Source organism: Suncus etruscus, chromosome 9 (assembly GCF_024139225.1).
Source record: "Suncus etruscus isolate mSunEtr1 chromosome 9, mSunEtr1.pri.cur, whole genome shotgun sequence".
In the NCBI taxonomy this organism is placed as follows: Eukaryota; Metazoa; Chordata; class Mammalia; order Eulipotyphla; family Soricidae; genus Suncus; species Suncus etruscus.
The window spans coordinates 64,497,521-64,641,699 of NC_064856.1; the positions used below are offsets into that span (position 1 = coordinate 64,497,521).

The 144,179-nt window shown below is 39.0% G+C and overlaps 2 protein-coding genes and 1 non-coding gene across 3 annotated transcripts; all 3 read right to left on the reverse strand.

Annotated features, from left to right (window-relative positions):
• Window positions 1-38,840: 38,840 nt before the first annotated feature.
• Window positions 38,841-87,055, reverse strand: COPB1 (COPI coat complex subunit beta 1). The gene is made up of 22 exons (XM_049780996.1): window positions 87,037-87,055; window positions 85,454-85,607; window positions 78,435-78,664; window positions 76,245-76,414; window positions 72,728-72,842; window positions 70,454-70,546; window positions 67,449-67,586; window positions 65,011-65,130; window positions 63,681-63,788; window positions 63,442-63,588; window positions 63,193-63,338; window positions 60,229-60,325; window positions 57,912-58,072; window positions 56,773-56,893; window positions 52,168-52,395; window positions 51,658-51,837; window positions 47,729-47,873; window positions 46,716-46,835; window positions 43,203-43,348; window positions 42,341-42,430; window positions 39,691-39,846; window positions 38,841-39,223 (listed from the first exon to the last, which is right to left on the reverse strand). The coding sequence occupies exons 2-22, from the start codon at window positions 85,542-85,544 to the stop codon at window positions 39,164-39,166; spliced, it is 2,862 nt and encodes a 953-aa protein (XP_049636953.1). The 5' UTR covers window positions 85,545-85,607; window positions 87,037-87,055; the 3' UTR covers window positions 38,841-39,163.
• A 6,593-nt stretch (window positions 87,056-93,648) lies between these two features.
• On the reverse strand, window positions 93,649-106,837 carry PSMA1 (proteasome 20S subunit alpha 1). The gene is made up of 10 exons (XM_049781077.1): window positions 106,702-106,837; window positions 105,415-105,459; window positions 105,017-105,118; window positions 104,159-104,262; window positions 101,767-101,855; window positions 100,771-100,841; window positions 100,522-100,651; window positions 97,804-97,883; window positions 96,205-96,315; window positions 93,649-94,004 (listed from the first exon to the last, which is right to left on the reverse strand). Exons 1-10 carry the CDS (start codon window positions 106,702-106,704, stop codon window positions 93,948-93,950), a joined length of 792 nt encoding a protein of 263 aa, XP_049637034.1. The 5' UTR covers window positions 106,705-106,837; the 3' UTR covers window positions 93,649-93,947.
• LOC126019669 (U6 spliceosomal RNA) lies at window positions 97,923-98,029 on the reverse strand. The gene has a single exon (XR_007499299.1). It is a non-coding gene; the product is annotated as a U6 spliceosomal RNA (small nuclear RNA).
• Window positions 106,838-144,179: the final 37,342 nt, after the last annotated feature.

The window sequence follows — 144,179 nt, forward strand, 5'->3', positions numbered from 1 at the left end:
CCCAAGGTCACAGAAATAGTAAAAGAAACAAAATTTCACTCTTTTTTTCTAGCTGAGTTGGGGACAAGTGCCTATCTCAGTGGGATTCTAGATCAAGAGCTTACAAGACTTAATGCTTCATAAGCCAATTATTTGGTAAAAGATGTTGGGATCCTGGATATTTATATGACTCCTTCTATTTTGTTTTGCTTCATTTTATTTTGTTGGAGCCACACCCATTGGCGTTTAGAAGTTGCTCCTGTCTCTGCGCTCAGAAATTACTCCTGGCAGGCTCAGGAGACTATATGGAATGCCAGGGATAGAACTTGGGTTAGTTGTGTACAAGGAAAATGCCCTACTCACTGTGCTATTGCTCTGGCCCCCAAAACTTGTATTTTTAATTTATTTTATTTTATCTTTTTATTTTTTAGGAGAGAGAGAGAAACAGAGAGACAGAGAGAAACAGAGAGAGATAGAAAGAGAGAGTAACTGAGGCCCAGCAGGCAAGATTTGCCCCCAAGTGCAGCTCTGACAATGTAGGAAGCTGAGCCCCTCCAGGAGGGGGGACTCCTAGGAGAGAAAGAGAGCCAGAGAGAGGAAGAGCTATTTTTAAATTATTTTATTTTATTTTGTTTTGCTTGGGGACCGTAGCCACTGAAGCTCAAGGCTTACACTTGGCTCTGCTCTCAGGGATCACTCCTGTTATACCTTGGGGATTATACAAGTTTCCAGGGATTGAACTCAGGTCACTCTCATGCAAAGAAAACACCCTACCGGCTGTACTGTTCTCTGACCCCAACATTCCTAATTTTAAATGTTAGCTATAAGTCTAAATGATCGTAAGTAGTATACAAGTCAAATAAAAACATCTATAACCCAGCATGCTGTCCACTCATAGGTTAATGTTTGAAACTGATGTTTAAATGTTTAAAGCTTATGTTTCAATAACTGAGGCTCATCTCTGGCCTCAGTGGCATTGACTGGTAATTTTCAGAGACATATAGACATATTTAGCTTCAATGCAAAGAGTTTTAACTTCTTTTATGAAGGAAACTGTTTTGCAAGGAAAATCTCATTTATTAAATTCCAAACATTAACTCCCTTCATTTATGGTTTTGGAGTCTATGGTGCTTGGGATTGACTCTCCCTAATTCTGTGTTCAGGGAACACTTTTGGAGTTGTTCAGGGAATTAAATCCAGGTGAACCATGTGGAAGACAAACACCCAACCCACTGTATTATCTCTCTGAACTTATAAACATTATTTTTTGTTTGTTTTCTGGTGGCATTCAGGGGTTACTCCTGACCCTGTGCTCAAAAAAGGAGGAGGCAGAGCAGTGGCACAAGCAATAGGGCGTTTGCCTTGCACATGCTAACCTAGGATGAACCACTGTTTGATCCCCCAGCATTCCATATGATATCCCAAGCCAGGAGCGATTTCTGAGCGCATAGCCAAGAGTGACCCCTGAGCGGCACCAGTGTGGCCCAAAACAAACAAGAAAGAAAGAAAGAAAGAAAGAAAGAAAGAAGGAAGGAAGGAAGGAAGGAAGGAAGGAAGGAGGAAGGAGGAAGAAGGAAGGAGGAAGGAAGGAAGGAAGGAAGGAAGGAAGGAAGGAAGGAAGGAAGGGAGGAAGGAAGGAAGAAAGGAGGAAGGAAGGAGGAAGGAAGGAAGGAAGGAAGGAAGGAAGGAAGGAAGGAAGGAAGGAAGGAAGGAAGGAAGAGAAAGGAGGAAGGAAGGAAGGAAGGAAGGAAGGAAGGAAGGAAGGAAGGAAGGAAGGAAGGAAGGAAGGAAGGAAGGAAGGAAGGAAGGAAGGAAGGAAGGAAGGAAGGAAGGAAGGAAGGAAGGAAGGAGGAAGGAAGGAAGGAAGGAAGGAAGGAAGGAAGGAGGAAGGAAGGAAGGAAGAAGGAAAGAAAGAAAGAAGAAAGAAAGAAAGAAAGAGAAAGAAAGAAGAAGAAAGAAAGAAAGAAAAGAAAGAAAGAAAGAAAGAAAGAAAGAAAGAAAGAGAAAGAAAGAAAGAAAAAAGAAAGAGAAGAAAGAAAAGAAAAGAAAGAAAGAAGAAAGAAGAAAGAAAGAAAGAAAGAGAAAAAGAAAGAAAAGAAAGAAAGAAAGAAAGAAAGAAGAAAGAAAGAAAGAAAGAAAGAAAGAAAGAAAGAAAGAAAGAAAGAAAGAAAGAAGAAAGAAAGAGAAAGATACTCACTCCTGGCAAGCTTTGTCCTGAGTCGGCCACATGCAAGGCAAATGCCCTACTCTGTGCCAGTCTCGGGCCCCAAATTTGTTTGGTTTTGGGCCACCTAGAGGTATTCAGATGTCTCATGCTCTGAGATCACTCCTGGTGAGTTTGGGGAACCATATGTCATGCCTGGGATAAAACCTGGGAGTAGGCCTGTGTCAAGCACGCTACCCTTTGTATTATTTTGCTGGTCCCTTAGACTTTATTTTTTTTCCTTTAGACATTATTTCAAAGAAATAATTTCTTTATTTAAGCTCTGTGGTTACAGAAATGTTCATTGTTGGGTTTCAGTCATAGAATGTACACCACCTTTTAACAGTGCAACTTTCCCACTGCCAATGTCCCTCATTTCCCTCCTACCTCTCAACCCCAGCCTGTCTTTAAAACAAGTATTCTGCTTCTCTCTCTCTCTCTCTCTTGCTCTCTCTCTTCCTCTCTCTTTCTCCCTCTCTCTCTCTTGCTCTCTCTCTTCCTCTCTCTCTTTCTCCCTCTCTCTTCCTCTCTTGCTCTCTCCCTCTCTCCCCCCCTCCTTTATAACATGTGGTTTACTCTATTGTCAATGTGGGGGCATGCATGTCACTGTATCCCCTTTCAGGACCGTGTTCTTGTCCAAAGTGATCAGTCCCAAGTATCATTGTCATGGTAATTGTCAGTTGTAGTTAGTATTCTAACTGCAGTCACTACTCTTTTTGGCAAAATTAATATAATTGGCTAGTCCTCTTTCTCTTGTTTCTGAATATTATTACCATACTGTCTTTTATTTTTCTGATTTCCTACAGATGAGTGAGATTATTCTATGCCTATCTCTCACCTTCAAGCTCATTTCATTCAGCATAATAATCTCCATGTTCATCAAATTAAGCAAATTTCATTACTTTATTTTTCCTAATGGCTGCATAGTATTCTATTGTGTAGCTGTGCCACCGTTTCTTTAGTCGCTCATTTGTTATCAGACACTATGGTTGTTTTCAGATTCTGGTTATTGTAAATAGTGCTTTGATGAATATAGGAGTGCAAAGGACATTTTTCTATTGTGTTTTTATATTCCTAAGATATGTCCATAGTATTGCTGGATCATATGAGTGCTCAATATCCAGTTTTTTTTAAAGGAATATCCATATTTTTTTCAAGAAAGGCTGGACTAGATGACATCCCCACCATTAATAAATGAGAGTTCCTTTCTCCCTGAATCCACACCAGCACTGGTTGTTCTTGTTCTTTGTGATGTGTGCTAATCTCTGTGGCATAAGATGATACTTCATTGTTGTTCTGATTTGCATCTCCCTGATGATTAGTGATGTGAAGCATTTTTATGTGCTTTTTGGTCACCTGTATTTCTTCTTTGAGGAAATGTCTTTTCCTGTCTTCTCCTCATTTTTGATAAGGGTAGATAATTTTTTTCTTGTTAAGTTTTGTCAGTACCTTGGATATCTTAGATATTAGCTCCTTATCAGATGGGTATTTTTTCTTATTTTTTAAATTTTTAAAATTTAATTTAAATTAAATTAAATTAATTAAAATGTAAGTTGGTTTAAATTTAATTAAAAAATTAATAAAATTTAATTTAATAAAAATTTCAATTACATTATTTTGTTGGAAAAAACATAATCCAAGACAAAATGTTGAGATTCTGAGAGTATAGTAATGATAATATAGATAGCACAAAACAGGAAAGTAATAACAACTTCACATGCTCAGTCTCTATATCAGGCCTTTGCCTCTTTTTCTATCATTTTTTATGCTCCTCTCTGGCTCCTGTCCATTGCAACTTAGACTTTGGTTTTTAAAACCCAAGTCTTTGTAATTTCATTGATGAAAAGTACAGGATACATCACTCAGAAATATGGACATTTTTCTAGCTAACTAACATCATCCCAAAAGAAATTCACCACATTGCCTTGGTGTCCAAATTTCTTCAGTTTTCTCAAGAATATATAGGGGTGGAGTGATAGCACAATGGTAGGTCATTTGCCGTGCAAGCTGCCAATCTGGGACAGACCTCTGTTCGATCCCTAGCATCCCATTTGGTCACCTGACTGCCAGGAGTAATTTCTGAGTGCAGAGCCAGGGGTGGCTCCTGAGCGCTGCTGGATGTGGCCCTAAAACAAACAAACAAAAAATTAAGAATATGTAATTATTGTTTTACTCAAAGAAATTTCCAAATAATAATCATAATATGGGGTATTTGGGGGTTGTGTTTCTAAAGTCATCAGATGGGTACTTTGTGAATAGTTTTTCCCATTCTGTGGATGGCCTTTGAATCCTGCTCACTGTTTCCTAAAAAGGGAAGAAGCTTCTCAGTTTACTGTAGTCCCATTTGTTTATCTTTGCTTTGATTTGCTTTGACAGTGGTGTTTCCTCTTTGAAGATGCAGTTATTCTTGTTGTCATGGAGTATTTTACCTTCTTCTATATACTGTATAGTTTCAGGTCTGATATCAAGGTTTTTTCATTCATTTTGATTTGATCTTTGTGCATGGTGTTAGATGGAGGTCCGAGTTCACTTTTTTGCATGTAGCTGATCAGTTATTCCAACACCACTTGTTGAAGAGGTTTTTCTTGATCCATTTTGTGTTTCTTATCCCTTTATCAAATATTAATTGAGTGTATATATGGTGGTCATTCTAAGACATTTTTTTAAATAGGAGCCACACCTAGCAATGTTGGGGAATTTGGACATAGTTCAATGCTTAGCCAGGTCAGCAGTATTTTAACCCACTGGTGCTGTACACTACCATAGTTCTGGGAGTGGGAAATTAAAAACAGGCCAAACTTGTGCTTCACCTCTTTTTTTTTTTCCATATATATATAAAACCCAGGTGTACTGCTTGCAAGGCAAAGACCTTACTTAATGTACTATTCTTCTGCTTTCATTGTTTCACTTTTTGAACCATATTCCCAGCACTATATTCCAGGTATTTTATTTTATCAGTTAATTAATTTTGGGTTGGGGACCACACCTGTATCATCCAGTGTTTCTTCTTCTTCTGGCTTACTTCATTTAACGTATTTCTCACTTCCACCTATGTTCCAGAGAGCTGTATGATTTTATCATTTCTTATAATTGCATAGTATTCTGTTGTGTGTATATATTATATACATATATGTATATATACATACCACATACTTATGATCCACTTATCTATCATTAGATAATTACATTGATTTAAATCAAAGCTATTTTCTAAGTACTAAAATAAATAATAGTGTGCTTGTGTCCTCTTGAGTGAATATTTTTATGTCCTGGAGGTAGATGCCCCAAATAAAATTGGTGGTCATATGGCAGCTTAATTTTAAGTTTATTGAGAACTCTCCATATTTTTTACCGCAGGGATTGGACCAGACAATATTTTCACCAGCAGTGAAGAAGAATTCCTTTTTCAGGACTGGAGTGGTGGCGCAAGTGGTAAGCCTTGCCCGCACTAGCCTATGGACCGAGGTTTTATCCCCCAATGTCCCATATGATCCCCCAAGCCAGAAGCAATTTCTGATTGAATAGCCCTGAGCATCACTGAGTGTGGCCCCAAAACCAATAGTAATTAATAATAATAATCCTTTTTCACCACATCATCTTCAGTAAAGACTATTCCTAATATTTTTGATATGTACCATGCTCACTGGCATAAACAATATCTCATTATCATCTTGATTCGGGTTTCTCTAATAATAACTGATGATAAGAATTTTTTCATGTGTCTATTGGCCATCATTAATCTTCCTTAGAAATGCCCTAGTTCATTTTCTTTCCTCTTTTTGATGGGCTTTTTAATGAATTTACATAAAAGGTCTGACCAATTTATATTCCTACCAACAGTGCATGAGAGTTCCTTTATCTCTACACCCTCTCCAATACTTGTTATTGCTGCCTTTTTTTTTTTTTTTGGGCCACACCCGGCGGTGCTCAGGGGTTACTCCTGGCTATCTGCTCAGAAATAGCTCCTGGCCGGCACTGGGGACCATATGGGAAACAGGGATTCAAACCAACCACCTTAGGTCCTGGGTTGGCTGCTTGCAAGGCAAACACCGCTGTGCTATCTCTCTGGCCCCTGTTATTGCTGCTTTTGATGTAAACTATCTCAGAAGCACGATAGTGTCTCATTATGTCCTTAATTGGCACTTCCCCAAAGATCAGCGATAATTAGTAATTTTTATATGCCTATTAATCATCTCCTCTTTGGAAAAGTGTATTTTCATCTCTTCTGCTCAGTTTACTCTGTTTACTTTGTTAAATCAAAATCTGAAGTCATTTTCAATGCACGGGATTAAACCTAGGATCTGACACATGCAAGGCAACTGTTCTGAGCTCTTAAGAGTATGAAGTTGTTTCCTTTCTTTTTATATTTTTTCAGGGGTGAGGGTTCCAAAGCAGTGCTTAGGAAGTCTGAGGACCCTTCTTGAAGATTCTTGGCCAAATGGCCTGGTCGTCTAAGACAGTGCCTGAAATTGCAGTGCTGTTTGGTCCTGTGATACTGCGAATTACTAAAACCACTCTAGTGGTGATCAGGGGTCTCCAGTGATGTTTGAATGTTCCATGTGGTACTGAGAATTGATCCAGCGTTGCATGTAAGTCATGTGCCTTAACACCTATTGTATCTCTCCAGTCTAATAGTTTGAAGTTGTAACCATTCTCCTGGATTTATTAATATGTGGGCAGGGAAATAAGAAAAATAGAATGTGCAGAAACCAGAGAAAGAGAATATGGTGATGTTTAGATAATTATATATGCTCTTGTTCTCTCTGTCTGGAATTCCCTATTCTCAGAATAGAATACTTATCTCCAAATACTATTTCTTTTCTTTTTTTTTTTTTCTTTTGGGCCATACCCAACAGAATCAGGGCTTATTCCTGGCTCTAAACTCGGAGATAAATCCTAGTGGTGCTAGAGGATCATTTACATACAAGGCAAGTGTTATATACACTATACTATCTTTCTGGCCACTGTACTCCCATATTTTTGCTAAGGGAGCTATTTTTTCTTTGAAATATTAACTCATATGTTTCTTCCCCTAAGAAAACTTCTCAGATTACACCCTTTCAAACCTACCACCCTTTGGAATTCCACAAAAATGTGCTCAGATTTTTTTTATAGTGAGAAAAGATGAGATTCATTAGAAAAAAAAGAGAATTGAGAGTATGTATTTCAGGTTGAGATGGAAGCAAATATCTAAGAAAGAGAATAGTATACTATTTTTTGTTTGGGGGACAAACAAAAGTAAGCTCAAGCTTACTCCTGGCACTGCTCAGGGGACCATACACAGTGCCAGAGCTCAAACCTGAGTATCAGGCAAATGCTTTAAGCCCTGATTCCTCTTGTTTGCCCTTTGACCTATTTCTTAAAACTAAATTTAGAACTCCTTGAAGGAAATGATTATCTCTAGTGAATTGTTGTGATCTTAATGCTTACCTTGTAGGTACTTGAAGGAAGAGTTGGATTAAATGATTTGAAAGTTCATTCATGAATGAGCAACAACATTTTTTAAGGATTCTCTCTCATCATTTATATAGTAAGCCCTGAGAAGATGAGAAGCTAAGAAGATCAGGCCTTTGTTCTCTTGAAGCTCATAAATAAGTCAAAGGTATATTAGTGCCTTTTAATTATACAGAACAGACCCCCAATTTAAACTAGCTGAAGAGGGGAAAAAATGTGCAGAGAGGGCAGGATTGATTGTTCCAGGTAGATTACTTTTAGGTTTATGAATAGCTGAATCTAGATTTATGGGCTCCCAATAATTTCATCATAAAATTTAGATGTCTCTCTAATTTATTTTTGAGTGGCTTCTTCCTCTGGGACTCTTTTTTCATGTGAAAATTTCTCAGGTCCAGACCAGTGGTGGCGCAAGCGCTAAGGCGGCTATGGTTCAATCCCCCAGTATCCCAAATGGTCCCCCAAGCTAGGAGCGATTTCTGAGCACATGGCCAGGAGTAACCCCTGAGCATCACCATGTGTGGCCCCAAAACAAACAAACAAAAAAAGAAAAGTTCTTATATTTACAGTTTATATCCAATCACACCAATAAATAGAATATTTTATTCTAATGATTTCAATAAAATCCCTAAAGGGAATTTGCAATGATTTTAGTTCAAGTTATCTGTTCCTCACTGACCCATCATAACAATTCTGATTAGAGAGGTCTAAATCAAATGTTTACCTTGGGATTTAGGAGGTGTAGTTACTCCCTCTAAATCATATGGACTACAAACTTGAAAGATAGTACAAGTATTAGGCTTTGCATACTGCTTGGGCCTAGCTTTATCTCTGGCATCACATATGCTTCCCCCTGAACATCATCCCCCCTGAACTCCCCTGAGCACAGAGCCAAGAGTGTGTCTCTGAGCACTTCCAGGTTCCCCTTTCCCACCCAATAAAAAAAACAACAAAAACAAATAATATGGAGCTGGAACAATAGCACAGTGGTAGGGCATTTGCCTTGCATGCAGCTATCCCAAGATGGACTTAGGTTTGATCCCCCAGCATCCCAGGAGTGACTTCTGAGTGCATAGCCAGGAGTAACCTCTGAGCGTCATCAGGTGTGGACCAAAAACAAAAACAAAAAAAACCAAGGGGAAAAAAACCCACGAAAGCAAAACAACAACAACAAAAAACAAATAATATGGACTAAAGTGGGAGAAAGTGATCCACCAGAAGAAAATCATTGTTATTACCAAAAGGAGGATGTTGGGCAGGGTATAAACAGTAAGTTCTTTCTAGAAAGGTGTACTATATAGTCACAGTTACATTGGTTAGCTATGTGTGATGTATGTCTTCAAAGCTTACAGTCAAAGATGATTAGATAGAAAATATTGTTCAAGGACATCTATCTAGGAACATCTAGATGAAAGTCTATGAACTCTCCATAGAACCCAGGAGCCCTAGGGAGTAAGGTAGGGTTATGAGTGGTTAAGATTAAAAGGCCTTTCACATAAGTAGAAAACATGAACAAAGGCAGAAAAGAATCTTTTGGAGATTTTTTTTAGTTTGGTAGGAACCAAGATTAGGACTTTGGTTGGGATTAGAGCCACAAGTCCACTAATATGCTCATCTTTTATGATAGTTTTGCCCACCTATAATGTCATAGAAATATATACAAATTTTGGCCTCTCCATGAAAGAATTAAACCACAAAATCACAGCCATCATTTATTTAGTTCTACAATGTGCCAGGCACTCTTCTAATTGATAAGCTCTATCTCAATAAAATTCTGTTATCAAACCACAGAATTATATTATTTTATTAATTCTATACTATAGAAGAAATCAAGGCCCCCAAAAGTAAATTAATTAATATATTAAAAGGCACAAGTCTATTAAGTTTCAGAGCTAGTATTTTAATCAGTTGTTTTGACTTATTATCCAGCACCTAGGTTTGCTGCCACACTGTCCTCGTTCTCAGTTCTCCAGTGTATTCGGTATATTGAGAAGTAATTTTCCTCTCTGCCTACCTCTTTCCTCCCCCTACAGGTTTCCCTCTCAGGCTCACACATGCCAACCTCACAAGTCATCTGTTTTGCCAAAATTCTGTTCCTATTCGATAAACTCTGGCTGGGCCAGCTCACTCAGCATGATTCAGCCAGAGAGAATAGCTAGCTGCATGCCCGGCATGCCGACCCTCTGAGCTCAGGCAGGATGGGCGGTGCAGGAACCTCAGGCTGACAGATGGTTCCACTCGGCTGTCTTCCTGGGCCCATCGCCAGGGGCAGCACTTGCTCTCTGCAGGAGAGAGTGGGAGCCAGGTCGTCTGATTCTCACATGAATGGTTGTGGGTATGTGTATAGTTAAAAATGGAGCACACATGGTCAAAGTTGTGGATGACCCAAGATAAACATTTGCATGTAGTTGGTTTGGGACAAAATACCTAGCTGTGTATATGATTTGAATATGTCTGTACCTGACTGTGTGCATATTTATGAATGAGTAGAATTATGTGTTTGAATTTCGAGTTTATATGCTTTGTGGTATATGCTCATTAACATGAAAAAGTTGGGAGGAAGGTCCTGAATATGGCAGAGAACTCATACCCCTCTCCTTCCAGCTCACTCCTCATCACAGAATTCAGTGACAAGAATTAAGGCAAGAAATCATCCTGTTCCAGAATAACGGTTAGACTCTGACTGAGCTTCAGGTATCTACAAACACTTTCTGGCTATAGTTTCTCCCTAAGGCAGAAGCAGTTAAATTTCTGTGAATCTAAATGCCTCCTGAAAATCTGGAGGCTAGATGGATCATCTTCTCAGGAAAATAATCTCAAAATATACCATTTTACCTCCTATCTTACAGAATTTAATATGTCCTGCAAAGCCTGATGTGGACCTTAGCAACTTTAGTCTCATAGACATTTATTGAGCGCTATTGCCTGTTCAATAAATGTGCATTCATGGGACATTTCCTGAATATTTTTATAGTGAGAAATTATGTAAAGTAAGATAACTGTTAATTACTTTATCAGTAAGTAACAAAGATTTTGTTTTCAACAGAATGACTGTTGAAAGATTTTCAAAGTCAATTGAAAAACAGTCAACTGATGACTACTTTCAAAGATTTCATGGTCTCATAGGACAAATGGATATAAATGCAGAACTACAAGTCACTGTGACAAGTAATGGTTGAGTGAAGGAACTGGCAGGGCAAGAGGGAAATGAGGCATGCAATTCTTGAGAAGGTTCAGGGAGACCCACTGAAAAAGCAGGCATTTGGACCATATCTTGAAATATGAGAGAAGATTCATCAAAATAGAGATTAATCAAAAAAGACTTTCCAGGCAGAAAGAAAAACATGTAAAAAGGCAAAGGGAAGTAGTATTTCAAGAAAACACATCTGACAGGAACAAGAGGCAAGGCAGTCTGAAAAAAGACTGTAGAACTGTATATAAAATATTTAGATTTTGTTATACTTTATTCTGGAGTCTCCCATATCCCAGCTTATGGGTGGAGTAATTTATCTTTCTATGAATATATCTTTCTTCTTTTCTCTATTCTTTCTCTTACATACAAACTCTTTACATACATACATACACTCTTTAATTTCCTAAATAAAACTACTTACTTCATTAAAAAATTAAAAATAAATGCTATCATGTTATGCTATAAGTGATGGGAAACCATTTGGGTTCTATACAGCAGAAAGTAACAGAATCTGTTTGTAAAGTCCACAGTGCATTTACCACATTCAAACATCAGAAGATAAAAGGCAATTGTAATCAAGTTAGAGATAATAAAGGTGTGAATGTGAGGAATGTGGAAAATCTGGGCCATGGGTTTCAAGAAAAGAAGTATAGTCAACTCTGCCTTCACCAAATGTATAAGGTTTGAGAAAATGGAAGAACTAGAGGAATATGGCTTTTGTTTTTCATTTGAGAAGAAAGGTGGACATTAGTGCCACTTACATAGGATATAATCAAGATGCAGATTGGGTTGTTGGAAAGACCATGAGTTGCATCTGGGACACATTATATGATACTCAACTAGAGATGTACATGAGGTAACTGACTATATAGTACTGGGGTATTGGGGGAGATTTGGAAATATAAATTCATGAGTCATTAGCAGATGAATAATAGCTGAAGTCATGGATAATAGATGAGGTCACTATGGGAGAATGTAGATACTGTGTGAGAAGAGAAGCAAGGATGAACTCAATTTAAGGGTAGAGTAGGACAGGGAATTTGTGAACTGTGAGAAACTTAGAAAACTCAAGGGCTGAATGATTAAAATAAAATTTGGGGTTTTGAATGTTTGGAATAAAGCAAGAAGAAAAAAAAGAACTTCTCAGAAGTTAACCATGAGCAAAATTTCAAATCTTAACAAGTAGGTATTAGTGTTAGAAATTAGAAAGAGATCAAATAAGAGATGGGCAATATAAAAATCAAAACAAAATCAAAAGATAAAAAGAACACTGGAAGAAAATTTGAAATATACAAAACACAAATATAATCCAAAGATCTTACTATAAAAATTATGAAAGTCTCATATATTTTTTAAACTTTATTTATTTATTTTTATTTTGGTTTTTGGGTCACACCCAGCAGCGCACAGGGGTTACTCCTGGCTCTGTGCTCAGAAATCACTCCTGGCAGGCTCAGGGACCATATGGGATGCTGGGATTCGAACCAATGACATTCTGCATGAAAGGCAAACGCCTCACCTCCATGCTATCTCTCCGGCCCAGGAAGTCTCATATTTTTAATTTAACTAATTTTCTAAACTCAGTGAATTTTCTGCTTACTAAATTTGAACAACCAGACAGAATATCTTAGGGAAATCTTTAGGTTATTGGAATAGATAGCTTTTGTTTCTAAACAAAATGAATTTAACCTCCTGTCTAAAACAATCATCAAACCACTAAAATACAAGAAGCAACTATTTTAGACATGGTAAAATAGGCAATGCAGAACATGGAACACTTTCAGGAGGAAATGGGGGAAAGTAAGGATGTACCAGTTTACTGTCTGTAGTGCAGAGAAGAGCAAGCAACCTAGATAGAGCCAGAAAATTCTATGTGTTGAAGAGTCATAGTTGGTCGTTCAGGTAAGTCAAAATAACTAAAAATTTTTAATTAACATTTTGTGTATATTATAGAAAATATAGAAAATCCAGCTAAGCACAGAGAACAGAAAGTCATCTCCAGCAAGCTTACCACCCAGACTACCTGCTAAATGTTGAGAAATAACCTTCTAGAAATTTCCTATGCAAGCTCACAACTATACATTGTTTTTTGTTTTGTTTGTTTTTTTTTTGGGCCACACCCAGTGTTGCTCAGGGGTTACTCCTAGCGGTCTGCTCAGAAATAGCTCCTGGCAGGCACGGGGGACCATATGGGACACCGGGATTCAAACCAACCACCTTTGGTCCTGGATCGGCTGCTTGCAAGGCAAACACCGCTGGGCTATCTCTCCGGGGCCTACATTGTTTTTTAAATCTGAATTATACTGCATTTGCACATTAGAAATCTGCTTTTTCTCCTCTACCAATATATCTTGAATATTTTTCCATGTCATTAAATGTTCTTTTATAATGTGTGTTTCCATCTTTGGAAACACCATGGTTACAAGGTTGTTCATACTAGAGCTGGGCTTTTTTTTTTTTTTAACAGTTACAAAGCTGTTCAAAATTGAGTTTCAGCCATACAATGTACAACACCCTTAACCAATTCACATTTCCAACCACCAATATCCCTAGATTCCCTCTCCCACCCCACTACCTTCGCCCCTGCCTGCTCTCTGTCTGTCTCTCTTTCTGTCTCTCTGTCTCTGTCTATCTGTCTGTCTCCCTTTTGTCTTTTAGACACTGTGGTTTGCAACATTGTTACTGAAGGGGAGTATTATACAAATCACTATCTCCTTCCAACACCCAGTTCTTGTCCAGAGAGATCATTTCCAACTATCATTGTCCTAATCTTTCCTTCTCTGCCCTAGCTGCACTACCCCACTATTTGTGGCAAGCTTCCTATCAGAAAAAAAGAAAGAAAAAGAAAGGAAGGAAGGAAGGAAGGAAGGAAGGAAGGAAGGAAGGAAGGAAGGAAGGAAGGAAGGAAGGAAGGAAGGAAGGAAGGAAGGAAGGAAGGAAGGAAGGAAGGAAGAGAAAGGAATGAAAGAAGGAAGGAAGGAAGGAAGGAAGGAAGGAAGGAAGGAAGGAAGGAAGGAAGGAAGGAAGGAAGGAAGGGAGGGAGGGAGGGAGGAAGGGAGAGAAAGAAAGGAAGGAAGAAAAAAGAAAGAAAGAAAGAAAGAAAAGAAAGAAAGAAGAAAGAAAGAAAGAAAGAAAGAAAGAAAGAAAGAAAGAAAGAAAGAAAGAAAGAAAGAAAGAAAGAAAGAAAGAAAGAAAGAAAGAAAGAAAGAAAAAAAGAAAGGAAAGAAAGAAAGAAAGAAAAGAAAGAAAGAAGAAAGAAAAAAAGTAGAAAGAAAAAGGAAAAAGAAAGAAAGGAAGGACAAAGGAAGAAAGGAAGAGGAAGGGAGGAACTGTAAGTTTGAAAAAAATACTTTTAAATTTGATAAAGAACTAATACATTGGTTTTATCTCCACCATCAGTTGAATAATAAAGAGAAAGATAAGCCAATTTTATTTTTGTTTTTAGGTCACATAAGAGATGCTCAGAATACCATATATGATGCCATATAGAATGCCAGGGGTCGAAACCAGGCTGTTCATGTGCACAGCAAGCACTCTATCCTCTGTACTTTTGCTTTGGCCCCAAAGATAAGACAATTTTTAATTTGGTATCCACTTTAGACTCTGCAGTTCCTTCTGTCATTAACATCACTTTCCACTTGAATAATATATTGTTATTTCTACCTTTTGATTGAGTGACTGTAGATATAATGCATTGATTTCTTTTGTTTGTTTTGGGACCACACTTGGCAGTGCTCAGGACTTACTCCTGGATCTGCACACAAGAAAAATTTTTCATGGTACACAGGGGACTATACTGGGGTGCCAGGGATCAATCTCAGGTCAGCCTCATGAAAGGCAAATACCCTATCCACTGTACTATCTCGTCAGCCCCTGTAGTGTTTTTTTTTTATAGCATATAGTTTTCTTTCCTCTTATATCTCTATCCCTTATATATCTTCTCTCCCATTCTCCCAATAAAATCATTACATTTGACTAAATCAGTTCTAGTGTCATTATACCTATTACAAATGACCATCGAAATATAGAAAAATTATATTCTCCCCCCCTTTTGCTTCTGGTAAAGAATTGGTTTCTCAAAATGCCCTTCAACAGATGAGTGGCTAAAGAAACTGTAGTACATATACACAATGGAATACTATGCAGCCATCAGGAGAGATGAAGTCATGAAATTTTCCTATACATGGATGTACATGGAATCTATTATGCTGAGTGAAGTAAGTCAGAGGGAGAGAGAAAGACACAGAATGGTTTCACTAATCTACGGGCTTTAAGAAAAATGAAAGACATTTTTAACAGTATCTCAGAGACAAGAGAGATGAGGGCTGGTAGGTGCAGCTCATGACATGAATCTCATCACATAGAGTGATGAGTGCAGTTGGAGAGATGACTACACTGAAAACTATCATAACAATGTGAATGAATGAGGGAAGTAGAAAGCCTGTCTCGAGTACAGGTGTGGGGGGGTGGGGAGGAGGGAGATCTGGGAAATTGGTGGTGGGAATGTTGCACTGGTGAAGGGGGGGTGTTCTCTACATGACTGTAATCATACAACTATAATCATATTTGTAATCATGGTGTTTAAATAAAGATAATTATAGAAAAAAAATTGGTTTCTCATTTGTTTATTTTTTTTGGTTAATATAAGATTTTCAATTATTATTTATTTTAAATTATTATACCGTATCCATCCTACCAACTCCTTTCTGTCTCCACTTGGTAACCTCAGTTCTGTATTGAGTGCAAGGGCTTGTTTTCATTGGACACTGTCCATTTCTTGCTTTGTTTCTTTATGCACCACTTATAAGTGAGATCATTCAACCTTTAGTGGACAAATATTTGTTAGTTCACAACTGTACTAAACATCTTGTAACCCAAGAACTTTTCTTTTTTCTTTTTCTTCGGTTTTTGGTCCACACCCAGCAGTGCTCAGGGGATACTTCTGGCTCTGCACTCAGAAATCACTCTGGCGACTCGAGGGACCATATAGGATACTGGGGATTGAACTCAGGTCAACTGTGTGCAAGGCAAACTCCCTTTCTGCTGTGCTATTGCACTAGCCCACACAAGAACTTTTAAAAATATTTTCTGGAGAATAAAAAACTTCAGATTTTTAATCTATATTAAAAATGATTTATAGAATAAGAGTAGCCACTGAAGGAAATAACATAAAAAAAGAAACTCCAAGAATCTGTGACTTAGCCAGAGTCTATTATTTTTCCTGGACTAATAACTAAACTGTATAAATTTCAATAACACAAAGCACACAACCAACTTAAAAAACACAGGCAGAAAACTGAGCCAGAGATAATACAAATGTTAAGACACTTGTCTTACCTGTAGCTGATTCCTGTTCTCTCCCTGATTCTCAGGAGTGACCCCCCCCCAGCACTATCAGTGGACCCAAGCTCCCTCTCCAAAAAGGAAGCATATTTTAATAGTTATTCCAACAAAGAATACTTAAAGATGGCCAAGAAACATGTAAAAAGGTATTTTTCATGTACCAGAGAAATAGAACAGCAGGTTAAGTTTTGCTTACCTACAGCCTACCCAAGTTTAATTCCTGGCATCATTTATGGTCCCTGGAGCCTTGCTGGAAGTGATCAATGAGCACAGAGCCAGTGTCCAAGAGTGACCTTGAGAGCAGAGCTAGGAGTAAGCCTGAGCATCGCTGGATATGGTCCCTGCCCTGCAAAAGATGTTTTCATGATATAATCACTTGTTATTAAGTATGATATTTCTCCCCCAGTCAGTTCAAATTATGTAAAAGATGTCAAGAACTATTAAGAATTGGAAAGAATGGTGGAAAAAAATAACCACTTGCGTACCATTATTGTATGAACTCAAGTTAATACTCAAGTTAATACAACTGCTATGGAAACAATATACAGAGAGAGAGAGGTTTCTCAAAAGATTAACTACTCTGCTTCTGGAAATATACTGTAAGAATCCAAAAACACAATGTAGAAGAGGCACCTGTACTTCTATGTTCATTGCAGCACTATTCACAATAGCCAGAATCTGAAAAGAAACCAAATGCTCAAGTAGAGTAGATAAAGAAAGTATAGTACATCTACACAATGGAATCTACAATGATTTGAAAAAAAAAATAAGTCATGAAATTTGGTTACACATGAATAGACATGAAGAGTATCATGCTAAGTGAAAATGTTTCAGAGGAAGTGGAATAGACATAGAATGATCAACTCATTTGTGAAATATAACAAAAACATGGTATGGTAATAACACCTAATGACAATGACAATGACAATAGAAACTGAGTCAGGAGGACTGGTCCACATTGGAAGCTTGACACAAGGTGATGGGGAGGGGGTAGAGGGAATGCATTTGGCACAGAGAAGGGACCCTATGGTGATAGCTGGAAATGATCACCACTAGTTAAGATCTAAGTACTAAAAGAAGGTAAAGTGAAATGCATAATACTATGTTAGTAAAAGTATTTAAGCCACAATGCCTAAAAGGAAAAAAAGAAGGTACAGACAGACAGAGGGAGGGAGGGAAGAATGGAGAAGTGGAGAGGGAGAGGGGGGAGGAGAGAAAACTGTCTGCAATAGAAGTAGGCAAGGGCTGGTTGGGAGGGAAACTAGGAACATAAGAAGAAATGTGCACTGGTGAAGGGATGGGTGTTGGAACTTTGTATGACTGAAATTAATTCATGAACAACTTTGTAACGTGAGGCAATTTCAAAAAATATTTTTTAAATAATAGAACTACAAAGTGGCAGGTCAATGTCACTTTTTTATATTTACCCAAATGTCTTTAAAGCACTAATTCAGAAAAATATATCTGAACCCTCATGTTGCAACTCTATACACAATTAACTGAGATATAGAAAAAGAGCCAGTACCCAATGATTTATGACAAGTTATAACAGCTGTGGTATATATACATATTATATATGACACTATTCAGTCATAAAAAGGACAAAATGTTGTTATTTTCAGCAACATGCATTGCTCTGGAGATTATTATGCTGAATGACATCTATTATAAATAGTAAGGCAAGTACCATATTAAGCTATTATATGTGGACTATGAAAGAAACAAGGTAAATGAGCTAATATAAGAAAAACAAAAATAAACCTGTAGACCTAAGCCATAGAACTATATTTACCAGAAGGAGTGGTAGACAGGCAGAGAGGACCATCTTGTTGGTAGTGGATAATGACTTTTTAGATATTTGCTGCTGAGCCTGTGCTGCTCTAGCCAGGGATTGAGGTGAGAAATCATACACTTGGAGCACATAAGAGCCCTGGAAACTAATGTTACCTCAGTCAAAACATTGTAGAAATAAATTAAACAATTGTGATTCATACACATTTAATGAAGAAAAACTCTTCTTGGGATTCAAAAAATAAAATATCAGATGCTTTTGTTGCACATGGCTGACCCGGATCCAATCCCCGGCATCCTGTATGGTCCCCAAACCAGTCAGAAATGATCCCTGAGTGCAGATCCAGAAATAACCCCTGATCACCACTGGGTATAGCCCCCAACCAAAACAAACAAACAAACAAACAATATCAGTTTGCACTTCCTCAGTTCTCTATTTTTAAGGATTTTGTGGTGGAGACCAGAAAAGGTTTTGCTTTTCCCTCAGATTTCCATAACAACACTGTTCAGTTTCTACTTGTCTATGGGCTTTTTAGGTTCTTTTCTTTTCTCCTTGTGAATTTTTTTTTACATTTAATTTCTTCAAATCCCTTTTCTGTGGTTTTAGCAGATTTTCAGGAAAGAGTAAAATGATTATCTCTGCGCTTTCAACCCACCATCTCGAGCTGGAAGCTCTTGAACACTTTTCTTTTTTTTTTTTTTTTTTTTTTTTTTTTTTTTTTTGGTTTTTGGGCCACACCCATTTGACGCTCAGGGGTTACTCCTGGCTATGTGCTCAGAAATCGCCCCTGGCTTGGGGGGACCATATGGGACGCCGGGGGATCGAACCGCGGTCCTTCCTTGGCTAGCGCTTGCAAGGCAGACACCTTACCTCCAGCGCCACCTACCCGGCCCAGAACACTTTTCTTATATTAATTTATAGATAAAATTCATAAAGCTCTGTTCCCATTTTTTGTTGCAGAGGGCAGACAGCCTATTCAAGAACACAGTACAAATTCGGGTTTAACTAAGCATTTTCTTTTTTTTTTTTTTTTTTTGGCCACACCCGTTTGATGCTCAGGGGTTACTCCTGGCTAAGCACTCAGAAATTGCCCCTGGCTTGGGGGGACCACATGGGACGCGGGGGATCGAACCCCGGTCCTTCCTTAGCTAGCATTTGCAAGGCAGACACCTTACCTCTAGCCACCTCGCCAGCCCCTAAGCATTTTCTATTTATCTACAAATACATACAATAGAAATTGCAAAAGGGAAGCCTGTGACAGAAAGCTTTTTGTTAAGCCTCCATGGGTTTGGGAACGCAGGATGTTGCGCAGAAAAACCAAATATTATCCTCGAGAAAAGAAAAGATCTGACAACAATGAAACCACATTCTCATTTTTTGGTGGGTGTGGATGTGAGGAACAGCCAGCAGCCAGGGGCCACAGTTTTGTGCTAAGGGGTCATGCCTGGCAGTGTTCATGGCTGTGGGGTGGACGGGATCATCTGTGGTGCCAGTTTTAAACCAGGGTCTTGGCTGCAGCTATATGCTAGGTACTATCTCTCCATGTTAACATTTGAACTTAACTTTTATATTTTCTCTATGTCCTGGAGTTGTAGAGAAAAAAAAATCAACTAGAATGTAGTAGTGTCAGCGCCTTTAAATGCAGTGCCTCTACCTGCAATCTCTTGCAGCACTAGTGTATTTTATTTGCCAGGTCCTGTATCATTTTTACCATATAAACTTTAATATTAAATGAATATCGACAAACTATTTTGAATTTTACTTTTTAAATTTAATAGTTGGAAACATCCCTTGAATTTATTTGCCCCAAGTACAGCAATGGTTCTCTGATTGTGCACATGAGTCAGATATATGAGCACAAGCCTCCTGCAATCAGATCCTTGTTATTTGAGTCCGTTCTGTTCACCCAGTGCTGATTATTCCAGGGAAAGACACCTAACCCGAGCTGAGACAACGCAATGCTCTCTCCTGGGAACCTGAAAGTTGGAATTAAAAACTGAGGGTTGGAGGCTAGGAGTCATTAGAGTTGGGTTCTTTTAGCAGTACCACTACAAACAGGTTCTGGGAGTTTTTTTTCTCAAAATTTCCAAAAATAGGGAGCCAGAAAGATAGCACAGCAGTAGGGCGTTTGCCTTGCATGCAGCCGACTCAGGTCTGATGGTGTTTTAATTCCTGGCATCCTATAAGGTCCTCTGAGCCTGCCAGTGATTTTTTTTTTTTGAGCACAGAGCCAGGAGTAACTCCTGAGCATTGCTGGGTGTGATCCAAATACATAAAACAAAACAAAAAATTTTCTGATATACCCTCATTCTTCCCTATCAAGTGTTCACTATTCTGTAATTCCTTGGCTTCTATGAACTATGCCAGAATCCTTCTAATAACTGTTTCTCTCTCTCTTCCTCCTGTCTCACAGTCACACACACACTCTCTCTCTCTCTCTCTCTCTCTCTCTCTCTCTCTCTCTCTCACTCTCTCTCTCTCTCTCTCTCTCTCTCCAGGAACCTACATGTTTTTCTTTTGCTTAAACCAGAGTTATGTAATTATCTCACATGAACTTTGAACTCTTCTTCTACTTTTTCTATTGGTGTTGTTATCCTTTTCCAAGATTTATATCAAAAAAATTCCATTAACTGTTTAAAATATAAGCAGCCTTGTTGAGATATAATTTATGAATGCTGTTGTGAGTACTCATCTATCAATTCCTGTGGGTGTGTTTTCCTTTTTCTTAGATTTATACCAAGAAGGGGTATTTCTGGGCCATAAATAACTCTATGTTTAACCTTTGGAGGCTAAAAGTTTTCTTTCCAGGGCTGCAGTGCCATTTGACATTTCTATCAGGTGTGTATGAGGATTTTAGTTTCATCAAATCCTTGTTAACACTAAGGTTTGTTTTGCATCTCCCTGATGTCTAATTAAGTTGAACTTCTTTCTGTTTTATTTTATTTTATTTTATTTTGCCATTTATATATTATCTGGGAGAGCTTAAGTATTTTTAGATCCTTTGCAAATTTTTTAGGGGTCATGGGTTGGGTTACATCTATTAGTACTCAGAGGTTACTTCTGGCTCTGTGCTTAAAGGTCATACATAGTAGTGCTGGAGGACAATAGTATATTGCAGAAATAGGATTGGCTGTGTGTAAAATGCATACCTTAATTCCTGTCTCCTATTTCTCCAGACTCTTTGCCCATTTGTTAGTTGGATTACTTGTGTTTTCATTACTGAGTTGCAGTGATTCTTTATATATTCTGGATATAATTTTCTTATCAAATTTGCGCACACGGTCTCACATTCTGGGCTTTTTTCACTTTCTTGATAGTGACATTTGAAATACAAAGTATTTTGGGAGTGTAGAAGGACACACATGAAAGTACTCAGGATTTACAATAGGCTCTGTGCTCAGGGATCATTCCTGGCAGTTCTTGGGGAATCATAGGAGTGCCAGGGATCAACATGGGTGGGTCACGTGCAAAGCAAGTACCATATCCACTGTATTATCAGTCTGGCACCTGAAATACAAAGGATTTAATGTTGATAAAGTCCAAAATGGTTTGCTTTTCACGATTAGCATTTTTGTCTATACTACTTTGCTATATTTTTTGTATCTTTTTTTTTGTGGGGGAGAGTTTGGTCACACTCAACAGCACTCAGGGATTACACCTGGCTTTGCACTCAGAGATCGCTCCTGGCAGGCTCAGGGGACCATATGGAATGCCGGGAATCAAATCAGAGTTCATCCAGAGTTGGACGCGTGCAAGGCAGACATCTTACCTCTGTGCTATTGCTCCAGCTCCTATTTTTTGTATTTTAACAACTATGAGGCTTTATGTATATACTTATATATACATAATACATATGTATACATGTATATTATTTATATCTCATAGCTTTTTTTTGGAGGGGGCACACCCTTTGACGTTCAGGGGTTACTCCTGGCTATGTGCTCAGAACTGTGGTCCAATCCTAGACTAGCGTGGGCAAGGCAGACACACCTTACTGCTTGCACCACCGCTCTGGCCCTCTCACAGCTTTTTATATCCAATGAAGTATGAGTGATTTTTATTTCCTGTTTCATCTTTATCATCATCATAGAATATACTTATAAACTGACCATAATCTATTTAAATCGTAATGTAGGGGTGGAATTAGGTCATTTCCATTGCATTTTTTGTGTGTATGTGATGCCAGGGTTTAGCAGGGCTGCTAGGTCAAACAGCAGAAGTACTAGGATTGAGTTTTGTGTATAAGAATATCAGGGGATTTGAACTCAAAACCACACAATTGCAAGGTTAAAAAGCAGACACTAAGCTAATGCACCATATTTCTAGGCCCAAGAGCCTTCTGACTTCTTTTTCTTTTTTATCTGCTGTCCTAGAGATCAAACTCAGACTTCACAGATACCAAGTAAGCACTTCACTACTGAGTAACTTTTTTGTTCCCATGAATACTTTGATATTACAACCAACCTTACATGGTACCCTTTCAAGCATGTCTAAACTCTTCTATAGATAAACTAAGGCTAAAACCAACATAATAAAGGTCAGAGAGGAGAAGGATGAACTGCTCAAGTCCATAGAGTATACAATGTAAGTTGTGTGAAAGGTAACAAAAGCTCAAGCTGGTAAGACAGGCTATGACTAAATTTCAGAGGACCTCAAATGTCACTTAGCTTATATTTGGAAAGCCATGGACCTGGGGTGAGGAGGGGAGATTTGCTTCGATGAGCCATCTAAGCTCATTTTGATAAAGGGAGAAGAAATATTGTTTACTCCCAAAAGCTATGATCTAGATTTTAGCTTCTTTTTGTTTTCAGGCCACATCAAAATGTATTCAGGTTTATGCCTGGTTCTGTGCTGAGAGGTCATTCCTGGCAGTGTTTAGGGAATCAATAGTGGTGCTAGGGATAGAACCAGGGATTAACCACATGTAATGCAAGCACCTTACCACCTGTACAATCTCTCCAGTCCCTACATAGCTTGAGGGTTGGATCACAACCTCATTTGGGACCACATAACTGAATGTGGGGGTTTCAAAAATCATTTTAAAATTTTGGGAGAGCCCACACCGAGCAGTGCTCAGGGGTTACTCCTGGTTTTGTACTCAGAAGTTGTTTCTGGCAGGCTTAGGGGGAACATATGAGATGCCAGGGATTGAACCCAGGTGCGTCCTGGGTCAGCAGCATGGAAGAAAAATGCCCTACCACTGTGCTATCGCTCTGGTCTCATTTTAAAATACTTTTGTGGTTCTCAGTAAATGTGTGGTTTGTATTCCTATTTTATATAATCAGGATCATGTAAAAATTTCCCAGGTAAAACAGGGTCATGGGTGGAAAAATTTTAAGAAGTGTTGTCATAAATCAATGATTTTTAACTGGGAGTCCATGAACTGGTATAATCCACAGATACAGAAAGACTGAAAACCACTGAAGCAGAGAAGCAGAAGGAAAACCAAGAGTTGTTTGTCTGGCAGACACAAGGAAAAAAGTTTCAAGAAAAGAGCAGCTACATAGGTCATAGGCATTAGAGAAATCCACTTAGGAGATTTAGCAATAAACAAATTGTAGAGGCATTTTTGCCTTGATAGTGCACGTCAGTGGAGAGAAGGAGTCTTAGGACTAAAAAAGTATGTCCCCAGTAATTTAATTCTTTTTTAAAAGGGCACAGTTATGAGGATGTAGATACAGCAAACATAAGTAAATTAGCTATGCTGTTGTAAAAACAACTCCCAAATTCCAGAGACTTAACACAATATGTGTTTATTGGTTTAGAGACATAGATTGAATTCAGGCTTTACATGTGGGAGGACCGAGTTCGATCTCTGGTACCATATGGTTCCCCAAGCAGCACCAGGAGTCACCCACAAGCAGAGTGGGTGGGGATCGCAGGGAGAGGTGGGGAATATAACTCTTGATAAACTCCAAGTGTGACACACAAGCAAACAAGATTTGTTTCTTTCTTACAGTTTATATGAAGGTGAGATTGCTTTACACTGTCACTTGGAGTTCGGGCATCTTAAATCTGTCAACTGTGGGAAGAAATTTCTTCCCCTCTGCTACTGGCTCAGTAACAAGGATTCACGGGATGGCCATAGGACAGCTTTTCTATCTACTGTTTCAGAGACTGTCTAACTTCAAATGAGCAGGGAGGGCTCAGCATATAGTACAATGGGTAGGGCACTTGCTTTGCACAACCAACCTGGCTCAATTCCTGGCACCCCCATATGGTCCACTGAGCCCTGCCAAAAGCGATCCCCAAGTGTAAGCCCTGAACATTATCCAGTGTGTGCCCCTCACCCCACTCCTAGAGAGACAGAAACACACAGAGGAAAATGTGAATGTGAGTAGTATATGAATATTTGGTGAGCACCACTAGCTAAAGTCCTTATACAAGGAAGAAGAGCAATAAGGTTGGTAAGATTGAACCTAGTGTAACAGAAGGTGATGTTGATCCTTGTTTTTCTTTCTTTCTTCTTTCTTTCTTTCTTTCTTTCTTTCTTTCTTTCTTTCTTTCTTTCTTTCTTTCTTTCTTTCTTTCTTTCTTTCTTTCTTTCTTTCTTTCTTTCTTTCTTTCTTTCTTTCTTTCTTTCTTCTTTCTTTCTTTCTTTCTTCTTTCTTTCTTTCTTTCTTTCTTTCTTTCTTTCTTTCTTTCTTTCTTTCTTTCTTTCTTTCTTTCTTTCTTTCTTTCTTTCTTTCTTTCTTTCTTTCTTTCTTTCTTTTTTTTCTTTTTTGGTTTTTGGGTCACACCTGGCAGCACTCAGGGGTTACTCTTGGCAGGCTCGGGGGGCCATATGGATGCCGAAATTCGAACCACTGACCTTCTGTACGCAAGGCAAACGCCTTACCTCCATGCTATCTCTCTGGCCCCAATCCTTGTTTTTCTATTGGAAAGAGAATTAAGCTCAGGTTGAAGAGAAAATAGATTAATGCTGGAGTATGGAATTGGTGCTATGGGTGGTGGAGGGGGAATGATGAGCTATACAGAGGAGACTTGACCTTATTCTGAGATTGGCACGAGGGAAATGCAGCTAGCTAAATTTGAGGGCAGAGAGGCAGGAAATTGAGGAAGTTTACACCTGATATTTTTAGTTTTCCTAAGAAGCAGGAAGCAGTCAATTGCTAAGAATGAATGGTATTAGTGATGGGAGCAGAGGGAGCAGTCAGAGTAGTGAGGGGCCTTTAGGATTTTGGGGAAGATTCTCAAATCCATCTTCATGAAGTCATCACTTCCTGAATAGACAATCACAATAGCTTCCCATATTGTTCACTGACCTATATTCAACCCTTCCCACGTACAAACAGGCTGGTCTTTGCCAAAGACAGAAAGGGCGAGGGAGATAGCAGAAGGGTCAGGAGCACATGCTTTGCATTCACAGAACCTCAGGTGAATCCCCAGCACTAATGCCCCCTGAGCACTGCCAGGCATAGCCCTGAAGTTCTCCAAGTTCCACTGGCATAGCACTGGCATAGCAGTGCCCAAACAGCACCACATCCTCACTGAGTTTCACCAGGAATGGTCCTTGAACTCCTGAATACTCTTTGGAAACAACTACCTCACCCTCTTTCTCCCGCCTCAAAATTCAGGGTCATAAAATCCTACACTGGTCCAAAAATCTTTAAAAATAACCCAGAGAACTGGCATTAACTCTCCAATATATATTAACTCTCCATATATATATGTTTTTGGGTCATACCTGGCAGTGCTCAGGGGTTACTCCTGGCTCTGCATTCAAAAAACACTTCTTGCAGGCTCAGGGGATCATATGGGATGTTGGGAATTGAACCACCGTCAATCCTGGCAAACTCCCTACCGCTGTGCTATCTCTCCAGCCCCTAACTCTCCAACCTTGCTCTCAGTCCCTTCCTTACATTCACACGAGATCCCTTTATAATCCCTCCCACCCCACTCCCACCCCTCATTTTGGTCTTTGGCCACACTTGACAATGCTCTGGGATCACTCCTGGCAGGATTCAGGAGACTATCTGGGGCGCTGAGGATTGAACCATAGTCAGTTGCATGCAAGGCAAGTGTCCTACCTACTGTGCTATCAATCCAACATCTCATTTCTTACTCACTGTCTCAGAGCCTTTGCAGATACTCATCTCCACTTGCAAAATCCCTCCTTGCCATTCCCATTCCTTTGATTCAGCTAATTCAAATGTTTCTTCTAGTTCTCAAATTCACCATAACTTTCTAGTCTTGTGCATGTAGCCTATCCTGGTTCCATCTTCAGTACCCCCATAGGATTCCCTGAGAACTGCCAGGATTGAACACAGAGCCAGGGATAAACCCGGAAAATGGCTAGCTGTGGTCCACTTTCTTTAGAACCAACCCCCAATAACTATGACATAATTATAATAAAAGAAACTGAACCCCTGCAAAGGTAAGAGGAGTTCAAGGCTGGTGGGCATCTTGGGTCAGGTTGGGGTGGATATATTAGGAGATTGAACAAAGGAAAGAGAACAAGTTCTAGCTGGCCAGCCTCCACTTCCCTCACTGACAAAGCCCACTGACCTTTGTACATATACTGTGTCACCACCACAGTGGGTGTTTCACCCAGATGATCTTTTCCCTTCCCAGTCACTGAAGGATTGAATTCTATCTTTTGATGGTCAAGAGGAGGGCAGGAATGATCTCTGTACAGAATCCTATTGTGCCTAGCCATATTAAATAATTAGAAAATATTATTTCTGCTTTGACACCTTTGTTACTTATTCTGTAAGGTATCAGGCAAGTCACTTAACATGTTTTTGCCTCATAAATGTTGTGTGTGAGACTATCAGTCCACTTAACATGTGTTCATTGCAGTGACTGTCATCATTAGTATTGTACCAGGTCTCAAAATAGTGAAAGGGCTGTTTCAATTGCAGTCTAATATCTGCACAGAATAATCAATTTAATGTGACAAAGAAGTGGAAATTAATTTGTTGATACAGAAGTTTTTATCAGTGACCAAAATAGCTCATCAGATTTTGGTTATAATATGTATATAAATGATTGCAAATCAGAAGTGGTACGTACCAAAATCAGTATCTTTTGTGTCCTGAGATTGTGGATAATTTCAAATTTTGTTTTTGTTTTTCTTCATTTTCTTTTTTCAAAGAGCAGGCATCACAAAGGAGCAGTTACTTTTGTTTTGGGGTTTTGAAGGCCACACCTGGTGGTACTCAGGATTTTACTCCTGGTTCTGACCTTAGGAGTCACTCCCAGAGGGTCTTTAGTGTAGCTGTGCTTGTAATTGAACATGTAAAGCAAGTACCTTAATTCCTGTACTATAACTCCACCCAGGAGAAATGAAAAAAATTTTGTTTTGGGGTCATACCTAGCACTCTGCACTCAGATATTACTTCTGGCAGGATTAGGAGACCCTATGAGGTGCCAGGGATTAAATCCAAGTTGACTGCTTGTAAAGTAAACATTTTATCCACTGTACTATCACTCAGCCTCTAATATTTTAAGTTAAAAAGTGGGGTGCCACTTGGGGTGGCAGTGATAGCACAGCAGGGAGGGTGTTTGCCTTGTATAGCCTACCTGGATTCCCGCTGTGCACCCCTCACCCCCTACCCCCTCCCGGCTTACCAGGAATAATTTCTGAGCGCAGAGCCAGAAATAACCTCTAAGCATCACTGGATGTGGCCCAAAAACAAAAACAAAAAAGGAATAAAATAAAATGAAGGAGAAAAAAAAAGAAGGCAACTACTTGGAGGCCAGAGCAATAGCACCGCAGGGAGGGCTTTTACCTTGCACTTGGCTGACCTACGTAGGTTTGATCTCAGCATCCCATATGGTCCCTTGAGACTGCCAGGAGTAATTTCTGAGCTCAGAATCAGGACTAGCCTCCTGAGAGCTTTGGTGTGACCCCAAAACAAACAAACAAACAAAAACAACTGACTTGATTTAAGCTGGATACAGATTTACAGGGCTAGAGGACAAGGCAGGTAGGCTCCACACAGGAGAGACAGAATAAATGGGCATGAAACATACATCTCGATGGCACCCATTTGGGTCTAAAGGAAGCTCCAAGGCAGTGGCTAGAGATAGAATCCAACCTGCCACAGAGGCTGGAGGGCAGAACTCAGATTAACCATCTACCTCCTCTCTTATCTCTTCTAACACTTTGGCCCTCTACTTCAAAAGAGAAACCCCCCAGGTCCTCCTTCACACCTCTCTCTCTCTCAAATTCCTCCAAAATTCAGGTCTGCCTCTGGGTCTTGTCACTGCTTACTTCCCTGACAACTCATACTATCCTTCATCTCCAGGGAGTCAGTCTTTCTCATTTGATATTCATGTCCTTCAATGCACCCATCATCCAATCCCAAAAAACTTGTTGTCATCATACATGTAAGGTCATGAATACGAAGATTTTGATTTGTTCATCATATATATGTGATGACAAGAATAGTGTCTGCATAAAGTTAAATATCAAATAAAAAAAACAGCCACGCTAAAATTCAAACTCTTCAACAGAGAAATGTTGAGTGGGACACTGAGGCAGAAATTCAGTAGCACTACAAATTCCGTTCTGAGTATAGATTCAAAGGACATTATAGGATAATAGGATTCACAGGATTATAAGGAAATGAATACTCTTTTAGCTATATTTTGTTGTTGTTTTTGCAAAAAGCAATTTTTGTGCTTTATTTTTGTTTGGTTTTTAGTTTTTGGGTCACATCGGTGATGCTCAGGAATTATTCCTGGCATACTTGGAGATCATACTGAATGCTTGGGATCAAACCTAGGTTGGCGTGTGCAAGGGAAGCAACCTACTTGCTATGCTATATCTCTGACCTCAGTTTTTTTTTTTTTCAAGGTTATGCATTTCCAGGAGTATATGACACTATCTGCATGAGTTTATTGGAAATCTGGGCTAAATGAGTAACTTCCTGAATGACTGAAAAGTGATGAGGTGTGTGGCATTCCGGAAAATATTGACATAGACTGCGCATTAAAACAGTTCATCAAAATGATGCTTGGTAGTATGAATGGTTAATATGTAAAAGATTTTGTCTTGAAATAACAACAGCTGAACATTTTTTATACATACCAAAATCCCTGATATGTAAGGAGACAAGAAGCAGATAATAGAGTTTGTGCCAAATCTTCTAACAAGTAAAAAAATGAGGAGGGAGTGAAACTGGTAAGACTAACTTTGATTATGATTCATCATTTTTTATGTGCCACATAATGATGACTAATGACACAGTAATGCTATTTCTTGTTTAATAACCCTCCAAGCTAGGCAATTTTACATTTTTCAAGCTTAAAAAAAAAGATCTCCTAAGATCATAGTTAATAAATGACAAAGGAAAATCTGATTTCAGATTTGACTCCAAAGCCTGCACTTCCTTTTCATTTGAGAGAAAGGGAGTGGGGGAACCCCAGTGGGGCTTAAGTGGCTTAGAGGTCACTCTCAGATATGCAGGTGTGATGATTTCATGCTTGAGCCCAGAAATGTGTCACTATTTAGGCCCACTGGTGCCGAGGGGGGGTGTTACAGGATTACCCCATTACTGCACACGGGGTGCATGTGAGGCATGTGCTTTAACCCTTTGAATTGCCTCCCAAAGTCTATATTCTCTTCCACATTTTTCCTCAGAGCATTCCAGGAAATCCCCTTAATAAAATGCATTATTGCTCATCTTAACAGAAAGGTAAAGCTAAATTTATAAGGGGGCCGGAGAGATAGCATGGAGGTAAGGCATTTGCCTCTCATGCAGAAGGTCATCGGTTTGAATCCCGGCGTCCCATATGGTCCCCCGTGCTTGCTAAGAGCAACTTCTGAGCATGGAGCCAGGAGTAACTCCTGAGCAACTGCCGGGTGAGACCCAAAAACCAAAAAAAAAAAAAAAAAAAAAAAAAAAAAAAAAGCTAAATTTATAAGGTGGTAGGAAGTAACAGGGAAAACTAAGCAATCCACAAAGTGATCAAATCATGAGATTGCTGATATTTAATTCCTTTTTAGTCTTAACCCATAAAAATGCTATTTTCTTTCACTTAACTTCATAGTACTTATTGTGGGTGAAGATCACTCTGATAATAAGATTAAGAACTACCCCATTCTTTATTTGTATATACCATTACAGATTATGTCTCATTGTATTTTAATAATCACTTAAGAAAGGAAAGAGGATAATTGTTTACATTTCATATTAAAGGAGTAGCAGATTTGACAGAGTTGAGTAGCATTTGCTATTAGGAAAATTTATACCTTTTCTTTTGTTCTTTTTCCAGGTCTCTGTCCTCTAGTCCCTGTTCCCACCACATCCCATTCGCCACATTATATCCTGCCAAAATAACTCTCACATTTGATACCTATTATGGGTTCCCCCACACTACTATCCACACTATGCCCATGTTTTTCTAAATACAAATCACTTACCTATTTAAAATCCTCAGTAGTTCTTATTGCTTATGAGAGTTCAAATGCTGCAGCCTGTCCCTTCATGATCTGCCCAGCTCTAGTCTCACCATCAGCCATGGAACCAAACATACCCTAAGTCAACTAAAACCCATCTCACTATGCCAGGTACAGCTGGTTTCATTGTGATTTTACCAAACTGTTGCTAAACTAGCTCGCCCATCCTTCTCTCGATCTGGCACTCAGAACAGTTGTTTTTCAAGGCTTGGTTCATGCCACCTTGTGAAACCACGCCTGACACTTCTGTGATCTCAGAGCAGCTAGTCCTTTTCTGTTATAAGACTTAATAAATAGTACTCTGATTAGGAGCTTAAAATACTCACCAACCTGTATTTTACCCATAGTTAAAGAGCAGTACAGAACTCTGTAAGTAGATAGCAGGTTATTATCAGTCAGGAACCAAGGGTCTTAGAAAGTCCCTGTCTAACACCTTAGAGACTGAGAAAGAAGGAAATGGTTAGGTGAAAAAACCTCGGCACACTCTTCCAAAACTTTTCCAGACTTCTTTACATTGAAGCAATTTAAATCAAGCACTACCTGAACTTGGATATATCCATATTTTGGGGGGGGGCATACTTGGCAGTGCTCAGGACTTACTCCTTGTTGCGTTCAATTCAGGATTACTCCTAGTGAAGATTGGTGGACAATATGGGGTGTCAGGAGTTGAATCCAGATTGGCTATTTGCAAAACAAGTGCCCTACCTGCTGTACTATCATTCCTTTAGACCCATATGTTCTTGATTAAAGTTTATTTTCATTAAATATTGTCTATATGACTTGTATAAACTATATCAGAATATTTGAATGTTTTTTGATATTGTAAAATAGTTTTAGAAATTGATTTTATAGAGGTACTTAAGCCACTGGTGGAATACCTTTATAGAAAAATGTCCTTTGTTACCATCCTGATAGACATTTAATTCAGTCTGATGAGCAAGAAAACACTGTGCGCGCGTGCACACACACACACACACACACACGCGCACACACACACACACACACACACACACACACAGAATATAAAACCTCTAGGCCACAAGTTATCAGGCCAAATAGTCAAATAGTCCCTTCAGGGTTATTACTTTTATATTTAGTAGAAGGCATTTACAGGTTAAAGACACTGGTGGAGAAGAAATGTAAAAATAACATTCTAACATTTTTTTTTTAGACCTGTGACAAAGACCACCATTATTTTATTTTAGTTGGTGAATATGTTGGTTTAGCTTGTGGGAACCTAATGTACTAGCAGAGATAATTTGAAAACCACATTCTTTAACAGTCATACCTTCACTCAAACCATGTATAATGGTAATACCTTTACTCAAAGCATAGGATACTTTAATAAAAGGTGAAAAACAACTTCATAGAAAGAGAGGACCTTTGATTGCAACTAGATTCTTTTTCTGAGTTGTTGGGATTTAAGAAATAGTTTGCATAACTTAGATGTGTTTAGCAATTTTCTGACAGACTCTCTGAGCCACAGGCAGTTTTCCCATGTACTGAGTTAGTGGTGAAGTCCTGTGAAGTCAGACTCAGTCCACACCCTTGGGTCAGAGAATGCAGTGCTTTTAAGTGGGCTCTCTGGGTGGGTCCCATAGAGGTTGACATTTCAGCCTCAGAAATGAGAGATCAAGATCTAAAATTTATAAGAGCTGCAATAAGAGACTGGCCACCAAAGCATCATAGTCACACCCAGTGATGTACTGGTGAGATGACTGATGTACTTTTAAAATTTTCTATTTCTTTGAAGAAACAGGCAGCGTATCTGTAATCTATGTAGGTTGATCTTTTTAATGTTTTTGGGTCACACCGCGCAGTGCTCAGGGCTTACTCAGGTTCTGCACTCAGGAATCACTCCTGGCTGGGACAAGGGACCTTGTGGGGCTAGGGATCAAACCTGGGTCAGCCCCCATCAAGGTAAATGGTCTATTGTGCTATCTCTCTTTGCCCCTCCATGAATCTTAATTGATTTTCATACAACGTAGTCCCCTTTAAAGATCTAGTATTATAGGGCTGGGAGCTAGCACAGCGGCGTTTGCTTTGCAAGCAGCCGATCCAGGACCTAAGGTGGTTGGTTCGAATCCCGGCGTCCCACATGGTCCCTGTGCCTTCCAGGAGCTATCTCTGAGCAGATAGCCAGGAGTGCCCCCCCACCAAAAAAAGGGAAAAAGATCTAGTATTATTTCATAGGCACAGGTCCACAGTGTGTCTTGATCTATGCCCTTATTATCTGATTATGCTTCTTACTAGATTGCTCAAGTAAACAAACAAACAAAAAACACTAAGCACCTACTATACTTGGAGTACTTTTTTCTTTTTTTTTTTTTGGTTTTTGGGCCACACCCGGTGACACTCAGGGGTTACTCCTGGCTATGCGCTCAGAAGTCGCTCCTGGCTTGGGGGACCATATGGGACGCCGGGGGATCGAACCGCGGTCCGTCCTAGGCTAGCGCAGGCAAGGCAGGCACCTTACCTCTAGCGCCACCGCCCGGCCCCAGTACTTTTTTCTTTTAGCTAAAAATCCTAGAGGTTACCTGCATTTTACATACAAAAAAAAGTAGTACAGAGAGATGGAACTATTATCCAAGATCTACTTAGAGAATTGCCATTGATTTAACCCACCATACTGCTTTCCATTTGAATTTATTTCATTTGTAATTATTAAATATAAATAGCGTTTTCTCAGAATTTCACACATTACTCAGAGAATCTCAAATAAAAGCTATATCATTTATAATATTTTTTTGTTTTCTGGGCCACAGCTGGTGGTGCTCAGGGGTTACTCCTGACTCTGTGCCCAGAAATTGCTCCTGGCAGGCTCCGGGGACCATGTAAGATGCTGGGGGACTGAGCCCAGCTCCATCCCAGGTTTTTTAGGGTAACAATTGATGGTTCTTGGTGGCACAGGGCTGCTCTCACACACAAAGCATGTGTTCTACCACATGAATTACTCCCCCACACACATATTTCTGCCATCATATAACTGCTTCTCAAATAAATCCTGCAAGAGAGAGATTTTGGGTGATGTGGTGGGAAAAACTTGATGGTGCTTAGGGGCTACTCCAAACTTGGAAGTTGCTCCTGATGGTGACTGGGGGAACCACATAATGTCCCAAACCCAATCTCCTATTCAGTTCTACTTCTATTGTCTTTTTGGCCCTGCAAGAGACTGATAAATAAAGAAAATAAGAATGACTTTTATTATTTTTTGTTTTTTTGGGTCACACCTGGCAGCACTCAGGGGCTCAGAAATCGCTACCGACAGGCTCGGGGGACCATATGGGATGCCAGGATTCAAACCATTGTCCTTCTGCATGCAAGGCAAACACCCTACCTCCATGCTATCTCTCTGGCCCTCAACTTTTCTTTTTTTGTGTGTGTGTGGGGGAAACAGCTGGCAGTGTTCAAGGTACACTCCTGGCTCTGTTCTCAGAGATTACCCCTGGCATTGCTTGAGAAACTATATGGGATATAAAAACCTGGCTGAGTCAAGTGCAAGGCTATCCTATCTCTCTGACCCCCAGAAGTGACTTTTCATCAGAATAACCCTAAAAATTACAGTTACTATAACCTGGCTGTACTTATAGCTCTACATAATATTTTAAATAATATTTTTGATTGCCAACCAGAAAGCAAATAAAGCCAGTATGTTCATTGCAGATTTATCAAATTAAATATATGGATTGTAACAGCAATACTTAATTATGATGAGAACATTTGATATACAAAACTAATACGAGTGAACTAAAACATTTACATGGTAAATAACTGTCCAAAGTTGAGGGCCAAAGATAACTCAAGAATTAATTAAAGAATTCTCAAGAAATGAAACTTCCTTTAAAGTTCCTGATGATAAAAAAAAAAATGAAACTTCCTTTAAAGTTCCTGATGATTAAAAAAAAAAAAAGAAAAAGATTAATCCAGAGTGACAGTCTAGTGGGTTTTGCCTTGCACGTGGCCAATCTGGATTCGAACCCCATCATTCCCTACGGTCTCCCTGAGCCTGTCAGGATTCCTGAAAGTACAGCCAGGAGCAACTCTTAAGCATTGTTAAGTGTGGCCCCAAATTAAAATTAGGTATGTATTAATTCTGACTAAAGCATGAAGGTGAATGAGAATAGGTTTCTCTTTTCTCTGAAGCATTTGATAAATGAGGAAAGAAATGGAAGTAAAAGTATTTATCAGCATTTACAATGTGTCACAGTCACAATAAATTATTTAATCTTCAAAGCAACTTTGTGAAGCAAGAGTAAAATTAAATTACAAGCACCTTAAAGCAAGGACACAGAGACCCAAATAGATTTAGCACATTAGTCATCATCTAAAATAGTATTACTAGAGTTTGCCTTTCAGGGTCCCTATAATGACGACCTATGTCAGAGTTTAAGCATAAGCATGGAGTAAGTTAGCATTCACTACTTAGACCACATGGGAAGCAGAGATAGGAAGGTTAGAAGTTCCTATGATTCTAAAGGGAACATCTGCATTACACCTGGTTCCCCTTTGGGATCAGATCTTGGGATGACCACCAGTTACCTTCAAGAAGGAAGTTAACAGCTGAATGTGCACTCTGGGGGAAGCAACTTTTTTAAGTATCATGACATAATACAAACATTAATTTGAACTAAATTAAATATAAAGATCATAAATTGTTAGCTGACTGAAACGATGTTACAGGAATGACTGCTTTACTTTATATTATTAAAATTTGTTGATGTACTTTACTTAATATACAACAAATAGATTATTCACATTTAACACTAGTTTTAAAAGAACTTTGGTTCTTTGCCTCTTTAGATAATCTGAATTGAGTCTTTGGCTGCCTGTGTTCTTTCTTTTTTTTTTTTTTTTTTTTTTTTTTTGGTTTTTGGGCCACACCCTGCGGTGCTCAGGGGTTACTCCTGGCTGTCTGCTCAGAAATAGCTCCTGGCAGGCACGGGGGACCATATGGGACCGGGATTCAAACCAACCACCTTTGGTCCTGGATCGGCTGCTTGCAAGGCAAACACTGCTGTGTTATCTCTCCGGGCCCTGCCTGTGTTATTTCTAAATCATGAAGAAGTTTTTCACAATTGACAATCTATCATTAATCTCTCTTTTTACTAATGGAAAATCCAACTTTAAATTCCATGTTCATTTCTCAAAGCGAAATTAGATGTATGGGGCTCCCTCTAGTGTCGGACATTTGTGAGCACATCATTTAATTCGCTGGTAAAATGTATGTTTGTTTATTTGGTATGCTTTTATATCAAATACTTTGTGTCAGATTAAGTACAGAGCATGTGTACTAAGCATGTACTTGGTGTCAAATACTATGTTCATCCTATTACCAGGCACTGTGGTCCTAATTGGATAGTATCTTTTTTTTTTTTTTTTTTGGTTTTTGGGTCACACCCGGCAGTGCTCAGGGGTTATTCCTGGCTCCAGGCTCAGAAATTGCTCCTGGCAGGCACGGGGGACCATATGGGACGCCGGGATTCGAACCGATGACCTCCTGCATGAAAGGCAAATGCCTTACCTCCATGCTATCTCTCCGGCCCCGGATAGTATCTTTTAATGTTAGCCTTCACACCTTTTAAATACCTTTTACACCCTAATTAAGAGTACTTGCTTCTATAAATTGTGCTGCTACTCTTTTTATTTAATTTGTTTTTTAGGCCACACCTGGTGCTGCTCAGGTCTTATTGATGGCTCTGTGGGATGCCAGAGAACAAAAATAGGTTGGCCTACCCATTGTATTATTGCTCTGGCCCCCATCAGTTTATATTATTAAATGCAAAAAACTAATATATTTCTAGTGAATTAGAAAGCTTAATGTAGCATGGATAGGTAACAACCAGGCCAGCTTCTTTCTTTCCTTATTTATAATTAGTAGAAAGCAATAGGGGGCCCGGATAGCAGAGGGAGGGCATTTGCCTTATACACAACCAACCGGGGTTCGATCCCAGGCATCCCATATGCTCCAGGAGTGACTTATGAGTGCTGAGCCAAGAATAACCAGAGAACCATCAGGTGTGGCCCCCAAACAAACAAACAAACAAAAAAGTGAGCAACTTACTGGCAGCAGAAAATGGCCCAAACGTAAGGTAAGCAATTTACTTATTTGGGGAGGATAGGTGACCACATCCAGCATTGCTCAGAAACAATTTCTGGCTCTGTGTCTGAGTGACCCTCGAAGTACTCAGGGGACAATAAGAAGTGCTGGGAATTTGGGCTGGGTCAACTCCATACAAGTTAAGTGCCTTATATCCTTTACTATTTCCCAGGTTTTAGGCTGGCAGTGTATATAAATGATCAATAAAGGCATTTTTAAGGACACAGACATAGTAATTTCTTTTGGTGGGAGTATATACCTAGAGGCACTCAGGGGTTACTCTTGACTCTGCACTCAGAAATAGGTTCTGGCAGGCTCAGAGGACAATATGGGATGAAGGGATCGAACCCTGGTCCATCCTGGGTTGGCCAAGTGCAAGGCAAATGCCCTACTCACTGTGCTATCTCTCTGGCCTTAAAATTCACCATCCTGGCCGGGCGGTGGCGCTGGAGGTAAGGTGCCTGCCTTGCCTGCGCTTGGCGTCCCATATGGTCCCCCAAGAAGCCAGGAGCAACTTCTGAGCGCATAGCCAGGAGTAACCCCTGAGCGTCACAGGGTGTGGCCCAAAAACCAGAAAAAAAAAAAATTCACCATCCTTAGGGGCCGGAGTGATAGCACAGTGGTAAGGTGTTTGCCTTGCACAAAGCCAACACAGGATGGACCCTGATTTGAATCCTGGCATTCATATGGTCCCCCAAGCCTGCCAGGAGCGACTTCTGAGAGCAGAGCCTGGAGTAACCTGAGCACTGCCAGGTGTGACCCAAAACAAAACAAAATTCACAATCTTTAATGTTTTGCTTTTGGGCCACACTGAGATGTGCTCAGGGCTTACTGCTGACTGCACTCAGTGATCACTTTTGGCAGGCTTGATAGACCATATGGAACACATGGGATTGACCATGGGTCTACCAATGCAAAGCAAGTACCTTACCACCTGTACTAGCACTCTCCGGCTCCCTATAATCATATTATATGCTTTTTATTTTCCTGTCATGAATATTGTCTATAGGTTTATATAAATAAGGATTCCCAGGGGCAGGACAGAGTTCCACATATGGTCCCTTGAGCACTGCCACAAGTAAGTCCTGAGCAATGTTTTCAGTCCCCTCCCAAAACAAAACAAAACAACAACAAAAGAACAAAGACAAAAAAAAAAATGTGTCCTTGTTGAGGTATGGAGCAATTAATACATAATATGTGGCCAATCCTGATTCAATGCACCCATACTGTCCTCTGAACTCCACCAGGAGTGACTTCTGAAAAATGCCTGGTGTGGGCCCCTCTGCTCCCAGAATAAAGGATTCTCTGGTCAGGTAAGATTAAGATATGCTACTTTAAACCAAACTAATCCTCTTTGCTTGAAGATACCTCTTTGAAACACACAATGAAACCTACAATACAGAAAAACTGCATTCTCCAAACTTATTTGTGTTTTCTTTGTGACCTCAATGCTCTAGAATGTTAATGTCCAGCTTCTCTGCTTTCTATTTTGCCTTTTTTTGGGATGCAACACTCAGTGATGCTCAGGAGTCACTCCTAGTTCTGTACTCAGGAATTACTCCTAGCAGTGATGAATGAGATGCCAAGGATTGAAGCCAGGTCAGCCGTGTGCAAGGTAAGCACCAGACATGTTGTACAATTGCTCTTCCAGGTCCCTAATTCTTATTTTTTGATTAAAAAATTATTTGGCTTTTGGGCCATACCCAGCAGTGTTCAGGGCTTACTCCTGGCTTTGTGCTGAGATTTCAATCTTGGCAGTACTCAGGGGACCACCTGAAGTGTAAAGGATGGAACCTGGGACAGCCATATGCATGCAAAGTGTCAAAGGAGAATAGGCATATGGCAGGAAGCTTGCCATAAAAGTAGGGTGGGAGAGAGTGCAATTAGGGCAGACAAAGGACCATTATACTAATGATAGGTGGAAATGATCACTCTGGACAAGAACTGAGCCCTGAAAGGAGGTAAAGTGATATGCATGATGCCCCTTCAGCAACAGCATTGCAAACCACTGTGCCTAAAAGAAAAAAAAAAGGAAGACAGAAAGAGAAAGAGACAAAAACAGAGAGATAGACAGAGAAGTACACTGTCAACCTTAAATCAGGCTAGGGGGAGGATGGAAGGAAAACTGGGAACACTGGTGGTAAAAAAACGTAGACTGGTGAAGGGATGAGTGTTGGAACATTGTATGGCTGAAACTCAACCATCAACAACATTGAAGTTATAAGGTGATTCAATTAAAAAAAAGAAAATCAAAGCCTCCTGTCTCATTTCATATCACTAAGTCTGTTAACTCTATCAATATAGTTACAATTTAAAATAACTTATTTAAAATAGATACCTACAAACAACTAAAAGAAAGTCATCAATGCATAATTAAAATTATGTAATTATGTTTATTTAAAAATAACAAAAGATTTAGGAATAGATCTGTTTATTATATTGTGAAAATGGTCTTGGTATACATGTCAGGAATATTATATACTTAGGACAGCATCAGAACTGTTAAGTCAAAAGACAAACTATAATTTTAACTCAATCCTGATTTAAGGGAAAGGCTATAAATTATTGGCTGGAATGCATTCAGCATCAACTCAGATTCTATATAACATAAAGCAAGAAAGAGTACAAAAGATGTTGGAGTCCAATAAGCCCACACCTAAATTTTACTGTAAAGCTGCAAGGACCTTTGTTTATTCTTATAAACTGTTTTTCTTCTGAGACAAATTTATTTTATCTCCAAGACTTAAGGCCATTCCCTGTAAAAAAAAAAAAGATATTAATAATTACTAAAACTACTTAAAATTAAGAAGAGTTTTCCCATCTTAATCAAGCTTCTACTCAATGATACTACATCAATGAAATGAAGGCTATACCAAACTAACCCAAACTTCACTTAGTTTCAGCACAAGATTTATAGTCACTAGCTTTATAGCTTGGATTTAAAAACATCTTTGGATAACCCATTTCACAAATACCCCATGGAAACACATATGATTGTAAGTAAATAATCCAGAATGTTGGGCTCAAAGGTGTGCTACTTTAATGAAGCAAAAATTCTATTTCTATTTATAGGAAACTATGAATATTATTACTATGAACATTATTGCAGTTAACACATGCATCTAACAAAAGCATGGCAGAGGGTTCTACATATAGAAATAAGAAAAACATACTCTTCTATCTCTGTTTAGTTCAAAAATGATGTTTAAAAAACAAAGGCTACCTGACTCTTTGCACGAATCCTTATGTGGCCTGTAACAGCGGCTTCTGGTCCCTGTTGAATTGGCTTCTCAATGCTGACATTTGCAAGTGCATCTTCTCCAAATATAGAACGAGCATAGAGGTTGGCTGCCATAAAGCCACAGTAACCAGAAAGTGCCTGGAAGAAATTTGTGATGAATATAATACTTTACTAGAAAAAATACCGCATATAAGAACAGACAGCACAGGTAAATTACTAGTTGTATCAGTACTTACCATGTAAAGTGGTAATATAGATGGTTCTATTAATCTGCCAAAACTCACAGAACTATACAAAAAGTAAATATTATTGTAAGGCAAGTGCCTTACCCACTGTGCTATCTCTCTGACCCCCTTAAGAAACTCATTTTGATTTTGGTTTTTTTTTTTTTTGTGCCACACCTGGCTGTGCTCAGGGGACTATATGGGGTCCTGGGGATTGTACCTAGTCTGCCATGTGCAAGGCAAATGTATAATACCTGCTGTATTATCTTTCCAGTTCAGCAAAAAACTGTATTTTTTTTTAAATAGCACTTAATCCTATTTTATTCATAGATTGTCTACTTTTGAGGTTGTCTGACTGCTTCCTACATTGTAAGATGAAGAAAGAGAATTATTTTGTTCATTACCATTTATCCAGCAGCTCACAAAATATAGGCTATAGAACCAGAGAGATAGCTCAACCAGCTGAGAACATGCTTCACATCTAGAAGGCCCAAGTTTGGTAATTAGTACTACACAATCCCCTGAGCATTGCTGGGAATACCCCCTGAACATAGTTAAGTGTTCAGATGAGTGTGATCCCAAAACCAAGAGAAAAAAAAAAGAGAAAAAGGCTATGATATTTGTTTGAATGTTCACTAGAACCAAAATTTGTTTATTTTTTGTCTTTTTCATACATAGACAAGGTAGCAGAAAATCAATTATATTAAGAATTTTCTATTAAAAAAACAAAAACAAAAAACCCTTCACCAGTGCAACATTCCCATCACCAATGTCTCAAGTGTCTCTCCTCCCCACCCCACACCGGCCTGTACTCTAGACAGGCTTTTTTTTTTTTTAATATAAAATGCTAAACAATAAACAAAACCAAAAATAAATTGCCTCAAAAAATTAAAAAGACATTAATTTTTTTCTTTAAAAATGTTCTAGATCAGGGTGGCGAACAAGTTCGACACAAAGAGCCAAAATTTTAAACTGTGAGAGTCAAAGAGCCACACCACGCAGTGACCTGCCAAAACAAACACTCACACGAAAGCATGTAATTTTAACAAGAATCTATTAAACACATATTGCTTGTTGCCATTTTGAATGAGGGTCAAAATCCTGCAGTGCTGGTGAGGGTGTGCTGTGTCCTCCACACTAAGAACTAAGGGCCAGATGTGACCCAACATGTGACCCGCGGGTCCCCCTCTCGCTGGCCCGTGCAGTTGTTTCCGAGGAATGGGAGGCGGGAGGACGCAGCCTGGGGGCGGGACTACGCACTAGGAGATCTCTCCTCCGAGGTCCCTAGGGCCTCAGAAGCAGAACAAAATTAAAACTTGGCAAAGAGCCACAGTATACAAAATCATGATAAGAGAGGCAAAGAGCTGCGTGTTCGCCACCGTTGTTCTAGAAAAAGAATTAAAAGCTTATAATGTTTTGATCAAAGCAATTTTTCACTCAGCATCATTTTCTAGTCTCACCCAGTTTGTCGCCTGTATTGATAGAAAATTTATCCTCATTACTGGTACCTAGTATTCCATGGTGGGATAATATCAGAGACTTTTTTAAACAATCAGTGAATGAAAAAAAAATTCTAGAACTGGAGCCATAGTGCAGCGGTAGGGCATTTGCCTTGCATGCGGTTGACCCAGGAAGGACCTTGGTTCGAGCCCCAGCGTCCCATATGGTCCCCCAAGCCAGGAGCGATTTCTGAGCGCATAGCCTGTAGTAACCCCTGAGCATCACCAGGTGTGGCCCAAAAAACAAACAAATGAAAAAAGAATTTTCTTTTTGAGTAGCTATAATCTGACCCACTAAGCCAATAGAAGAGGTCATGGACATCTTTTAATCAGTATCACACACTATTCTAGAATGAGTTTTATGTGAAAAGGAGAAGACTAAATTGACAAACTAGTTTCATAATTCCACTACATCAGAAACAAAGTTGGAATATTCCACAGCAAAGAGGTAAAGAAGTTCAAAATGATATGGGATAAGTTTTTTCAGCTAGCCTCAAAAGGCACTAGTTTGGGACCGGAGACATAGCACAGTGATAGGGCATTTGCCTTGCACGCAGCTGATCCAGGACAGATATTGGTTCAAATCCTGGCATCCCATATAGTCCCCCATGTCTGCCAGGAGTGATTTCTGAGCACAGAGCCAGGAGTAACCCCTGAGCGCCACCAGGTATAACCCAAAAACAAAAACAAAACAACAAAAAAAGGCACTGCTTTTTTGCATTAAATAAAAACAAAACAAATTTGATAAATTATAAAATATCAGGTATTATAAATTATGTATTAACCATATCACATAGATAACATATTATATATTTATAATTATATATATTATATATCATAAATTATTATGAATAAGAAAGCCAACCCTAATACTCGGTCAGATTTAAGAAATTTTCAGTCAAAACTTACCTTCTCTGGAGTAAGGCATTTCATGTTGGTTGACTTTAATATGTGTTGTAAATAGTCATTTAAATCAATTATATTTGTATTAACTGTCACCTGTACAGAGGAAAGAAAAGTCAAGATTATTGCAGTTCTTATAATAAGTAAGTGGTTAATTTCATATTTGGGGGCTGAGAAAAAAATAGTCAGTGCTCAAGAGACAGTAGAGTGGATGAAGTGTCTGTTTTGCACGAAGCCCACCTGGGTTCGAGTCCTGTATCCCATATGGTCCCCTGAGCACCACCAAGAGTGATTTCTGAATGCAGAGTCAGGAGTAAACCCCTGAGAACTGCTGGGTTAGGCCTCTCCCCGGCAAAGAAAATAAAAAGGAAAAAAAAATAGTCACTCATATGTGTTATCAGAAACTTCTTGCAACTATTTAGGTGGAGGATAGGCTCCAACAACTAAATAAAGTCTGTCACAAAATCCATCAAACTGGAGATGATTTTTAGAACTTTTGGATATAACTTCAAAAAGATTAACCAGCCACATATAAACTATTCCTAATAAAAACCAAGATTCAAAGGCAGGTTGGCAGGTCAGGTTTTGCCAAGTTTTTTTGGACACAAGTTCAATAGTTAGTTTTTATTTATACACAGAAAGAATAAGATATTGTCTTGATCAATCACTTGAACGACAGAAAACTACTCTAATTTATAATAGCAACTCATCAAACCACTTATGTGGCTTCCAATTAAGACTAATTTGCAAGAACAGAGATCAAAACCCTTTGCCTATCTGAAACTTTCAATGAAGTTAATTTTTATGTGAGAAACCATCAATAATGGCAAAAAAAAAGAAAGAAAATTAAGGACAACAAAAGACTAACTTTGTTTTCCCATTCAAATTCAGCCCACATCTGACGGAACTCAGCATCAGTACAAGTTGCAGGCTGAATGTAGTCCATGATGTCAATGTGAATATCACTGAGGACCACACAATTTCTGTCACTTGCTGCTCCAGAGACATCATACACTGTAATACATAACAGAAAAGAGCCACAGTTAAAAAGTAAAAATTAAAGTTTGCATATATATATATGTATATATATATGTATACACACACACACACACACACAACACATATATTTTTTGGCCACACCTAGCGGCGCTCAGAGGTTACTTCTGGCTCTGAGCTCAGAAACATCCCTGGCAGGCTCAGGGGACTATATGGAATGCCAGGAATCGAACCCGGGTCTTGCCCAGGTCGGCAGCATGCAAGGTAAACGCCCTACCGCTGTGCTACTGCTCTGGCCTCAAGTTTGAATATTTCTAAATCATGATACTAATATTTACATAATGCTTATTATATAATGGGCTCTGTCCTAAATGCTTTACAGTTACTTGATTAATGCTTTTATTTAGCCTATATTACAGTATTACTGTTTTCCTCAGAGATGAGGAAACATAAACAAAGAGGAGCCTGAGCTAATAACTATAGGTAGAAGAAACGCAAGGTGCTTGCCTTGCAAAGGCCAACAGAAGTTCTACCCTCAGTATCCCATATGGTACAAGGAGCCTGCCAGTAGTTTGTGTGGAGTAACCTCCACAAAAACAAGACAAAAAAGGAATTAAAATCGGTCGTGATGGTGGCCAGGATACAAACCTGGTAGGTAATTATAGAGCAGCAGCAGAATTTGGCACTCTTAGGGTATACACAAATAGTAGTATTCCTATATTAGTGCCTAACTAGTACTTTTGAATGAGTACTGTTGAGCAATAGTAATTAATGACCTGGGGCTGGAATGATAGCATAGGAGTAGGGTGTCTGCCTTCTACGTGGCCAACCCCGGATGGACACAGGTTGGATTCCTGGTATCCCATATGGTCCCCAGAGCCAGGAGGGAGAGACCCCTGAGGTCACCGAGTGTGACCCAAAATAAAAAAAAAAAAGTAATTAATGACCATAATTTTTTCACATCAGAAAGCTGACTGGATCCTCTTTACATGCCATTACCCCACTATCTACTTTCAAAGAAAAAAGTTTCTTTACGTTTTAGTTTCACATAAAAAAATAAATGTATTGTCTGTTAAATCTGTTCAAACCTCGCCAATTTCTACATAAGTGTTACTTCCATAAGTTTATATCCTTGTTATTTGTGTTCAGGATCTCAGTTTGCTAATCACTAACTCCTTCACACTCAATTTCTTTTTAACCTTTGTATTCACTATTTTTGTTGTTGTTTAGGTTTGTTTTTGAGGGGCTATACCCAGAGGTGCTCAAAGTTTCCCCTAGCTCTGTGCTTAGTGATCAGGGGATCAAACCAGGGTCAGCAACATACAAGGTAAGTGCTTATACCCCAGTTCTAGCTCTCAGGCCCTGTATTAACCACTTTCTTCCATTATAGTCTGTAAATTTATTCAAAACTATCTCACTTAAAAAAATAATGTTGTTCTGGGGCCGGGCGGTGGCGCTGGAGGTAAGGTGCCTGCCTTGCCTGCGCTAGCCTAGGACGGACGCGGTTCGATCCCCCGGCGTCCCATATGGTCCCCCAAGAAGCCAGGAGTAACTTCTGAGCGCATAGCCAGGAGTAACCCCTGAGCGTCACAGGGTGTGGCCCAAAAACCAAAAAAAAAAAAAAAAATAATGTTAGGGCCAGAATGACAGCACAGGGGTAAGGCGTTTGCCTTGTATGTGGCCAACCCAGGATAGTCACCTGGTATCCCATATGGTCTCCCGAACCTGCCAGAGCCAGGAGTAACCCAAATGCAGCCCAAACATCAAAAATAAAAATTTTAATAAAATCTTCCTCACATTAGTGTAAATTTCTGCCAACAGGACCTTGTTTTGATAAGTACAACAAAGAAAAATTTTATCTACTTTTATTTCTTACTTAAATTCTGCAATAGGGGACTCTGATTTTACTTTTTTCATTCAACTTGCTAGTGTAAGAAATATTAAATCATGCAACGCACAGTTCCTCAATGGCTCCATTTGATATTCAGGATCAAGTCTAAAATTCTTAGCATGACAAACTTCCTAATATAACTCCATTGGGCATTCTAAACTACTTACATTTGTTCCAGTTGAATCCTTGCTGATCTGCAGAAAACTTACTGATCTTTCAAAATCTAGTCAAGCATTAACTCCTCACAAAACCTTCGCTAACCTTACCTCCCAACTCTCAAGCTTCTATCAAAGAACTGAATAAACTCTATAAATCTGCATGCTTGGCAGCAGAATATCAACACTTGATAATATACTTTCCTTAATAAGCCTTTCACTTAGGGGCCGGCGTGATGGCGCTAGAGGTAAGGTGCCTGCCTTGCCAGCGCTAGCCTAGGACGGACCGCGGTTCGATCCCCCGGTGTTCCATATGGTCCCCCAAGCCAGGAGCGACTTCTGAGCACATAGCCAGGAGTAACCCCTGAGCATTACCAGGTGTGGCCCAAAAACCAAATAAATAAATAAAGCCTTTCACTTAACATTTATTCCCCCAATCTTTATGCAGAACATAGAAATTAGCCCATAATACACTGTGTTACATTTATTATATATATTTACTTCTCTCTTTTTGCTTCAGTCCTCAGTCCCTTGCATATAGAAACTCTATCTGCATCATTTCTGTATATTCAGAATATACAACATGCTTAGAAGTATAGCAGGTGCTTCATAAATAAATTAATAAATAATGTATGAATGAATTCAGGTCCTTTCCTTAAGAACTGCCATGTACCTACTACAGAAATTCTTTTTTGTGGGGAGGAACTGGGTATTGGGGCCTTCTAGGCAAAGTTCAGTAAGTCTCAGAGCTCTACTGGTGATTCTTGGCCTACCAGGACATAGACTTAAGGATGAGATGTGTCACCTTGACAATGTTAGGGGTCTCCAGGGATATACCAGAGATGCTCAGGGGAACATGTAGTCCTGAAATTTGAAAGATTGAATTGAAATTGAAATTGAAAATGAAAATTGAAGATTGAATATATGTAAATACCCTAAATGTTGCACCATCTCTCAACCATAGGAATTTTTTAATTAAAAAACTAAAACATTGGGACTGGAGCGGTAGCACAGTGGTATGGTGTTTGCCTTGCAAACAGCTGACCTAGGGACGAACCTCAATTTGATCCCTGGCGTACCATATGGTACCCCAAGCCAGGAGCAATTTCTGAGTGCATAGCCAGAAGTAACCCCTGAGCATCACTGGGTGTGGCTCCTCCCCCCAAAAAACCCTAACACATGACAAAAAGAGCAATAAGCAGGTAGTAATAAGCCTTGCATGTGGCTGATTCTGGTACCCATTATTGCCACTAGTGATACCTGAGCACAGAGTCTTGAGCATAGCAGGGTATGTTCCCCAAAATTAAAATATCATATAATTACAAAAATAATTCCTTACCTATATTGCCAAAAATTATTCCATTTTCTGTTGATGCTACTTTGACATTAGCTTTAATATTTGCAAAATCATGAGGTGCAAGAGTCAAAGGAGATGGCTTTTCCACAAGTTTCAGATCCCCTATAAAAGGTAAACATGGTTAAAAATTCATTTTTAACCTATGAAATAATGAAGTCTTAAATATACGTAGCTAACAGTTTCTAGCAAAATAATGAAGATCACTATTCAAATACTAGAAAAATAAAAATAATTCAGTTTATTTATATCAGTATCTTTTCTTTTAAAAGTAGCTTTTTCAGAGTAACTCTGTATTTAATTTGTGTGCCTGTGTATTACTTTGGGCATACCATTTTATTTCAATGTTTGAATATAAACTTCTCAAGAAATTTAAATCTTAAATACTCTCTTTGGAAGAAAGATTAAACAATATGCAGAAAGATTTGAAAATTCTTACAGAAGTTGTTAAATGAGCATTAATTTATGCTGAAGTTTGCAGAACAGAAGAAAGGTGTTCCTTAATATCTCTAAGTCCCATGAGTCTTGTTTAAACTTATGGAATTTTTTAGAAGGCCTGCGCTTGGATACAATTTACATTTTCCAACTCCAGAGCCATATGTAGAAATAGTGTATTTATTTTACTAACAAGAAAAATGACGCTTCCTTCATGTTACTTTGTTTGATAATAATACTACTTTGGCCATATGTGCCTAAATTTTGAACTCAGAAAATACTAAAGCAATTAAAAATTTACCTAAGTGAACTAATTGGTAAGCCTGTACTTTTAAATTGCTATAAAGTTCAAGAACAAGCCTGTATCTGAATATACCAAGAAGATAAATGTGAGATACTGTCAATTCCGAGAACTGAAGTTAATGTATAAACTAAATACAGTTGTAAAACTCAGCTTTGATTACAAATGTTACAACAAGCTCAACAGAACTGTTACAGTAAAACATACATATTTTCCTTAATAATCTACCATAATATCTTTTCTTTATGATAAACTTTCTCACCTAGAGTAGCTAACTCTAATGTGCAGTTCTGTAAAGTATCACTGGTTTGGTTCACCACAAGTACATCAAGGACGATATCATATTGATTGACATGAACATAAGCTTCTGCATATACAGGATCCGAGAAACCCGTCAACTGAGTGACCTGTCAAACAATAAAAGAAGAGATAATCAAATGAGTGATAAAATTTAGCCAACCATATCCTAAAATGAGTAAGTTTGGTAGGTAATTATGTGCTTGGACCAGACAAAAAATTTATAAATAGTGATAATACAATTGTTTTGTAATAGTTGAATCTGAAAATAATTAGAACTGAAATAAGGAACAGATCCTAATAGTGGCAGAAAGAAAGACGATGGACATACTAAGCAAATACATTAAACATTATTCCAACTTAGGAACTGAATGAATTTAGATATTTCAGTTAAATCCCTGAATATCTAAACTGAGGGGCCGGAGAGATAGCATGGAGGTAAGGCGTTCGCCTTTCATGCAGAAGGACGGTGGTTCGAATCCTGGAATCCCATATGGTCCCCTGTGCCTGCCAGGGGCGATTTCTGAGCATGGAGCCAGGAGTAACCCCTGAGGGCTGCCGGGTGTGACCCAAAAACCAAAAAAAAAAAAAAAAAGAAAGGAAGGAAGGAAGGAAGGAAGGAAGGAAGGAAGGAAGGAAGAAAGGAGGGAGGGAGGGAGGGAGGGAGGGAGGGAGGAAGGAAGGAAGGAAGGAAGGAAGGAAGGAAGGAAGGAAGGAAGGAAGGAAGGAAGGAAGGAAGGAAGGAAGGAAGGAAGGAAGGAAGGAAAAAAGAAAAGGAAAGAAAGAAAGAAAGAAAGAAAGAAAGAAAGAAAGAAAGAAAGAAAGAATGAAAGAAAGACAGAAAATAAAGAAAGAAAGAAAGAAAGAAAGAAAGAAAGAAAGAAAGAAAGAAAGAAAGAAAGAAAGAAAGAGAAAGAAAGTAAGAAAGAAAGAAAGAAAAAGAAAGAAAGAAAGAAAGATCTGAGTGCTTGCTCTCCAAATTTTGGAGCCAAATAAAATTCATATGATATTGTAGATTCAATCTAGAAAACTGCTGTCTAAAAACTTTAGCTCAGTAATAGAGGTCAGATAGCAAGAAATATATGTAATGCTAGAAAATTTAAGAGTTCCCCAAAACATTAAGAACACTCAAATATGTCACTTTATTTGTTTTGTTTTGTTTTGTTTTGTTTGTTTCTGGGCCCCACTCCTGACTCTGCAGTCAGGAATTACTCCTGATGGTGTGCAGGAGACAAGAAGAGGTGCTGGAGATAGAACCTGAGTCACACTTTGCAAGGCAGTACCTATTATACTATCTCTAGAGAAACCGAAGTATAGTATTTTAAAACATAATATTATTAAAATCATATCTAACAATAGATAAACTGGAGACAACAAAATTCTTTATCCAGCATATATAAAGAACTCACAATTTAACACACAAAATATAAACTGAATAAATGAGCAAAGAACTTAAATATATCTCCAAAGAAGGTCTAAAAATGAATCAAAAGCAAAGGAGATGATATTCACCATCACTAATAATTAGAGAAAAACAAAAATCACAGTGAGATATCAATTTACAATCCACAGGATAGTAACTATAAAAAACCAACATAAAATAAGTGTTGGCCAAAAATACAATTCAAAAATCCCATCCTCACACCTATATTCATTGCAGAGCTACTTATATTAGCCAGACTCTGGAAACAACCAAGATGCCCTTCAACAGATGAATGGCTAAAGAAACTGTGGTACATATACACAATGGAATATTATGCAGCCATCAGGAGAGATAAAGTCATGAAATTTTCCTATACATGGATGTACATGGAATCTATTATGCTGAGTGAAGTAAGTCGGAGGGAGGGAGAGAGACAGAATAGTCTCAACTCATCTATGGGTTTTAAGAAAAATAAAAAAATTTTTTGCAAAAAAAAAAAAAAAAGACATTTTCTCAGAGACAAAAGAGATGAGGGCTGGAAGGTCCAGCTCATGTTATGAAGCTCACCACAAAGTGTGATGATTGCAGTTAGAGAAATAACTTACAGACAAATATCATAATAATGTGAAAGAATGAGGGAAGTAGAAAGCCTGTCTCAAATACAAGTGGGGGGTGGGGAGGAGGGAGATTTGGGACATTGGTGATGGAAATGTTGCACTGGTGAAGGTGGGTGTTTTTATATGACTGAAACCCAACTACAATCATATTTGTAATCAAGGTGTTTAAATAAAGATACAAATAAATACAATTAGTGTTGGCAAGAATATATAGAAAATGGATCCTTGTGCTCTGATGATAAAAATGTAAAATAGTGCAGCTGTTCTGTGGTACTATATGACAGTTCCTAAAAAGTTAAGGCTGAATTTCTCTATGTCTCTATGATCCAGCAAATCTACTTCTGGTATAATCCAAAATAAACAAAAGCAGACACTTTACAGGTATTTGTATGACCCATGCATTATGCACAATAGCCAAAGGTATACAGAAAATATAAGTGTCCTTCAGTGGTTCACTACATAAACAAAATGCACTCTGTACACATACACACATGTAATAATTATGCAATCTTAGATACAGAAGTATAAAATAGAATAGTGATTGGCAGAGATTAGGGAAGAAGGGGCCAAAGAGAGTATGCGAGTATGATTGTGGATACTGTGCTACAGGGTTTTGTTTTGTTTTTGGGTTTTTTTTTTTTTTGGGTCATACCCGGTAGCACTCAGTGCTCTGTGCTCAGAAATTGCTCCTAGCAGGCTCGGGGGACCATATGGGATGCTGGGATTCGAACCACCATTCTTCTGCATACAAGGCAAATGCCTTACCTCCATGCTATCTCTCCAGCCCTGTGCTACAGTTTTGTAAGATAAACTTCTGGAGCTAAATAGAACAATAATGTGAACATATTCAATGCCATTAAAATATACAAAGTAAAAATATTTAAGACAGTGGGGCTAGAGTGATACTAGGGCATTTGCATTGCATGTAGCTAATCCAGATTTGATCCCCCACACACTATAATCCCCTAAAACAGCCAAGAATAATTTCTGAGTACAAAGCCAGAAATAATCCTCGAGTACCACCAGGTGTGGCACCAAAATTAAAACAACAACAATAAAAATATGGCTAAGATGGTAAATTTTATGTTGCATAAATTTACAGTTAATTTTTTTTTAATTTAATAAATATTTCAGGTGCCAGAGCAATAGTACAATGTAGGGCATTCATCCAGTGCACAGCCGACCTGGGACAAACCCGGTTCGATTCCTGGCAACTCATAAGGTCTCCCAAGACCGCCAGGAGCAATATCTAAGTGCAGAGCTAGGAGTAAACCCTGAGCACTGCTGGGTATGGTCCAATAACCAAAATACAAAAACTTTATTTGTGATGTCAGGGTTGAACCCGGATAAGTTGCATGCAGCAAGGCAATCACCTTAACCACTGTACTAACACTTTGGTGCCTCAATTCCTAATTTTAAGGATGATTAAGTATTTTAATAGTATAGCAATTTTGCTATTGTTTCTGAATAACAACATCAATTTGACTGCATGCTTATGCAACAAATGAAGAGATTTAACTAGATAAGTGATGAAAACTTAAGTGTTGAATCATTTCTTAATAAAAACTTAAGTGAAAATAAAATGGTTTTGTTCTGCCCTAGCCTTGTCTCAATCTGATTCTAATGCAACTAGAACAAGCTATAAAATTATCTACTGGATTTACAGTACTGTCATGCTTTTTCAGCTTCTGTGTTTTGATTCATGTTTAAATGAACCTATCCATCATAATAACGTGACAAACTGGTATTGAAATTATTTTAAAATAAAAGGCAGGACCAGCAACTTCCTGATTTATTTTGCCTTCTTAAGTAGGTAATTTAATTAAACTACCAAAATATTTGACATTTTGCTACCTTGTTTAGTTTAGATGCTAAGGGATCTGCTGCTTCTTTCCTCTGTGTGTTTCCCATTGCTGCAAGCAAGCTCAGCTGAAACTGGTCTTCTTTGCAGTTCATTTCATTCTTAGCAGTAAGTTGCATAAAGGCAATGGGATCATCAGGTTGTACTGTCACATTTCTCTTTTCAGATTCTTTCTGTGATGAGAAAACAACACACACATCTTTCTTTGATATGAAAAGACATAAAAGTAACTTTTTTTTTTTTTTTTTTTTTTGGTTTTTGGGTCACACCTGGCAGTGCTCAGGGGTTATTCCTGGCTCCAGGCTCAGAAATTGCTCCTGGCAGGCACAGGGGACCATATGGGGCGCCGGGATTCGAACCGATGACCTCCTGCATGAAAGGCAAACGCCTTACCTCCATGCTATCTCTCCGGCCCCAAAAGTAACTTTTTAATAGGGACAACCTTTGTACAGGCTGAAAAAAAATCAACTAATTTTTTAAAACATGCAAGATTGATATCTTACCTTTTGAGATAATTTCTCTTCTTCAAGTTTAGCAGATAACATATGAGAAAGGGATTCTCTGCATTCCTTATTGAAAATGTTATTCATTAAAGGTGAACATTCAGACAAGACTTTGAGACAAAGGGAAATTCGATCTACATCGTCATCTGTAATAGGCTTCTTAGGAAGAGAGGATTTTCCCAAATGAAGAATTGTGGCCATGAGCAACATAGCTTCAGCAACGAAAGACTAGAAAAGTAGAGAAATGAATTATTTACAGGCATGACCTCCAAATCCAATGTCACTGTATTACAAATCACACTGCAAGAAATAAATCTAATTCTTACTTCAGTTAGATGTCAAATCCTTTAGATTTTATCTTTAGCTCTTTTTTGTTCTTGGCCCATACCAAGCAGTGCTTAGGGATTATTTCTGGCTGTGTTTAGAGATCACCTGGCAGTGCTCACAGGACCACGTGTGGGAAATTCAACCAGGGTCAGCCATGTGCAAGGTAAACACCTTAACCCCTGTACTGTCTCTCTGACCCTCATAAAATCTTTTGGCTTCCTTCTTCCTTTCTGATTACCATTAACATCCACATTAATCATCAATACTGCTTTTAAGAAGGGGAAAAAAGGGTAGTAGGACTCAACTATGAATGCTTCATTTTCTCTAAATCCAATACAGAAAATGAAAAGATATACTTAGCTAATACCTTCTCCCTCTATTTGCTTCCTTTATTCTACTTATTTATACTTATTTTATGAAGCAAGTGAAAGTCAGATTCTTGACTTCATACATCAGCACACATCTCTTAAAAATGAGGTTTCTATATAACAAAATTATTTTACCTGAGAAATCCAACAATCCCAAAACATACTAAACTTAAATAAATCGTTCTAATTGTTACAAGGTGTTTTATTTATTGTTGCCTTTTTTTTTTTTTTTGGTTTTTGGGTCACACCGGACAGCGCTCAGGGGTACTCCTGGCAGGCTCGGGGACCATATGGGATGCAGGGATTTGAATCACCGTCCTTCTGCATGCAAGGCAAATGCCCCACTTCCATGCTATCTCTCCGACCCCTGTTGCCTTTTTTTTTAAGTCTAGGATCAGCTTCCCATATTGCATACATGTTTATTTGAACTCTCATTTAAAACAGTCCTCCTTTCTTTTTTTTTTTTTTTGTTTTTGATTTTGTTTTTGGGTCACACCTGGCAGTGCTCAGGGATTACTCCTGGCTCTATGCTCAGAAATCGCTCCTGGCAGGCTCAGGGGACCATATGGGATGCCAGGATTTGAATCACCGTCTTTCTGCATGCAAGGCAAATACACTACCTCCATGCTATCTCTCCAGCCCCTAAAGCAGTCCTCCTAACTTTTTTTTTCCTATCATAATTATTTTGTAAAAGTACAGGCAGGCTGTTTATTAGAATGTTCTTACTTTGATTAGGATATAGATATGCTATGCTTTATATTTCCTATAGACCTCATTAAGAGATATCCCAAATCAGGCTATCCCTTGTGGGGAACAGGGACTCTACCTAGCTCTGTGCTAAGGAGTGACCCCTGGCAGTTCTCAGGGGACTCTATATAGTGCTAGAAATCTGAATCATGGTCAGCCACATGCAAGGCAAGTGCCTTAACTCCTGTACTACCTTTCCAGGCCTCTATTGTACGATTACCTGATGCTGCTCTTTTTATTTATCTAATTATGTATGTATTTATTCATTTTTGCCACACCTGGTGGAACTCCAGGCTAACCCCTGGCTCTGTGCTTAGGGATCATTCCTAGTGGTACTCAGGGGACCATGAGTATCAGGACTGAACATGATTAGCACATAGAAGGCAAATACCTTACTGTACTATCTCTCATGTCCATGTTGCTGAAATTTTAATCCTTACTGTGCATCAATACTCTCAATGCAAATCTTTGAGGACCTGCTTTCTATGTGTATGGTCTTCATATTCAAGTCCCTTCATACATGGCCTAACTTCAAAAAGTCCTCCACAAGTGAAATACAATTAATTCTTTTAAATTAGTCAGCATTCTAATACTTGCTCCAAGGCCTTGCCAAACTATTTAAGGCTGAGTATACAGATATATAGATGTGTGTATATGTAATTATCTATATATAAATATGAAAAAATTATTATTTATCATATTTATCATTATATATACATAATAGGTATATATCTCTGTACATATATTAATATTTTTTTGGTTTTTGGGTCACACCCGGCAGTGCTCAGGGGTCACTCCTGGCTCCATGCTCAGAAATCGCTCCTGGCAGGCACAGGGGTCCATATGGGATACCAGGATTCAAACCACCGTCCTTCTGCATGAAAGGCAAACGCCTTACTGCCATGCTATCTCTCCGGCCCCACAAATATTTTTTTAAAAGCTACTGTAAGTATATATGCAAGGTATATATAAGATACTGACAGAACTTAACGAGAAAAAAAAATCTAACCCCATCAAAAAATGGGGAGAAGAAATGAACAGTTTCTTAAAGAAGAAATACAAATGGCAAAAAAAAAAAAAATGCAAATGGCCAAAAGGCACATGAATAAATGTTCAACATCACTAATTATCAGGGAGATGGAAATCAAAACAACAATGAGGTACCATCTCATGCAACAAAGACTGGAACACATCACAAGCAATAAGAACAATCAACGCTTGTGAGGATGTGGGGAGAAAGGAACTCATTCACTGCTGGTGGAATGCTGTCTAGTCTAGCCTTTTGGGAAAACAATATGGAGATTACTCAAAAAACTGGAAACTGGACTCCAGTCTATACCAGTCTATACCAGTCTTAGGGATATACCCTAGGAACACAAAAACACAATACAAAATCCCTTCCTCACACCTATATTCATTGCAGCGCTAATTATAATAGCCGGAATCTGGAAACCACCCAGATAAGAAAATGTGGTACATATACACAACAGAATACTATGCAGCCGCCAGGAAAAATTAAGTCATAAAATTTTCCTATACATGGATGGACATGGAAACTATTATGCTGAGTGAAATAAATCAGAAGGGGAGAGGGAGAAGAAGAGGGAGAGAGAGAAAGAGAGAGAGAGACAGACAGACAGACAATAATCCCATCTATGGGTTTTAAGAAAAAGAAAAGACATTATTGTAATAACACCCATAGACAATAGAGATGAGGGCTGGAAGGACCGGCCCATAGTATGAAGCTTACCACAAAGAGTAGTAAGTTCAGTTAGAGAAATAACTACACTGACAACTATCATGACAATGGTAGTGAGTGAGAGAAATAGAATGCCTGTCTCGAATACAGGCAGGGGGTGGGGGGAGGAGGAAGATGGGGGCATTGGTGATAGGAATATTGCACTGAAACCCAACTGCAAATATGGTTGTAATCCTGATGCTTAAATAAAGATATTAATAAAAAAAATAAAACAAGAGTTGGAGAGGATGCTGAGAAACCCTCCTTTGTACACCATTAATGGGAACTGAAGTCCTAAAAAATTTTAAATTGAGCAGAGAGAAATAGTTTTTATTATATAATTCCCTGTTAAAAATATTAAAACTAAAAAAAAAATAAAAAAAATTAAAACTTCATCAAAAAATAAAATAAAAATATTTACAACTCTACCACTAAAAGGTTCCTTTTTCAAATGAAGGCAAATTAGATTTAAGTAAACACAAACTGAGAATTCATTACCAGCACAAATGAAATGTAAGGTCTTCTTATGTATACAAATTTGGGGTGGGGAGGAACAGAGTGACAGCACAGTAGATAGGGAGTTTGCCTTCCATGCAGTTGACCTGAATTTGATCCCTGACATCCTCTATGATCCTCTGAGCTAGGAGTGACCCAAGGATCATCCCTGAGCACAGAGCCAGGAGTAATCTATAAGCACTGAAAGGTGTGGCCAAAAAAAAACAAAAAAATTTTTTTCTTCTTCAGGCAAAATAATAAAATAGAAATCTGAATTTACAAAATGAAATGGGAAGCAACATAAATGATAACTATGTGGATAGATTAAAAAATCTCTTTCCAGGAAGCCGGAGTAGTGTCGAAAGTGGTAATGCATCTGCCTTGGGTGCGTTAACCTAGGACAGACAGCAGTTCAATCCCTCAACGTCCCATATGGTCCCCCAAGCCAGGAGCAATTCTGAGCACATAGCCAGGAGTAGCCCCCAAGTGTCACCGAGTGTGGCCCAAGTCTCCCCACCAAAAAAAATCTCTTTCTAGGATTGGAGAGTTAGTATAGGAGTTAAGACACTTGCATTGTGTGCATTGTATGTGGCCAGTCTCAGTTCTATCCTCAACACTGCATGTGGTCCTCTAAGCATGGTCAAGAGTGGCGCAATTCCCCCATGAAAAATAAATTTTAAAAATTCCCTTACACACACAAACACACAAATCTTTAAAGTAAAACCCCTTACACATATCTTCTTAGAAGCTAGTGTAATGAATGGTTATTACTTTTGTCAATTTTATAGTCATATTTTAACTACCATGTCCATTTTCCCAATTTAACCACAAGGTCTTTCATGATAAGAAACTGAATATTTACATTTGTGTTCCTGACATCAGAGCTCAAAATTAATTTGCTGGGTTAATGTAGAAAAGAAGTGAACTTACATTTTGCTTTTTCTTTTCCTGAACCAAAGCTACATAGCGCAAAGCAATCTTGGTCAATGTTGTGGCAAGGGAGGCAGCAACAAAAAAATCACCATCCAGAAGAAATCCTCTCAGGGGAGGTCTATAAAGCAATCACAAGAAAATGAAACTCATCACCTTCTTGAGCAGCAAGTAGTTTTCAAAAAGATTCAAGTGAACTGAGGATATTGATGGCAGGAAGTGTTCATTGGTGAAGGTTGTTGTTCACTGTATGACTGTAACTGAATCCTAAACTACTTTATCTGTGAGAAAAATTGTATTATGAACAACCATGTAACCATGGTGCTTAAATAAAAAAAGAAGGAAACAAATTTCAAGTAAGTCTATTCAATACTCTTGATGACATTCATTAATAATAAAAACCTGTTTAGCTCTCAGAATAGGTGGGGAGGAGCAGGAATACATGGCTTTAAACTTATCTTTTGATACAAAAATTAACTGTGAAAAAAAAAAAGATTCAATACTGAATTCAATGAATTATAGTCAAATCCCAGTTTATTACTTATTTATTCTGTCCCCAAAGATAAGGTATAATCCATTTTAAGCCTTCAATTACTCTTCTGCAAATTGGTATGTAATATTATTAATTTCAAAGACCTGTTGTGAAGACTTTAAAGGACAAACTAGTTAACAAAAAATGCTTACTATATAGTAAACTAGAGATAAATTTGCATTTTTTCATTATCTTCACCATACAAAAGGGAAAATAAGGGGGGAAACATTAAAATTTTATTTCATCAATTGAAAGCAGAAAACCTTCAAAATGTTTCCAAATGCTTACAGGCAAAGAAAGCCCAAATATTACCAATGTTAAACTCCCTCATCATTTTCCATGTAAAATTTTTTTAATTTCAGTAGAACAACTATCTCAATGAAAACCAGAAGAAGTAGAGAAACTATCAGAACCATTAAGACAATTCTTAAGAACATGTACATCCTTCCTATCTCAAGTTTCTTAAATGGTAAAAATTTTCATTTCAGTCAAAAATCCAAAATAATAAACACATACACCAAACTAATAAAAAATAAGCCATTTAACCATTTCGTACAGTTTTTGTCATAAAACAGTGTAGCTGCAGCCTATTGGTATAGCAAATTACCTTTCTTCCTCTTTCTTGGTGGGTCTGGAACTGCTCAGAGCACTCTGAGTTGCATAGGTGCCCATCTCAGTTACCAATTTCTGAACTGGCCCCACAGTTATTTCTTCCTCAGGTTTTAATTCACCAGCTTCTTTCTTTATTTCTGACTCTACAATTGGGATCTAAAAATTGATTGGAAATATAAATTTATAGTTATATCAAGCCAGAAAATCACATTAAAGTAGAAAATGTTCTCCAATGAGATTTTTGGAACCTGTAACTTTTTAATTTTCTCTCTTTCTCAGGGAAATATGGTGAGAAAAATAAGGGCTCTGGAGTTGGATGCCACATATTCATTTTATTGTTTTGGAAAAAGCTGAACTACTTTCAGACCTCAGTTTCTTTTTTTTTGTTTGTTTTTGGGCCACACCTGGTGACAGTCAGGGGTTAATCCTGGCTATGCGCTCAGAAATCACTTCTGGCTTGGGGGACCATATAGGACGTGGGGGGATCAAACCATGGTCCATCCTACACTAGTGCGCATGCAAGGAAGACCCCTTAAGGCTTGCATCACTGCTCTGGCCCGAAACCTGTTTCTTAACATGCTAAATGGATATCATAGTTCTTTCTTTTTTTTTTTTTTTTTTTTTTGGTTTTATGGTTTTTGGGCCACACCCGGTAATGCTCAGGGGTTACTCCTGGCTATGTGCTCAGAAGTCGCTCCTGGCTTGGGGGACCATATAGGACACCGGGGGATCGAACCGCGGTCCGTCCAAGGCTAGCGCAGGCAAGGCAGGCACCTTACCTTTAGCGCCACCACCCGGCCCCCATAGTTCTTTCAATACAAAATACTTAGTAGGAAAATTCTCAGGAACATGCCTAATAAAAAGCATTCACAAAGTATTCTTATTTTCTCTCTTTCACATACTCAAAGAAATCTAAATAACACTCATCTTCTAAAATGAAACAAAGCTATAACTTCAAATAAAAAATTAAACAAGTATATACTATGATATACCTTAATGACAGTCTATCATTTAGGATTCTCAATTTTAATTTATTTTATAGATTAACAAACTTATGTCTATAATATAAAAACCTTGAATATAGAGGCTCAAGGACCCAGAGTTAATTACTTGCAGAAGCAAAACCAGAATATAGGTCTCCTGTTAAGAACTGTCATGCTGGGCCTGGAGAGATAGCACAGTGGCGTTTGCCTTGCAAGCAGCCGATCCAGGACCAAAGGTGGTTGGTTAGAATCCCGGTGTCCCATATGGTTCCCTGTGCCTGCCAGGAGCTATTTCTGAACAGCCAGCCAGGAGTAACCCCTGAGTACCGCCGGGTGTGGCCCAAAAACTAAAAACCAAAAAAAAAAAAAAAAAAAAAAAGAACTGTCATGTTATTCCATATGGTCATTTGGATTGGGAAATATGACTATCAATTTAGTACATTCAGATTCTAGGACCTAGGTACTAGAAAGAAAGCACAGCAGCATGGCAGTCAAAACAAACAAACAAAAAAAACTAGTCAGCTCTCTTCTTATTTTGTATTTTCCTTTTAGAACCAAAGACTAAAGGTTTGACAATGTTTTAAAAAATTTAAAACAGAATATTTTATTTAAACAAAATCTTAATTTAGGATATTATAGATTGAAAAGAAAAGTAGGAGTCATGGTTTAAATCCAGGAAAGAAGACTCCCCTAATTTCCTACAGTATTTAAAGTATGAGGTTAATTAAATTTTTTTTTAGTTTTCTTTATCCTAGATACAAATAAATAAAAATACAAATCATAATCTAAAAATAAGATTTACTAGAATTAACAATCACACTGTAAAACAGGATTTACTGACCAAAGCAAATGGACTAATAAATAACAACAAAAACACTGTAAACTAAAAAAAATATTTGTTGGTTAATGAAGTATAGCACATTCCTTGCATGTATGAGGTCCTGGGTTCAATACCCGACATCAGCAAAAAATGGTGGGGATAGTATGAAGAGAGTACAGGAGGTAGGGTCCATGTCTTGAAAAAGCAAATCCCTAGCACCATGTATGATGCAAATTCCTGACGTTCCATATGGTGCCAGGAGACATTTTTGAGCACAGTTAGTAGTAAGCCTTGAGTTTGTGACTCCCAAAGCTGAAAATCAAACCAAAACAACACTGAAAAGATAATAATATAGTTACCAGAAATGGAGAGAAGAAAGGTAGTAGAGTAGGGTAGAGAGGGTCAATCTGTTAATGCAACGAAACTAGAAATTTATTGATGTATGCAGTACTATAAATTAGTGGCAAATTTTATTGGGAAAAAAATGAGGGTTTTTCTGTAAAACATACCTCCCCAAGGGACCTTCGAACCTCTGTCATTACACTTTGAATATCTTCCTTAGTACTACAATATTCTCCCAGGATCCATAATGCTCCTCGGTAAATCCTATGGGAAGAAGACAAGTTCTGAAAAATTACCAACAACTCAAAAAGCAAAGAATGTTTTAAATTTTAGCTCAAGCAAGAAAATATTCTGCAGGTCCAAGTGTCTATGAATGAAAATCAAAGAAGAGGGATAGCCAGTGAGATAGTTCAATGGACTGAGTGAATGCTTTGCATGAGGGAGGCTTGGGTTTGAGCACTAGCACCACCAGGTCCCTCAAGTACCACACAGCACAGAGCTGAGACTAGTCTCTGAGCACTGCTAGGTGTAGAGGGAGAAAAAAAATGAGAAAGTGAGAAAGAGGGAAGTGGGGAGGGGTAGAATTTAAGATATAAACTTTGATTCCAAATACTGTAAAGATTATAATTTTAAAAAGCATTTTCAATCATCATTACTATGAACAATTTAAAACTGGTACATCCAATAGTAAAAATAAAATACAGGGAACAAAGTTCAGGATTTAGAGATAGAGCACATGGCTTGCATGAGTCAGGCCCTAGGTTCCATCCCTAGCATCATAAAATAAAAACAAACTAATGCCCAGGTGGTATTAATTTTCATTCGAAGAGAGTTAAGGTAAACTTGGCCTTATTATTTAACATGATTAAAAGGTATTATTTTATTTTAAATTTTATTTTATAGGTTTTGGGCCACACTCAGTGGTGCTCAGGGTTTACACTTGGCTCATCTGGGGTTCCAAAGATGGAACCTGAGATGGCTGCATGAAAGGCAAGCACCTCACCCCCTGTACTATTTATTGCTCTGGCCAATAAAATATTATTTTACTGAAAAAATAACTTTTTATTTGTAGTTATTAAAAAGAAGAGATATAGTATCAAACAAAGTAATGAACAAAGAGATAGCAAATGATCAGCAACTAAAAAACAAAACAGAAAAATTAACACTGGGGCCTGAGAGATAGCAGTAGGGTGTTTGCCTTGCATGAAGCTGATCCAGAATAAACAGTGGTTCAAAACCTGGCATCCCAGATGGTCCTCTGAGCTTGCCAGGAGCGATTTCTGTGTTCAGAGCCAGGAGTAATCCCTGAGCACCACTGAGTGTGACCCCAAAAAACAAAAAAACAAACAAACAAAAAAAGACAAAAAAAAAAAAAAAAGACAGTGGTTCGATTCCTGGCATCCCATATGGTCCTCTGTGCCTGCCTTGAGCAATTTCTGAGAGCAGAGCCAGGAGTAGCCCCTGAGCACTGCCAGGTGTGACCCAACCCCCTCCCAAAAGAAACAAACAAAAATATAAACAAGAGAAAACTCAGATAAACAGTCATCTTCCGTGAGATTTCATTATATTAAAAAAAATTTAGAAGCTTAAGTTCAATGATAGTATGACTACTAAAAGCTAAACATAATTTTCTTCCCTCAAATTAGTAGCAAATCTCAGTTCCATGTATAACAATATTTTTAGAAATATTAAGAGTAACTTTGTTGTGCTGAGCAGTGGCGCAAGTGGTAAGGCGCCTGCCTTGCCTGCACTAGTCTATTATGGACCGCGGTTCCATCCCCCGGTGTCCCATATGGTTCTCCAAGCCAGGAACAATTTCTGAGCGCATAGCCCCAAAACCCAAAAACCAAGAATAACTTTGTAGTAGCCCTTTCTCTTCTAGTGGTAGATGTAATACTACAGATCTGTTATCTATTTGGTATCAGTGAGGCATTATTCAAATGTAATAAGTCTTTCTCATTAGCAAAGACTACATAAGTGAAATAGTTTCAAATTTCTCATTTCAATAAATACTAGAAATAAATAGTAATAATATCCCAAAACTATTACTTAAAAAGAAAAGAGCTTTAGTAATCTTAGAATTCAGAATTTTCATTTTATTTTATTTTTTTATTTTTTGGCCACACCCAACCATGCTCAGGGATTACTCTTGGCTCTGCACTCAGAAGTCACTCCTGGCAGGCTTGGGGGATCTTATTGGATGCCGGGAATCAAACCGAGGTTTGTCCTGGATCAGCTGCGTGAAAGGCAAATGCCTTACCACTGTGCTATTGCTCTGGCCCCAGAATTCAGAATGGTTTTTGGGTCACATCTGGCAGCGCTCAGGGTTACTTCTGGCACTACTCTCAGAAATCGCTCCTGGCAGGCTCGGGGGACCATATGGGATGCTAGGATTCAAACCACCATCCTTCTGCATGCAAGACAAATGCCTTACCTCCACGCTATCTCTCTGGCCCCTCAGAATGTTTTAAAGAAAATCAGAATTAAAAAAACTCTAGCAAAAAAAAAAGAAAAAAAACTCTAGCAAATTTTCTCCTATAAAGCAAAATTTTTTTCCTGTAGATTATGGATTAGCCAAATTATGGGATGTTGGGAATCAAAGTGACATGCAAGACAATGCCCTACCAGCTGTCACATACATCTGTGCTCAGGGATCAGGGATTATTCCTGGCTCTGTGCTCAGGAATCACCCTTGATAGGAATTGGGATTGGGTAAATACAAGAAGAGCTGAGGATCACACTCAGCAGATGTAAGTAAAGTGCTTTACCCACTGTACTATCTCTCTGACTCCTTTACTTAACTCTTTTGACTCTCCTCTCTTCCATTATATATATATATATTGATTTTTGGATCACACCCGGCAGCACTCAGGGGTTACTCCTGGCTCTATGCTAAGAAATCACTCCTGGCAGGCTCAGGGGACCATATGGGATGCCAGGATTCAAACCACTGACCTTCTGCATGCAAGGCAAACACCTTACCTCCATGCTATCTCTTCGGCCCCCATTATATATTTTTTAAACAATTAATGTTATAAATATAAAGTTATATTGACTCCCCTTGAGTACTAAGTCAATAGAAACTCTAAGTTACTGGGTATGGCTCCAAAACCAAAAATAAATAAACCTACTTGACAGATTTAATAGCATGAAAGACTTCAAGCATCTTCTCCACAATAAGCATTCTCAGGTTATCAAAGCGTTGAATGGCTTCACGAACAAACTCCAAGACATCAGCAGCTGCTGCTTCATTATTGTCACTCAGAAATTCCATTAGCTAAAAGTTAAAAAGGAAAATAGGATAACAATCGTATATTTTTACTAAGTACCTAAGATTTAAGAGGCAAATAACAATAGGTAAGATTGTCAGAACTACATACCACAGGAATAACATTTGCAGCCATATCTGGAAATCGAACAGAACAGGAATGCAATGTTCGCACAAGAAGCTGTCTGTATTTATCAGTATCCTCATGCTCAGACACATTATTTGTCTTAATCACTTCCTTCTTCAGAACAATAACCAGCTACAATACAAAGTAAAAGTAAGTGAGAATTATATTGGATTATATCAAGATTGTCCAGTCAGTTTACAAAGCTTATCAGAGTTTTGTTTTACCTCTTCAACATTCCTAGAAGAGACAAGATCTAATGTTAACTGCAGAGTTTTCTTTCGCACTTCCAAATCTGGTGTACTCAAAACTCTTAAGATATCCATGACCAAATCCTGAAAGACAAGAAATTCAAAAATGATACCAATATTTCTGGTTACATAAAAGCAAACCCTAAGTATAGAAAAAAAGGTTTGGTCCAGTATCATACTAATTAACTGGTCAATAATAAATCACTATATTTATTAAATATATAAATATTTTATATATTTATAACACTGATAATTTGGGTCTTCAGGTAAAATAGAGTAGCAAATACCTAATATCATACATGATGCAAAGTGAAAATGTTTTTACCCTATCAAGCTTTTAATACAACTTAATTTTATATAAATACATAAATCAAAGGACTAAGCTAAAAGACACTACAAGAAGTGAGAAGACACATCTAGAAAGTAGGACATCTTATAAGTCAATTGGTCTGGCCTCTTCAAGTCAGTGTCATGAAAACAAAAGTCAGGGCTTGAGAAATATTTGTATAGGGCCTCTTTCTTGAGGCCCACCCTGGTTCAATCTGCAGATACTGTCTGGTTCCCTGGGCACTGAGGTACAGAAATACCTGAAGTACAGTTGGGTGCAGCCCAAACCTCTCGTCTACTTAAAAAAAAACCTTAGTACCAGATAACAGTAAGAAAGTATTAAAATTCTTGTTTTTGGATCACACCTGGCATTGTATAGGGGATTACTCAGGAATTCCTGCACTCAGGAATTAGCCCTGGTGAGTTCAGATGGGATGCCGGGGATCAAACCCGGGTCAGCTGTGGAAAGGCAACATACTCAAAAATGTATAGCAGATAAATAGAATACCATAGGACATTAACTTACTAATGATTTTACTTCTCTAAATGCTTCACATTTTAAAAAGATTGGTTTTAAAAAGTTCTAAAAATTCTAAAGGGAACTCTATAGAAACCTTCACTTGTATTCACCAATAAATATATTTTTGAAAGGATTTATTTTATTTTACTTTTTTTTTTGGGGGGGGGGCACACCTAGTAGAGCACAGGGGTAATTACTCCTGGTTCTGCACTCAGAAATCGCTCCTGGCAGGCTCTGGGGACCATATAGGTTGCCAGGAATCGAACCCAGGTCCGTCTTCGGGTCGGCCATGTGCAAGGCAAATGCCCAACACCACTGAAGGTTTCTACAGAGTTACAAACTAGCAAACAAAATTTAAATGTTCAGCTTATAAACATTTACATTAATCCTATAGGAAGGTTGAAAATTCTGAATGTAAAAACTATTTTATTTAGAATTTATCTTTCAGACAATATTTACCTGTAGTACTCGTTCATGAGCAGGATGTTCTTTTAGTTCTATCAATCGATCAAGAACTATGAGCTTTACATTGTTGTCGCTCTCCTTAATAATTAAATCAATGTAACATTGAGCAGCAGCCTACATATAAAAAAGAACATATAGTCAAAAACAACATTGATCTGCCTTAAATACAAAAATCAGAAAATAGATCAAAAGAATACCCAAATTCCAAGATGTCTAAGTACATTCATTACTCCTTCTTCCATTCATTTATGTACTTTTCCTAGAGAAATGCATCCCTCTATTCCCTTAAGTCTAGCAAACTGCACTACTTTTTAAGTTTACAAGAGATTATAATGATCAAAAACTAAGGATTGAATCTAAGGAAAAGACAAAAATAGTAATAAAAAGAATAATCAAAAACAGCTTAATTTAGGAGCAAGGTCAAACACATCTTCATTTTTTTCATATCTTTGACATTTTTCATTTAATTTTTAATCAAATTTAGTTTTTATTTTATTCTTTTAGTTTTACTAAATTTTAATAAAATTAAAGTTTTTTATTTATTTATTTATTTATTTTGGTTTTTGGGTCACATGCAGCGATGCTCAGGGGTTACTCCTGGCTGTCTGCTCAGAAATAGCTCCTGGCAGGCACGGGGGACCATATGGGACACCGGGATTCGAACCAACCACCTTTGGTCCTGGATTGGCTGCTTGCAAGGCAAACGCCGCTGTGCTATCTCTCCGGGCCCAGTTTTTTATTTTTTAACTTAAATTAATTTAATTCAATCACCATGAGATAGTCAACACTATTCATGATTGAGTTTCAGTCATACAATGTCCAATACACATCCCTTCATCAGTGAAAAATTTCCCGCCAGCAATGTACCCTCCTGCCCTCCCCCCTGCCTGCCTCTATGGCACACATTTTTTCTTCTCTCTCTCTCCTCTCTCTCTTCCTTTTTTCCCCTTTAAACACGGTGGTTTGCAATATATAGTCACTAAAGAAGTATTGTACATATCACTTTACCTCCTTTCAACACCCAGTTCTTATCCAAAGTAATCATTTCCAACTATTACGGTAACAGTGGTCCCTTCTCTGCCCTAATTGCACTCCCCATTCATTACAGCACAGAAAATCAAGAAAATCAAGAAGTTAAAGATCACTGAGTCATTAAAATAGTTTTGTCATTATAAGACAAAAATACATGAAATACTTTAGAATGAATAATGTTTAAAAGCAGAGGACAAAGAAATTAACTTAAAATAACTCTCAAGGACAAAAAACAATTTGCTCACCAAAATATTACTAATATTGAACTGAAATTCACAGAATAAAATATTCACACCAATATTATAAAACAGGATGTAAGAGAGAAATTTAAGTAAATATTTTAATTATTATTTTGTTATTTTAACTTATGGGGGGAGGGTGGCTCATAGCTATGGCTTACTCCTAGTTCTCTGATAGGGACTCCTGGTGGTACTTGGGGGACCATACATGGTAGAGGAGATTAAATTGGAGCTGGCAGTGTGCAAAACAAGCAGCTTAATTGGTGTGCTATCTTTCGGCACAAAAAATTAAATTCATTTTGTTCCAATAGTTCATTTCTTAGTTTTAACCATTATAAATGTGTACCCAAGATAAAAAAAAATCATAATAAACAGGTTGAAGGATAACTTGAACTTTGTTCTGTTTTTGTTTGTTTTTGGTCTATAACCAGCAATACTCAGGGGTTACTCCTGCCTCTGCACTCAGGAATCACTACAGTCACTGTTCAGGGGAAAATATGAGATGCCAGGGATTGAACCTAGATTGACTGCATGCAAGGCATGCAGTACCCACTGTACTGTATTTCCAGCCCCAATTTATTTAAAAATTTTTCAAGTCTAAAATTATTTCAGTGTAAAATAGTCTATATTTAAGTATCAGTTAATAAAGTATAAATTTTTTCTCCTGGCTTTCTAGAACAATTTATTCATTCTTCAAATGATATAATCCTGATATAATAATCTAAAGAGATTAATTTTTATTCATTATTAAAAAATACTAGAACTGTTTTAGGTTCAATAATTTTGAACTCAAAACTTGATCTTCCCTGATGTAGATTTTAATATAATTAGGAGAAATTGAAAATACCAAGTACTATTCTACATTTTATAGTAGAGAAGTGAAAATAATTCACATTTCTCTGTCTCCTTTCCTATATATGTATCAAAACAGGAAGTTAGGAGAAAAAAGGCTGAAGCATATATGGAGTCAAATAAATTTGTTAATATGTGTAGCTGTTCTCTCCTAAATTGTATGTCACGTGGTTTAGGAGAGAACAGCTACTGTAAAGTGCAGTATCACTGAATTGTGTCACTAAACCATTGTAAAAAGAAAATCACTAAATCAAAATGATAGAACAGCCTAGCCTTCATATAACTGAAACCAAAAGAAATAAGCATTACCTTGATTGCAGTAGGTGCACTAGAAAGTGTCACTAATGTTCCAGCGGCTTCATACTTTACAGCAGGGCTTGATGATTGTAACAAGTTATAGATGCAGCGAATGAAACGAGCCCTTTCAGATGGGTTAGCATGGCAGACCTGGAAGAAAACATTTAGGTCTGAACTAACTTCAAGGATGCTTGCCTTCATCATTCTTAAAAAATGAATGTCAGGGGGCTGGAGAGGCGGCGCTAGAGGTAAGACATCTGCTTTGCATGTGCTAGCCTAGGATGGACCGTGGTTTGATCCCTTGGCGTACTGTATGGTCCCACCAAGCCAGGGGCGATTTATGAGCACACAGCCCAGGAGTAACCCCTGAGCATCAAATGGTGTGAACCCCACCCCCAAACAACAAAAACAAAAAAAAATGAATGTCAGTATATGCTACTTTTTGTTTTGGGCCACACCAGCAATGCTGGGAGCTTATTCCTGGCTCTGCCAGGCACGTACCCTACCCAATTATACTACTGCTTTGGTTCTTGGATGTTACCTTTCTTAACTTAAAAGCTAAGAACATTCTTATAAAAAAAAAATCTCAAGATGTCTATCAACCTAGGATGAGATACTGATAACAAAATAGTAATTTCAGAAACAGGCATAAACTTCCAATTCTGTTACTTGGATATGACTCAAGTTAATTCCTCTTAATAAAATACAGACCTACTACTAGACAAGTCACTGAATATAGCAGTGACTTTTTACCCCATTTTTGAGGCACATTTGGAGATATTCAGGGCTTGCTTCTGGCTCTGTGCTCACTCCTGGCAATGCTTGGAAAACTATTATGTGGTGTTGGGAGTCAAACCCACGTCTGTCATGTACAAAGCCATATCTCCTGTACTAGTTCTCTGGCCCCTGAACTCCTATTTATGAGAACCTCAATAGCAACCCTAAATAATACACATAAATTAAAAGGAACTATGTTTTTATACTTTATATTAAATGCCAAATATAAATGACTGGTAACCTATCATTTAGATTTCTTTCCCATAAAAACCATAGACTGCTATAATTAGTTATTGCTATGGGTAGTTTGTTCTTATCATCCAATTTATGATAAAATCTTTCCTAATAATGATATCAATAGCAAAATTGGATGTTACTATATCTTTAATTAATTTTATCTGAACATTAAAATGCAATAAATTATGTCATAGGATATACCAAATTAAAATGTGAGTTAAATCATTATAAAAAAAAAACCCTGCTATCTAATTTAGATTTCCTGTCAATGGCCTGTAATAGAATAACACTGAAAGTCGAATCTTTTTTTTTTTTTATAACACAGTAGGCAAATAGGGATTTTTGTTTTCAGATTTCCAAAGTATTCTAATGTGTTCTTAAGGCCTTGAATTTTGTGGCCCGAGAGATCATAAATGGGTTAAGAGGCACTTGCTTTGGTTGCAGCTGACACCTAATTGGGCTCAGTGATTATTCTTTGCTCTGTGTCCAGGAGCATCCTCCAACACTGACAGGGATAGAACCAGTTTGGACATATACAAGGCAATTACCTTACCTCCTCTACTATCTCTGTGTATATAAATCTTGCATGTTATTACAAAGTCTAATTAGTAATCTCTTCAGTAACTTATCAATGTACAATTTCTTTGCAGTTGAGTTGGGTCAAGTATTGAGCTTTTGTCTTGTTTTGGGCTATACCCTGCAATGCTCAGGAAGTACTTCTAGTTCTGCACTTAGAAATTACTCCTGGCAGTGCTCAGAGGACCATATAGGATACCAGGTATCAAAACTAGGTCAACCATGTGCAAGGAAAGCTCCCACCTATGTGTACTATCACTCTAGCGCCAAGTCTTGAGCTTTTATAGAATTTAGTTTCTTTTTTTCTTTTCTCTTGGGGGGAGGGGCGTAGCCAGGTGGCACTTAGGGGTTACTCCTGGCTCTGTGCTCATATATTACTCCTGGCAGGCATAAGGGACCATATGAAATGTTGAGGATCAAACCTGAGTAAGCCACATGCAAAGCAAACATCCTATTTGCTGTGCTATTGCTATGGCCCCCACTTTTTAATTTAATAAAATAAATTCTTTAATTGATTACTGTGAGATAGTTACAAAGCTGTTAATGACTGAGTTTCAGTCATACAATGTACAACATCCTTCACCAGCACATATTTCCCACCACCAATGTCCCCAGTTGCCCTCTTGCCCTCTCCTCTGCTTGCCTCTGTGGCAATTTTCTTCACTTTTATCCTTTTAGATACTGTGGTTTCTGGCCCCACTTTTAAAGAATTCTTTATAGAATTTTAACAGGAAGCTTAGAAACAGGAAACTTAGAAAGTAGTATGAATTTTTAAAGGGGTTTTAATAAAATATAAAACTGTTTCTATAAGATTTGATAATTAAATTTAAATACATTTATTTCCACTAGTTTATCTGTATATTTATTATAATTAATAAACGTAAGTGTATTAGACTTACTTTTTTGTTTGTTTGTTTGTTTTTTGGGCCACACCTGGCGGTGGTCAGGGGTTACTCCTGGCTGTCTGCTCAGAAATAGCTCCTGGCAGGCCCGGGGGACCATATGGAACACCAAGATTCGAACCAAACACCATAGGTCCTGGACTGGCTGCTTGCAAGGCAAACGCCCCTGTGCTATCTCTCCAGGCCCTAGACTTACATTTTAATTCGATTAAATTCAATTATATTTAGCATACCTAATAAAATATAAAATTATTTCTATTAAATCATAAAATAATGATAATTAAGCAGAATTCCTAGCAAGCACCCTGTTTGTTTTTTGGGCATATTCAGTGATGCTCAGGTGTTACTCTTGGCTCCACACTCAAGAACTACTTATGGTGGTACCCAGGGGACCATATTCCAGATGCCGGGAATCAAACCTGGATCAATGACATGCAAGGCAAGCGAACTATCTGCTTTACTTTTCTGGCCCTAAAACTGCTTAAATTCTTGAAGTTAATTTTACTTATCATAGATTAGTCTTACCTTGTAAATTAGTTCAACAATAACCAATTGAAGAATGTCTCCAAATGTTTGAACTTGATCAATACAAGTACTTAGGTAATCCAAAGCTCGATCCTAAAAAAAAAATGTATGTATGTATATATTAGCCCCACATTATTTAGTAAAATAATTTTATTCAACTTTTAAAAACGCATGCAACTAATATAAAACAAAAATAAATTTAGGACAGAAAAAAAGTATCTGAAGGAAAAAAGGAAAATTGTTCCATAACTGCTGTCCATAACTATTGCCCACAAAGTCAAGCACCATTTTTATTAATAGGGTACAAATTTGGGGTCTAAATTTTCTAGCAACTAAATAAATGCAAACTATTCATACATGATATCCTATATATATATATATGTGTGTGTGTGTGTGTGATAAATAAAATCAGTTGTTTTAAGGACTATTTTTAAAACCTTTAGAGAAAAATCATATGAATTTTTATATACAATACTATGAAATAGAAAAATGGCCTCAATATCAGCTCTATAGTAAAAATACCAGCAAATTCTATCAAACTATTTTTGAATATATCCCTTCATACAGATGAATAGCATTAATTCCAAAAAAAACAAAAGGTGACACCAGCTGCACAAAGGAACAAAATTTGTAGCCCAAATAAATAACTTTTTAATAATTTAGTTTACAAAGATAAAACGAAGGCATCTATATTTCAGAGAAATGGACAGACTTTATACATTTTAGTCTCCATACACATTATTTCCCAGTTCAAATGGCAAACAGTAGTTAGCAAAATTTCTAAGATTAGATGATACTAATATATGCATGCAGAGTCACTGCTAACCAGCACTGGATTCATAAACTTTAAAAGAGCTAGATTTAGCGTTGCCATCTACTTACAAAGTTTAAAATTTGGAGAATCCAACAATTTATAACAAATGTTAGCCTACTTTCCCAGACATGACTCAGAATAGACCCTATACCAAGCTATTTCTTTAGACAAACACCTTTTGATCTAAACCAGTAGAGGAAGAACAGAAAACTAATGCCTTAGAGTACAGTTCTATAGCATATAACCATAGTAATTTCAATCTAGGGAAAAAACTGTAATGTTGCTTTAAAATAATGTTGTCAATTATATAAAAAAATAAGTAATATTCTCAATAATCTGGAGCCAGAACGAAAGCACAGCAGGTAGGGCATTTGCCTTGTATATGGTTGGCCTGAGTTCTATTCCTGGCATCCAATATAGTCCCCTAAGCCTGCCAGGAGTTATTTCTTTTCTTTCTTTCTTTCTTTTTTTTTTGCTTTTTGGGCCACACCCGTAATGCTCAGGGGTTACTATGTGCTCAGAAATCGCTCCTGGCTCGGGGGACCATATGGGACACGGGGATCAAACAAAGGTCTATCCCGGATTGGTTGCATGCAAGGCAAACACCCTACCATGTGCTAATCACTGCAGCCCCCAGGAGTGCTATTTTCTTTTGGCTTTTGGGCCACACCCATTTGACACTCAGGGGTTACTTCTGGCTATGAGCTCAGAAATCACCTCTGGCTTTGGGGGGGCATATGGGACACCAGGGGATCGAACTGCGGTCTGTCCTATGCTAGCGCTTGCAAGGCAGACACCTTACCTCTAGCGCCACCTTCCCAGCCCCCAGGAGTGATTTCTGAGCACAGAGCCAGGAGTGTCCCCTAAGTGCTGCCAAGTGTGGCCCCAAAACAAAAAATCAGAAACAAAGAAACAAATATATTCCCGAGAATCTTTAGGAAGCCCCCTTTGTCACAGAAAATAAGTTTAAAAAGCAAGTTACTAAAACCTTAATAGGCTTATGCATTACTTTTAGTTCACATCTTTTTATTTACTTCTTTGGGTTTCTTGTTTGTTTTTGGTCACAAAGGTGATGCTTAGGGGTTACTAACTGTATTCAGGAATCACCTCTGGTCGTGCTCAGAGAACCATATAATTTGCTAGGGATGAGTCCTGTGTCAGCTGCATGCAAGACAAGCATCCAATCCACGGTATTTTTGCTTTTGCTCTGGCCCCCCAATTTAAATGCAGCCATAAAACTATGTTTCATAAAATACTTTGCTAGGACTGGGAAGATAACTCCAGGACTGTGGCACACGGCCTGTCTGAAGAACCCTCAGTACTGCTAGACTGATTTGTGAGTCAACAAGGTCAGGCACCAAATAAGGTCGGGTACCAAACAATCAGGCCACACAGGTGTGTCAGGAAGAACCCCCCCCCCCCACTGCCATGCTCACCCCAAAACCCCACAAAACACTCACCTGATCTGCATGAATTAGCATCATAAATGCATTCCTTTTGCAACTTGCATCCTTCTCATTCACCAAAAAGTCATGTATTAGTTCAGGAGCATCAGGTATAAGATGTTCAAAATTTCTGTAAATAAAACAGGTAATATGTATAGTTAATGAAAATCTATTCTGTTGTTAGTAACTTTAAAGATAATATTAAAATTAACCTTCAACAAGTATTACAATCCTATCAAATTGGGGCTGGAGCAATAGCACAACGGTAGGGCATTTGTCTTGCACAAGGCCAACCCAGGATGGACCCATGTTCGATCCCCGTATCCCATACTGAGCTTGCCAGGAGCAATTTCTGCCAGGAGTAATCCCTGAGCACTACTGAGTTGGCAAAATTAAAAAAACAAAAAATTCAATCCTATCAAATTATATATTTTCTAGTTAAACAAAAAAAGCTGATTCATTCAACATGCTATCAACTAAAATATTTTCATAACTGTCATATACTTATAACTATAAAATGGTCATGATGAAAATCTCAAGGTAATGAAAGAACCCTTATGAAGTATTATCAGGGAAAATAGAATTCATAGATATATATACTATTTTTACTTTATCTTTGGAGGGGTTGGGACCACCCTATGGTGCTCAGCAATCACTCAAGGGTAATGCTCAGGGGACTATAAAATACCAAGAATTGAAATTGGGAACTCTGGATGCAAAGCAACACTCTGGTGATCCTTTGAACTATCCCCCCAGTCCTTCATTTTTGAAAAAAAGTTTTTTAATTGGGACAGTGGTGAATTTGGTCATACCTAGTAGGCAGGACTTACTCCTAGCTCTGTGCTCAGGGATCACTCTTGGTGGTGCTTGGGGCACTGTATGTGGTGCCAGAGATCAAACTGCATGCAAGGCAAATGCCTTTATTCCTTGTACCACCTCTCTGTTAAGAGATTTTTATTTGTAGCACATAGAAACCAATCCCAGCTTACTAAAAACAATCACCAAGGGGGCCAGAGCAATAGCACAGCAGGTAGGGCATTTGCCTTGCATGCAGCTGACCCAAGTGCAATCCTTGTAATCCCATATGGTCCCCTAAGACTGGCAGGAGTGATTTCTGAATGCAGAACCAGTACTAAACCCTGAACATTGCTCGTTATAGCCCCAAAGCAAGCAAAAGAAAAAAAAAAAAGAACTAAGTTCAAGTTACCCTTCAAACTGCTTATCATGATTTTTATAACTTGGATACACATTTGGATGTGGCTCCCAAGCCAAAAAAAAAAAAAAACAAACAAAAATAACTATCACCAAACATCAATAATAATTTATTGTGTGCGTGATGCTTATGTGTGTATGTGCGCGCGCGTGCGTGTGTGTGGCAGGTGTGGAGGACCTTTAGGATGCTGGGGATTAAACCTGGGTCAGCTGTTTGCAAAGAAAATGCTCTACCTACTGTGCTATTGTTCTGGCCCCACCAACAATTTCTTAGCATCACATAAACCCAGGCTTCTAAACTGTTCTCCACAATACCATATGAAGTTGTTTAACTTTTTAAAATGCTTATTTAGGTCAGAGAACTAGTACAGATGCGTACATGTGCATGTGCATGTGTGCATGTACATGCTTGCCTTCCCTAAGGTCAACCTCAGTTTAAAACCTTGGCACCAGAGAATGGTCTCTAGAGTTCAGAGGTCACTTCTGTGAACAGAGATAAAAAAAAGCTCCTGAGCACAGGACCCCAAACACCCAAATAAAAATTTTATTTAAGGGGTAAAAGAGATAGTACAAGGGTTAAGATGAATGCCTTGTATGTGGTTGATCCTGATCCAATCCCTCTCACCACTTGACTCCCTGAGCATCAAGGGGTGCTCTGGAGGCTACTAAGCACTACCAAGGGTGGTCCTTAAAATTCTTGGCACTAAAGGGCCCTTTAAGGCAAATGCATGCCCTTTAGTGCACTGAACCAGCAGTCCAGTTGGCTAAGAAGTGCTGGGAGGAGTTCCAGGGTGTTCTGAACACTACAATGGATTTATGATTAATTACCTGCAAATATTATATATGGATACCTATATACCTGAAGTGCTGTAAAAATCTTCTCGGGAGGGATCAGAGCAATATTGCAGAGGGCAGAATGTTTAGCTTGCAATCAACCTGGATTTGATCACCATCTCATATGAACCCCACTCAGTTGTCATTCATGAGTGCAGAGCCAGAGTAATCCCTGAACCTCGCCAGGTTTGCCCCCCCCAAAAAAAAAATTTCTTGTGAGAAAAGAGGTCACAAGTGGAAAAGTCCTGATATTAAACCTATGGTTTTAAACACTAGTTCACAGAACTTCATTGGTCACAGGTTACTCAGTGAGTTTAGAGCAGGGGTTTAAATTACTGGTTCTCAGACCACTGTTAATCCACAGGTATGAAGGTTGAAAATCACAGTAGAGCAATCTTTAAATTTCTATTAAATTTCCAATTAACAACTTTTAGTTTCTGAACTGTAACTTAAGTTCTGAAAGTTCATGTCTGATAACATCTTTTAAAACTCTACATTATTAACCAGAAATCCATTCTTTGACTGTATTAATTTGGTTTTGGTGTAACACCCAGAAATACTCAGGGGTTATTTCTAGCACTGTGATAGATGACAGACAGATGTTTCCAGCAGTGCTTGGGGACCAAATTGTCCCAGGGATTGAACCCAGGCTTCTCACATGCAAGCCATACTTTGTAGTCAGTCCATTGAACTATTTCTTCAGCCCAGATTTTTGTTTTGTTTTGTTTTCAGGTCACACCTGCCAGTGCTCAGGGGTTATTCCTCGCCCTATGTTCAGAAATCGCTCCTGGCAGGCAAGGGGGACCATAAGGATGGTGGAAACTGAACCACCATCTCCTGGGCTGTCACATGCAAGGCAAATGCCCTACCACTGTGCTATCTCTCTGGCCCAATAAATTGTTTTTAAAAGTCCAAAAATCTTCAGGTTTCAAGGAACAGAAAGTCAGCTGAAAATTGTAATCTTCCTACTTAAAAAGTTCCCTCCTTAAGATCTCTAATGGCAAAAAGACAAGACTCACGTCCTACAAAAACACATAGTCAAAAATGTATGGAAACTGGAAAGAGAGTACAGTAGGTAGGGTGTACCTTGTACATGGTCAACCCAGGTTGAATCTCCATCATCCTGTATGGTCTACTGAGCACTGTCAGGAGTAATTTCTGAATGCAGAATCAGAAGTAACTTATAAGCATCAATAGGTATGACCCCAAAACCAAAAACTAAATAAACCTAAATAAATATAGTCAAAAGAGTAAAGCCCTTAGGGGGCAGAGAGATAGCACAGCGGCAAGGCATTTGCCTTGCATATGGCCTACACAGGAGAGACTCCAGTTCAAATCCCAGCATCCCATATGGTCCCCCGAGCCTGCCAGGAGCGATTTCTGAGCGTAGAGCCAAGAGTTACCCCTGAGCACTGCCGGGTGTGACCCAAAAACAAAACAAAACGAAACAAAAAAAGAACTAAGCCAAAAGAATATCTTTATTTACCTATAGATAGTATAGATGGCCAAAACAGCATTTCTTCTGACATAGCTGTGCCGATGCTCCAAACAGGCACGGATAGCTGGCATGAGAGGTTCCAGCAATTCTGCTTCTTTCAATTTGCAAAGGAAACGAAGAGTTGATCCTCGGATAAATTCATTAGGATGTTGAAGATCCTGATACAAAATTATATATGAAAATGTTGAGTTATAGCATTTTATAAAAATAAGTCATTTTGGGGCCGGTGTGGTGGCGCTAGAGATAAGGTGTCTGCCTTGCAAGTGCTAGCCTAGGAAGGACCGCGGTTCGATCCCCCGGCATCCCATATGGTCCCCCAAGCCAGGAGCGACTTCTGAGTGCATAGCCAGGAGTAACCCCTGAGCCACAACCACCGGGTGTGGCCCAAAAACCAAAAAAAAAAAAAAATGTCATTTTTAAATGTGATTTTCTAATAAAGAATTTGGTGTGCAGGTTTGAAGTAAAAGTTCTATATTAACAGAAAATTTCCATCCTACTCCTACTGATTAAAGCAAATTTTAGCTACCGTATCACACTAACATCTTATATCTATGTGCCATTATATTTTATTAATATGTAAAAATTCAAAGCAACACAGACTGGGAGAAAGTATTCACCTAATACCCATCAACTAAGGGGCTAAAATCGAAAATATACAAGGTACTGACAGAACTTAACAAGAAAAAAACATCTAACCCTTTCAAAAAATGGGGAGAAGAAATGAACGTATACTTCTTCAAAGAAGAAATAGAAATGGCCAAAAGACATATAAAAAAATGCTCCACATCACTAATCATTAGGGAGATGCAAATCAAAACAATAATGAGGTATTATCTCATGCCACAAAGACTGGCACACATCACAAAAAATGAGAACCAACAGTGCTGGCGGGGGTGTGGAGAGAAAGGAACTCTCATTCCCTGCTGGTGGGAATGCAGTCTAGTTCAGCCTTTATGAAAAAAAACATGGAGATTCCTCCAAAAACTGAAAATTGAGCTCCCTATGATCTAGCTACACCACTCCTAGGGATAGACCCTAGGAACACAAAAATACAATTCAAAAATCCACACACCTATATTCATTGCATCACTATTTACAATAGCCAGACTCTGGAAACAACCAAGATGCCCTTTAACAGATGAATGATTAAAGAAATTGTGGTACATATACACAATGGAATATTATGCAGCTGTCAGGAGAGATGAAGTCATAAAATTTTCCTATACCTGGATGTACATGGAATCTATTATGCTGTGAAATAAGTCAGAGGGAGAGAGACAGACACTGAATAGTCTCACTCATCTATGGGTCTTAAGAAAAATTAAGGACATTATTGTAACAATCCCCAGAGACAATGAGATGAGGGTTAGAAGGACCGGCTCACAATATGAAGCTCACCACAAGGAGTAGTGGTGCAGTTAGGGAAATAACTACACTAACAACTATCATGACAATCTGAATAAGTGAGAAGTAGAATGCCTGTCTCAAATACAGGCAAGGATTGCGAAGGGGGGGGGGGCATTGATAGTGGGAATGTTGCACTAGGAATGTGGCACTGTTTATGACTGAAACTCAACTACGATCTGCTTGTAATCATAGTGCTTAAAGATTATATACATAAATAAGATAAAATAGGTAAACATTTCAAAGCAAATATTTAAAATATTTAATCAATTGTTACAGTAACTTATAATTATATCTTCAGTTCCAAATATCTACAACTTACATAAGACCTAAGGTCAGTAAAAGATTGTTTCGTTTTGTTTATTGAGCCACACCCTGTGGCACTCAGGGGTTACTCCTGGCTGTACGCTCAGAAATCACTCCTGGTAGGCTCGGGGGACCATATGGGATGCCAGAGATCGAAGCTGGGTTTGTCCCAGGTCATGTTATGCAAGGCAAATGCCCTACTGCTGTTCTATTGCTTTTGCCCCTCAGTAAAAGATTTTAAAAGAGGACTGGAGAGATAGCTCAACAGGTTGAGAATGTTTTGCATATAGGAGGCCCAACCTGGATCTCCAATGCGGTACGATCCCCTGAACGAAGAGGCAGGAATAAGCCCAGAGCACTTTCAGATGTTGCTCAAAATTAAGAGAAATTAAAATTAAAACTCATTTGACCAATTTTATAATGAGTTAAAGTCAAAACAATATTAAGAAATAAATATGATTGTCTTACCTTTCTATATGCATCACATACAAGGATCATTTCATGTAAAAGTCTTCCATCAGGAGTTGTTTTAGGAACTATTTCCCAAAACACCAGAAGTAACTTTTTAATAGTATGATCCTGAAGAGGTAGCACAAATCGAATGATAGTCATCAGAAGTCCAGGAAGTTTTTCACCATTCAGAATCATGATGATTACTTTTTTCAAAGCTTCAGTCTTTGACTTCACATCTCCTTTTTCTAATTTAAAAATTAAAGGAAAAAGTAGAGCTCAATTATCCAAAAAGAAAACTCAAATAATTTCCAAAGCAGTTCCTCAACAATGGTTATCATATGGACTCAAGAAACAAGAAAGATTTTGTCACAAGTAACTAAATGTATTTTCATTTCTCTTAAAAAAAAAAATGGTTCTTTACACATAATCTGAAAGCATTGGATTAAATACCTAGTTTCTAACCATTACAATTAATGCAGAGACTATAAATCTTTAGTTTTACCAAATAATATAGAAGTTATAAATAAACATCTCTAAAAATTATTTTGGGTTAGGGCAATACCTGGCAATACTCAAGGGACAAATAGGGTGCAGGGAGTGAAACCTTGCTGGTTGCATGCAAGGCCAAATGCCGTACCTGCTGTACTATCTCTCCAACCCACATCTATTTTTGAAATGCAAATAGATGGTCTCAATGCTTCTCAATTCAAAGAAGTTTCAAATCCATTTGAAATGGATTTTCTTAATCATTATAACTGAGCGAAGAAAAAAGTTAATGACATTTTCTTGAGTTCAAAAAAATTTGAGAAGTTACAGCCTAGACTACCGTATTTTCTGGCGTATAAGATCAATCCCTAATTTTACAGTTAAAACATAGGTTTAGGCCTATATCCCCTGTATCAGACAGAACGTTCCTGTGCTGCAACTGTATGTACCACAGTGAGCCAATCACAACAAGCAAAGGTTCAAAGGTTCTACTGTAATAGACTTCCTCTCTGACTCTGGCCAATCTGAGCAGGCTTTTGATAGTGTAAATTCGGGTCCAGAACATTGTCTAATTTGCATGCATAAAAAGCCTGCTTGGATTGGCTGAGTCAGAGAGGCGATCCGAGCAGCCTGGCAGTGATTGGTGCAGGATCGAGTTGGAAAATTCGTTTTGTGGCTATATCCAACGATTTTCGTTTAGCGATAGGTTTTTCAGGATATACTCGGCATAAAAGATGACCCCTGATTTTCGGTTGAATTTTTTTTTGTTTCAAAGTCGTCCTATACGACGGAAAATACGATAATTCCAAAGTCACACTATATAATCAAGATATTATAAAACTTTGGGGGAGAAGAGGAGCATGCTCAGTGGTTCTTGGGTGCTGGGGATATAAGTAGGTAGCACTTCACAGTGAAACCTGATGAGATAAGATGATGCTGAGAATCAAACCTGGACTCCTGCATATTCCTTTGAGTCATTTTCCTGGCCCCTTAAGAACTTTTCTTAAGAAAAGTTCTAAAATATCAGAAGAAAGTTAAAAGGTACTATATCACTTGTCATTAATTAGAATTAAGAATGACTAATTTAAAATGTCAGTTTACTATTAGTCTTAAAAATTCAATGTAGGAGGGCCCGGAGAGATAGCACAGTGGCGTTTGCCTTGCAAGCAGCTGATCCAGGACCAAAGGTGGTTGGTTCGAATCCCGGTGTCCCATATGGTCCCCCGTGCCTGCCAGGAGCTATTTCTGAGCAGACAGCCAGGAGTAACCCCTGAGCACTGCCGGGTGTAGGCCCCCCCCCAAAAAAAGAAGAAAAAATAATTCAATGTAGGAGGGCTGGAGCGATAGCACAGTGGTAAGGTGTTTGCCTTGCATGCGGCCAACCCAGGACAGACCCAGGTTAGATCCTCGCCATTCCATAAGATCCCCCAGTCTACCAGGAGCGATTTCTGAACGCAGAACCAGGAGTAAGTCCTGAGCGCTGCCAGATATGGTCCCCCAAACAAAAAACAAACAAACAAAAAAAAGAATTGGGGGCGGAGAGCTAGCACAGTGGTTCCCTGTGCCTGCCAGGAGCAATTTCTGAGCTCAGAGCCAGGAGTATCTCCTCAGTGCTGCTGGGTGTGACTCAAAAACAAAACAAAAAAATTCAATGTAGGGCCACAGCAATAGCACAGAGGGTAGGGCATTTGCCTTGCATGCAGCCAACTCAGGTTCAATACATATGGTTCCCAAGCACTGCCAGGAATAATTGCTGAGAGCAGAGCCAGGAGTAATCCCTGAGTACTGCCAGATGTGGCCCCAAAACAAACAAATTCAGTATATGGAGTGGATAGAGAGACAGTACAGAAGGCAGGGCACTTGCCTTGCACATGGCAGACCCAATTCTATACTTGGCACCCAGGATAGTCCAGCAAGCCCTGTCAGAAGTGATCCTTGAGGGCAGAACCAAGAGTAAGCCTTGAGCACTACTGGGTGTGACCCCAAAACAAGCAAAGGAAAAGCAAAATATGGAGATGAAGAGTTGCAGGGTGTCTAGGACACTTTGGTGGTAGGAAAGTGTTAAGACCAAAAATATCAATATCACTATAAATATATTATCTTAACTGTAATAAATTTTATGGAAAAGTAAATATTTTAACTATAAATAACAATCTGTAATTTCACATTATTATCCCTAAAAACTAAAGATTGGTAAAAAAAAAATTTGGGTCCAAAATTCAAAATTCAAAAATACAAATATAAGAACAAGCATAAAAGTAACAGGTAAAATGATATGAACAGGGATTAATAGAAAATAAACAGGCAAAAAAATAAATCATGACAAAGCATAGAATATATAAAAGTTACCAGAAGGCAGATTTTGGCCTAATATAGTAATAAGTTCCCAACAATGAAAGCTTATGTTCCTTTAATAGTGTGCCTTATTGCTACCAAAAGAGAGAAAGATAATAAATAACCAACTGGTAATATAGCAGGGAAGACTTCTTTTATATTGACACCAGGTAAATAAAATGTATGTTAACTAGTTTTGCTATGTATGTTCGTATTTTTCTGAATGTTCAGAGACTATCCTCAGGTGAAGGTACTACAATATAGTAAATAAATAACAAATTTACCCTTTCCATGGAAAGGATCAAGTTTTATTTTAAATAGGCTAACTTCTTTTTCCAGCAGCACTTAGGGGTTACTCCTGGCTCCACGCTCAGAAATCGCTCCTGGCAGGCTCGGGGGACCATATGGGATGCCGGGATTTGAACCAATGACCTTCTGCATGAAAGGCAAACGCCTTACCTCCATGCTATCTCTCTGGCTCCAAAATAGGCTAAATTCTAATTCATTGCTCCCCTCCTTGTCTTCTGCCATATAAGTAGGGGTCAACAGGGTATGCCATATCAAGTCATATTCAATTAAAAAATAAGAAGATGAAATAAAACAGTGGATTAGAATAAGTGACAGTACCTACAACAGACAAGGGGCGAGAGCCATAGTATAGCAAATTGTACATTAGCATGTGTCCAATCCAGGTTTAATCCCCAGCACCCCATATAGTCCCACACCACTAGGAATGATCCCTCTGACAACAACCAAGTTGATTTTTTTCTCTTTCTTTCTTTCTCTCTCTCTCTCTCTCTCTCTCTCTCTCTCTCTCTCTCTCTCTCTCTCTCTCTCTCTCTCTCTCTCTTTCTTTTTTTTTTTTTTTTTGTGCTGGGGTGGCAACCTCTATTTCCCAAAGCTTCCTGTATGAATTTAAATTGAAAAAAATGGGGCCAGAGAGATAGCACAGTGGTAGGGAATATGCCTTGCATGCAACTGACCTGGGAGGGATGGAGTTCGATTCTCATCATCCCATATGATTCACCCAGGGGTGATATCTGAGTGCAGAGCCAGGAATAAGCCCTGAGCACCGCTGGGTGTAACCCAACGACCAACCAACCAATCTATAAAGTTTAAAGAAAATAAAAAGAAATTCAAATGGTCCTTAAAAAAAATTGAGGGGCCGGATCGATAGCACAACAGTAGGGCGTTTGCACACAGCTGATCTAGGACAGACCTCTGTTCTATACCTGGCATCTCATGTGGTCCCCCAAAGCCAAGAGCGATTTCTGAGCATATAACCAGGAGTAACTCCTGAGCATCACTGGGAGTGGCCCAAAAAACAAAAAAAATATTGAAAAAATGTTTTAAGTATGTTTTATAGTCTAAAGAACATAAAGTCCAATGGGCATAAAAGTATATCACTATAATACAATGGCTTCTTTAATTTCAATTTTTGACAACTTTTCACAAACTAACAAATCTAAAATTTTTAAAAGATAAAACTCTAGAAAAATAAACAAAAAAAGATATTACTTGTAACTAAAAGTTTGGAAAAGATTAAGTATATTAAATGGACACTATTTTAGGTGTGGATTTCATAAAGGACTTCATGTCCTTTACTTAAATGGTTACTCATACTGAGAAGTCAAACTGAGAAGGAGACACCTCTTTCCACAATTTTACCATTTCCAGAACTGCCTTTTCCCTATGAATACTATCAAAACCAACCAAACAAAAAACCACCAAATATCAATTCAATTTGCTAATTTAAAAGTTATTTCCTATTATAAGGAATGTCCAGCTAGTCACTGGGGGCTCATAAGAAGTGATGCTAATTGTAGATAAAGCAACTTAATACTTCAAAAACAAAATATTTGTTACCCATTAGAAAGTTAAAAAAAAAAACCAAACACCTGAAATTACTGGGATCAGAGTCATAGCACAGTGGTAGGGCATTTGCCTTGTATGTGGCTGACCTGGGATGGACTTGGGTTCGATCTCTAGCATCCCACCCATATGGTCCCCCGAGCCTGCCAGGAACCATTTCTAAGCGCAGAACAGGAGTAACCCCGGAGCACTGCAGAGAGGCTCCAAAACAAAACAAAAAATCAACTGAGACTACATATTTATTGATAGAGATAGCTGCAATTTAAAAAATACTATCACAATTAGGGACAGGTTTTGCTACTTTTTTTTAGGTTTTGTTCTTTATTTTCATCAAAACTATCATCTCAAGTATTTGAAAGGGGGAATATCTCAAAATAAAAAACTTGTCAATTAAAAGAAAACTGTAATGAAAGTTCACTCACTATTTTGGCAGAGGGGGGAAGTGCACAATCAGCTATGCTCAAGGCTTACTTAAGATTCTTCTTCTTTTTTTTTTTTTTTGGTTTTTGGGCCACACCATTTGACGTTCAGGGGTTACTCCTGGCTATGCGCTCAGAAATCGCCTCTGGCTTTGGGGGAACATATGGGACGCCGGGGGATCGAACCGTGATCCATTCTAGGCTAGTGCTTGCAAGGCAGACACCTTACCTCTAGCACCACCTTCCCGGCCCCTCTTCTTACTTCTGATTCACTAAAGGAATCAACTCCTGACAGACCATATGCAATGCTGAGACCAAGATTGGCCAAGTGCAAGACAAGCACCTTACGTGCTATACTGTCTCTCCAGTTTGTTCACTATTATTGCATTCAATTCTACAATCTCATGTAACATGAAAACTGAGGAAACAGGCATTCTACTTCTTTCACTCATTAACACTGTCTTGGGAGTTGCCAGTGTATTATTTCTCTAACTGTACTCACCTCTCTTTGAGGTGAGCTTCATATCGTGAGATAGAAGTAGAATGTCTGTTTCCGTATATAGGAGGGGTGTGTGGGAGTAGGGAGATGAGGGTCATTGGTGGTGGGAATGCACTGGTGAAGGGGAATATTCTTCTTGTGATTGAAACCCAACTATAGTCATGTTCATAATCATAGTGTTTAAAGATATTATAAAAAAAAATTAAAAAAAAAAAAAGATGGGGCAGAGCAGTGGCACAAGCGGTGGGCGTTTACCTCACATGCACTAACCTAGGATGGACCTCGATTTGGTCCCTGGCAACCCATATGGTACCCCAAGCCAGTAGCGATTTCTGAGTGCATAGGCAGGAGTGACCCCTGAGTGTCACCGGTGTGGCCCAACCCCCCCTCCTAAAAATAAACTTGACTTTAGTAATTGACAATTAGGTAAGAATAATTAATTTGTAAGGTACATATTTTAAAGTCTTTTGTGACAGCAGAATCACTCATAAAATAAAAACACAACAAACATTTTTAAAAACCAGAAATATAGTTTTGTGTTTTTTTCTTTGCATAAATTTTGTCAACAAAAAGCTCATGTGCTTGGAGGAATATTGATAATGGTGGAAGAGAATGCTGCGCTAACATGATCCCCCTAAAACAAGCATTTACCTTCTGTAAACCATGTTACTTCAATAAGATATATGCAAAATAAAGATCCAGAATACCATAGGCATGTTTTATGCTTTACACTAAGTGTCATAAGTCCACGAAAGTAAAAAATGGGGGTGGGTGGTGCTTAAACTATTCTGGAAAAAGATATCCATTCCAGGATTTATTTGTTCCAGTGGAGGAGAACCTAGGGAAAAAAAGTTCATTTGATTTTACAAGTTCAGTAACATAAAATTAAGTGCACAAAAGAATGAAACCATTCTAATACACATTCTAAACATATTATCCATAGAAAAATGTAAGCTATTCTTGAGCATACTATATTAAATTAAGAGAGCATTGTTATTTTGAAGATAGACTTTTTGTTTATTTGGGTTTGTTTTGGGGGGCCATACCTGGTGAGTGTCAGTGTTTACTTCTGATTCTGCGCTCAGGGTTCACCCCTGGTAGGGGATTGGGGATGCCAGGATTCAAATATAGGTTAACTTCAAGCAAGACAAAAGCCCTATCTGCTGTACTATCGTTCTGGTCCCACTCTTTCATTTTTTACTTTACTAAACTAAACAGATCTTTTATTTCCAAACCCAATACTACCAGCCATTTTTATCAAGACAATAATCTACTGAAAAAAGAAAAATCTATCCTACCACCAGAAAACTGTTTTATCATTAGAAAACTGCAGACGGAATCTAAACATTCCTAATGATAAACTTGAAGTCAGCATTCGCTTTTCATTGTCCTCGTGCAGTTTGCAAAATATTATCCAGGTTTACCTAGATCATTTTTCAAGCTAATTTCGGATGGTGGTTCGGAATCCATCGGCACGTTAATTAACGTATAGCACACATTCTCAGCAGCCGTCATGGTTTCTGGTTGCAATCAGCCCACCTCAATACCAGATGGAAGGATGAGAAGATGCCAGAGAATCTAGAAAAAAAAAATACATCACATATAAAGGTTACAAGTGAACAACAGAACAAAAACCAAACCATCATAGCCAGTGACTATCGTCTAAAGTTCATCCGGAAAAAAAAATAATAAAGTTCATCCGGCTTGGCTTTTGAGTTCTCAAGTGGAAGAGGGGCGTGTCCTCCACCTACACTGGGTTCCACTGACTTGAACCCCACGAAGATAACGCACACACTTGCCAACCTCAGCAAAGTGCACGACTAGCTGTCCTGCCCCGCCCTGCCTATGGCCAAAGAATCAGGCAGAGAGATGTGAGGTTCATCCACAAAACGTGACAGTGGCCACTCCACCATATTGCAGAACACGATTAAAACACACACACACACACACACACACACACACACACACACACGGAGATCTGAGGTCCATCCACGAAACGTGACAGCGGCCACTCTACCATATTACAGAACACGATTAACATACACACACACACACACATACACACACTCACACACACAAAGAGAGATCTGAGGTCCATCCACGAAAAGTGACAGTGGCTGAGAGCCCTACTCCAATATATTACAGAACACGATTAAAACACACACACACAAAACCACACACACCTGCAAGCACACATACACACACCAATCCAACATATTACAAAACAAGATTAAAACACACACAGGGAGATGTGAGGTCCATCCACGAAAAGTGACAGTGGCCGAGAATCCCACTCCAACATATTACAGAACACGGTTAAAACACACACACAAAACCACACACACACACACAGAGATCTGAGATCCATCCATAAAATGTGACAGTGGCCACTCCACCATATTGCAGAACACGGAAACACACACACACACACACACACACACACACGGAGATCTCAAGTCCATCCACGAAACGTGGCAGTGGACATTCCACCAAATTATAGCGCACAATTAAAACACACACACACACACACACACACACACACACACGGAAATCTGAGGTCCATCCACGAAAAGTGACAGTGACACTGTCACCAAATTACAGAACACGATTATACCACACACACACACACACACACACACACACACACACACACACACACACACACACACACACACACACACCGGTTCCCTTCGGCCCACCCATGCATTCATCCCTGAGAGACGAGACGCCCTCCTGGTCCCCCCAGGGCGCTCTCCATCTCGACTCCGCAGCCAGCTCCTCCGGCAGCGCCGCCCTGGGCCCCGCCGGCAGAGGGGCCTCCGGGGGGCCCGCGAGGGGCGACCCCCGCCAGCCCTGCTCCTCCCTCCCGGAGCTCCCACCCGCCAGGCCCGACGCCCGCGGCCTAGTCGCGTCCCTTCCGCGTCTTCCCTCCGGGAAGCCGGTTCTGGCGCCTCGGCCCGGCCCGCCGCACGCGTCTCCGGGCCGGGGGCTCGCGAGCCGCGGCTACCTGGGTCCTCGCGAGGGGCAGCGGCGGGCCGAGGCGCGACGGGGCGTCCGTCCACTCCAGCTGCAACCCGCAGGGCGGCCGCGGCTCCGCCGAGTCCTTGGCTGACGTGGAAGGGGGCGGGAGGCCGGACGGCAGCCACCTCGCGCCTACGGCGAGCCGAAGAGGACACGTCCGTTCTGCGTTTGCGCACTGACAGTCTTTTTTTTTTTCCCCTTTCTCTTTTGTCTGGTTGATTTGGGCAGCAGCAGCTGGAGTGGAAGTATATATGCAGGAAACGTTACTTTGCAAGACTAGCAGTGGCATTCATCGCTGTGGCCAGTTAAAGGCCACTTAAAAACGGCCTTTTTTTTTTTAATGGATGGAAAGAGTGAAGGGGTTTAGGAAGTTAGTTCTTGGAAAGAACTCATTTTACAGGACTGTGTGGTTCAGTGGAAAGTGCACTAGACTGGGCCCTGAAACTCACCCAAAGGAAGTAAAACTCATTACTGTTTGCAAGAAGTATCTTCAAGTCTTTCACTGAGGGACGCTACTAATATGAAGAGATAGTTTCTTTCTTTCGTTAAACTTATTCAGAAATGTGAGCGGAAAGAAAAGAAGTTTCTCTTCATGACAGAACATAGGCATCTTGAGACTAGAAATATGTAAAGGAACAGAAACTGTTAAGATTTACACAGTCTATCTTTATCAACAGGTTACCCTCAGAAAAATAGAACTCAGAGCATCTATGATCTACTTTTCTTTTGCAGGGGACAAAAGGAATCTTGGATTTTGGGGCCACACCCAGTAATGCTCATGGGGGTTACTGCTGGCTCTGCACTCAGGAATCACTCCTAGCAGGCCTGGGAAACAATATAGATGCCAGGGATTGAACCCTGGTCGACCACATAGTAGGAAGTGCCTTATCCATTGTACTATATCTCCAACTCCAAAAATTTCTTTTTTTTAAAACCATTAAACAAGGGGGCCGGGCGGTGGCGCTGGAGGTAAGGTGCCTGCCTTGCCTGCGCTAGCCTAGGACGGACCGTGGTTCGATCCCCCGGCGTCCCATATGGTCCCCCAAGAAGCCAGGAGCAACTTCTGAGCGCATAGCCAGGAGTAACCCCTGAGCGTCACAGGGTGTGGCCCAAAAAAAAAAAAACCATTAAACAAAACCTAAATTTAGGGGCAAATAAAATATAACGCAAAGGCAATGTGCTTCAGCACTTAAGTGTATCTCAAATTGGTAAGATTATTTTAGATAACTGTAGAGGCATGTGAAGCTGTTTCTTCCAGTAGTGGGAATTTGCATAATTATTGTACAGTATAAAATAGAGAAAATTAACATTGATAGTTATTATTCTCATTCAGATTTGACCAGTTTTTTCAAGCACTGGTATAGTTGCTTTTAGGCAATTTCAACCACTAAGACTAATGAGCACCAGCCAAGATACAAAGACCTGGGCTAGAGACATAGGAGATACTATCTTGTATAGAGCAGATTTTCCAGAAATAATCTTTCAATAGAACCAGGAATAAATAAGCCTTGAATACCAGTGTGTGGCCTTCCCTCCAGAAATAAGTTCTGAATACCACCCTGTGTGGAACTCAATACTCTTTCCCTCAAAAAATAATTTCTTTATACTATGATTCTACTAAGTCCATTTGCCTCCTAAACCACTGGCAACTATTTACTTGAAGAAGGGCACTCAGTGATGCTCAGGACTTACTCCTAGTTTAGTGCTCAGGAATCATTCCTGACAGGGTTCAGGGCAGTGGCCAGGATCAAACTGGGTCAGCTGCATGCAAGGCAAACACTGCTCACTCTACTATAGTGCCAGCCCCTCTCCATTTCTTTAGTTCTCTTGCTTCAAGGATGTAATATAAATGAACTACATAAAAACTTTTGGTTTTGTTTTTATTGTTGTTGTTTTCTATCACCTGGCTGTGCTTAGGACTTACTTCAGACTCTGCTCATGTGGTTTCGAACATCAAACCTGTCAGCCACATAAAAGGCAAACATTTACTGTGCCATCTCTCCAGCTGATGTTTTGATTGATTTTTTCCATACAGCATTCTTCCTTTGAGATTAATCTAAGATTGGTGCTAGTTTTTTGCATTTTATTTTCTCCTCCCCTCTCTACTCCCCAGAGTGCTTGCACATTCAAGGGTCCCTATCAGAAATACTTGGCTGCAGTGTATGTCTGAGCGTGGTGTGCTTCTGCTCAGGCCCAGGTATGTTGAAGGCCACAAAACTATCCTGGCAAATGCTCTAGGGCCACCAGAACTATACTAAGTATACTGCAGTGGGCTTTCAGTGTCAGGAATCCAACTCAGAACCTTGAGGGTGCAAATCATGTGTTCATCTCTGCCTTTGGAGGCTTTGTATTTTTGATGTTTGGGCCAGACCTGCCAATGCTTAAGTTACTCCTGGCTCTGAACTGGCAATCACTCCTGGCAGTGCTCCAGGAACCATGAGAGATGTGGGAGATTGAACCCAGGTTGGCCTTGGGCAAGGCAAGAGCCTTAATTTATTGCTCTGACCTCTGGAGTTTTTAAAAACATGTTATAAATGCAGTTGCCTAGTTTTCAGCTCATTTGACTTACCAAAGAATGACAATTTGTTGACTGAAAACAAATCCCATACATCATAAAAACTAGGTTTAAATAAGAATAATAAAAATTTGGCCTACCATTGTTATATAACTAACCATACTCATTACAATTGCCCTGGGTATGATTGTCTTGTGTCACATAATAAAATTTGAGGTTTATTATGAGTAAAACGCTAAAGAAATTTAAATATAAAAAGGTCGGGGCCGGACCAGTGGTGCAAGTGATAAGGTCTGTCTCTCCTGCGCTAGCTTAAGACGAACCACAGTTCGATCCCCCAGCATCACATATGGCCCCCCAAGCCAGGAGCGATTTCTGAGCACATAACCAGGAGTAACCCCTGAGCATCACTGGGTGTGGCCCCAAAACAATACAAAAATTACCAAATTTAAATATGAGATGTCACTAAAAATAAACCTAATCATTTATAATTTCTTAATTTTGCACTTTCTTTTTGTTTGTTTGTGGGTTACACCTGGCAGTGCTCAAGGGTTACTCCTGGCTCTACACTCAGAAATTGCTCCTGGCAGGCTCGAGGGTTTGAATCCTGACATCCTTCTGCATGCAAGACAAACACCTTAACTCTATGCTATCTCTCTGGCCCCATTAGTTTTGCAATTTTTTTGGTTTTGTTTTGTTTTTTTTTTGGGGTCACACCCGGCAGCGTTCAGGGGTTACTCCTGGCTCTACCTCAGAAATTGCTCCTGGGGGACCATATGGGATGCCGGATTCGAACATCGACCTTCTGCATGCAAGACAGATGTCTTATCTCCATGCTATCTCTCAGGCCCGTTTTTGCACTTTTATCACTGCCAATGTTTATACTTAAAAAAAAAGCTCATTGAATAGGTAGTAGGACCTTATATAGCTTAATTCTTCTTGGATAGTTATAACATGCACATATTTTTACTCTAGCATGTAATATTTTTTAAATTAAACCACCATGATAGTTAAAAAGTTGATTGTGATTTCAGTCATATTATGTTCCAACACTCATCCCTTAAACAGTGTTCATTTCCCAATACCAATTTCTCCAGTTCCGCTCCCACCCCAGCCTACCTCTATGTTTTATGGCAGATACCCTACTTCTTCCTCTCTTCCTTACTTTTTTTTTTTTTTTTTTTTGGTTTTTCGGGCCACACTCATTTGATGCTCAGGGGTTACTCCTGGCTAAGCACTCAGAAATTGCCCCTGGCTTGGGGGGACCATATGGCACGCCAGGGGATCGAACTGTGGTCCTTCCTTGGCTAGTGCTTGCAAGACAGACACCTTACCTCTAGCGCCACCTTGCCAGTCCCATCAGCATGATTATTTTGAAAGCCATTTGTATTATACACTATTTGAGAGCAAGGGTCTTTTTTTTTTTTTTTTTGGTTTTTGGTTTTTGGGCCACACCCGGCAGTGCTCAGGGGTTACTCCTGGCTGTCTGCTCAGAAATAGCTCCTGGCAGGCACGGGGGACCATATGGGACACAGGGATTCGAACCAACCACCTTTAGTCCTGGATCAGCTGCTTGCAAGGCAAACGCCGCTGTGCTATCTCTCCGGGCCCAGAGCAAGGGTCTTGACATATATCAAGAATTACAAAATTTTAAGTATTTTGGAAATCAAAGTTTAGAGAGAAATACATAAAATACAAAATGGTCAGATGCTGAAAAGCTCTAATTTCCTGTCACCAAATTTACTGATTTTTAATCATTCCAATTTTTAAAAGTAGCAAATGTAATAAATATAAAACAGTATACAAGCAAAACAGCAAAATTAAAACTTACAGGCAAATTGATGATGTATATCAGTGATAGATGTGAAAGAATATTAGTAGAAATTTTGTTTATAATTACTTCACACAGACCACAAAGACTATCTATGACACATTAAGCAAAGCAAATACAAAGGCACCACAATGAAATGTATAGTATTAAATCTTACAATGTTGGGAGGTTTTAAATAAAGTCTGTGTATAAGAAGACTAAAACCTCATATTGAAAAATTACCAAAATTACTGCCAAAGTACAATATAAACCACCTTTTGGGGGAGGGGGGCTTGGATAACACCTAGCTGTGCTCAGGAATCACTCTTGGAGGTGCTTAGGGGATCATACAGTGACAGGGATCAATCTGGGATCAATCTGGTCTGAGGCATGCAAGGGAAGCACCTTACTCTCTCTATAGCCACTTTTAGTTGATTTTTTTAACCTAATAATTGTTTTACCTTTAGATAACAAGTATAAAAAGATAACACAAAAACAGAAGTTCACTACTGGAAGACACAAAAACAATCCACCTGAAGAAAATCTTTTTCTTTAATTGGACCACAACTTGAGTGGTGGCACTCAGGGGTAACTTCTGGCTCTTTAGTCAGAAATTGCTCCTGACAGGCTCAGGGGACCAAACAGGATGCCGGGAATTAAATACCATGTCTGTCCTGGGTGGGCCACATGCCCACCCAGTATGCCACAGTATATAACCCTATCGCTGTGCTATCTCTCCAGCTACAGGAAAAACTATTTCATTTCTCATTTACTGCCCCTCCCAGGGTAGCAAACTCAATCAACTGAGCACCTGTTTTGCATAAGCTCACCTAATGGTCTCCTGATGACCACAGGAAGTGATCACTGAGGACAGAGCTAGGTGAAGGCCAAGTCCTGCTAGGTATGTCCCCCCCCCAAGTCAAAATAAGTAACATTCCATCCACTCCATCTAAAGGAAGGTGGGAGGAGTGCTTCTTATTTACTAGTTTACTGTGTGTGTTAAAAGTTGTAGGTGCTTTATGTAAATCTGATGTAGGTCAAATGGTCACAGGATAACAGTGGCCTTATCTAAAGTGCAAATGAGACCCATTAGGCTGCTTCTAAGATAGACTATTATTTTACACATTTCCATATTTAGGCCATTCAAAAATCTGCCAGCTTCTTCTCACTTTTCCTTTAGTAAATGATGTGTTACTACAGTTCTTAAAACATTTTAAACATGGCAAAGTATTAAACCAACGTTTTATAAATTTCAATGTACAAAATGTTTTCACATCAGAACACTCCACAGGACTTACTTAGTTCCTTATTTAAAAATAGTTCTCTAGAATAATGTCTCAGAAACTAAAAGCATCCCTTTATGATTCTAGTAGCAAATTCTTTTTTTTTTTGAACCACACCCGGTGACGCTAAGGGGTTACTCCTGACTATACACAGAAATCGACCCTGGCTTGGGGGATCAGATGGGACGCTGGGGGATCGAACCAAGATCCTAGGCTAGTGTGTGCAAGGCTTATACCCTGAGCCACTGCTCCAGCCTCAGCAGCAAATTCTTAAAATAAAATTTGGGGGGGCTATAAAATTTTTGGCGCTCAGAGGTTACTCCTGATTTCTGCATTCAGAAATTATGCTGGCAGGCTCAGAAAACAATATGAGATGTTGAGGATCAAACCTGGGTTGGCCACAAACAATTGCTCTCCCAAATGACTATATAGCTCTGGCTGTTTTGTTTTTTAACTTAGGTTAAAAAACTTAGGTTTTTTTTTTCTAAATTTAAATTTATTTTGCATGATTACAATACAAATTGTCCTGCTATACTTGTTTACATACTGTTGATAAGAATAATGTAAGGTTGTCTAAAGGTTAATGTGGGAGTAGGTTTGGCCATATAGAAGAAATGATTCTTTGGGTTTAACACCTGAGAAAAGGTGCCAGAGTGAGAGCACAGCAGATAGAGCATGTAGAGTAATTTCTGAGTGCGTGGCCCCATAACCCCAAAACCAACCAACCACCCTACCCCCTCCAAAAATGAGAACAAAGTTGCCACTACTGCCATCTGCTGGTTGGAAAGTACTTTTACATGCTAAACTATTGTGAGGAAGTTTTAATCAGTATTCTTAGTACTGAGATAAGCTTGAATTCTGAAACAATTCTCCATGAGTTGTGACAGCAAAGAGGCTTTACTTTTTCCTCAGTGCTAAAATTAAGGTGAAGACCAAATGAAATTTCAAGCTATGACTTAAGAGTTAAAGATGTTTGTAACAATAAAAATCCAATGCACCATCAGGTGAAACAACTTTATTTCACAGTAGTTCGTAAAACCACAAAGACACTATGTTCTTCATATAAAAACATGAATACAGATACCTATACTTCCTAGAAATGATTATATAGGCCCTTTTAAAGAAAAATGCACCTCATTATATGGTTTCAGTGAAGTTGCTTGAAAAAATTGCTTGTCTGGACTCATTCCTAACCACTCTGAATCTTTTGGTTCAAGGTATGGAATATTGTCTTCATGTATTCTTCCATTCTCACATATTTGTTAATACACATATAAACTGCTTATCATTTAATGTTCCATTGGCTCATCTGCCTTTTCTGCAGGTTCATCAGCAGGTGGAGCAGGCTTAAAAAGAAAAGAAAAATTATGTAAAAAAGAATATCTAATACATAATTTAAAGTTTAAATTATTATAATCATAAAAGTTTCTAAAAAGAGATGAAAACATGTTTTAATTTTTATCTACTGGCTTGTACAAATTTTAAAGCTAGATTAAAAAAAATAAGTTCTGAAAATCTTAAGCATCATTCAACAATTCCAGCACTGCCATAGTCCTGCTCAAAAAGGAAAGGTCATCCTATTATTATCACTGATAGTCATTAAATACAATTTATGCTTTTTTAAAATTAAATTTTAAATTGAATTACCATGACAGTTACAAAGCTGTGCATGATTGAGTTTCAATCATACAATGTCTCACACCCTTCTCTTCACCAGTAAACATTTCCCACCAACAATGTCCCCGTTTCCATTCTGCCCTCCCCTCTAAGCCCCCAATGCCTACCTCTATGGAATACCTTTTAGATAATTTTTCTCTACTACTAATAAATGCATGTAAAAGTATAATCAGAGTGATTATTCATTACATTTCCCTAGTTCTTACCAAGTTTAAATACAAATCTTGCTTCTCTATTTATTTTATTTTTTGGTTTTTGGGTCACACCTGGCAGCGCTCAGGGGTTACTCCTGGCTCTACACTCAGAAATCGCTCCTGGCAGGCTCAGGGGACCATATGGGATGCCGGGATTCAAACTACCATCCTTCTGCATATAAGGCAAACACCCTACCTCTCCGGCCCCAAATCTTGCTTCTCTAATACCAACAATATAACATAATATCCTTTATAAGTTGAAAAAAATTACTGATGGAGCCACAGCACTAGTACAATGGGTAGAGGTCCTGACTTGAATGCAGGCAACCTGGGTTTGATCTATATGGTATCCCAAGCCAGGAATGATCCCTGAGAACAGCTGGGTATGACCCAAAATACCTCTCCACCAAAGGAAAAAAAAATGAATGATGAGTTCTTTATAAGATATCAAACATTTATAAATAATAACTCTGTATTTTAAACATACAATAAAAATACCAGTATTTATTATTATTATTTGGTTTTTGGGCCACCTCAGTGGTGTTCAGGGGTTACTCCTGGTTCTGTGTTCAGAAATCGCTTCTGGCAGGACCATATGGGGACACTGGGGATCTAACAGTCCATCCCAGGTCAGTCACATGCAAGACAAATGCTCTATTGCTGTGCTATCGCTCCAGCCCAAGGCTAGTAATTAAAATGAAAATCACCCACTATTTAGCATCCACAACTGGGCTATAATCAACTTTTTTCAGTCCTCACTCATGTAGGATCTTGATCCTCTATAAGATTCAACCAACAGAATATGCAGAAATGCTGCTGCAGCAGTTCTGAGTCTTTTTTTTTTTTTTTGGTTTTTGGGCCACACCCGTTTGACGCTCAGGGGTTACTCCTGGCTATGTGCTCAGAAATCGCCCCTGGCTTGGGGGGACCATATGGGACCCCGGGGGATCGAACCGCAGTCCGTTCCTAGGCTAGCGCTTGTAATTCTGAGTCTTAGCCCCAAGAATGCCCAGCAGGGCCAGAGAACTCAATGGGCTGAGCAAATGCTTTGCATGTAGGAAGCTGGTGTTCAATTCCTGACACTGCATGGTTTCCTGATTACAGCCAGGAGTGACCCTGGAGTAGAGACACAACAGCCCATTAGGGCTGGAGATGGGGCCACCACCTCCAAGGAAACAAATAAAATTCCCCCCAAAATGCTGGAAAGTTTGATTTTTCAGCTTTTGTAAGTTCCAAGTTGCTACCCTATGAATAGAACCTAAGATTGAATGGAAAAAAACCCAACCATCCCAGCAAAGGTTCCAATCTTGTAACTGTCACTCTAGCTTCCTTGACAGTTTAAGTAACGAAGGTAACCAGAGTAAATCTATCTTGAATGTTCCAGCCCCACCATCAACTCTGAGAGACCTCAAGGAAGATCAGTAAAAGAATCATGTCGCTGTGCTGAGCCCCAATCCACAGAATCATGAGAAATAACAATTGATAATCAAATAATCAAACAGTTTTGTGTTTATAGAGATCAATGCCTTCACATTCTTTTATTTTCTCAGTTTCAGCTTTCCTATTGACATCTGAATTCTGAGCTTATCTCATTAACCACGGAGATAAATGATTTTGCACAGCTGTGGTAGGAACAGCAATTTATGGCAGAATTAAGGACTTTTGTGTTATATACCTGTGACTTTCTCTGAGGTCTTTCTTCAAGACCTTCCAGGAATGGAGATACATCATCATCATCATAGATCGTAAATTCCAAGTCCTTACCAACAATTCCAATAGAAACATTCTAAGGGGAAGCACACACGTTAGAAAAATTCTTAAAATGCTGGATGAAAGCAGAATAAAAACACTTACCCAAGACTTGAATTGGGTAAAATAAAAAACAAAAACAAAAAACTAGCAGGTCCTTTTACAGGTTAAATATTCACTTCTAGTAATTATGACAACCCCAAAATCTATGTTAACTAAAAATCAGTTAAGTGGCTCATCATAAAAATATATTGTGGAATAGTACTGCTAGGAATATAACCCAGAAAAACAATTCAGAAAAGTCCTATACACTCCTATATTCACTGCAGCACTATTCATGATAGCCAGAAGATGGAAACAATCCAAGTGCCCGAGAATAGATGAGTGGATAAAAAACTATGGTATATCCACACAATGAAATACTATGTAGCTGTTAGAAAATAATGAAGTAACAGAATCTGCTTTTACATGTATGGATATGGAGATTATGCTCAATGAAATGAATCAGAGGAAAGGGACAGACATAAAATGATCACATTTATTTGTAATATGTATAATAGATATAATCAAATTATCAACCAGTTTTGTGTTTATAAAATCAATGCCTTCACAATATTTTATTTTCTCAGTTTTTTTTTTTTTTTTTGGTTTTTGGGTCACACCTGGCAGTGCTCAGGGGTTATTCCTGGCTCCAGGTTCAGAAATTGCTCCTGGCAGGCACAGGGGACCATATGGGGCGCCGGGATTCGAACCGATGACCTCCTGCATGAAAGGCAAACGCCTTACCTCCATGCTATCTCTCCGGCCCTATTTTCTCAGTTTTTATAAACAGAAGCAAACCACCATAACAATGATCATTAAAAGTAATCACTCTGGAAAAAAATTGGATACTGAAAGGAGACAAATGTGATATTCCTTCAGTAACTGCTTAAAAACCAGTGCTCAAAAGAAAAACATGGGGAAGGGGGAGAGGGAGAGGAAGAGAATGGGGGAGAGAGAGAGAGAGAAGGATATCTGCCCAGAAGCAGGCAGGTGGGGGGTGTGGCGGGCAAAAGGAGAGTGGGAGGTAAAGGGAACACATTTTGGTAAATTAGTTTTGTCTGAAAATTATGACTTGTCAAGAAATTGACAGCTGGGATGCTGGGATTTGAACCACCGTCCATATCTGATAGGCGATATGCCGCTGTGCTATCTCTCCAGCCCCAGGATTTACGAGTCTTAATAGTTCATACCAAATGTGTTTTTAAAAAGATGACTTTCAAAATCATACTTCTTGTTAATAGTTTAAAGAAAAGGACTGACCCAATGTAATCATTCCCCAAACTAGAGAGCTAAAAAAGAAAAGGAGCTCAGAGGCAGATCTCATGAATGATGTGAATGTATAAAGCCCTGGTTTTGATGCTTTGTCCCATTACAAAACCCCAGGAAATTAAAGAACTCTAAGTATACATTACTTATCAGTTACATTAATGCAACATATGAACAAATTGTAAAGCTAGTAACTACAACTGCAAAACATACTTACCTTTGTTGTTAAGTCCTGTTCTGCAGGAAGAGTCTCTCTCAAGGCACGTAAACCATGTTTAACCAATTCATTCAAATTGCCTATGTATAGCAAATTAATAATTATTTCTTTTTTCCTATAAAAATATGGAACGCTTCACGAATTTGCATGCCATCCTTGCACAGGGGCCATGCTAATCTTCTCTGTATCGTTCCAATTTTAGTATATGTGCTGCCGAAGCGAGCACTAATAATTATTTCTAATTTTTAAGAAATAGAGGTTCCTTTAATTAGTCAGGCCAATAATCTGACACTATGGTTCTGATCACCTACTTCACATACTGTAATAGAAACAGTCAAAAGTTTAAGTTTGGGCCTGGAGAGATAGCACAGCGGCGTTTGCCTTGCAAGCAGCCGATCCAGGACCAAAGGTGGTTGGTTCGAATCCCGGTGTCCCATATGGTCCCCCGTGCCTGCCAGGAGCTATTTCTGAGCAGACAGCCAGGAGTAGCCCCTGAGCACCGCCGGGTGTGACCCAAAAAAAAAAAAATTTGATGCTTAAAAAAATAAGTTTTAGGGCCTGAAGAGATAGCACAGCGGCGTTTGCCTTGCGAACAGCCGATCCAGGACCAAAGGTGGTTGGTTCAAATCCCGGTGTCCCATATGGTCCCCCATGCCTGCCAGGAGCTATTTCTGATCAGACAGCCAGGAGTAACCCCTGAGCACCGCCGGGTGTGGCCCAAAAACCAAAAACCAAAAAAAAAAAGTTTAAGTTTAACCATAAGTGGAGCTGGTGAGGTGGCGCCAGAGGTAAGGTGTCTGCCTTGCAAGCGCTAGCCAAGGAAGGACCACAGTTCGATCCCCCAGCGTCCCATATGGTCCCCCCAAGCCAGGGGCAATTTCTGAGCGCTTAGCCAGAATTAACCCTTGAGCATCAACGGGTGTGGCCCAAAAAACAAACAAACAAAAGAAAAAAGTTTAACCATAAGTCTTCCAATAATAATCATTATTGTACTTCATGTTATTGTACTTCATGAAAGATACATGACTTTTGTTACTAAATTTCAAACCATTCTTATGAAAAGCCTGACTCCTAATTCAGAAATTATAGAACTCCAAGTTTTGAGGAATATATTCTTTGGAATATTAGTTTCTAAATTACTCTTTACAAAAGCAGTTTTGACTCTTTGTACTTGACTAGAAAGTAGCAAAATATACAAATAAAACTCCAGATCAAAAGCCCTTAAAAGTGCTAGTCATATTATAATGGGTAGGGTACTTGCCTAGCATGTGGGCATCCAAAGATGGTCCCCAGCAACCCATACAGCCTAATCACCAATAGGAGTAAACCCTGAGCACTTTCAGGAGTGTACCACACATATATGCACACGTGCGTACACATACATGCACAAAACAAGAATACAGATATACTTAAGAACTTGGGAATCACCCAGTAGTGGACTGGCTATAGGAAGGAGACCTGGAGTTTGATCCCTGACACTAATCCACACATTGAGTGCTATTCCAGCAGCATTACCATCTGGGACCTGGCACAACATGATCAAAAAGTACAAGTAAGTGCTACAGCCAGAGTGTACTGTAGCACTATAAATAAAATAAGCAACCTCTGATCATCAAAACAACAAGAGGCGGGAAAATAGTGGGCAGTGGTTAAGGGGAAGATTCTCAAGCAGTGCTTCAGAAGGGTCCAGTGGTGATTCTCAGCCAATAAGTTTGGTGATTCATTCCCAAAGCCTGAGAAGGTAGCGCTGTTTTGGCCCTGCAGCGGCAATGATACCAAGGTCACTCAGGGCCATACTTGGCTGTGCTTAGGGGCCTCTAAGGTTACACTGCTGATACTAAGAGGACCAAGTGGTACTGAGAATCAATCTCCTAGGCATATACCCTAACCACTACACTCATCTCCTAGCCACCCCCCAAATTTTTTTAGTTGAAAGATTCCAATGTTGGAATACTATATGACTAAAAACTCAAATCATAAACAACTTTTTAACTGTGTATCTCATGGTGATTCAATTTAAAAGTTAATTTTTAAAAAAGTGTGTGTGCTTACTATATGATGAAACTAAACCTTATAAACTTAAAAATACAAAAATATCAGCAAATTGAATCTAGTAATATTTATATGTTTATAAAGATATTTATATTATATACCTTGACAAAGGACCTGGGCTTTAACATCCAAAAGTCAATCAATACATATCACAATAATATGGAGGGGAAAAACCCAATGGTTACTTTCATTTATATACTAGTAGTATGTGATAACATCTAAGGCTCTTGTATAAGCCACGTGCTTGAAAATTTGCCCAGCTCTAGCATCATATTTTGTATCTTCTTTCCCACAGATAAACACCTTTTACATGGTTTAGGGAGTATTTATTGAAGAAATGATTGTATAACAAAAATTAAGAAATTCAGAAAGACTAGATGTTATAAACAAAGGTTCCAACTAGTAGCTAGTACAAGGACTCTCAACTCAAGGACATGTCAAACTAACTGAACCGACAATTTCCAATGTTTGGGGATATAAATTTATATATCTTAAATATCCAAACTACTTACTGTGCTAGCCAGAAGAGATGAACTACTATGTTTGAATGAAATAATAAATACACTCTGGGCATAATTTTGTTAAAATATTTCCTTCATGCTAACAGTTTTCTTCACTTAGAATATGTTTTTATTCAATATAAATATATTAGAAAAAAAAACTTACACTCCATAAACTCAGACATGTGTCTCTCCAAATAAGTACGAGCTGACTGAGAACGGGCGCCAATGGACATAGCTCTACAATCAAAATAGTTAGCAGATGGACAGGTCTGGAAAATATGAGGACCCATATCCTACAAATAGAAAAATTATACAGTACTTAATTCTTAACTTTGGTTAAACTGAAAATGAGAAAATTCCTAACAAATTTTATAAAAATCATTAAAAACATGATAAAATTCGATAAACTTACGTCATAACCAGCAATAAGAAGCCCAACACCATACGGTCTCCGGCCATATCGTTGTGTTGGTATCTGGGTCTCTTTAAACTAGTTAAAGAGTCTATTACAACATCAAATAAAGTTATTACCGTAACTTTCAAGTTAAATATTAGTAACAAAGATCTTTGGTTTCTTTTTACCTGCTCCAGAGGAGAAAATATTTTTTGCTTTGATTTAGCATTAAAAAACCTTTTATTTTGTTTATGTTTTTGGGCCACATCAGTGACGCTCAGGGGTTACTCCTGGCTATGCACTCAGATGTTGCTCCTAGATTGGGAGACCACATGGGACGCTGGAGGATCAAACCACAGTCCGTCCTAGGTTAGCATGTGCAAGGCAAACGCCCTATTGCTTGTGCTATCACTCTGGCCTCTATAAAACCTTTGATCAAAATCTCAATAACAAGTGCACTGACCCTTATTCATTTTGGATATAATATCAAATAATTTTGACACCTAGAACTATTAATAAAACGTTTTCAATCTCCTCTAAAATTGACATATAGATAGGTTTCCTGAAATTAGACTCATCTATGATGTGTGGAAAGTAACAACTGTTTATAAGGGTTGATGATTTACTTCGAAGCAATTCTTTCAAGGTAAAATTTCACACAAGTATCCTAAATTTTAAACATTCTTATTGAAAAGTAGCATTAAAAATTTTAATCTTGGGGCTAAAGGATTAGTATAGCAGGTAGGGCGCCTGCCTTGCATATGGTCAATATGGGTTTGATCCTCAGCATCCTTATAGTCTCTTGAGTCTCACCAGCGGGGATCCCTGAGCACAGAACCAGGAATAATTCCTTCCTGAACATTGTTGGGTGTGAATCAATCTCAGCCCCTGCCCAATTTTATCTTTTCACTATATTACCAATGGTTAATATTTAATCATATTCTTAATAACTAAGGATGAACTATAGAAACCATTTAAGGTGTACGACCATAAATGCTAACATAAAAAGGATACTGCTTCCAATTAGAGACACAAGACGAGACACAGGAAGAGGCCGATCAAATACGAATCTGGAATCCAAACATTCCTGGCGCATAAAATTACTAAAAAACAAACAAGAAAAATTAATAATGTAAAATCATAGAGTATTCCAATTTAAATAACATAGTTTGACTTTTACTTTTTCCAGACATTTGCACAGATTACATTCATAAAGGAACCATAAAGACAGGGATAAGGGTACATTACTATACCAAACTCTGGGGTTATGTGAGATTTCCTTAAGACCAGATTGTTTTGTTCTTTAGCTCTGAAAAATCTTTGCTTCACCACTTCATAGAATAAAGAGAACTAAAGAGTAAGGGGAGAAAGCATCTTCTATTCCCACTGTCAGCAAGCTTGTCTTAATTCTAGATCTTGAACTAGCAAAAAGAATACCTACTCAGCTTTTTTCTTCAAAGCAGATTAAAATGTTCACAATGAGGCAACTGCAAGAAACAGAATCCATACTAGACATCATATTTCTGCCAAATGTAGTTCTATATATTAGTAGCCTTTCAAAAGATAATGGACAATAGAGTGTTGATTCTGTTAAACCTGACAAGATTCAATCAAGTCCACTGGGGAAGAAAAAATTCCTGCCTCATTATAAAAGCCAAGGTACACAGTTCCATGTTTCTTTATCTGGGCTATGTATATGTCACATCTAAAAACCAAATGTTGACTACTATAGGAATCAAGCTATTTGTTCAGTACTTTCACTTAAGTCATTTCTTCAGATCATCTAAAAGTTGATAGGCACTTGCACTGCATGTGGGTAATCCAGGTTTCATCCCCGAAACCTCATATAGTCACAATCCCCCAAGTACCACCACGAGTGATTCTTGAGCTCAGAACCAGGAACAAGCCCTAAGCAGAGGTGGCTGTGGATGACAAAAATAAACACGGCTAGTCTGATATGTATCATTAAGTACAAAATAAAGATTCCAAACACTTAATACAAAAAAATGTAAAGTCACTGATTTTATATAAATTACATCGTTATACTGGTTTTATATATATATAGATTGAATAGATATGGTGTTCAGGGGACCATATGTGGTAACGAGGATCAAATCTTGTGTGCTAGGCAAGCGACCTACCTGCTGTACTCTCTGGCCTGATGCTGGTAATATTTTAGACAGAAGGGGTTAAATAAAATATCTGGTAAGAAAAAGTTATTTGCATTTTTAAAAGTTTGGGTTTGGGGGCCATATCGAAGTGCTTAGAGGTGACCCCATATGATGTGTGGGGAATAAAACCAGGATCTGTGCATGTAAAGCATGTGCTCTACTTACCTTCTGAATTCAGCTCCTAACAAATTTGACTTTTTGATTCTGTATTTTGGGCAATACCCAGAGATGCTCAGGGGTCATTCCTGGCTCTATGCTCAGGAATCACTCCTGGTGGTGCTCGGGGGACCATAAACAGTACAAAGTAAGTATTTAATATTTTTATTAAACTGAGGCATTTTCTTTTTTTTTTTTTTTTTTTTTTTTGGTTTTTGGGCCACACCCTGTGACGCTCAGGGGTTACTCCTGGCTATGCGCTCAGAAGTTGCTCCTGGCTTCTTGGGGGACCATATGGGACACCGGGGGATCGAACCGCAGTCCGTCCTAGGCTAGCGCAGGCAAGGCAGGCACCTTACCTCCAGCGCCACCGCCCGGCCCCAAACTGAGGCATTTTCAACAGAGGCCACAGAAAACTCTTCTTGAACATTATATGGTCTTTTTTTTTTTTTTTTTTAAAGATACACCCTGGGATGTTCAGGACTATCTCCTGCCTTAAAAGACCCTAGGGGATTGATTCTGCGTCAGCCATGTGCAAACCAAGTGCCTAACCTACTGCACTATTGTTCTGATCCCAAGCATAACATGGCCTTAAAATAACATACACCAAGTTGACAATTATGAAATTATTCACTGACTTCACCAAAGCATCAAAATTGATATAGTTATTTCTATAATAAATTAAAAAAAATGAAATACTTAGCTACTATGTATTTCAAACTTCAAAGTGGCTAAGGTACCTAGTCTTCACTTAAAGATACTCCAACAATTTCCTAAATTATTTTCTCTAGGTCTATACGTGTAATTATAAATGAGTAATGATGTAGTGATGTCTTTTTCGTGTGTGTGTGTGTGTGTGTGTGTGTGTGTGTGTGTGTGGTTTTTGAGTCACACCTGGCAGTGCTCAGGGGTTATTCTTGGCTCCAGGCTCAGAAATTGCTCCTGGCAGGCACGGGGTACAATATGGGATGCCGGGATTCGAACTGATGACCTCCTGCATGAAAGGCAAGCGCCTTACCTCCATGCTATCTCTCCGGCCCTGTAGTGATGTCTTTTCTGTTTTTCATAATTACACTTACCATAACAGTCTAGCATCTGCAGTAAGTCCCGCAATAGAGATACCAATATGGTTGTCAACATGGAGAATTTTTTTCTGATGAGCTGCAAGCTCTGATTGTGCTCTCTAAATAGACATTATAAGATATAAATATAAAAACAATATACTTATACTTTTATTATCTAAATCAGAGATTCCCAATCTTATTTGGACTACTTCCCCCTTTTCAAAAAAAAAATCACTCAACTTCCTCTCAAAATCTACCTTTATTTTCTTGCAGATTACCCCCATCCACAATTCGTAATGGACAATACTACTGCCTTTAGTTCATTCAAGGTTGTCTCCCCTTCTTTATGTTCATTATGGGAAATGAAGTGAAATTTGCATTTGGTAATTCTTTTCTAAAGAAGGAAAATGGGGCTATGGTACACATCAGTAGAATATGTGTTTCACATGTACAAAGCCTTGGTTTAGATTCCCAGTACCCCAAATATATACATATGTACAGGGCACAGGCATTGGCTCTGTGGCAATAAGTACCTGCCTTGCTGTAATACAGGGAGAGCTGGATCCTCTGTGTCACCTACACATGCTAAGCCAGTCCCAGTAGCTCTACTGCCTAGGATTCCTGGAATCACAACAATGTATACTATTTCCAGTACACAGCCTAAATCTATAAGTATTGTGGACAGGAGTGCAACCCATAGCAGCCATGTAGAGTGCAAGCCATATCAGCCACATAGCAACATTACATCCAGCCTGCACACAAGCATTGCAACTAAATGTGATTCCCATTGCAAGAATAACAAAAGGAAGGGGAAAAATAAAATACCTACATATAAGGATAAAATAAAGAAGGGAGATATATTTATCACTTTACCTTCAATGCAACCAGCACTGCATGGGTTTTTGATTTCAGACCAACTGTGGCTGAACCTTGTTTGACAGCTTCCATTGCATATTCAATTTGATGAATCCTGCCCTAAAGAGAAAAAAAACCTCCCACATCTTAGTCTTCGTATATATTTAATTTAAAAATTTTGAGAATCCCTAAACCTCTCACTTGAGATTTAATTAAGAAGTAGTGAACACAATCTAATTTCAAATGATTTTTTCCCAACCAGGAAATATATTTGAAATATAAATTGAAGTTACTCCAGAAATGCTTAAAATGGTTCTATTCCATTTCCCGCACCCAGACTACAATCTCATGGGTTGCTAATTTTATATGGCAGTCAACCAAAAGTCACTTCAAAGAAATAGTATAAAATATTTTACCTGAGGGCTCCAAACAGTGACATCGTTATCATACTGATTGCGAAACTGAAAGTAAAATGAAAAAAAAACAAACAGCCTATTAATTTAAGAAAGCTACAAATCCCCAATTCCTGCTAGCCTCTTGTTACAAATAGTCTCAATGTATTTCCATTCAACATTAAGGCAATGTTGTTAGAGCCATCTCACTGAAAGAGTACTATGTACTCAGTGGTAACCTAATTACATTTACCAAGAATTAGAAGGGGGCAGTGGGGAGCTGATTTAGACGGCGACTTAACTTCCAATGCTACCATAGATTCTTTGGGCTCAGTCAAATCATAAAGTTAACTTTCCTCTTAAATAGGTTCTTCTACTGGATCCTAGCAAATGGTCAAAAGCAATCCTTTTCTTTTGCAAACTTACATGTCTCTGAAAACTAACTTTTCTCACCAAATCTTTTAACACACCTCCTTTTAAACCTTCTACTGGGCCAACTCTGGCTTACCTCTCAATTCTCCCTTGCAAGAAAACAGTGCTTTGTGGGTAGAATCCTAGGGGACCCAAGTCCCAGGGAAGTGAGAGGTGAACACAGATCAGTTACTGCGACTCATTCGTCGCAAGGACAGTGTCTGAACAAGTCTATCACGAAGTATTTGCCAGAAAGATCGTGTGTGTGTGTGTGAGTGTGTGTGTTTTAATAACAATGCTGAGTGCTGCGGGCCCATGAGTGGGAGCAAGAAACTTCAAGCTCCACGCCTACGCTTGCTTCTCCTCTTGGGCTCGATGTCCTCATTTGTAAAACGAGGTGACGTGACAAAATAATTTTTTAAAAAAATAGATCAAACGGATAGGCCAGCCAAAAAAAAAAAAAAAAAAGACGAGGGCCAGAAATCTAAAGTTTGCAAAAAAAAAAAAAAAAAAGTCAGATCCTATTCTCTTTTCTTTATCTGTGTCTCCTACAAGCACGCTCTGGGCGAAGGGCCCCTTCGGACCACCAGGAATTTACTAAGAACCTGGAGGGATGAACACAACCACCCTATAGGAGAAAGTGCGAAAACCAGAGCCAGAGGAAAAGGCCCCCATAAAGGCCGCATTCACGCCCGACCAGGGGCCCCCTCGCTCTCTCTCTCTTTCCACCAGGCCTGAGATGCTGAATCACTGCCGGAACCCTCCCGCCGCTTCGACTTCCCATGCCCAGGGACCTCAGGCTGCAAGGAGGATGACAAGAAGGGGCGCTCGCCACCCTCCGATCCCAGTCCCAGTCTCTCCTGTCCCCCCCACTAGCCTGGAACTGCGGGACCAACGCACCATGACTCCGGCGGGCACTAGGCAAAGATCCTGATGGTGACCTGGGAGAGGGAAGGAAACTACCGATCGGCGATCTGCAGGGTAGCCTGGGGAGGGGATTTTTTTTGACGGCGGCGGCGCAGGCCTGAGCAATCGATTCCCGATGACTCGTCGGACTTCCGGCACGTTCTCGGCGGAAGGCTCGGCTAGCACCCGGGTGGGCGGGGCCTGGGAAGCCGGAACTGATTTTTTTGGCGGGAAAGCCTGGGTCTGACGTTTGCAGGGATGCTGAGCGGCCCGGAGTTCACTGGGCCAATCATCCCTTGGAGGCTGTGCAGATGCTCCTACCAGTCTTGTACCTACTTACTGCCCGGCCTCTCAATCCTCCTCTAGCAAGGTCCAGAGATTTGGAGGCGTTGTGTGACTGGAAGAAGGAGCCCAAGAAATCATCTTTCGTTTCTGTGTGGGAAGCTCACCCTGCTTGGAGTATTTTACTTGTTTTGCTTTGTTCCCGCTACTAGCATCCGATCCAGGCACCCCACTCCCCTATATTCACATTCTTTCACGGACCCTGCTGAGTCCATCTTTGGAGTATGCATCCCCTACCAAATGGAGTGCATGCTTTTATTTAGTTGTTTTTGTTCCCCCTCAAAAACTTTTTTTTACTTGTGATTTTATTTATATATTTAATTATTAAATTGATTATTATTTATTTATTTATTTATTTAGGTTTTGGGCCACACCCGGTGACGCTCAGGGGTTACTCTGGCTATGCGCTAAGAAATTGCTCCTGGCTTGGGAGACCGTATAGGATTACAGGGGATTGAACCCAGGTCCGTCCTGGGTCAGCCGCATGCAAGGCAAGTGCCCTACCGCGCTACCACTCCGGCCCTAAATGTATTATGTTTTAATTATTGTTTTTTTTTTTACAAATTTTTTTTTTTTTTTTGATTTTTGGGCCACACCCGGTAACACTCAGGGGTTACTCCTGGCTATGTGCTCAGAAGTTGCTCCTGGCTTGGGGGACCATATGGGACACCGGGGGATCGAACCGCGGTCCGTCCAAGGCTAGCGCAGGCAAGGCAGGCTCCTTACCTTTAGCGCCACCGCCCGGCCCCTTTTTTTTTTTTTTTTTTTTGAAATTTTTTTTTTTTTTTTGGTTTTTGGGCCACACCCGATGACGCTCAGGGGTTACTCCTGGCTATGTGCTCAGAAGTCGCTCCTGGCTTGGGGGACCATATGGGACACCAGGGGATCGAACCGCGGTCCATCCAAGGCTAGCACAGGCAAGGCAGGCAGCTTACCTCTAGCGCCACCGCCCAGCCCTTAATTATTGTTTTAATTATTGATGGCACTCACTAGACTCTGAACATCTTGAATGCACTATTGTTTTTCTATGCCTTCAAAAAGTGAATTCAGTTCCACATAGATGAGGCTTCTGATCCCAGCCATAAAGGTCATTTTCTCCCATAGTATATCTTTTGAGAGAATATCTTGGCACATTCTCAATAAAAAAAGTTTAGCAGACAACTGCCAATCTAATCTCAATCTTCTGCCAATGATGATTTCTTTTCTTTGTGAAGGATAGGTACAGGCATGTTTACAATTGAAAGGGCATTTGAGAATTCAGAGAAATTTACCATCACACTTTAAAATCATCTGTAGGTACATATTTTGAACATCTTCCCATGTTAAGTATTTTCCAGGTTTAAGTCTAACTCCCTAGTATTCTGCCTTATAGACATATGCTAATCTTATTCAGTTTTCTATTTCCTGCCTCCAGCAACTCATTTGTGAGCTGCTTGAAACATTTCTGTGTCATCTGTTTCATTGGCATTTTTTAATTATTATTACTATTTTTGGCTTTTGGGTCACACCTGGTGGCACCCCTGGCTTACTCCTGGCTCTGAGCTCAGAAATCACTCCTGGCAGGCTCAGGGACCGTATGAGATCCCGGGATTGGGATTTGAACCACCATCTGTCCTGGATCTGCTGCATGCAAGGCAAACGCCCTATCTACAGTGTGCTATCTCTCCGGGCCCACTTTTTTTCTTCGGCCCCACATTTTTTTAAAAAAATAAATTCCTGAAATGGAATTTTAGGATCAATAAAATGTTGGTTGTAAAATTTTGGATAAAAACACTAGTTTTATTCCTCCAGGAATGTTTACCAGTCTACTTTTTACCTTGATAAATGAAAAGGACACTCCTTCCTACATCTGGGGTGGTAATCATTTAAAAACATTAATGTTAATTTAATGGATTAAATTATCTGGTTTAAACAAACAGATTATTAATGTTTCTCTAGCACCTAGAGCAATACCTACCATATATTAAGTGCCAACTAAATATTGATTAAATAATAAATATTGAATAGTTAAATGCTCATTTAAAATCATTAATCTTAAACATTTTGATAATATGTATCTATATAGCTTATATATGTACATATCTTATAACTATACATCATGGTAATGAAAATTAGTTATACTTAGCTGTTTTATGTTACATTTACTATCTTTTTATATCCATAAATAAGATCTCTCTGCTTTCAGTTGTATAGTTTTCCATTGTGAAAATTCAATAATTTGCTTAACTCTCTGGGTGAGCAATTATTTCTGTCCTCGGTATTATAAATTACTATGTTTAGTTTTATAGATATACTTTGAGTTCTTTTCCGATTATCTCATGATGAATTCATAGTAATAAAATTACTGGGCCAAAGGGAACACATGTTTATTATGATAAGTGTAGAAAGAAGTTATATTAATTTACGTTCAGTGCCCTTAATTTGCTTTCTTTATACTATGACCATATCAATTAAAAGGTAAGCAGGAAAAGAAAAGGCTGCTTTAGTTTTGTTTGTGGAATTGGCACTTCATTGAGTTTCTCTATTTTCTCAGTTTATGACATGCTCATTATTTTTCTCTTTGAGTTATAGGAGTTCCCAATCATTAGGGAAGTTAACCTCTTACGCTATTTTCATAGCAGCAGTATGTTGAATACAAATATAAACACAGGGAAGATAACTCAGTTGAAATTTGAGAGGGAGGGGATATTTATAAATAATAGAGAGTTACGTACACACCAGGAATAGAATGTTTTTTGTCTACAGCCACACCCAATGATACTCAGGGTTTACTCCTGGCTCTATGCTCAGGGATCATTTCTGGCTGGATTTGTAAGACTGTATGTGGTTCCCAGGATCAAACTTGTGTTGGTTGTGTGCAGGGCCTTACCCCTGCACTATTGCTCTGGTCCAAGAATAGAACTTTTTTTTTTCAATTACTTTATTATCCTAATTCCTTGAACAAAACTTCTATGATAATAGTTAATTACTAAATATTTCTTGAATGAATGATCTCTTATTCTAAAATCTGTCTTTTTGGTAGTTATGTCCTAAGAAAATAACCAGGGCTTTGTAATATATCCTTCATTAATAGTGCTTGCCTAGACCTTTCAGAGTGGGTCTATCAAAACCCAATTTATAAACCAGCAGAAGGAGTATGCTCAGGGTTTACTCCTGGCTCTGCACTCAGAAATCTCTCCTGGCAGGCTCGGGGAACCATATGGGATGCCGGGAATTGAACAGGGGTCTGTCCTGTGTTGGCCGTGTGCAAGGCAAACGCCGTACCACTGTGCTATCACTCTGGCCTCCTTATGTCAGATTTTTTTTAAAGAATCAAATAAAAATAAATTCTAACTAGAGACCTTGAAGATAGCTCAAGTGATAGAACACACACCTAGCATGAGTAAGACCTAGCAGAGTTTTGATGCCCACCACTGATGTGGCCTCTATTTAAAAATGAATAAATTCTAAATAAAAGCCAACTTGAAAATATTTTCCCAAGGACATGTACATTTCATAGTATGACTTTTTAGCAACTGTAATTGCTATAACTCACTTAATAAATGAGATATGATTTGGATATTATGGTTGGCTACATGCTGACCCTGATTGGATCCCCTGTGTCTCTGAGCATCAACAGTCATGATCCAAAGACCAACTATGTAGGTGTGTGTGTATATATATATATATATATATATATATATATATAATATATATGTATATGTATATATAGTGCAATTTGAAATGACTTACTATTGGGGGGGGTCACACTCAGTAGCACTCAGGGGTTATTCCTGGTTCCATGCTCAGAAATCGCTCCTGACAGGCTTGGGGGACCATATGGAATGCCAGGATTCGAACCAATGACCTTCTGCATGAAAGGCAAACGCCTTACCTCCATGCTATCTCTCTGGCCCCAATGACTTACTATTTTACCCTATCTTTTCTCCTAGACACAGTAGATAACCCAGTGGAATAATTCTTCCCTTTCAATAAAATATAGCATAAATCACATGATTATTCTGGTCATTCAGGTAAAATAGTTAAATAGTTTATTCAACAGGATCAGATAAGTATTAATTATGTACAGTATAATAAAAACTATAGAAGAGAAGTGTCTTTCCTTCACCAGCCAGAACCTGCCAACATAAAAGGGGGATTAATTTTTTTACTTCTTCCTGTGTGCCTGTCTAGCATTTCTTCCCTAAAGTTTTTGTTTCCTTCTACTCCCAGCCTTCCTTCTCCCAGGTTGCAACAGAGAAAGTGGAAAGAAAAGTTCTTTACTTGGATAGTCCAATTTTTGTTTTGTCTTGTTTTAAGTTTTTGCAAAGGGCACACCTGGCAATGCTCAGGGATTACTCATGACTCTGCACTCAGGAGTTACTCCTGATGGTGCTTGGGGACCAGCGTATGAAATCCTAGGGATAAACACTGGATCAGCCACATGCAAAGCAAGGGCCTATGGCTGTACAATCTCTCCTGCCTCAGTTAGTGCAGTTTTGTGAGGAAAGGTTGATGCTTGCTGTGCTGCGAAATTGTTTACAATTGACACCTGTTACTTGTATGCATTCTTTGGAAACACCTCCATCACTTTATCTCAAAGAACAAATATAGTCAATCTCATTTGCGGTAGAGTAAATACATGCCATCTGGTCTTCATTTGCTTGATTCTGTAATCTATACATGTACTAGCTTCTTTCTGTGGAGGATCTTACATATTTCCTCTGGACCCTCTTCAATAGCCTTTTTTTTTGTGGGGGTGTTTGGGACCACACCCAGCTGCTCTCAAGGCTTACTCCTAGCTCTTTGCCCATTATTGGCAGGCTCAGGGGACCATATGGGACATCGGGGATCAAACCTGGGTCAATACTGGGTTTTCTGCTATCACTATGGCCCCTTTAGTAGCCTTAATTTGATCCAAAGAAACATCTACAGTGTGACTTTTTCTCATACCATGGATATTGACTAAAACAATACTAAAATATATATTTTTATAACTAGTTAGGGGGACAGGTAGTTAATGAGCTGAACACATGCTTTGCATGCAGAAAGTGTGGGATTAAGCTCCAGAACTGCATGGTTCCCCTAGCACCAGGAGTACCCTCCTACTCTTAGTGTAGAGTCAAGAATAAACCCAGACCACTGAGAGGTGTGACTTAAAAACTAACCATATATGCATACTCTATTTAATTAACCTGCAAAACTGTCTTTCTGTACAGATTCTATTAGAATGTTAACTCCATGAAGGCAGGGTATTTTTTATGTATTTTGTTCCTTGTAATGTAACCAGTGTAATCATCACTACAGATGAACTATGCCTAGAATACTGTTTATATTATGTCAGGTATATAATGAATAATTAAATTCCTCCATTTGACCTAGACAATCCACTTTGACACCTTCCACCCTTTGACTCCTAGCTCTAGGATTTATCTATTAGCTTTAGATAAGCTGTTTCTCTAGGTGTGAGGGATGTCAACTCACAGCACATCAATAAAAGTCTCTAAAATCTTCCAGGTTGAAACTTTTTCTTATTGAAAAAAAATTAATAAAGACTAGAAATAACAGTCCTTCCATTTACAAACAAAACTAACTTTTTGTTGGTCTTCCATTTTACTGTGGAATGTGAGAACAGTTGACATTTGAACTTCTTTTTTTTTAATCTATCTTGCTGCCCCAGAGCCTCACACAGGCCAGACAAGTAATTGCTCTACTATTGAGCTATATTCTTTCACTTAACTTCCTTAGAGCCTCAGCCCAAACTAGACAGACATCTTGCTGCATGAAATCAACATTTGTTCTTATTAGTTTACATATTGTCCTTAGCTATGAAGTCCAGGAGGACTAGGTTATATAATTCCATTGGTATGCAATCTATTGTATCACATGAACTTAGTGCTCTATACAGTTTAAAGAATCCTTGTATTGAAAGACATTCTTGCAATAATAATTTTCAGACACAAAAGAGAAAAGAGCTGGAAGTTCCAGCTCACCTCAGGCAGCTCACCACAAAGAGTGATGAGTTTAGTTAGAGAAATAACTACATTTTGAACTGTCCTAATAATGAGAATGTATGAGGGAAATGGAGAGCCTGTTTAGAGTACAGGCGGGGGTCGGGTGGGGAGGAGGGAGACTTGGGACATTGATGATGGAAATGTTGCACTGGTGATGGGTGGTGTTCTTTACATGACTGAAACCCAAACACAATCATGTATGTAATCAAGGTGTTTAAATAAATTTAAAAAAATGTAAATAAAAAAATAAATAAAGAATCATTGTATAATAAAAAGGCTTGAGCTATAGTAGTAATCATTCCAAATATATTGCCCAGTACCAGAGACTAAAGTTCATAACTCTTGTGTTTCTAGTACTTTTGTAATAAAAGACTTTAGATTTGGAAATATATATAGCATAGTCATAGAGCAGCTTGCACATTAATGTCACTAAACTAGGTATTCTCTGTTGTCCCTATACATCTATTTCAGCTGATTGAGGGTACTTGCAGAAGAGAAGAAGGCAGTGGGAAATAGAGATGAGAATTTATATGATCTTTCCCTCTCTTCATGTAGTTTATTAGTAGTAATGCATTGATGTTTTCCTGCCCACATTCTGATTAGAAACTGTTTTATGGGTACAATCTGATTAGAAACTCTTTTATGGGTACAATCTATTTCTGAGACACACATTTATATAATTATATTTCTATTTTATTTCAGAGTGTAAAGGCATGTAAAACTATTTTTTAATAGGAGTCACCCCCAGTAGAACAGGGTGGAGGTTAGTAGAGCTGCTCCTGGGGATACTTGGCCAATAGTACTGATGGTTCAGTGCTTGCCTGGTACTTGTGCTGACCAGGGTTACACCCTGTGGTGCTGGGATCTAACACAGAACCTGGGCAAGTTTTCACCACTTTGATTCATATCCCTGGCCCCAACAATAATTTTTTTGTGGCATTTGGGGGAAGGGATTCCAAGCTTTTCCCAGGAGGCTTGGCAGAAGAGTGGGGGTGTCTTTCCCAGCAATTCTTGACCAACAAGGAGCCAGCACCCAGGATGTGGTAATACTCAGGCCATGTTGTGCTGGAGATTGCCCAGGCCACCCAGGGGGTGTGCCTGACATTTTTGTCTCTAATATTATATATACAAAGTTTCTAGGGCTGTAATTATATAAATACCTGGATTTCCTCAGATTACCTGATTGTTTGTTGCTGAGATTCCTTTTCATGCCAGCTGCCCTTCAGATCTGATGACTAATTTTTCTTTGCCAGTCTTGGAATTTAGTAGTCTGGAATCAAGTGAGTAAATCTGGCAGACCCTGCACCCAGGTGTAGCTTTCTTTGCCTTTGAGGTTTTACCACCATCCTGGACTGTCACAGTGCAAGATGGAAGTATTAGCTGTTTACCCAACCTAGAGGTTTCAGACTTCTAAATCTTAAGATTCACTTCACTTCATCCTCCAGCGTGTTCTTTACCCCTACCCAACCTACCTTACCTCATGTCAACAGACAGAATAAACTTATACTGTCTCCAAACATCCTTCTATTTTTATCTTACAAAACTGAGGTAATGACAACTGTTAAACTATCAAAATAAATGATCACAAAAAATTTTGTATTAAATTATGTATGTTTAGGGGCCTGAGGAGTAGTACAAAGAGAAGGGCATGTGCCTTGCATTTGGTACTTCCACATACAATTCCAACATTCCATATAGTCATCAAAGCCTACCAATAATGATTCCTTTAGTGCAGAGCCAAGAGTAACCTCTAAGTACTGCCAGGTACCCCTGTCCCCGACAAAACAGAGCAAAACATAAATTGTTTTATTTATCATGGCTTTTGAGCCACATCTGTTAGTGCTCAGGTCTTACTCCTGGCTTTGTACTTTGGAATCACTCTAATGATTGTGGTTGGTGGGGACAATATGTGATGCCAAAGAAGAAATGTGGTTGGCCTCAAGTAAGTAACACTTTTATAGTGTGCTCAGGGCTCATTCCTTGTAGGTTCAGGAAACTATTTAGGGTGCTGGGGATTGAACCTGTCAGCCAAGTGCAAGGCAAATGCCCTACACACTGTACTATCATTTCTGCCCTTATCTTGCCTTTTAATTTAAACATTTTACCACAAACTAGCCTTCATGCTATATGCTTTTAGGTCGCATTTTGTTTTTTGGTTTGTTTTGTTGTTGTTTTAATCTTTGGTCCACCACTCGGCGGCGCTCTGGGCTTACTCCTGGCTCTGAGCTCAGAAATCGTTCCTAGCAGGCTCTGGGGGATCATACGGAAGGTCCAGATCGAACCCAGGTCCATCCTGGGTTAGCCATGTGCAAGTCAAACACCCTACTGCTGTGCTATCATCACTCTGGCCCCACTTTTAGATCACATTCAGTGGTGTTCAGAGGTCATTCTGATTGTTTGGGGGATCATGTGGCACTAAATCCTGCATGTGAAAACTCTTTGAACTGTCTCTCCAGTCCTCCAGTCCTGCATGTTATATCCTTTTTTTTTTTTTTTTTTTTGGTTTCTGGTTTTTGGTTTTTGGGCCACACCCGGCAGCGCTCAGGGGTTACTCCTGGCTTTACACTCAGACATCGCTCCTGGCAGGCTCGGGGGACCATATGGGATGCCAGGATTCGAACCACCGACCTTCTGCATGCAAGGCAAATGCCTTACCTTCATGCTATTTATCCGGCCCCCAAGTTATATCCTTTTAATGTCTGCATAATAGTGAGATGTTCCATCATAGATTGTATCATAACTTACTTAATCAACATTTGATAGCCTTTAACTAGTTCACTCTAAAGCTAGTCTTACCTGCATCAATATATTTCTTTACTAGTTTTTCAGAAGCTAGGATTAATATCTAGTAATAAAGCTTAGTATAGAGCTATTATAGCTACTAAACATGATTTGGCAGAAAAATAATTTATTGTATCTAAATTTTCCTTCCTGAGAATATGTAACTGAGGCCTGTATAAAAACCATTGGCATACTTCAGTTGTTTAGAAATATTTTCCAGAAGTGAAGCAATCATTACAGAATGTCATCTAGATTGTTGAGTAACAACGAATAGTGCATGTCTATGGGAAAAATTCAAGTTGGCTCTAATTCAATTTTATTTTAATTTTAATAATTCTGAAACAAATTCTAAATTAGAGAACTAGTGTTAATTTTCTGGCCCTTTCTTTCTACAAAATATCATTATTTTGAAACTGCAGGTTAAGAATCAGGGTTGAGCCAACTCCTCAATCATGCTCAAATGAACCAAAAGCCATTTAAATCCCTAGAGTCCAAATGGTTCTCCTGTTGGAATACAAATAGCGCTTTAATATGAGTCCCTTTGAAGAGTCTAGTTAAACACCTTTAACTCTCAAAACCACCAAATATATGCATAGAAGGAAATGATGAAAAGGACAGGTTTTGGAATCAGATTTTTCTCACTCAACAACTATTTGTTGATTTCCCTCCACCCCCACTATATTCTGAACATTATTACTAGAATGCTGAGAACAACAGTAAACAAAAAAAAATTAAGACTTATTTTTTGCTTGTTTCTTGTTGGGTGAGGGTTTCACATTTAACTGTTCTTTCAGGGCTTACTCCCATCTCTGTGCTCCGGGGTTACTTTTTGTAGTGCAGTTCCAGGATTGAACTAGGTCAACTGCATGCAAGGCAAGCACCTTAACCCCATTGTCTCTTTCTGACCCCTGGATTAGATTGTTTTTTGTTTGGGAGCCACACCTGGAGTGCTCAGGGTTTTCTTCTGACTCTGTGCTCAGGGATTACTCCTGGCAGGCTTGGGGAACAATAAGGGATTCTGGGATCAAACCTAGGCCAGCTACAAGCAAGGCAAGCACCTTAACTGCTGTATTATTGCTATGGCCCCTAGATTGACTTCTTGGGTGAAAATATTATGGGATGATATCAGAAGTCAATAGAAAGGGATGGCAGATAGCATAGGACCTTTAAGTCAGAGTTATAATGTTGACATAGAAAGCTAGCAGAATTTGAAGATTTAAATCTCATGACTAACATTTTCCAAATATCCTGGTCTTTATCTTGTGAAGAGCCTGTAGAGGCTTTAGTAACAAGTAACAAGATTGAAGTAACAAGATTAATGCTGTTAAGGTATTGCAAGAAAGAGGTGATAATTTGTAGAGTTGTAGTAGTGTTGTCATAAGAAGTTTGTTGGAATCTGGATAAATCCAGAAGGCATAATCTGCATTTGAAGGCAGAACAATAGTACTTCGCTAAGAGATTGTTGCATATATGACAAAAGAAGAGTTTTCTAAATGACTAATGTTTTAGTTTGAGAAAACAAAAGAATGAAGTGGCCATGTTTGAAATCACGGTGTTTAAATAAAGATATTATAAAAAAACAAAAAAGAATGACCAGAGCAATAAATTAGTGGTAAGGCACACAGACAACTCAAGTTTGACCTCTGCACCATATATGGCCTCTGATTCTCTCAAGGAGTGATCCCTGAATACAGAACCAGAAGTTAAGTCCCGAGAACTGCTGAGTGTGGCTTCCCAAAGCAAAACCAATCTTCCCAATACACACACACACACACACACACACACACACACACACACACACACACACACACACACACATAGTTCAGTAGAAAGCCATATTATAGAGAAGTTATATAGAGCTATGAGACAAATGAGATTAGATGGAAGACTTCCAAGGATAGAATGCTGGGGCATTCCAATATTAAAACAGAATTGAATTTATGTTTGAATATAGATTATCCCCTCCTCCTCTTTTGTCTCCTCTTCCTTTTTTTCCTCATTCTCCTCCTCCTTTTTGTCATTTTTGATTATACTTAGGGTACTATATTCAGTTCTGAGGATCAAACCAGGGTCTACCATGTGCAAGCAAAAAGCCTTAAACCCTGTACTATCTCTCTGGCCATATATCACTTTTTTTTTTTTTTTTTGGTTTTTTGGGCCACATCCATTTGATGCTCAGGTGTTACTCCTGGCTAAGCACTCAGAAATTGCCCCTGGCTTGGGGGAACCATGTGGGATGCCGGGGGATCGAACCTCGGTCCTTCTTTTGCTAGTGCTTGTAAGGCAGACACCTTACCTCTAGCGCCACTTCACCGGCCCCCATATATCACTTTTTACAGATGATCTTTCCCTGGTTTATTCATCTTTCTAAAACTTGATTTTTGTTGTTGCTTAAATAAGTTAAATGAAGATAATATTGCCTCATAAATTGTATGATAATTGTAACAAATAAGTCAATTTCTCATTTTAAATACTTATCAACTTATCACATGCAGGGGTTTCAAACTCGCGGCCTGCAGGCCGTTTGCGGCCCTCCGTTACAACATTTTGTGGCCCGTGGCCGGCTTTCAACAGTATTCGCGATTATTTGCTTACCAAATACTCGCAATAAAAATCGCATTAGTAAGAAAAAAATCGCATTAAACATTCGCATACCCTGAGCAGTTCCCTTTGGGGTATGCAAATGTTTAATGCGATTTTTTTCTTACTAATGCGATTTTTTATTGCGAATATTCAGTAAGCGAAATCCCTTATGCGGCCCTGCCTCACCCCGACTTTGCCTCCTGCGGCCCCTAGGTAAGTTGAGTTTGAGACCCCTGACATAGTGCCTGGCACATAGTAAACAATATTGTTTATGAGTTGGGTTTCTTTGTTGTTGTTCTTTTTTTTTTTTTTTGTTAATCACACCCAGTGATGCTCAGGGGTTACTCCTAACACTGTACTCAGGAACCTCACATCCTCAGGTCATTCCTGGGTGTGCTCAGGGGACAACAAAAGATGCTGGTGATTGAAACTGGTTGACAGCCCTTAAGCCCTTAAATATTGTTATTGTTACTTTTAAAACAAACCAAGGGACTAGAGAAATAGTACAGCAAATAGAGTCTTGCCTCACTCCCAGCTGACACAAGTTTGATACCCAGCATCACAATAAAGTTCCTCAAGCACTGATCCATGAGCACAGATACAAGAGTTAGCCATGAGCACAACTGATGTGTCTCCAAAAACAAAACAAAAGAACCCCAATCAAAATGGGACTGAAGAGATAACTCAAACACCGGAAATGCATCCAATGAATGTAGGAGCCCTGGATTTGATCTCTAGCATCAGAGGGCCCAAGAGTGGACAAAACACGCACACACACACACACACACACACACACACACACACACACACGTAAAATCAATCAAGATGTTCAAGATGTTTCTGGTTGCCTTAATCATAATGCATAATATATAATGTAATTATATAATATTGTGTATAATACATTATCAATATACTAGTTATACTTGTATATATTTTAATTTTAATTTTTTATGATACAAAAAGAAAAGAAATCAATTCCCAGCCTACTAATAAGAATAAAGATTCCTTAGATAATAGCCCAAAAATAATTAGCCCTTTCTAGAATTAAAGTTCAGTTAAATGCGCAGTTCCTTTCTCTACTGCTAGGTGGCAATTAATGCATTGTAGAGGGGAGAAAAAAAATCCACTCCCTCACCCCAATTTTCCCTCTTCAGAAAGATATGTGCATTTTCTTTTCCTTAAGGTAAGAATTCTCTTTAAGATAATATTCATTCTCCTACTTTTACCTGAGTTAATTTACATTTACCTTTTCCTTTAATTGTTAAGAATAACACATACAAATCTAACACAGTTGACGGGAGTTAAGGCAGAATAGATCCTATTTTATAAAGAGGGTGGTTTCCAGAGTCTCTGTTCGTGGGTGATACAGAGTAGGAAACTGCTAAAATATCCCCATAGTATATTTTCCCCAGCTTTACTAGTAAAAAAGATTTTTGTTCAGTAGAATTACAATAGCCTCATGCTAACATTAGACTAAATATAGTGAGAAAAATACCTTAAAGATTTCAAAAATAACTTCAAGTGATAAAATCACTGTTTTCAAATACACTATTGGAAAGAAAATAGAAACAATTCTTAAGACTGACCATAGTACATATAAAAACATTTTTTTCAACCTATTAGATTCATCTATTCTCAGCAAAATTATTTGAAGCCAATTCATAGTTTTAAGGTATTGATAAATTGAGTAATTCTATGCTGCATCCTTTTCTAAGTATGTTAAATTACATGCATTGCTTTTTGTGACCTACTTTACTGAAGGAATATGTGTAGTAGGAATTTGTTTATTATTAAATTCAAAATATCAAATCCCTGTTCAAAGAAGACTCTCAGTTTGGGTCTTAAACCAAAGACTCTCCCCAGACTGGACTTAATGAAGCCTAACACCAAAAAGAAAAACTGCTTCTGGCATTCTAGGCCTTCCCTACATCCAGATGGCCTGTCTGTAGCTTAGCCAGAACCCAACCCTTCCTGCTGCCTTTTCATGCTGGCCTTTGGATGACAGCCCCAGCTTACACCAGCTCCCATAGCCCCTTAACTCTTCAGTGTCCAGTATTTTTGAGAAGAGAGAGTGAGTAAGAGAGAGAGAGAGAGAGCTTCCAATGTAAATTGGGTTGATATTTTGAATTAATCAAATTTTAACCAGCAAGTTTCATTTATAAAATGTTTATCCATATCACCTCGCCCCACCCCTCCCATAGGCTTCTTCCCAAAGTAGCTCAGTCAGCCAGTTGGCCTCAGAGGAGCACCATTTGGACAAGAGTGTGTGTGGGCAGCTTGCAGGTGAGGACAGGGCTGCCAAGGCAGACCATGCGGTTTGTCCTGTGCCTACACCCAATAACTGGCTTGTGCCTTTCCAGAGCATTTGTATACACACAGTAGTTCTGCTGTGTAGGGTGTGGGGAATTTCAAAAAATGTTTTTTAAAATAGCTAGCTGACAAGGCTTACGTTCAGCACACCAGAATGCATAATGGGAGATATAAAATAACTGCACAAGGATTCACAGTAGAGAACTCTGTGTTGTACCAGAAAAAAAAATATTGTTTTAAATGTACTCTTGAAGATCTTGCTATTGACAACCATTGTTTTTATTTGGGGTTGTCAAAGGTTTAACTATATGTGGGGATTTCAGTAGGAACTAATATACCAAAAACTTTACACTTGATAGACTTTCCCTATGATTTTGCTTTTTCCATTCAGAGAAATGTTAGGTTTTTTGCAAGGGTGCTTCTGAGTTGTCCAAAACAGATATTTTCAGGTGAAAGTCTATGAACTTGATGTTACTTTCTTTTTATGTTTGAATCTCATTTTTTATTTCTGTGTTCATTGTTTATTGTTTATTTGTTTGTTTTGGTTTTTGGGCCACACCTGGTGATTCTCAGGGGCTACTCTTGGCTGTGTGCTCAGAAATTGCTCCTGGCTTGGGGGACCATATGGGATGCTGGGGGATAGAATCTCAGTCTGTTCTCAGCATGTGCAAGACAGACGCCCTACCGCTTGCACCACCACTCCGGCCTCAATCACTGTTATTTTCAATTACAATTATTATGCTTGTTGTCAAGCTATTTTACTTTCCAGAGTTGAATAGAGACCTGAGGAATCGGCCAACATAAAGTCCTGGTTTCCAGATAAGACTACTTGAACAAAGGAAAAAAAAAAAAAAAAAACAAGAAAAAAAGTGCTATCTTTTTTTTTTTTTTTATAGAACTCCAGAAAGAAAGAGAATGGAGAAAACAGAGAATTGAAAGAGAGAAAGGAAGAGTGAGGAAGGGAAGAAAAGTGGAAGTAAGGAAAAACAGAAGAAAGAATAGAGGAGAGAAAGAGAAAAAGAATTTTCAAGCTTTAGAGAAGGAAGTTTAAAAATAAACCATAGAAGGAATGAATTAACTTCATTTATTACATTGAAATTAATCACAGTAAATTTTCATCTAGTGCCAAAATGTAAAGTAAGTATATAAAAGAGAATTTAAAAATAAATATTATAGACCTATTGATTTCCAGTATTTAGCCTAGAGTGCTTGGTGGTTATTCAGGATCAGAACTTTTCTTAACAACTAGCATGAAAGGGATACTATGGCATAGCTTCCTATTTGTGGCTTTAGATAAACTGAAACCCTTTACTAAAACCCTTCCTTTGACCTTTTCTACCCACCTAGCTCTTCCATCTTCACTCTCCTGGGTTCAGCTTGACCACTTTTCCTGGTTTGCCTGGTCCACAAACACGTAAGCTTGTCTTCTATGATTGACTTTGTCTCCTTGCAATTAAAATGGTGAAAACTAGAGTTCTCTGTACAGTTTTGTGGGATGTCTTAAGATATATTGGGAAACTTTCCTCTTGTTTGAAGATAATCTTCAGACTTTTTTCTTATCTGAAAATATGTTGAACCAGGCAGGCAAGCATTTAAGAAAGATTATGTCCTTATGAGAAATTATTTCACTTACATTTAATGGGTGTTTATAGGCTGAGATGATCTAAATAAGTAAAAAGTAAGAAAGGACATTATTTCTGGATATAGAAAACTGTTTTTTTTTACTACTATATACTTATAACTTATTACTTAGTAATATTATTTTTACCAATAACTGATACCTGGTAGCATGCAAAAGTACTATTATACTTTCATGGAACAATGTAATACTAGTACTACCTGTGAGTAAATGTGAGAAAAATATGAAAACAAAAATGGAACCAACATGTGGAATTAATTTCATTTTTTCCTCTTAGAAAATGTGAAGAGATGCTCACAAATGCAGTTGCCATGTCTATACTTGGTCAGCTCACAGATTTACCTTGTTCTTTTGTGTGTGTGCATGCGTGTGTGTTTGTGTGTGTGTGTGTGTGTGTGTGTGTGTGATTTGCCAATATTTTCTTCGTGACTTGTAACATTTTTAATCTATTTTTTATATAAACTATTTAAGCACCATGATTACAAACATGATTGTAGTTGGGTTTCAGTCATAAATAGAACAACCCCCTTCACCAGTGCAACATTCTCACCCTTCTCCCTCCTTCCTATTCCCTGCCTGTATTTGAGACAGGCATTTTACTAGTTACTTTTTTAAAAGTTTTTAAAAGTTTTTTAAAGCTCTTCCTCTTTTTAAAAATTTTTTTAAAGGATGAGTTAAAAAATTATGGCAACAATGGTGTGGCAATTGCTGCTGCCTGCATAGACCCAGCAAAACATGGGGAAAAAAGGAAAAAAAAAAAAAAAAACAAAACAAAACCAAAAAATAACAACCTTGGCCCAAACACAAGGAGACCACACTCCTGAAGCTATCAGCATAAGACCGACTCTGGGCTCCAGGCACACTAGGCTGTAAACCCCCTGAATCATTCTCCATGGTCATGGTGAAACTCCCTCACACACTAGCTGTTGCTGGTGTCAGGTTCCTGTAGTAAAAGATTCTGGTTTCTGTGCATTTCCTTCATTGAAGTCAGGATGATGTGGAGCGTCCTTTAGTTTCACCTCACCATTAGATGCGGAGAGCTCTACCCTGCAAGTAGGTTGTTGCTGTTGCAAAGTTGTCTGGGTGTTAAGAGAACACCCTTTGGAGTAAGGCAATACCAGGGTAGTGGTAGGGTCTTCCCTGGTAGAGGTTTGCTTCCTGGTAATGTTATAGACAATTATGGTTGTCTCCATAGATGGCATCCATGGTTCAGGGGCGTATGTGCAATGCCCATTCTTCTAAGGCAGGGGTCTTCAAACTTTTTAAAGTGGGGGCCGGATTATGGTCCCTTAGAGAGCTGGAGGGCCAGACTATATGAGCTACTAATTCCTACTCACACTGCACATATCTTATATAAATAAAATGAAAACCATTTATAAATAAACAGATCACGCGCCAGTATTTCAATGGGAACAGTGGGCCTGCTTTTGGCTAAAGACTTGGTCAATGTCCGGTTCCATATTTGTCACTGCCAGCCGTAACAAGTGATGCAAGTGGGCATCAGTTAATCTTGATCTGGTTGGAGATTTCAGATGTTTCATTCTTGAAAAAGTCTGTTCACAGGCATAAGTGCTACCAAAGATTGTTACCATTTTGAGTGCATGGTTCCTGATATTTGGATATATACTGAGTGTATATGCTGGCAGGTATCTTGGCAACCAAACAGCGCTCACTGCTGGCAGGCCGGATCAGACTCCTCTGCGGGCCGCATGTGGCCCGCGGGCCGTAGTTTGAAGACCCCTGTTCTAAGGCCTTATGCCAATGTTCAGGGTATAAGGCCCAACTGCATTACAAAATTTGTGTTCTCATCTCTATTAGATAAGAACCTGTTTGCATATGTAATATTTTCCCATTTTAATGTGCCCATGCAAAGAGGAACAATGTCACAAGGTATTATTGGTGCTTCTGGGAGCCGAGGGAACAAGTCCAACAATCTCTGTAACTTGGTTCTAACATGAACTCTAAACAGAGAGACTTGACCAGAATTCCTTATTGAACAGATCACAAAGGAAAAACAAACAGTGGGCAAAATTGTCACTATATAAGAGGATATGCAAAAAAGAATTATAGCTGTTAAGGGAATACATTTAAAATATACAAAGGAGATATGCATGTCCCTTTTATGTCTTTAGAAATAGTTGTGGGGGGGCCGGAGAGATAGCATGGAGGTAAGGCGTTTGCCTTTCATGCAGGAGGTCATCGGTTCGAATCCCGGCGCCCCATATGGTCCCCTGTGCCTGCCAGGAGCAATTTCTGAGCCTGGAGCCAGGAATAACCCCTGAGCACTGCCAGGTGTGACCCAAAAACAAAAAAAAAAAAAAAAAAAAAAAAAAGAAATAGTTGTGGGGAGAGTGTTGAATACAGGACACCACTTTGGTATATGACCTGGACTTTCAGAATCTGCAAAACAACTCTCAGCATTCCCACATCAGGAAATGTTTTGAGTGGGGACTTCTCAGAAACTGAGTATAGTAGCAAGCACAGGTACACAGTGAAGGAAGGTGGAGGATAGAAGGCCACTAAGAACAGATAAATAGGAACAGAGTATTGGTTTCTTCTCAGGCTCAGAGTCTACTTTTTCACTTTGGGAACTGGTTGGCAGCTGGCCTGAGTGGGGATAATGACCTGCTTCTTGAGGGTCCAAGAAATGAGGGCAAAAAGGGTTAAATGTGGGGTAATAGGTGGTGGGGGTGAGGGAGCAAAGGACCAGGAATGAGCTTGTAAGGTGGTGAGCCAAGGGGGGAAGGAAAGAATACAACATAGACATTCTGTATATTGCAAACATAGATTAAACCCCATGATATTCTATTAAAATATATAGCGCCCTTGCCCGGTTTGAGAATGGACACTGGTGGGAAGGAAAGTCTCCAGCAATTTCCTCAAGCCAGCCCCTCTTGTGTAGGATGGGGGTTGGGGAAAAGCTGGGGTCCCCTTTAAACTCCTCCCCAGCACCCACCTCGCTGGTCCCCTGGGTGGGTTGCCCAGGGACAGCCCCAGAGTCTGGGAGGAAGGAGAGAGAAAGCTGCTGGGGGCAGACCGAGCCCCGCAGCACCATCCGCAATAAGCTTGGTAAAAAGGCCTTCGGCAGGGCGAAAGCTTCTGGCTCCCAGAAGAGGAAAGAGTTCCTTTTGTTCTTAAAAGAGATGTAAAACAAGACATGAAAAATTATGGGTAGAATGGCCATGCAACTGAAAGCTGGCAATTTTAAGAAGAGAGGATGAGCTAAGTCCCCTGTCCTGCCAAAGCCACACTCTGTAACCATTACCCACAGTCACTGCTTCGCCAATAGCTCTGCTTCACCACTCCTCTACAGCTCTCTGCAGAGGCACCAATCTGACCAAAACTCCAGGTGTGCTAATAGTTGTACTTCTAGAAGCCTTGGTAGCTGAAACCATGCCTTACAAAAGTTGCAGTATCAACAATAGTGCTTGGAATTCCTGGACCACACACACACAATAACTCCTTTTTTAATTTAATACTGTCAAACTCCATAGCAATGTACAAATTTAGATTCCAATTTGTATCCAACGTTTAGAAACAAATGAAATAACAGAATGGCCAACTAGCAGCAAGAGCTTCTTCTTACAATGACTTAATGACCTTGTGAGATACAATAATTTTCACAAAAATTTTTGTTGCTGTACTCCTGTATTTTTCTTCTTTCTTTTCTTCCATTTAAAAAAATTTTTGCTCCTGCTTATCTGAAAATAAATGCATTATGAGCAACTATATCAACTATATGAAACATGCTCTTAGAGTAAATTAAATGAACAAAAAAGAAAATGTGAAGAAATAGGATCAAAGTGATAGTACAGTGGATACCAGTAAACCCAGGTTCAATTCCTGGCATCCCACATGGTCTCCTAAGTATCAAGAATAATCCCTGAGGGAAGATCATGGAATCTATATGCTTTGAGTCGGCATGCCTCAAAAACAAACAAACAAAATGAAGAGAAGCCAATTACAGAATATTGTTTTAGACTAGGCAGGTCACCTAACTTTGGTTTGGTGCTTCTTTTTTTTCTTAATGTGCCTTTTATTTCTGTGAAAAGATTTTCACTTCCCCTTTCATTTTTAGGGAAAGGGCAAAACTTGGATACTATTGTTTTGTATAAAAACTAAATTGCTGGGGCCAGAGTGATAGTACAGCAGTAGGGCATTTGCCTTCCACGCTGCCGATTCCAGCATTCCATGTGGTCCCCCAAGCTTGCCAGGAACGATTTCTGAGTGCAGATCCAGGTGTAACCCCTGAGTGCCACCAAGTGTGGCCCAAAAACCAAAACAAACCAAATCAAAACAAAACAAAACAAAAAAACAAATCTAAATTGCTGCCATGAAAAATGTGATTAGCATATAAAAAGCAACAATTTTTTATCCCTCTACTTAAAATATGTTTTCTCTATTCTTTTCCATTGCCAAGAATATATGTATATGTACATATGTGTATTTATATATATATGTATATATATATATATACACACAGAGATATATAAAGACATCCTTGTTTAAAATCCTTTGAACAGATTTCACAATCCTATTTCCATGCTAATTAGATTTTTTGTTTAGTTTTTGTCTTTCCAAATAAGCCTGTGCCTGACGCAGCAAATACCAGTTAAGTCTTTTGTTCCTTGAACCCCTGCTGAAAACTTGCTCAGTTTATTCACCTAAAAGGTAATATTTGATCTAATTTTCACAAAACACATTTTTATCTTTTTGTAGGGACATGGGACGCTCCACTCAGGCCTGAGACAGTGGAAGAGATTGGCTGCCATCCAGTTCCTCTGACTCAAGAGAAATTATTTAATTTTTCTTTCACAGACAATTCCTTTGGTGATAGTGTGAACTTTTGACTGATCAGCAGGATTTTGAGCTCTAACCCTGCTTCCTCTCTGCTCACACATATAGTCCCTATCAGTGTCGATTTTTTTGTGTGGGGGGAGTGGGGAAAGCTTAGAAAATGGTGCTGTGGGTAGTAAAGTGGCAAGTTTTTATTCTTTTTTATTTTAGGTTTTTGGACCACACCCTGTGGCACTTGGGTTACTATTGGCTCTGTGCTCAGAAATTTCTCCAGGCAGGCTTGGGGGACCACACGGAATGCCAGGGATCAAACCTGGGTCAATCCTGGGTTGGCAGTGTGCAAGGCAAATGCCCTGCCGCTATGCTATCACTCTGGCCCGCCAGTGGCTTTTTTTTAAACTTTATTTATTTATTGATTGGTTTTTGGGCCACATCCAGCAGCGCTCAGGAGTTGGCTCTGCACTCAGAAATCTCCCACAGCAGGCTGGAGGACCATATGGGATGTTGGGAATCAAACTGGGTCCATCCCAAGTCAGCCGCATGCAAGGCAAATGCCTTACTGCTGAGCTATCTCTCTGGCCCCTCGCCAGTGGTATTAAAAGACAGTCAAGTGGGACCAGATCAATAGCACAGTGGTAGAGAATTTGTCTTGCACGTAGCTGACCCAGAATGGGCCTGGGTTCAATCCCTGGCATCCTATATGGTCCCCTGAACCAGGAGCAATTTCTGAGCGCATAGCCAGGAGTAACCCCTGAGCATCACCACGTGTGGTCCAAAATCTAAAAAAAAAAAAAAAAAAAAAAGAAAGAAAGTCAAGAGCCAGAGAGAAAGTGCAGTGGGTAAAGTACTTGCTTTGCGTGCGCTGAATACTGCCAGGAGTGGTCTCTGAATACAGTAGGATATGGTCTAACCCCTCCCCACAAATTAAAAATATATAAAGAAAAGAAATAGAACATATTTTTTGTTCTTTTTCGGTCACACCCAGCAGTGCTCAGGGGTTACTCCTGGCTCTGCGCTCAAAAATTGCCCTGGCAGACACGGGGGACCATACGGGATGCTGGAATTCGAACCACCGTCTTTCTGCATGCAAGGCAAACGCCCTACCTCCATGCTATCTCTCCAGCTCCAGAAATAGAACATTTTAAAACATGGAGAATTTAGTATGTTCTGTGAATCAATAAAGGCAATGTATATTCCTCATCAAAATAAACTAGTCCATTAGTAACTATACCATAATTTTTTCTTAAGTGGATAAATATTGTGTTATAACACTGTATAGATCTTTGATGTATAATTTCTTTTTTCGGGAGTGGGTGGGTTAGGTCACACCTGGCAATGCTCAGGGGTTACTCCTTCCTCTGTGCACAGAAATCGTTCCTAGCAAGCTTGGGGGACCATATGGTATGCTGGGAATCAAACCAGGTTCCGTCCAGGCTTAGCTGCATGCAAGGCAAATGCCCTACCGCTATGTTATTGCTCTGGCCCCCTTCTTACCTCAGCAGTTATCAGCTGTATATGGTCACCACTAAATGTCTTGTGTCTGTTCACCATCTAACAGTCCACCCACTTTACCTGTTCTATCTCCCTCTCCATCTGGTAACTCAAAATCAAAATTAATATCAAATGATCTTTCTTTTTTAATTTGTATTAATTTATTTTTGTGTTTGGAGCCACATCCAGTGGTGCTCGGGGATTACTTCTGGTTCAGAAAGTACTCTTGGTGGGTTTGGGGGACTATATGGGATATCAGGGACTAAAACTCCATTGACTGCCTACAGGCAAGCACTTTACCCACTATATTGTCACTCTGCTCCATATTTAAAATTTTTTTTAAGTTAATTTTTGGTAGGAGTTTCTCAACAATGTTTAGGAGGCCCCAGAAGCCACTACTGGTTATACTTAGAATATTTGAAGTGCTCAAGGGCCACTAGAGCTATACCCAGACGTATTCTGGGTCTATATCTTGATGGGGATCAAACTTGGGGCTTTGCACATGCACACTGTGTGTATCAGCCATTTATGTCATCTTCCTATTTCCACATGACCACATGATCTTTTTGTTTTTGTGTCACACCTGGCTTACTCCTGGCTCTCTGCTCAGATATTATTCCTGGCAACCTCAATGAACCACATGGGATGCCTGGGATTGAACTCTGGTTGGTTGTGTAAGGCAAACACCATATTCACTGTGCTATTGCTGCAGCACACCACAATTATCTTTTTTTTTATTCCTTTATTTCTTTGGTTGGGAGGGAGAATTCCAAGCAGCCCTAGAAGATCTGGGGGCCATTCACATATCAATGAATGGATAGCTCATTATAAGAGCCAGATAATATGGTTGCTTCTTAGGCCCTATGGTGCCAGGACTTCCAGAGTCTCCCAGAAGGTTCTCAGAGGCCACACTTAGAGGAGCTCTGGAATCTCTAGAGCTATATCTGGTGATATATATATATATATATATATATATATATATATATATATATATATATATATATATCATAGGGACCATTTGGTATCAGGTACCAAGAATCAAACCAGGTCAGGGGTATGCTCTAGCTTCTTAGTCCACAGAGTTACTTTTTTAAACTCATATTTAGTAGAAAATTTTGCAACTATTTCACTTTTTTATTATAATTATTAGTATGGGTACTTCCATTATGTTGAAATAGATTCTAGAAAAAGTATAGTGTTTGCCTATAATTAGTAGTCAAAAAAGGCTATAGCAACGTGAAGCTATAGTCTTTAAAGAGCAAGTTAACTCAATCATTTAATTAATTTAGAAAGAGACCCACACAAAGGATACTGAAAAAAAAATTTTTTTTGGTTTTGTTTTGGGCCACACCCAGTGGTACTCAGGGTTCTAAACTCAGAAGTCACTCCTGGCAGGCTCTGGGGACCATATGGGATGAGGGAGATTGAACCCCACAGGTAAGGAAAATGCCCTACCTGCTATGCTATAGCTCTATCTAGCACTACTGAAAATATTTTTACTTTATTTTTGACAGGGCCAGTGATCAAACCCAGGACTTCACACATTCAAAATATAGTTAAAGCATACCATGTTTACCCCTGGTGGGGGACAATATGGGATGCCAGGGGATCGAGCCGTGGTCCGTCCTGGGTTGGTGTGTGCAAAGCAGATGCCCTACTGCTTGTACCTTCGCTCTGGCCCCTAAAAATAACACTCTTTATGGAACTAAAGTCATCTATTCAAAACATACCATGTTTAAAATTTAAGAGAGGGGCCCGAGAGCTAGCACAGTGGCAGGGCATTTGCCTTGCACGCAACCAACTCAGGAGACCTAGATTTGATTCCCAGCATCCCATATGGTCCCCTGAGCCTGCCAGGAGCAATTTCTGAGCTCAGAGCCAGGAGTAACCCCTGAGTACTGCTGGATGTGGCCCACCCCCCAATAAATAAAAAATAAATAAAATTTAAGAGAAAGGAAAATCATATAGAGAGAAAATTATTAAGTGATATATACATCTCAATTGTAAAAGTAAAAGTTTTATTAAATTTCCTGAATTTTTGTCCACATCTATGACTTTAGTGATCATGGTTCAGCATTCTTGACACCTCTCCTGCTAATTATGTACAATCATTTCTTTCATTTGGTTATCTTCAATCTTTCAGTCTTGCCTAGTCAATTTACATTTCAAAAGTTGGAATTCCTGAGCCTGAGCGATAGTATAAGGAGTGGGCTATTCTTGCAGGAGGCCAATGAAGTTTGATCATCTGCTTTATATAATCCCCCCAATCTCATCTAGGAATAATCTCTAAGAACCGAGCTAGATATAAGCTGGATGTAGCAAGAAAAACAAAACAAAAACAAAAAGACAGAAAACCAAAAAGAAAACTATGGAAAAACTCTTTTTCCAGTTTGTTGGCAATTCGTTGAAGACAATTGACTTTCAATGAGAAGCATTTCCTTCCTCAATTGTGTCACCTTTAAAACATTTTACGAGTTCTGGCTGAGTACTCTGGTGATTACCAGACAACAACTTCCTTTGAAAGCAAACAAACACATCTTAGTTGCAGAAATTTTAAGCCAGGGAGGCAGGCATTGTTCTCCACTAATAAAGGCAAACAGTAAAGGTATCCATAAAACTGGAAGGTTCTTCCAGTTCAATCTTACCCATGAATTTTATAGGTCATAAATAACCTATGTTAAAAGGGACCAAGAAAGCCTAGGGCCTGGGAAAGGCCCAAGGTCTGAGGCAGCCCAGGACCCAAGGGGGAAGCCCAGGGTTTGAGAGAAGCCCATTGCCTCAATAAAGACCAAGAAACATACCTTCAGAGAATGTAAAGGCAAAGCAGGGTTTATTTCAGAGCTCTGGAGCTCTGAGAACAGCCATGTAGACTGAAACTGGAAGCCCCAGGTAATCTAGGAAGGCGTCTTTTATAGGTTCAAGGAGCCTTCAACCTATCCCTATTCCAGGTTTAAAGACAATGTCCAATCAGATGATAAGCTTGTCCTTTTTCAAATAAGGCCCAAATATGTCAAGTTCCTCTTAGGAGGGGTGTTGGCTGATGGCAGCAGGCCATTGATGCCTCAAGGTGAAATACCAGATCAAGGGGGATCAAGAAGGCGGGGCAGAGAAAGGCTTAACAGGCATCTATATCTGGTCAAGGTGGGAGTGGAGAAGGGTTTACTAGGCATCTATCACATACCTGAGTTAATATAATATCTATTTTTATAAATTTTCCCCTAACATCTATAATATAAATAATCTATATATTTTATAGATTATAGAAAATCGAGGCTCAGAAAAATTAATTTTAATTAATTTAATTCATTAATAATTTAATTTTTAGCGCAAATATTTCTCAGTTTTGTTATTTCATGGCAGTCTGGTGAAACCTATGAATTCCCTCTCACAACAAAGCATAAAATAAAGTACATGAAGTTGGTCCTTTTTCTTAGTTTCTATACAAAAATTATCTAAAAAATAAAATGAAGATCTGAATAGAAGTAAAACTATAAATTATTAGAAGAAACATAAAAGTAAATCTTTATAACTGTAAGTAATGCTTTTTCTTTTTAATTTTTTTTATTGAAACCAATGTGAATTACAAGTCTTCCACAGTTGTATTTCAGGTACACTGTGATAGTGAATTAAGGCCATTCTCACCACCAGTGTTGACCTCCCTTCTCCATAGTTCCTAGAATGTCTCCCTTACTTCCAGCCTTAGCCTCCTGGACTGCTGCTAGTGTAACATGACCCATTTGTATATTGCTTGTTGTAGTTTGGATCTCTTGATTCTATTGTCGTTGACTTTGGTTTGGGTATTTAGGTTTGATCATTTTTTACTTCCACTCAATGCTCCTGAGACTGCTTGGGCCCTTAATTTTTTTTTTCTCAGTTTGTAGGAAGACATAGAAATATGAGGCAGAACAAGATGATTTATGTTTTATGGTTCTGTAAAAAAAAAGCAAGAGCTCCTGTCTAGAAGCTATGAATATAAGTAAAATTAAAAGAAGAAAAAATAAAGAATAAAAAAATGGGTGCAGATGTGGCAAGTTTTTTGTTTGTTTTGTATAAGTACAGTAAATATTAGGAAAATTAGAAAGGAAATTCCCCTGGCCTAAGAGATACAGGGTGTCTCCACCTTTGAAGTATACTGTCATGAGATACAGGCTCCAGACATGTTAGTTGTCAAATCCCAAGGTCTTTATGGTGCCAGGAAACGTTCTGCTCAGCCATGGTTGTCAAATTCAATCCTCTGTAATTAGAGATCTTAGTTTTTGCACAGATCCTAGAATGAAACCTAGAGTAGAGTCTTTCTTTATGGTCCCATGAAAAGTTCTGCTCAGTTGTGGTAGTGATCTTGGTTATTGCACAGATCCTAGGACGGAGGTGTTGTTTAAATATAAATTAATGAGTCCTAGTGTTGGTAGGGTGAGCCTTTCTTGGCTTGGCTTGGAGCCAGCAGCCTCTATTGCCGATGGGTCTGTAAATTGCAGGGTGATGGAGGAGAAATTCACAAAGCAGTCAGATGAAGTTTCAGGAGAAATCCAACTTTATTACAAGGCCCTAACCACCATGTCCCACATGGCTTCTAAACTAAGCAGCCTCTTCCTCGCTGCTCATCTTTCAACCTATAGAATCTCTCTTTACCCCTCTATTATCCTCTATCCCAAACAACAGCCCCTCCCAGGTGTTGGGGGACTGACCATCCAGGTAAGATTAGCATATACAATAGGGGAGGGGTAACACGGAGTGTCTTCTGATTTCATCTCACCGTTAGGTGATGAGGTAGAGCAACCTGCCCTTAGATCAAGATTGTTGCTATTTCCTCATCATCCAGGTTTCATCTAAACCTACCCTGGCTCAGCACCCCCCCCCCCCCGCCGCCCCCCATCTTTTGCTCAGGCAAGATGCTGCAGCCACTGCTCCTGCTAACTCATTCTATGTGGCCTCTTTTCTTCCACCTCCCCTCAATGTGTACTGTTGCTTGTTAGGGAATTCAACTCCAGAGGGATCCCCAGCTCGAGGATACTACTTGATCCCTTATTGCTACAAATCATTTCTAAGACTCCATAAGACCATGGTGCAGGACGAAAATGTGCCCTGGATCTTATCCTCTCTCCCAGATTATCTCAAAAGACTTAATGAGGATCTTGTTATTTTCTTTGTATGTTTATTTCCTTAATGGTTATAACTCTCCTCCAACCTCCTCCTTTTTTTTTTTCTTCTCATTTTGGCTTTACTTAGTAATTCTAGTAGAAAAGCCTTGCTTGGGCTAAGAGCTCAGATAAAAATCAGTGCACACAGAGACTATATAGTCATTTTTACCCCCCAAAGCACTAGTAATATGATAAAGCATCATTCCTTTTTGCATATGCACACTAAAATGGGGGAAATCTTATGTATAGAAACATAAGTTCTTATCTAATAGGAATAAGAACCCATCGATTTTATAATACAGGGGCACATTCTCCCCAGAATATTTGTCATGAGGTCTCGACTTAGACCTCAAGTGATAGGACATCTACTGTCCAACCCAAAATCCCATATCTCAATCTTAGAACTCTCACAGTACCCTGCACCAGCACCAGGAATCAATCTCCCCTCTGAGGTAGGCCCTAATACCATGCTGGTAATGCTTTATTTTTAAAATAGCTCTCTTGGACCAGAGAGACAGCTCAGTTGGGTGGAGCCTGCTTTGCATGCAGGATCTCAGGTTTATTTTTTTTTTTTTAACTTGATTGATTGATTGGTTGGTTGGTTTTTAGGCCACACTCAGCAGTGTTCAGGGGTCATTCCTGGTTTTTGCACTCAGAAATCGCCCCTGGCAGGCTGTGGGAACATATGGGATGCTGGGAATAGAACAGGATTGGCTTCATGCAAGGCAAATGTCCTACCGCTGTGCTATCTCTCTGGTTCCAGGAGCTCAGGTTTAATCTCCAGCACCGCATATTAGCCTGAACACTGCAAGGAAGGAGCAATCCCTAAGCAACAAGGCAGGAGTATACCTTTGAGCACCACCAAGTGAGGATGAAAAGCCAAGGGCAAAAACAAAAAACAAAAAAACCCCAGCTTTTCTATTACAATTTTTTAATTTAATATTTATACAGTTTCAGTTTGGGGTATATTTACAATTTTTTCAACTACCATAGTAACATTTTTATTTGTTTTAAATTTTATTTTATTTTGGTTTCTGGGTCACATCTGGAAGTGCTCAGGGGTTACTTCTGGCTCTAAGCTCAGAAATCACCTCTGGCAGGCACAGGGGACCACATGGGATGCCGGGATTCGAACCACCATCCTTCTGCATGAAAGGCAAACTCCTTACCTCCATGCTATCTCTCTAGCCCCGATTTAAATTTTATTTTTTTAATAAGGAGGAATTATTGGTTTATATACAAATCATAACAATGTCACCAAGGTCTGAATTTTTCTGTCTGTCCTTTTTCTAATATGTATTTAAAAACTAACTTTGTCAAGTGATGACCCAAACTTTACACCCCCCTGACTATTTCTAAAGCAGGGGTCTCAAACTCAATTTACCTGGAGGCCGCAGGAGGCAAAGTCGGGGTAAGGCAGGGCCGCATAAGGGATTTCACAAAAAAAAAAAAAAGTCCTCAAACGTCATTATTAACAGTTTTAATTATTTCTTCTGAACATGAATAGAACGTTGAGTGAAGATCATGAACAGTTCTTCTGAACATGGCATCTTTTGCCTATTTCTTGCTGCCAGAGACTTGACAGCGCTTCTTCTCACAAATCTGAACCACATTTGGCTTTAGAGAGGAAGCAGTTGAGACCCTCAGTATGGCTTGAAGATGATCATCATTAAGTCTAGACCTGTACTTTGACTTATTGAAGTTCAATGTGGAGAATAACTTTTCACACAAATATATGCTTCCAAAAAGTCACATGGTTAGCTTGAACATTTGGGAAAGCTCAGGGAAGCTGGGGGGAAATTCTCTCAAAATTTGCCCATGCATGTCTGCTTTTCCACTAATCTCCCTGAACTTGGTTTTGAGATCAGAGTTGCATTGCAGGTCAATGAACTCCATTTGAAGCATAGGAGGGTCTTCTTGCACATCAAAGGAAAGGGGGTCCACAAAAATTTGGAAAGTGGCTCTGTGCTTTTTGAAGTCGGCAAATCTGTTCTTACGTTGTCATAGGCAGCACTGATAAGCTGCCCCGGGTCTTGTAACATCTTGTTTAGTACATTCAGCTTATGTGTGATGTCAACAAGAAAAGCTAAGTCCATGAGCCATTTGTGATCACTTAACTCAGAAACAGCATTCCCATCCTTCTCCATGAAGGCTTTCACTTCTTCTCTCAACGTAAAAAATCTATTCAGGACATTTCCACTGCTGAGCCAACGTACCTCGGTGAAATAGAGCACATCTCCATATTCTGACTCCATTTCTTCTAAAAAGCACAGAACCTCCTGTGCTTTAAGCCCCTGGATCTGATTTGGTTGATGCATTTCACAACAACAGATATCACATTGTCACACGGCAGGCATTTACTGCAAAGGGCCTGCTGATGGATAATGCAGTGAAGAACAATGGCCTTCTCTACACCCTCCTCTTCAAGTTTTTTTTGAACAAGTGCCACCAGTCCATTTTTCCTCCCTATCATCGATGGCACTCCATCTGTTATTATTCCAACAAACCTCTTCCATGGCAAACCTGCATTCTCAATGGCATCATACAGATGCCGAAATATCTCATTAGCGGTAGTCTGGCCATGCATTGGAATTATTGTGAGCAGCTCCTCTGTCAATTCAAAATTGCAATCAACACCATGGACATAAATTGTGAGCTGTGCAGTGTCTGTTATATCCGTGCCCTGTCAAGAGCAAGTGAGTATGCATCAAAACATTTGGCTTTCTCACACAGTTGATGATAAATGACACTTGACATGTCAGAAATGTGCTCTGCCACAGTGTTGGTAGAAAGGCTGATTTTGCTAAACTGACCTTTCTTTTCCAGACAGATAACACTTGCAGCCTGTAACATGCATTTTTTTTAAACAAACTCTCCTTCTGTGAATGGTTTCCCTGCCTTAGCAATCATCTCACTAACCATGTAACTAGCTTCGACTGATGCAACATTCTCTTTGGTTGCTTTCTTGAAGAAATCTTGTTGCCTCATTAGACATGCTTTAAGACTGGCAACCCGCTTGGCTCTCTCATTTCCTTGATATTTTGCACATTCTTCAGCATGTTTAGTTGAATAATGGCGTTTCAAGTTGTATTCCTTGTGCACTGCAACTTTCTCTGAGAAAATAAGACATGTGGGGATGCCCCTGTGCTCAACAAAGAAATACTGCGTCTTCCACTATTCCTGAAATTGTTTGTGCTTGTCTTCAATCTTTCTCTTCTCTGCAGGCTTTGATGAAGTCATGATGAAGGTACGACAAAATCTAATTCTGTAATATACTTCTCTCCCTTCTCTCCCTTAGGCTTTTGATAATGTAATGGACAGTGGGCAGGAGCAGTGGAAATGACATCTGTGCTAGGCGCTAAGTATTCGCTTACCGAATATTCACAATAAAAAAATCACATTAGTAAGAAAAAAATCGCAAAAAATTGCATTAAACATTTGCATACCCCGAACGGAACTGCTCGGGGTATGAGAATGTTTAATGCGTTTTTTTCTTACTAATGCGATTTTTTTTGTGATTATTCAGTAAGAGAATAATCACAAATACTGTGATATTTGAAGGCCGGTCGCGGGCCACAAAATGTTGTACAGAGGGCCACAAATGGCCCGCGGGCCGCGAGTTTGAGATCCCTGTTCTAAAGACTAAAAAGGGTCATGTATATCTCATTTGGATATCTTAGATTTATTCCCTTAACTGTTATAACCCTTATTGAATATCCTCTTATATAATGACAATTTCCCCCACTGATTTTTTTTCATGATTTGTTCAATAAGGAATTCAGGTAGAAAAGTCTCTCTGTTTAGAGTTCATGTTAGAACCACGTTACAAGGATTGTTGGACTTGTTCCCTTGGCTCCCTTATGCACTAATATTATCTGTGGCATTGTTCCTCTTCTGCATAGGCACATTAAAATGGAAAAATATTCCATATGCAACTAAGTTCTTATCTAATAGAGATAGGAACACACATGTAATACAGTGGGGCCTTACACCCTGAACATTGTCATAATGACTTGGCTCAGACCTCAGAAGAACGGGCATTGCCCATACATCCCTGAACCATGGATATCATCTACAGAAACAACCACAGTTGTCTATGACATCACCAGGAAGCAAACCTCTATCAGGGAAGACCCTACTGCTGCCCTGGCATTTACTTACTCCAAAGAGAGTTCTTTTACCACTCAGCCGTCTTAGCAACAGCAAAAACCTGCTTTCAGGGTAGGGCACTCCACATTGCCCTCTATTGGTGAGGTGAAACCAGAGGACGCTCCACATCATCCTGACTTCGATGTAGGATATGCACAAAAACCAAGATCTCTAACTACAGAAATCTGACACAAACAACAGCGATTGTGCGAAAAAATTTTACTGGGATCACAAAGAATGACTCAGGGGTTGAGCAACCTAGTATGCCTAGAGCCCAGATTTGGTCTTATGCCAGAAAACTTCAGGGGTAAAGTCACCTTGTATTTAGGCCAAGGCCTTTCCTTTCCATTTTCTCCATATTTTTCTGGGCCTATGCAAACAACAACAATCACCACTCTCATACCATTTTTACTGTATTTCTTTAACTCTTATCCTTAACAAAAAAAAAAAAAAAGAGGAGCTTACTAAACCTTCTGCTAGTGCTTTAATGAGTTCATTGGTGATTCAATAATTTTCAAAAATATACTTGCTATTAAACTTTTTCTTCTTTCCTTTATCTTCCATCTCTTTAGTTTTTCTTTCTATTTTCTAAGTTTTTAAAATAACTTTGCTTTTGGTCATCTAGAAACAAATGTATTATGATCAGTTATGTCAACTATGTGATGCATTTTTTAAAATAAATTTAATAAAAAACTAGCTTTGTCAAGATGCACATTACATAAATTACTCATTTAAAGTGTACAATTCAATACTTTTTCATATACTTAGAATTGTACAATCGTCACCAAGGCAAGTTTATTAGCTATGACATCAGAAGCTCAAGCACCAAAGAAAAATATTGTTTTTTAATTTTGTACTACATCAAAGTAAACATTTCTTCATTGAAAATAATATCACCAAGTCAGCTAAAAGAAAACTCACTGAATGGGAGAAAATATTTGTAAGATATATATCTGATGAAAGATAAAAATCAGAGATAGTACAGCAGGTAGAACATTTGTCTTGCATGTGGCTTTTCTGGTTCAGTCCCTTGTATTCCATGAGATCTCAAATCAGCCAGCACTAATTCTTAAGAGCCAGGTGCAGGGCCCGGAGAGATAGCACAGCGGCTTTTGCCTTGCAAGCAGCTGATCCAGGACCAAAGGTGGTTGGTTCGAATCCCGGTGTCCCACATGGTCCCCCGTGCCTGCCAGGAGCTATTTCTGAGCAGACAGCCAGGAGTAACCTCTGAGCACCTCCGGGTGTGACCCAAAAACCAAAAAAAAAAAAAAAAGAGCCAGGTGCAGCCCCAAAAGAAAAACAAAAGTAATATATTCAGAACATATTACAAACTCTTACAAATTAGTGCTTAAAGAGATAAATGACCTAATGAAAGAACAAACAAGGCTTTGTTTGTCTTTGGACCACACTCTGATGCTCAGGGCTAACTCCTGACTGTGTTCTGAAATTACTCCTGGTAGTGCTTATTATATGGGATGTCTGAGATGGGGATTGAGCCCAGGTTGGCTGCATAAAAGGTAGGCACTTTACCTGCTGTGTACTATCCAGAATCCAGTATTGGGTAAAAGATTTTAATAAACATTTCTTCAAAGAAGAAGAGGGAGGAGAAGGAGGAAGTGGAGGAGGGAAGGAAGAGAAGGAAGAGGAGAAGGAAGAAGAAGAGGAGGAAAAAGAGGAGGAGGAGATGTGTATGTATATGTATGTTAACAATGCTCAATATTAGATATTAGGAAACTAAAGATCTAAGTACAGATGAGAAACAACTAGAGTGGCTTTATAGTATTCTGTATAAAAATATACAAAATACTAAAAATTGGAGAAGGTATTGAAACATTAGAACCCATAAATGTTTCTTATGGTAATATAAAATATAAAATTTGGGACCTTACAGAGGGTAAGACACTTGTCTTGCATGCATCTGACTTAGGTTTGATCCCCTGTACCCCATATGATCACCTCATCCTGCTAGGTATTTTCCTAAGCACAAAGACATGAGCACAGCTGGGTGTGGCCCAAATCCAAGCAAACAAAAAATATATATAATGATAACAAAATCTGGAATTATAGTATGTCCCTTATGGCAGTTGGAAGAGACGGTTGGAGAGAGTTGGTTTGCATTTGGGCCTGGACACACCCCCTGGACATACCCCCTTGGACATGCAAGTATAAAGGAGAAACTTGGATTGTTGAGAGGGGACAAGGTGCCTGCTGGCTCACAAGGGGGGCCAGAGATAAAGCATCAGAGAAATGCTGTCTGCTTTGCATCTACTCTCTATTCTTTCCTTTTTGCACCAGGACCTCCCTGGTCACCTCTGGCCTATGAATTTCCATCTAATTTTCTCTTCCTCTCCCTGGTACCCCCAGACAGTGGTAGTAAGCCTTAGGCTCCAGGAGGAATTAAAGGTGTACTTAGTTTCTCTCCTCTCTTCTTTTTCTGTCCCGGGTGAGTGGTTGCTACAAGTTGGCTTCCCTGAGTTGGCATGAAGCCCACCCAGCATGTACCCATGGGCCCCTTCAAGCCTTGCAGCACCCGGCCCTGGCAGCCTTGGATGGAATCTGTAGCTTGCAGCCCTGCACCCTGGCAACAGTGGGCTTCTTGGGCATCTACACTTTTTTTTGTTTGATTTTTGGACCACACCCAGTGGTTTTTAGGGGTTAAAGCTCAGAGGACCATGTGAGCTGCCAGTGATAAAACCCAGGCTGATCACATGCAAGGCAAATGTTGCACCTGCTGTGCTATGAGTCTAGATGTCCCCCAAATCTATTCCAAGTCATAAGCCATTATAACGACACAAAAACTAGTACATAAATTACCACACCAGCATTATTCATAATAGGTAAAATGTGGAAACTACTTAAAGATCCATCAATATGAATGAACAAATATAAAAAGACTGAACTTTTTTTCCAGAAGAAATCATTTTTAAGGGGCTGGAGAGATAGCATGGAGGTAGGGCATTTGCCTTGCATGCAGAAGGATGGTGGTTCGAATCCTGGCATCCCATATGGTCTCTAGAGCCTGCCAGGAGCAATTTCTGAACTTAGAGCCAGGAGTAACCCCTAAGTGCTACCGGGTGTGACCAAAAAAATAAATCATTTTAAGAATTTACAGAGATGCAGTAAATTTCAAATAGGTATGCTAATCAAGTTCAAACTACTCATTTTAGATCTTGAAAAAAAATTTTTTGTTGTTTTTTCGACCACACCCAGTGATGCTCAGGGGTTACTCCTGGCTATGCATTCAGAAATTGCTCATAGCTTGGGGGGACCATATGGGATGTGGGAGGGGGGGATCAAACCACAGCACGTCCTAGGCTAGCATGCGCAAGGCAGATGCCTCATGGCTTGCGCCACCACTCCGGCAGATTTTGAAATTTTTTATTTAATTTTTTAAATGTTATTTCTTAAATGCTTTTTAAATGGTATTCATGGTTACAATAGTGTTAACTTTAATCATGTGTGCAAAGTTACTGCACCTTTACCACCACCAAAGGGCCTAATTTTCTCACCACTATCCTATGTCTCTTCCAGTCTGCCTCTTCTTCACCTACCCCCACAATCCCCCGAAATTGCTTAGTAATCTCAGCTTTGCCATCAAAATTCAATCGTCTGGCCTCATTCAATATTCCATAAATTTGTTTTGTTTATTTATTACAGATACCCAAGATTATCTCATATTTCTTCTCCCTCTGATTTATTTAACTTAACATAATGCCCTGCAGCTCCAGCCAAGTTGCAGCAAAATATAAGATTTCATCTTTTCTTAGAGCTGCATAATATTGCATTGTATGTATATATCACAACTTCTTAGTATGCCCTTGGACATTTGGATTGTTTCCATATCTTGGCTATTTACTTAGCTCTGTAATAAATGTAAGTATGCATATGTATTTTGCATTAATAATTTTGTGTATTTGGGATATATGCCAAGAAGTAAAATTGCTCATCCTATGGAAACTTTGCCTTTTTTTTAAAATTACTTTAGTTAAACATCATCGTTACAAGGTTGCTCAGAATACAGTTTTTTTATCACAGATATAAAGTTGTTTATGATTGAATTTCAGTCATATAATATATAACAACCTTCTCCAGTGCACAATTCCCTCCACCAGTGTCCTCAATTTCCCTCTGCTCCCCTGCCTGCCTGCTTCTGAGACAGACATTTACAACTATCATTGTAATAATGGTCCCTTCTCTGCCCTAAATACACTCACTCCCTATTTGTGGCAAGCTTCCTACCATGGGCTGGTCCTCTTGGCCCTTTTCTCTTTTGTATCTGGATATTATTACCATACTATCATTTTTTTAATGTCCCCAAATTGGGTCTGATCTATTTATAAGTGTGTCTATTTCATTTTTCTCAGCATAATACTCTCCATATACATCCATATATATGTACCTTATTTTCCGGTGTATAAGACGATTGGGCATATAAGACAACCCCCTAATTTTGCAGTTAAAACATAGGTTTAGGCCTATATTCGCTGTATCAAACAGAACGTTCCTGTGCTGCAACTGTATGTACCACAGTGAGCCAATCACAATAAGCAAAGGTTCAAAGGTTATACTGTCATAGACTTCCTCTCTGACTCTGGCCAATCTGAGCAGGCTTTTGACAGTGTAGATTCGGGTCCAGAACATTGTCTAATCTGCATGCATAAAAAGCCTGCTTGGATTGGCTGAGTTAGAGAGGTGGTCCGAGTAGCCTTGCAGTGATATGTCCCTTATCATAGGCACCTTTTCTGGCAATTCCCTGGTGGTGTCAGTTAATTTCCCCCACTACATGAACCAAACAACACCCCATCCTCAGACCCTAGCACTGAACCACCAACACAGTTAGCTGGGTTTTGCCAGAAGTGACCCCCAGATCTCCTGAGTACTGTTTGGGAGCCCCCAAGAGAGGGATTTGGAAACTCTGTGGCCTGATTTTTTTGTTTTGTTTTGTTTAGCGGCATATTGAAACATTTTTCGGGATATACTCGGCGTATAAGATGACCCGCAATTTTCGGTTGACTTTTTTTTTGTTTCAAAAGTCGTCTTATACACCAGAAATTATGGTAGTCATATAGATTTCATGACTTTACTTTTCCTAACAGCTGCATAGTATTCCATTGTATACCTCAGTTTCCTTACCCACTCATCTATTCTCGGGCACTTGGCTTGTTTCCAGAGTCTGGCTATTGCAAATAGTACTGCAGTGAACATAGAAAACACAGAGAACTTCACTACATTGTGTTTGGGGGCTCCTATGTTATCCATAGAACTGGCATTACTGAATTATATGGAAGTCCAATTTATAGTTTTCTGAGGAATATCCATATTGTTTTCTAAAAAGGCTAGACCAGGGACTGTTGATTCTTACTTTTTTGGAGAACACTTTAATTAGAGGGCATGTCATCTTTAAAGATCGTTAATTATACTAATAAGTAAAATGGAAAAATAGGCAAGTTGTTTGCTTCCATTATTTTGAAACATCAATAAGTATCTGATGACTATGATATATACACAAAATGGAGTTTATAATTTTGTAAAATATGGATGGTATTTATGACACTTGCCAATTATATTTTTTTGTTGCTTGTTTGTTTTTGGATCACACCCAGTAGCGCTCAGGGGGTTGTTCCCGTCTCTGCACTCAGAAATAACTCCTGGTAGGCTCAGGGATGACCTGATTCAAACCATCATTCATCCTAGATCAGCTGCATGTGAGGCAAATGCTCTACTGCTGTGCTATCTCTTCAGCCCACCAATTATATTTTTAAAAGTGGGACAAATTGGAACAATAAACACCCACAAATAGCTAGAACAACCCTTTGGAAAAGGAAGATGTGAGGCATCACTTTCCCCAGCTTTAAATTGTATTACAAAGCAGTAATCATTAAAACAACATGGTATTGGAATAAAGATAGACCCTCAGATCAGTGGAATAGACTTGAGTATTCAGATAATGTTCCCCAGACATACAATCAATTAATCTTTGATAAAGGGCCAAGAAATGCAAAATGGAGCAAGGAAAGCCACTTTAACAAGTGGTATTGGGACAAATGGTCAGCCACATGCTGAAAAAAGTGAACTTGGACCTCCTTCTAACACCATGCACAAAGGTCAAATCCAAATGAATTAAAGACCTTGATATCAGGCCCAGAACAAAAGATATATAGGAGAATACATAGGTAAAACACTCCATAACAGTAAGACTAAAGGCATCTTCAAGGAGAAAATATCACTCTCCAAACACGTGGAAGCAGA

Coding starts and splice junctions, on each gene's coding strand:
- COPB1 (XM_049780996.1), bottom strand. CDS start 85,544: ATGACGGCTGCTGAGAATGTGTGCTATACGTTAATTAACGTGCCGATG. Junction 72,843..76,244: donor GCCATCTATACTATCTATAG/GTAAATAAAGAT, acceptor TTTTATTTACAG/AAATTTTGAACATCTTATAC. Junction 65,131..67,448: donor GTGCACCTACTGCAATCAAG/GTAATGCTTATT, acceptor TTTTATATGTAG/GCTGCTGCTCAATGTTACAT.
- PSMA1 (XM_049781077.1), bottom strand. Junction 105,119..105,414: donor TCACTGTTTGGAGCCCTCAG/GTAAAATATTTT, acceptor TTTTCTCTTTAG/GGCAGGATTCATCAAATTGA. Junction 101,856..104,158: donor GCAGATGCTAGACTGTTATG/GTAAGTGTAATT, acceptor TTTGTTTTTTAG/TAATTTTATGCGCCAGGAAT.